This window comes from Salmo trutta, chromosome 7 (genome assembly GCF_901001165.1).
Source record: "Salmo trutta chromosome 7, fSalTru1.1, whole genome shotgun sequence".
NCBI classification, from domain to species: domain Eukaryota; kingdom Metazoa; phylum Chordata; class Actinopteri; order Salmoniformes; family Salmonidae; genus Salmo; species Salmo trutta.
This window is the reverse complement of record NC_042963.1, coordinates 45,140,956-45,285,134: the sequence shown is the minus strand read 5'-3', so window position 1 is coordinate 45,285,134 and position 144,179 is coordinate 45,140,956. Positions and strand designations below refer to the sequence as shown.

Sequence of the window (144,179 nt, the reverse complement as noted above, 5' to 3'; positions counted from 1 at the left end):
CAAACCATAGCCCTTAGAACCTCTATGTATTCACCAAGCTATGAAGATCCCCCTACAAAGCAAATGCCTTGAAGATTTAGCATGGCAGACTAGTAGTGTGTTGAAAAAGGGAAAAATTGCTGTGTAAATTTCAAGTGGTACTTGAGGGGCGACCCAATCAGACCACACATTCTGCTCTCTACAAGTGAGAGATAATTGAAATCTATAAACACCTCCAAAGCCTCTTTCTTATTTTTATTAATTCTCTGCTTTCAAATCTCTGCATCAAATGTGCCGAAAGCTACTTCAAAGAAGATTGAAATGGTTCAAATTCAGCATAAAGAGAAAGCCATTATTGAAAGGCTCTCTTGCATCATTTATTTGATTGTTTTGTATTTGAAAGCTAGTGGAAATATCACATAGTGTTCAAAGGAACAAATGTTTCAAGTCTTGTTATTTTTTACAAATATACATAGTACCAGTCAAAAGTTTGGACACACCTATACATTCAAGGGTTTTTCTTTATTTTTACTATTTTCTACATTGTAGAATAATAATGAAGACATCAAAACTATGAAATAACACATATGGAATCATGTAGTAACCAAAAAAGTGTTAAACAAATCAAAATATATTTTATATTTGAGATTCTTCAAAGTAGCCACCCTTTGCCTTGAAGACAGCTTTGCACACTCTTGACATTCTCAACCAGCTTCATGAGGCAGTCACCTGGAGACAGTCCATCATTACTTTAATTAAGACATGAAGGTTGGTCAATATGGAACATTTCAAGAAGATGTTTCTTCAAGTTCAATCACAAAAACCATCATGCGCTATGATGAATCTAGCTCTCATGAGGACCACCACAGGAAAGGAAGACCCAGAGTTACCTCTGCTGCAGAGGATACGTTCATTCGAGTTACCAGCCTCAGAAATTGCAGCCCAAATAAATGCTTCACAGAGTTCAAGTAACAGACACATCTCAACATCAACTGTTCAGAGGAGACTGTGTGAATCAGGCCTTCATGGTCGAATTGCTGCAAAGAAACCACTACTAAAGGACTTGCCTAGTTAAATAAAGGTTAAATAAAAATAAAGGACACCAATTAGAAGAGCCTTGCTTGGGCCAAGAACCACAAGCAATGGACATTAGACCGAAGGAAATTTGTCCTTTGGTCTGATGAGTCATAAACGAGAGATTTTTGGTTCCAACCGCTGTGTCTTTGTGAGACGCAGATTAGGTGAAAGGATTATCTCTGCATGTGTGGTTCCCACCGTGAAACAAGGAATAGGAGATGTGATGGTGTAGGGGTGCTTTGCTAGAGACACTGTTGGTGATTTATTTAGAATTCAAGGCACACTTAACCAGCATGACTACCAGAGCATTCTGCAGCGATATGCAATCCCACCTTGTTTGCGCTTAGTGGGACTATCATTTGTTTTTTAACAGGACAATGACCCAACACACCTCCAGGCTGTGTACTCCGAGCATGCGCTGACCAACTGGCGTGTCTTCACTGACATTTTCAACCTGTCCCTGACTGAGTCTGTAATACCAACATGTTTCAATCAGACCACCATAGTCCCTGTGCCCAAGAACACTAAGGTATCCTGCCTAAATGACTACCAAACCGTAGCACTCATGTCTGTAGCCATGAAATGCTTTGAAAGGCTGGTCATGGCTCACATCAACACCATTATTCCAGAAACCCTAGACCCACTCCAATTTGCATACCGCCCCAACAGATCCACAGATCATGCTATTTCTATTGCACTCCACACTGCCCTTTCCCACCTGGACAAAAGGAACACCTGTGTGAGAGTGCTATTCATTGACTACAGATCAGCGTTCAACACCATAGTGCCCTCAAAGCTCATCACTAAGCTAAGGACCCAGGGACTAAACACCTCCCTCTGCAACTGGATCCTGGACTTCCTGACCGGCTGCCCCCAGGTGGTATGGGTAGGTAACAACACATCTGCCACGCTGATCCTCAACACAGGGGCCCCTCAAGGGTGCGTGCTCAGTACCCTCCTGTACTCCTTGTTCACTCATGACTGCATGGCCAGGCACGAATCCAACACCATCATTAAATTTGCCGACGACAACAGTGCCTGATCCCCAACAACGATGAGACAGCCTATAGGGAGGAGGTCAGAGACCTGGCCGGGTGGTGCCAGGATAACAACCTATCCCTCAACGTAATCAAGACAAAGGAGATGATTGTGGACTACAGGAAAAGGAGGACCAAGCACGCCCCCATTCTCTTCGATGGGGCTGTAGGTTGAGAGCTTCAAGTTCCTTGGTGTCCACATCACCAACAAACTAGAATGGTCCAAACACACTTAGACAGTCGTGAAGAGGGCACGACAAATCCTATTCCCCCTTAGGAGTCTGAAAAGATTTGGCATGGGTCCTCAGATCCTCAAAAAGTTCCTCACACTGTTTTACGCTGCTGCTACTCTCTGTTTATCATTTATACATAGTCACTTTATCTATACCTACATGTACATATTACCTCAATTACCTTGACTAATCTGTGCCCCTGCACATTGACTCTGTACCAGTACAGCTGCTTTTAATTATTTGTTATTTCACAAAATGTCTTATCTATTTTGTACACTTATTTTTCTTAAAACTGCATTGTTTGTTAAGGGCTTGTAAGTAAGCATTTCACTGTGAGGTCTACAACTTGTATTCGGCGCATGTGACAAATAAAATGGAATTTGATTTGATTTGATTTAAGGGCTATTTAACCAAGAAGGAGAGTGCTGAGTGCTGCATCAGATGACCTGGCCTCCACAATCACCCAACCTCAACCCAATTGAGATGATTTAGGATGAAATGGACTGCAGAGTGAAGGAAAAGCAGCCAACAAATGCTCAGCATATGTGGGAAAGACTGTTGGAAAAGCATTCCAGGTGAAGCTGGTTGAGAACCTTTTTGTTGGTTACTACATGATTCCATATGTGTTATTTCATAGTTTTGATGTCTACAATGTAGAAAATATTAAAAAATAAAGTAAAAACGCTTGATTGAGTAGGTGTGTCCAAACTTTTGACTGGTACTGTATTTCAGCAAGTTATAACTGTCAGGATCGTCAAAAGGAGGAGACCAAAGCACAGCATGGTAAGTGTTCATCGTTGTATTTATTTTAAATCAGAACACTACAAACAAAAGAATAAACAATGATAACGACCGTAACGTCTTGCAGGCTTAACAAGCAGTACAAAAATAAGATCCCACAACCACAGGTGGGGAAAGGCTGCCTTAGTATGATTCCTAATCAGAGACAACGATAGACAGCTGCCTCTGATTAGGAACCATACTCGGCTCAACACAAAGAAATAGACACCATAGAATGCCCACCCCACACCCTGACCTAACCACATAAAGAAACAAACTGTCTCTCTCAGGTCAGGGCGTGACAATAACACAAAATCATATCTGAAAGATGGAATGTATACTGTAAGAAGTGTATTATGTCCTGTGATTGATGTTGCCATTCTCAGCAACTCAACTTGTAAAATCAAAGCCAGAGAAAGAGATGAGACAGTATTTGTTATGGTAAGATGGTTGTCCCCAGGGCTAACACACCATACTGTATCCCAGACAAATTCATTAACTTCCTGAAATCAAATACATGTTTGCCAAGAACAACTGATCAGTGGAACATCACAAAGTAGATCATTTGCAATGGATGGTCGCTGTGTTAAAATCTGGATTTGTAATGTGTATTATCTCTACTAAAGACCACTAGACAGAAGTGTTTTATGTGTGGGAAGGAGTTAGTTTTGCTATTAGCCCATTAAAGCTGACAAATCCTGTTATCGGAGATATGTTGTGCTATCTAGAAGCCATGGAGTCAGTGGTGTTTTCTGACATGCCTGTTTGCTACTTAAGGCATAATTTGTGCCGTGTTGGAATTCAAAGATTGCCTGTTGACATCGTTTCATGCATGTGCACAGTGTGTCACCAGCTCAACATGATCTCTCCAGTTCTGATGCTGTGAGCTCTGCTCATGGCTCACTGTCTTGATGGCGCTTGATGCCACTTGTGCCGAATGTAGGTTAATTAACCCCTGCCTGCATCCCTCCCCCTCAGGCTTCCTCACACACAAACATTCACAGACCAGCACAAAGGTTTGGTGGTAATAAGCAGATAACATTTACATTTACATTTTAGTCATGTAGCAGACGCTCTTATCCAGAGCGACTTACAGTAGTGAATGCATACATTTAATACATTTTTTTCCCGTACTGATAAAAGGCCCATAATGACATGGCACCAGGTTAGAACAAACGTCATGAACCGGTGGCTGCCATCATGTCTTCTGCCTCAGCGAACAACACAACAGGCCATGTCTCGTGTGGACCATGTGACCGGAATTGTATTGATCACTCAATTTGTGGCCCTGGCTATCCTGGGGCCGTCTGGTGTTATCCCTGGAGGGCTGGCCCAGGAGGGGCTGACCCAGGAGGGGCTGGCCCAGGGCTCTGTCTGCTCCCCTGACAGGGCCAGCTCTGGGGGTGAAGAATGGGGGAGGCGGGTGGTGTGACTAAGCAGAGTCTTGTTAGAATGGGGCGGTGCGAACGGGAGGGGCGCATCGCCAAGCCTTATCCAAAAACAGGCTGCTGCTCGCTTTTTTACATCCCATCAACTGTTCACATTTCAACGCTCTGACCCTTTTTTCATTTCTATACAATACATCGTTAACAAAACAGTTTACAAACCACGGGTGATACATTATCCACTCTGACTTCCCAGATTTACTCAGACTAATGGATTAACCACTGAGCTGTGTAGAGTCCACACATGGCTAATGCTCAATATCTCCTTTGTGTGGCATTTGAAAACAAATGCAAACTTACAGGTCGTATCTGTAATACTTGTGTGTATATTATAAATTAAGAGTTTATTTCCAAAAGTCTATATCCACCAATTTTTCACATTTGTTTTTTTATCAAAAAGGATTGCGTTTGTGTACCTTCATGTGTGTGTAAAATATTACTTTTCTCAGATTTTGTATTTATAGATTTTAGATGTGTATGAATTTTTACTTAATTTTTTGCGAAATGCTATATGTTGTTGTTTAGATGGAATGGAATGTTTGTATCCTGTAAATTTGAATGTGATATGTGGTTGTCATAAGATGAATGCACTAACTGTAAGTCACTCTGGATAAGAGCATCTGCTAAATTACTAAAATGTCAAATTTAACTGTTTAACATAGAGATCTCATATTACTGTATAGAATACCTTTTTTTGTACACATTGATGTCACAAATGTATCATTTGTACAGTTCTTTATTAAAAATGTAGTTATTTGTTACATTTGACTATGTAAAACTTTGCAGTACCACCTGTTTCTCTGAGAGTGAGGTGGATATATATTGCATTTTGCAAAAAAACATCATTATTTGTCACTGAAATGAAACCATTAAGTGATAGATTTCATTGAACAACCCCATGCCATTATTAGATAGTGAAAAAACACACCAATCTCTTTCATAATTTATTTAAACAATAAAAGCTAATTCATCAACATTTCTGAAAATGGATATATAGTATTTTGGAATGAAACCTTAAATATATACACATATCATTCTCTATTTGACATGCAGTTCTGATATTGGTTGGAACTCAAACGTAAGAGTTTAGCATACAAGTCAACTTGATTCTCAAGAACTTAATGCACGGACACAACGGTAGCGTTTGCTTGCTGAAAGTACTTAACACCTCTTAACAGAGTGCTGGTCGCGATTTGAAAACCGAGTGCAAACCGATTCTTCTTGTAAAAACAGGCAAAAATGTTTGACCACTGGCGGGTGGTGGAACAGCCGACCATAATTCAGTTTTTCCCTTTATTCATAAGTTAATATGTTGGAAAGTGCCTGGACATTTCTAATGTAACTAAATCTTGATTCAAAACATTCTTAAATTGAATTGAATTTGAATCGAATAGAACGACAGAGTAAGCAAACAAACCTAAACACAAAAATAGAGAAAAGGGGCGAAAAATGAATCAGTAAGTTGGTCTGTTATTGTGACAACAACAGTGAAAATGTTTCCATATAAAAGCGACTAAGTAGGTAAGCTTTGCACACTCCACATGTCACCAAGGCTGTCTTCCCGAGAGAAAGCTTTCCATTTATAGCGATCTAAAAGAAATGAATTTGAATTTAACTAGATCATCTTTTCCCCTTTCACACAGTCAGAGACCCCTGTGGTTGACAATAGGGCCTTTGAGAGGGGAAGGAGGCTAGTGCTGGCCAAAGGTTAAACAGGCCGTCCCCTCATGATAAATCACTGCTTAATGAGCCCGCCATTGTCCCACATTGTATTGTTCACTTTCAGACTGTCACCTTCTGGTTGTAAAGCTGACACAGCTAATGAACTGGCCGCTTTGAACTCTTCCACAATATTGACTGATTGCATGGAGCAGATGTCCCTGGCCAAGCGACTAGTAAATGTATATTTGACTAAGAAAGAGTGCGTGGCCCTGGAGGTGGCTAGTGTGTGTGGGTGGACTTGGTAAAAGACCAAGTCCATATTCTGGCAAGAACAGTTCAAATAAGCAAAGAGAAATGACAGTCCATCATTACTTTAAGACATGAAGGTCAGTCAATACGGAACATTTCAAGAACTTTGAAAGTTTCTTCAAGTGCTATGTTGAAACTGGCCCTCATGAGGACCGCCACAGGAATGGAAGACCCAGAGTTACCTCTGCTGCAGGGGATAAGTTCATTAGAGTTACCAGCCACAGAAACTGCAGCCCAAATACATCCTTCAGAGAGTTCAAGTAACAGACACATCTCAACATCAACTGTTCAGGGGACTGTGTGAATCAGGCCTTCATGGTCGAATTGCTGCAAAGAAACCACTACTAAAGGACACCAATAAGAAGAAAGGACTTGCTTGGGCCAAGAAACATGAGCAATGGACATTAGACCGGTGGAAATCTGTCCTTTGGTCTGGAGTCCAAATTGGAGATTTTTGGTTCCAACCGCCATGTGTCTTTGTGAGATGTGGTGTGGGTGAACGGATGATCTCCGCATGTGTATTTCCCACCGTAAAGCATGGAGGAGGAGGTGTTATGGTGTGGGGGTGCTTTGCTGGTGTTACTGTCTGTGATTTATTTAGAATTCAAGGCACACTTAACCAGCATGGCTACCACAGCATTCTGCAGCGATATGCCATCACATCTGGTTTGGCCTTAGTAGGACTATCATTTGTTGTTGAACAGGACAATGACCCAACACACCTCCAGGCTGTGTAAGGGCTATTTGACCAAGAAGGAGAGATGGAGTGCTGCATCAGATGACCTGGCCTCCCCAATCCCTCGATCTCAACCAAATTGAGATGGTTTGGGATGAGTCAGACCGCAGAGTGAAGGAAAAGCAGCCACAAGTGCTCAGCATATGTGGGAACTCCTTCAAGACTGTTGGACAAGCATTCCAGTTGAAGCTGGTTGACAGAATGCCAAGAGTGTGCAAATCTGTCATCAAGGCAAGGGGTGGCTACTTTGAAGAATCTCAAATAGAAAATATATTTTGATTTACTACTTTGGTTACTACTTGATTCCATATGTGTTATTTCATAGCTTTGATGTCTTCACTATTATTCTACAATGTAGAAAATAGTAAAAAAAATAAAATAAAGAAAAACTCTTCAATGAGTAGGTGTTCTAATTAAAATATTTTTCTGTTGGATTTGGCGGCTCATCGGCATAGTCTTAAAGACCCATTGCGGACTTATTTTTTATCTCAATATAAAATCATTTCTGGGTAACAATTAAGGACCTTGCTGTAATTTTTTAAATGGTCAAAAATAAGGAAAAAATTGCTTCTTATTTCTCAAGCAAGGACTGTCTGGGAGTGATCTGAGTGAGCTCCTAATTGGAGAAGCATAATAGGAGTGATATGTAACCTGAAAACGAGCACTGTGCCTGTGCACTGTGCCGTTAAATCTTGTGAGCAAGAACTATTTGATGATGTATGCATCCATCTGGGTGTCTTACTGAGGCAAGGGGCTTTGGGCTCAGATTGAAACCTTTTGGGTTCACTTCTATTGTCAGATGATGAAAAATCTGCTATTCTCTCATCAGCCTGTAATAGTAGATAGACACCTCACTCACGTTAATTGAGCAAAAAGGCCAAATGGAAAGTAGTTTCATTAAGATCACACTATTAAATTCTGATAAAAAATCCTATGAGAAATATTTTTAATTGTCATATATTTTCTTGAATCATCTGAATAATATAATATCAAATCTACATGTAAAAGGGGGCAACTTCGAGATCCCCTCTCTGAATGTGTTAAAAAATGATTTTCATGATGGAGAAAAGTCTTCCTCCAGTGTGCCCTTAGGTAGAGGTAAAGGCTTAATAGGTAGACATGACTAAACATGAGCCAGTGCACCAGCTTGTAGTGACCGAGAGGAAAGGTGGAGGAGAAAGGTATTGCTGAGTTCCACTGATTAGCATATAATTCCAGGCTTTGTATTAGACACAGGGAATTAGTCTTGTGCGAGCCCTAATGCTAGTGGTCAGCTGGCTGTCCATTCACTCACTGAACGTAGCTTGTTCTGTTGCAAAAGCAGTTTCGAAATTCACAAATGCAGTTTTCAGTTAACACAGTCACCAGCTAGCCTGGCAATATTAGAACGTTTGAAGGAATACCCTCCTGGATTATTCTATACTCAATAAGTCGCAAAACAATAAATGGAACATGCACATTCAATTTCATAATAATCAACTGAGATCAGAACATGTATATCTGCATGAAGATCGAAAATTCAGAAATACCCATAAGCTGAATGGAATGTGAACCAATGATCTAGTCAAAGGAAGAAAATTATTTAAATTATTTAATTTAGAGAAATGTCATAACCAAGCAATTCTGAAACAATAGCCAATGGTTACCTCCCTGTTAGATGTTCAGTTGGTAAAAAACTGCAAAAGGAGGCAGAGAAGTACAGTTTGTTGGTGGTCTCACTCAGGTTATCTTGAGATTAGGGACCACTTAAAGCTCAAAGTGAAGATTTGGTTGGATTAGTTGAAGATTCTGGTTCCTGGTTGAGAAAATGTGACCCTATTCAGTCCAGGTTCAACTTTGTGATGAAGCAGGTCCCAAAATATTACAAAATCAGAAGAACGTTTTTTTTACGTATCTGCAGTCTATTCACTCAGACAGTTTCAGGTACATATTCTGCTTACGTAGGTAGGTTGATTTATAGACATATTTTGTTTTCAATTATGGTAACTTGGATTGTAGTGTTTGTAAGGAGTTTTAGAAGTTGTTTTCAGAATGAATGGGGCACTATGTTAATACTTACCAAACAAAATGTGGGTACACTATTGTGAAATATAGTTTAAACCCCAAAAGTGGAAAAAATGGTGTTAGGTTCTATTTTTTGTGTGGAATATTATTTTAAAAGAAACCTAGGCTATGATTCCATCCGATCGTGCTTTGTCGGCTATGCACCTTTTAAAGGAAATGCTCATGCGTTCGCGGCTCAATCGGAAATTACCCTTGAATGTCAAGCGCGCTATTACACAGATTTACCTGGCCCTAGAGGTCTCCTCCTAGCTACATCTGTAAGTGGCATATCACCACCAGAAGTTGTCCAAACTTTACACACTTTAAACAACCACAAGTGTTCCTTTTTGCCTGAAAGACAAATTGCTCGCTGTGCTTGAAGTTGTGTTCGGTGCTGAACGATTATCTGTGTAATACTACTCCTTGAATCGTCATATTGACCCAGCCATTTTCATGGTGTGTCTGTTGTAAATTTGCTGTGACATGGTGTCTGCCATGGTCTGTGTGAGTGTGTGGTGCTCTCATGGCAGGCCATGAGAGGAGTGTGTGGGCTCCAATGCTGCCTGGGGCCCTGATAAATGGTTTGTGGTCAGCTGGAGGGGCTCAGGGCCACGCAGGAATGCCCCTGGGGGTCATCCGCTCAGCGGGAGGAAGGGATGAGGTGGACCAACGGCAATTATGGCCCTTTGTGTCAGACCGCTCGGTGATTGACATCAGTTTTTCCCTCTCCCCATGGCCCCCATTGAGGAATACTGGCCATCAACTGACCTGCACAGTGGAGGCAATGCATTTAACAAACTTGCTACTTGCTTTTAGCAGAAGCCTCTCTGATGGGGGTTCTAGAAAGTGATAATATATTGGCCTGAGAGACATTTTATTTGTGATTGCTACGTTATGAAAGTCTGCGGTCCTGTCTTCTTAACTTACATTTCCAGAAAATTGTTGAATATTTTCTTATTTTAAAGTGCCAGGTCAAAAGATGCAGTACTATTGTTCTCTACCACTTTGAGGCACCGTGACAGTCACAAGACCCAGCATCCTCACACAGTTAGCATCTTTATAACCCTTGTCTCCTTTGACGCAAAATTATCACTCATTATTTAAAAAACTTTTCCCAGTTTCGATACATTTTCATTGAGGCTGGACTTTTTATGCCTATCTCAATGCAGGATTTCTTCCCCCTTTATTTCCCCTCAAGTGACGGCTGAATAACTACTCAAGAAAATGAAAGCATAATGACCCGGCAATTGTGACAAAACCTAATTGGTCACGGAGGCCAGTGGCTAATGAGCTGAAAAAATTTGCCTATGGGTGTGTAATAACTGTATTTTCCTCTGCCTCTTTTCCTTTCGTCACAGCCCTGTGTGGCATTTTTAACAAACTGAAATGGCACCAGATGCAACAGGGCTCAGACACTTTGACTTGAATTGGGAAACCATATGTTCAGATAAGTCATGGTTTCCCCTTTCCCACAGGCAGGGGCCAGTGTGTCTGTGAGGTAAACCACTGGTGGCCAGGAAGCACCACTTTACAACTCGGCACCATTGGCAACGATAAAGAGATCGCTACGGCACAAATCTTAATGAAACTTTATTTTGTTTCATCAAGGGTTTAGATTTTCTTTGGGTTTAATCACCTTTTGAAACATTTACTCCTTGTTTTCCGGTAGTATTTTATGTTAAAACATATATCATTATATTTTATTAATCAATTTACAAATGTAGGATCTTAATTAAATCACCCTGTTGCAAGATAACTTTCCTGAAATGCAGGACATTTAAAACTTGTAGTGTATTTGAGGTTTAAATAGATTTCTGAAGTTTGTAATTTCCATTTTATTTTTCAGACTTGATTTTCCCTTGTGAAAAATGTATCAACCCCTACAAAAATGTACATTAATTATAATCCACATAATAATTAACATTTCCTGTTGCTGCAGGATTATTTTCCTTCTGTAGCAAACTGGCTCAAATGAAGATCCTACATCTGTATTTATTAAACAAGACTAACACCACGTACACTATGTCCCTTGTGAAAAACATCAATATTTTTATATTAGAGTTGAACATTTTCTGAAAGACTTTGTTTTAGCAAGCTTGGCTGCTCAGTTCACAATGTTGTTCGCTCCAGTCAAGTGAAGTTATTATCCCTTTTTTAATATACTGAACTTCTTGCCCTTGTGAACCTGTTGAGAAGTTCTGAAAGGGACCTGAAGAGTACCACTGGCTCCTGAAAATAGTGCTGATTATGAGGCAGAAAGGGGGAACTCCGGTTTTATTCAGTGCCTAAGATAACACCATACAGAATGATAGACTCGTCTGGATTGTTTGTCCCCCTCGCCCATTGTTCTTCTTTCCATTGAGTCAGACTCTCAGCTGCACTTGAGGGGGCCGTCACAGGTAGGAGAGCAACATAGATCATTTGCAGCCCATGGTTGATTGCCCCCTTATAGACACTCACTCCCAGGGCCCTGAAAGGCCTCAGACGCTGGTGAATAAACTCCTACTCGCTTCCATAAACTTTTTCTCCTCCTGAATTTTCCGGGGATGTGAACAGCTCCCAGCCAGGGCCGGGATGCCTCTGAAAGAGAGCCTGTTTGGAATCAAAGCCTGTCGGCTCCACCCTTCTCTGACACACACAAGAAGAGAGTGCCTGTGATCCAGCGCTCAGCCTGTCAAGACAAGAGCACACTGCTTTTCCCTCCTGTGGTCTCAGGTACACAAACTGCTAATATTAACGTTTCTTAAATACATATTTCAGTTTAGGACTAGCTCTGTGTTTGCATGTTGTACAATTTACAGTTCAAGTATAGTCTCATCATCATCTGATTTTTGGAAATATACATTTTTTTGTTAAATGGAGGTGGGCAGGTGCTTTTGGTTAGCGTTTTGTGTCATAATCACCGTAATATTATTCAGTATTTTATGACCACACAACAAAAAGTAATCGCCATGCATATATTACAGCTATTTATCATTCTGAAAGTCAAATTTCTAATTCATGTGGCTCAGGCTAGTCCTATTTAAAGGAACCAAAACACAGAATACACCCTAAATAGGACATTGAAATGTTGCTGTGTTGTTGTCACACTATGCATTAGCATTATCCTATTGTGGTTGTTTTATTGTTTTGATAGATGTAGCTGCCTGTAACTGACAATGTTCTTTCATCTTTGAGTGATCCAGGCCCCATAGTGTGTTAAAGAAATGTTGTCACTGGTTAAATGGTCTGATTTGACTGTAGATGCTACAGTTTAAATCGTTGTTGAAACAATAAAACAACCGTTGGTAGAGAGCGACATGACTACAGCAGGAGGCAGCAGCCCTATAAGCTTGAAAGCCGAGCAGGGTCTCAGATGACATCACAGGGGGAGGTAGCAGCATTGTTAGCTTCCCAACATGGGGCAGTGTATTAAATGCAGCATGAGCTTGATTCTCTTTCAGACTTGACTGAGCAGCTCAGACTCTAAGACCTATCTAAGACCTATGACACAGTCGCACATTCTTAGTGTGACCTGAGTCATGCAGTTGGCTCCCTTGGAGAGTTAAAAGTCACAAAGGAGAGTGTGTTGATAGCCACCAGGAAGATTTCAGCCCATCCAACAATGCTCTTTTTCCCTGGGCCATGGGGTGTGTAAAAGGAGGACCTGCAAGTGCTAGCAGTGGAGCGAGGAGCACGCACTTTGATTGACAGTGTCTGTCAGGGCCAATGAACTCCACTTAAACATTGTCTTTATGTGTTCTATATAGAGTTGTTCGACTGTGACCCTTCCATCTGTTAATGCTAATCTGTCCGTCATTTGGACCAGTTGACTCTGGATAGTCCTCCATCCAGTCTCTTGTCTCTCTTTCTTCTGCACGTATTGACTAGAGCAGGGTTTCCAAAACTCTGTCCTCGGGACCCCAAGGAGTGTACGTTTAGTTTGTTTGCCCTAACACTGCACAGCCGATTCAAATAATCAACTAATCATCACGCTTTGAATCAGCTGTATAGTGCTAGGGCAGAAAACAAAATGTGCACCCCTTGGGGCCGCGAGGACCGAGTTTGGGAAACGCTCGACTAGAGATGGAGAAAAATGAGCCTCACTTTTATTTTTCACATCATTGCACTTAATATACGCCATTTAGCAGATGCTTTTATCCAAAGTGACATAGAGTCATGCATGCATACATTTGTTACATATGGGTGGTACCGGGTACCAAACCCACTATCCTGGCGTTGCACAAGCCATGCTCTTCCAACTGAGCCACAGAGGAACCACTGGACATTTTATCAGGTTCTTTGGTGTGCAATGACACAAACTGCTATGATTGACTAGAATCTGAAACCAAGACCTGTAATGTTTTCTCCTATAGAGCTCCATTTTTATGGAATGGTTTGCCTACCCATGTGAGAGACGCAGACTCGGTCTCAACCTTTAAGTCTTTACTGAAGACTCATCTCTTCAGTAGGTCATATGATTGAGTGTAGTCTGGCCCAGGAGTGTGAAGGTGAACAGAAAGGCTCTGGAGCAATGAACCGCCCTTGCTGTCTCTGCCTGGCCGGTTCCCCTTTCTCCACTGGGATTCTCTGCCTCTAACCCTATTACAGGGGCTGAGTCACTGGCTTACTGGTGCTCTTCCATGCCGTACCTAGGAGGGGTGTGTCACTTGAGTGGGTTGACTCACTGACGTGGTCTTCCTGTCTGGGTTGCCCCCCCCCCCCCCCCCCCCCCTTGGATTGTGCCATGGCGGAGATCTTTGTGGGCTATACTCGGCCTTGTCTCAGGATGGTAAGTTGGTGGTTGAAGATATCCCTCTAGTGGTGGGGGGCTGTGCTTTGGCAAAGTGGGTGGGGTTATATCCTGCCTGTTTGGCCCTGTCCGGGGGAATAATCGGATGGGGCCACAGTGTCTCCTGACCCCTTCTGTCTCAGCCTCCAGTATTTATGCTGCAGTAGTTTATGTGTCGGGGGGCTAGGGTCAGTCTGTTATATCTGGAGTATTTCTCCTGTCTTATCCGGTGTCCTGTGTGAATTTAAGTATTTTCTCTCTCCCTCTATCTCCCTCCCTCCCTAGGACCATGCCTCAGGACTACCTGGCATGATGACTCCTTGCTGTCCCTAGTCCACCTGGCCGTGCTGCTGCTCCAGTTCTGCCTGCGGCTATGGAACCCTAACCTGTTCACCGGATGTGCTACCTGTCCCAGACCTGCAGTTTTCAACTCTCTAGAGACAGCAGGAGCGGTAGAGATACTCTCAATGATCAGCTATGAAAAGCCAACTGACATTTACTCTCTAATGTGATTATTATTATTTTTTGACCCTGCTGGTAATTTATGAACATTTGAACATCTTGGCCATGTTCTGTTATAATCTCCACCCAGCACAGCCAGAAGAGGACTGGCCACCCCTCATAGCCTGGTTCCTCTCTAGGTTTCTTCCTAGGTTTTCGCCTTTCTAGGGAGTTTTTCCTAGCCACCGTGCTTCTATACCTGCATTGCTTGCTGTTTGGGGTTTTAGGCTGGGTTTCTGTACAGCACTTTGTGACATCAGCTGATGTAAGAAGGGCTATATAAATACATTTGATTTGATTTGAATGACTCTTGAGACTCAACATGACATTTAATTCAATAGTACCATACAAATCAATCTGAAATGCAATGCTTCCCATTGTTAAGCAAAATCTAACACTTACAACTCACTGAAAATGGCCTCAAGACTTCCCCAGCTTGTGTTCTGCACAAGTGAAACAAAAAAACGTGACATTCAGCTGATTTCAGTCAAAACATCATATTTATGTGAACAATCAAAACACAGATAACTGAAAGTCGAGACAAAACTAGCAGTGACATGCTATGACTGACAAGTTGATGAGACACAAGAGACATAGCCGGTGGCCTTGTCATGAACTTGAACACCATGAGCTGATGCCAAGCTCTCAACAGGTCAGAGTGCGTCCATGGGCCGGTGGCCTTTAAAGCTACTTTTTTTAAACTTTATTATTTCTGGCTCATTTAGCAGCAACGTGGGCGATTAGGGCATTTCTCAAAGAAATATGAGAAAGAGACAATTTTCATATCCTTTGTTATTGGTCTTGACCCCATGTGCCTATCGACTTTAGGAGAACCGAGCAAGCGCACATCAAGGCAGGATGAGGGGGAAGAAACTACATTTATTCAGATTACACAAGACCTCTGGGACAGGGATTTGCTCTGGCAAGCTGTTAGCTCTTGTCTCGGAATCATCTGTTTCTGTATCAATCATAACAGTGACATACAAATGTTTGCATTAACTTGGAGAATAAAACTTCAGGGGTACTATTATTTAGTTCAGTTATATCTGAACTTGTATCAACATAAGGGAGAAAATACTGGAAGAGTTGACCAGATGAGAACGGTTGTAACTAAAAGTTTTTGTTTTGTGTACGTATTTGTGCTTTGTAGTCAGCAAGAGAAGAATCTCTCCAAGTTGAAACATCAAACATTGCCCTAGTGCACACCAGATGAATCTCTATAAGCTGAAACATCAAACATTGCCCTTTTGGTGGGCACTAGGGCAATGTTTGGTGTTCAGCTTGGAGAGATTCATCTGGTGGGCACTAGGGCAGTGTTTGGTGTTTCAGCTTGGTGAGATTCATCTGGTGGGTACTAGGGCAATGTTTGATGTTTCAGCTTGGAGAGATGCATCTGGTGCCCACCAGATGTCCGTGTGAAGTCCCCCAAAAACGGCCAACACATGGCCTTTAAGGTAAAGTTGTCCATTAATTAATCTCTCTGTTTTTCTCTCCAAATACCCTTTCCTTCGGCTCTTTTACGTCTAAGACGTGTTTTCAACACACTCAGGGGCTTATCTATGGGAGAGAGAAAAGCTCCATAGAAGAAGTGAAGTATCTTAATTAAAGCACCCTCCACTTCTCCCCACTCCTTTCTTCCAGGCCCAGAGAAGCAGGAGGAATGGTCCAATCCCACTTTAAGCTCCCCTTGTTTCCTGCCGCCAATAGAAAGTCCCATTAGATACAATGACGGAGAGAGGGTTCAAATTAAAACTAAGAGAGCTCCCTCTGCCTATGTCATCCCCTCTCATTATTTCCAATATGAGAAAGTGAGATGGAGTTGAATGTGGCTTCTTCAAATCCTCGACATGGCAACACTTGATGCTAATTAACAGAGACTTATTGTTGCAAACCAATGTATGTATAAGGGTTTAGTGGGCTTAGAGGAAAGCCCCAAAGTGAGGGTGAATAACTGTGGATAACTGACCCTTTCTGGCCCTCACCCTGTCCAGCCTATGGGATGGAGCGAGCCACAGTCTTTTGTCCTTCTGAATTAACCAACTACTACATAACTTCTTATAGAACTCACACAGTCAGTTTAGATAAATATTACGATGTACAGTAGATGGGATAAGACAGTTATGTACGATTCAGAAAATAGTAACTTAGAAACTTTATACACAAAACTCCATCTCCTAAAGCCTCTTAGACCTGTTTCTCTCTGATCAAAGTGGAATATAGAAGTAGAACTATACTTACTTTAAAAACAAATAACACACTTCCTAAATACTGTAGATATTTATTGAGTATAATTAATGTATGGTTACCATTTTAAGGAGGATAAATCCATTATTTATTCAAGTTAAAAACAAATAATGTGATTCATCCTTCCCAATCAAAGGCTCTAGTTCCCTGAATGCTTTTCCCATTCCACTGTGGAGAATGATCCAGAAGCCTTGGAGACTGCACTTTCTGATGACTTATACATGACTTAGCTTTTACTCTATTATTCCCAGGCAGTCTTCCTTTTCTGAGAGACTATGCCTCCGAATTCATCCTCATCTGTTATTTTCATGACCGCAACATTCCCTTGCAAACAAATCAGGCCCTTTTTTCTTTGGGTGGTAGAAAGACGAGATAATATGTCAGTATGTAAATTGTCGGTTCATATGAGCCTTGCTCACACAAGCCTTTATATGAGGCTTTCTCACACAGGCCTTTATATGAGGCTTGCTCACACAGGCTTTTATGAGGCTTGCTCACACAGGCCTTTATATGAGGCTTGCTCACACAGGCTTTTATATGAGGCTTGCTCACACAGGCCTTCATATGAGTCTTGCTCACACAGGCTTTTACATGAGGCTTGCTCACACAGGCTTTTATATGAGGCTTGCTCACACATGCCTTTTTTCTTTTTTTTTCTCCCTTTTTTTCCCAGAGTCCCCCCCCCCCCCCAAAAAAAAGGGACCACAAAGGAGATGAGGAGGGGGAGGTTGCCAATTCACTGAGCAAACGATAGAAATCACATTTTGGGGAGCATTACAGAATAATTACACATATGCTTAGATGGGAGGCATTCATGAGGGTTCACAATATTTTAGGGATTAAAGATGTTAGTGGTGCAGCCCTCTCCAAGGAACAGGGATCGTTGACACATTCAAATGCAAAAGCGTAGCGTTTGGAGAGTGAAATGCCGTCTGTCTCTGGTGCTTACTACAAACTTGGGAAGGGCTTTCTTGGGCCCAGACACTGGGCCCTTAATACCTAAAGCTATTCCTTCATATAAAGCAGGGGACAAAGGCTGGCAGCTTCATGGTGTAAAAGTAATTACCTTTGCACTGATCAGAATAATTCTTCCCACTGCAACAAGCACCTGACCACAAATACCACAGTGTATGTTTCAGTATTTTTATTTTATCTCACACTGTAGTCCTTAAATTAACCATCACAAATTTAATTTTACGGATTTCTTAAACATATATTTTCCATGTGCTCAACTGTGATTAGATACAAAATAGCGTTTTAGGATTTTCAACCTGCTTTGTTCTGCAGCTCAAATCAAACTCTCCTTCGTCATTTGACCTTCTTCATGCCTCCACAGTAGATCATAAACATAACCAGACTGTAAGAGGGGGACTGGATTTAATGTTTGCTTTCTTCTCCATGCCAGTGTGGCTCTTCCTGGCTGAAGTCGGGGCCATGAAATCCCTTTTTTGTTGATGTTTAGACATGGAAATGTAAAGTATTCATGGCAATTATAGGCATGAGAAATGGATGAAATTACAGTCTGTTCCTTGAAAGAGGCAAAGCGGGTGCGGAACAAAAGGCAATTGGCTGTGTCAGCAGTGTGGTGGTGGCTTTCTAACAGGTGAAGAGCCCCGTGTGTGGGATGACTGGGATAGGCACGTGAATGTGGCGGGACAGCAGACCCCCTGCTGGGCCGGTACAAAAGAGGGGGCACACACCAGAACCGCCAGGACATTGACTGAGATGAGCACCCACTCTTTCTCTGAGGGAAATCTTTGGGCCTCTTCGACTGTTACAGATATGGCACATTTCACCAAACGAAGACCTTCAAATGGGAGGTGAATAGCCTAGAGCACGCTTTCATTTCCCTCAGCCCTTTTCAAAAGAGCGGCAATATGGGATGAATGAGCGCTGCTTGAGAATATCCTCCAGTTCGCCTTTCTTTCTCTTTGTATATGTGGGTGTGTGTGACTTTAGTCCTCGTGAAATTATTAAACAAAGCTGATGTAGGAACCTGAATGAAGGCAGAGCATGCTGAGCGTGTGACTATAATCTGGTGAGTGATGTTGAGGTGGACGTGATAAAGTTTTCAAAGTGAAAATGAAATGAAAAAGCATGTATTTATCTATTCACATTGTGAAGGGAATTGTATTAGCCTTGACCCTATTTGAATATTACCACTATGAGTTTGAATACAGAATTGTCTGTTCTGTTTTGTAGCATTTGTCATCCTGCTTGGTGTCAATTATATAGGATTCCAAGAAACAATTCCATACTTCTTCAAGATAGTCATTTTGTTAAAATATATTTTTTGCGGGGTTAAAAATATTCTTTAAGTATCTCATGTGGCAGGTGTTTTTGTGCCTTTATATTGAATAGTTTTCCACATGAGAGACTTTACAGGTGACACAGCAGAGTGCAAACAAGCCTTTCATTCAGAATCAATGCACCTCTGGGGTGGGAAAGGAAGTGGAAAGCAACTGCTTCAAGTCACCTGATTAACCTTGTTAATGAGAACACACACACACACATACAATGGAAACAGTCAGATATTTCTACTGCTGCACCCTGTGTGGAGGGCTAAGATAACTGTGACTTGAGATGTGGCAGAGAATAAAAGTCCAGGGCACCACTGTGGGCCTCTATGGGTTCCATTCACAGCCATGCTACCATGAATACAGCAAAATCTGAAATTAAACTTTTAATCTCTGCATCACATACAGACCCCTAAAAATGGGGACTTCCTTTTTAACAACTTCCCCCACCAACATGTTGTGTTCTCTCTTCTCCTAATAGTCTTTAGATTTCTCTCTGACCCAGCGAGGGTTATAGACTACTGAAAGACTCCCGTTATAGAATTATAAGGCAAGGAAGGAAGAAAATGGAAGAAAAAAAGGTTGGTTTTTTGGGGGCCAAAAGTGGTTCAGTCTTAAAAGAGAGAAGGCAATGTTTCCTAGATATGGACAAGAAAAAGGGTGCAAATCAGGAAGCAAGAATTGTCCTAAAATGTTTCTTCTTATCTCCCTCCTCTTTCAGAAAGTTACTTCAGCCTGTTGAAGGTCAGATTACAGAGCATGGCTCCTGTTTAAATATGCATTGTTTTATTCAGAATTAAAAGTTGAGAAAAGGTCCCATAAAATGTCTGGGGGGCCATTGGCCAACCTGGACTCAGGGGTAGACGTAAAATAGTAAATGTAAATCTGTGACAATTAGTTTGATATGTTATATTTTGTATGGCACGTATTAATTTGTGGATGTCGATCATCTATTTCGAATGATACGGTTGAAGTCGGAAGTTTACATACACCTTAGCCAATGTCAGAACTCTCTACGAGAGGTGGGTGTAGGAGTCAGGCGCAGGAGAGAAGTAGATTTAAAAAAATGTTAAATGAGTCCATCAAAAAACATACAGGGCCAGGATATAAATACACAGTCCGTGAACACCACTAAAATAAACAATCTAGGAAAACCCTGAATGAAATACATGAACAAAAAAAGACGTAGACCAACATCGAAACAGGGAAACGAAAATAAACCCACATGAAACAAAGCGGGAAAGGAGAAAATAAATAACCACACTAATTAACCTAAACAAGGAACAGGTGCACAAACAAAACAGACAAGACCAAACGAAAAAGAAAAAAGGATTGGTGGCAGCTAGTAGACCGGCGACGACGACCGCCGAGCACCACCCGAACAGGGAGAGGAGCCACCTTCGGTGGAAATCGTGACAGCCAAATACATTTCAACTCAGTTTTTCACAATTCCTGACATTTAATTATAGTAAAGATTCCCTGTTTTAGGTCAGTTAGGATCACCACTTTATTTTAAGAATGTGAAATGTCAGAATAATAGTAGAGAGAATGATTTATTTCAGCTTTTATTTCTTTCATCACATTCCCAGTGGGTCAGAAGTTTACATACACTCATTTACATTTTAGTCATTTAGCAGATGCTCTTATCCAGAGCGACTTACAGTAGTGAATGCATACATTTCATACATTTTTTTTTTCTTCCGTACTGGTCCCCCATGGGAATCAAACCCACAACCCTGGCATTGCAAACACCATGCTCTACCAACTGAGCCACATGGGACCACACTCAATTAGTATTTGGTAACTTTGCCTTTAAATTGTTTAACTTGGGTCAAACGTTTTGGGTAGCTTTCCACAAGCTTCCCACAAAAAGTTGGGTGAATTTTGGCCCATTCCTCCTGACAGAGCTGGTGTAACTGAGTCAGGTTTGTAGGCCTCCTTGCTCACACACACATTTTCAGATCTGCCCACAAATGTTCTATAGGATTGAGGTCAGGGCTTTGTGATGGCTACTCCAATACCATGGCTTTGTTGTCCTTAAACCATTTTGCCACAACTTTGGAAGTCTGCTTGGGGTCATTGTCCATTTGGAAGACCCATTTGCGACCAAGCTTTAACTTCCTGACTGATGTCTTGAGATGTTGCTTCAATATATCCACATAATTTTGCTTCCTCATGATGCCATCTATTTTGTGAAGTGCACCAGTCCCTCCTGCAGCACTAGCACCCCCACAACATGATGCTGCCCCCCCCCCCCCTCGTGCTTCATGGATGGGATGGTGTTCTTCAGTTTGCAAGCATCCCCCTTTTTCCTCCAAACATAACGATGGTTATTATGGCCAAACAGTTCTATTTTTGTTTCATCAGACCAGAGTACATTTCTCCAAAAAGTACGATCTTTGTCACCATGTGCAGTTGCAAACCATAGTCTAGCTTTTTTTATGGCGGTTTTGGAGCAGCGGCTTCTTCCTTGCTGAGCGGCCTTTCAGGTTATGTCGATATAGGACTCGTTTTACTGTGGATAATTTGTTGTGGCTAACATTGGCTAGGTGTCTATTGCTAACGTCAGCTAGGTGGTTGACGTTAGGGTTAGTGCTTAAGGTTAGGGTTAAGGTTACGAGTTAGGTTAATTGGTTAGCTAACATGCTAAGTAGTTTCAAAGTAGCTAAAATGTAGTAAGTATTTGCAAAGTTGCTAATTAGCTGAAATGCTAAAGTTGTCCGTGATGAGATTCAAACACGCAACCTTTGAGTTGCTAGACGTTCACGTTTTACGCTCAACCATCCAACCACCCTACTTTCAGTTTTGCTTCGAGTAACCGTCTGTTTTATGTAACCATACCAGACATAACATATCATACTAATTTGAGTGTCCCGGGTTTAGTTTTACTATGTTACGTCTAGTCTATGAGACTAGACTGCATTGGCAGCCCCAGGCCCTTTGTAAAGGGGACTCCTCCTCATCTGAAGGATGAATGATTTCATGACTGAGTGAGAATGAAAAAAAACACCCCTCAAGAATGAATCTCAGCTCTCAAGTGACTATTTTTGTTATTTTCTCTCTGGGCAGTAACACCTACATTGTATTCAGAGAGACAGAGAGCCTCCGAAAGAAAACCCCTTCACTTCAAGGCAGCTGGGCATGCCACATACTCAGTCCAGCCTCTTCACTCTTGGATGGGTTTTGTACAAAGCTCAGATTCAGAGGCCTCTGCTTCACTCACTCTGGCAGAAAGTGACTATAAATTCACCTTGTGGGACTTTTACAGAGCTTGCTGGCTTCTTCAAATGTAGGCCTCAGTATATAGAGTCTCAGTAGCATATTATTGTATTACACTTATCCCCACTCGTTTTTTACTCCCACAAATACAACACATGAGAAAAAGACAAAATTATGTTTTACTGATAGCTGAGAGTTTTTAGTGTGGGCGTCTGAGGCTACTGCAGAGGGCTTGCCTTTTCAGGTTTCTTCAACCAGTGGGCACCCTCCTCTGTGACTGTCTGTCTGTCAGACAGCTGAATACAGAGGGCACTGAGATACCCTATTTAGAGAGCATCCCAGAGTTCAAAAGGTCCTGCTGAATGTTTGGGGTCTTTCTGTCAGCAATCTTGGCCATCATTGGACACGACAACCGCTGAAGGCTTAACAGGCTGGTCACTTCATGAAGTCCCTTTGGGGACAATTATTTTATTATTTTTATACCTCCATCAGGTGAAGTCCACCTGCCTCTCCTGCATGGCTACTATTTGTATTCTCTATAGCAGTTCTCCAACCTTTCATCACAACAGCAGGATCATTGTATGAAATCTATGTATTCTGCTTCTTTCAGTTACTCCTAATGTTACTTTTCATTATCTCTCAGATGGATGAGCAATAGCATGGAGGTTATTCATAACATTTGACCAGCATGGTAAATTCATCACTATGGTATGATGATATTTAAAGAATGTAAGAAACAGAGTCATACTTGGGCTGCCAACAAAGCATGGAATAGTCCTGTAAATGTTGGTATTTACTTTGTTTGTAAAGTATATTCTGTTTTGGAAAAGATTGTGGAAACAGGTGGAAAAAAATGTAGCTTGAAATATCTTCAAACATTTCCAGTAATTTAAATTCATGTTTACCCCTTGATTTAAAATAATGACTTCTAGAGTATCATAGAACGTTGGCCAAAAAGGAACAGCATATGCTGAAAATGATGTCTAATTTCATTCACAGAACCTGTCCTAGTATGGTGTCATGACAACAATGATATTCAATGGGGTAACCACATCAAAAGTTATTACACCTTTGATTCAGAAAACAAGGATACCAGCACAAGAGCAGCTTGGGATTGGAGATTTCTCCATATGTGGGTGGGGACGGGGGGCCAATATCACCCACCTCTTCAGGAAGTGTCCTGTGAAAGCCTAGAGTGGTGGGGAAGGGGCTCTCCGTGGCCCCGTGGAGTCCTCACAGCCAGCAGGCACTGCGGCTGGCAGCATTATGCCATTGAAGGAGGAGATCCAGGGCTGCCAGTCCCCTGCCGCTGTTCCCCCATGCCTTTCAACCCCGCTCCCTGCCACACAGAGAAGGATATTAGGATTAATCTTCCGACTGACATGCTGATATTAACACAATTTTTTTCTGCCTTTCCTCTCATTTGCTGTACATTTTGGGCTTGTTAAAAAGGAAAGGAGGGGCAGAGAACAAAATCTAAGTCTGAGCCATGGATTACTCCTAGAGAGGAGGGGCAGGTTCAAAGGGGGTTTTCTTGTGATGGGGACAGAAGGACAATCATTTTGGCAGAGAACAGTATGGTGTCAGGATCACTCTCTGTTGATGTGATCTGGGATATGTGGGTTCAAATTGCCACACAGGGAAAAAGAGAAGGGCTTTAGATAAACCCAGCCATTCGATAGGCCTGTCTGTCTGAAATGTTTGACTGAAATAATTATTTGATAAAGGTGTAGAATATTGAGGTAAAATATTTGCTCAGATCCACATAAATTATATCCAAATATCAGTCCAAATATTTTCTAAATGCACTAACTAATTTAGAATTGCATAGTAATGGAGTAAAGCAGGTTTAGGGAGCAGAACCAGAACTGGAAGTTTAAGTCCTGATCTGTGAGTCTTGACATAGATAGTTTAATGTCAGATAGACATATTGCTAGTTGTGGGGAGTGCAAAACCAAACAAAGTTAATTAAAACTTGTTTTGACCGTTATGTTGGCCATTGTTTTTTGTGTGTTTTTTTGTTGTTGTTTTTTTGCTTAATAACATGCATATCTTATCTATTTGCCATTCAACAATGTGGCTTTGAATGAGAATGAATGACATATATCACAAGATATTCTGTGAAGTTGTAGACTCACTTCCTGTTGCAATTCCCTTTCTATTTTTACACATGTGGATTAAGGACTGACCCTATTTCCTTATAACACGTATTAAGTTTGAATAATAACAAAAACACTTAACTCTATTAACCTAAAATAGCAGCAACTGTGTGAAAAATAACCAAATTTAACAAATAAAAAAAGTGAAGTAAAAAGTTTTTGTAAAGTAAACCATTGTTTAAAATGTTCAGCAAAAATAAGAAAAAAACTATAAGGTGTGAGAAACAAGCAATTGTTTGTGAAATGATATCATGTGAGAGTTCACACATCCTCAGACATATTACACTGTTGTTAAGCATTCTCTCCTTTGTCTTAACCTGACATGATTGCTCCTTTAGTGGGAAAAGTTACATGTCATTGTCTGGGATTTTACCTCTCCCTCACCTCCTTTTTGATTATCCCTGTGAGAAACCCTGTTCCTGTATAGTATACACTTTCAATTACACTTTACACTTAGGGGTCTAGGCCAGGGAACCATCAGAAAAAGACACACACAGACGTTGAAAAGGCAAAGGGCCTTTGCTGTTATGCAAATATATCAAACGGTAAACGGTTGAGTGAGAATTATATTTGAATTAAATGAGGCTTTGGCTTTCTATAACACTGAATTGCAAGGCAAAGTCTCAATACAGAATCCCCACGCCGCGGCCATGCATATTATGCACTTGACGAAATGTGAACTGACATAAATACCATGGCTCACTTTCAATCCGATTACTCGGCTAAACCACATCAATACCATCCAGCCAACAGGCGCTAGCGTCCCCCATTCAAGTGGCCAGAGAACAACCCCAGCTCCTCCTTGGTACACAAGCACTCTCGCTGCCACTGCAGAGCCCCCACGCTCAACCCATCAGCCAAACTCAATGGAGCCCTTTCGACAAGGTGCTTTCCTCAGCTCTCCAAGCTCAGGCCTAAAACAAAGCTAAAGATTGTGTCGATGTGCCCAAACTCCCACTGCAGCCCCGTCAGCCCATACAAGCACTCAGGTTTAAAAAAGACTATTCCCTCCAAGGACTCAGAGCTCTTTTTGTGTGCCATCGTATTGAGTAGGTTTTCCCAATGTGTCCCCATTATAACGATCAACAAGAATAATGCTCCAGGTTAGCATAACCGAGGGGTCATTTCTGGCAGCATTGATCGCTTGATAGCAACCAGACCATTATTTAAACTGGTGTTGACAACCACAAAGATTCCCCCTTTTGGGGATTTGTAGCAACGCTTGGGTTTTTCGTGGAGCACATTTTAACCAGAGGCGTTTACAAGATTTTTCTAAACAACCTGCCAGGTGCAGAGGCCTCCCTAAAGATCCAGCAATGCGGTGGAACGTTATGAGGCCCAATGAGATTAGAATGAGAATGAAATACATTTGCCACGTTGATGTTCCCTGAGCTCCCATGACCAATTTAGGACTAATGAGCATTCTATGAGTGCTTTCCAAAAGCCCAATGTTTTCAGCCATCCATTTTAATGAGAGAACAGAACCAGGTTTTGAATTGAAACGGTTATTTGAGCTAAGAGGAGGGTACAAAGACAATACAGAGGAAAATGTTTCCCATATACAGTTACTACCATGATGCACCACGAGCAAAAGCAAAGCCAGTAAAACTGATTGATAATTCTCATATATCATTAGTCAATAAGCAAATATGTTGTTGAATGATACTGTAGTTGAAAGACTTCTCTTTCATCTGGTCTCATTTGAGTGTTTAGTTCAGTGCTTTAAACATGATGTACCATACTACAACCAAACAGAGTAAAAGAACAGGTCCCACTTTATCTGGATAGTCCCATACAGATGGTCATACTATCAACAAACTATCTGTTGATAATCAACTGCTTGCTAAGGTTACGGTTAAGGTTAAGAATAAGGGTAAGGGTTGAGCTTAGGGTTAGGGTTAATTTCAGAGAGGATAAGGGTTACGGTTAGGGCTAGGGTTAGTGGATAGTTGTTGTTGACAGTTATCGAACAGATACTGAACAACTACAAACCATCTACTTGGGATTATCCAAACAACATGTTACCAAAGGAACAAAATAAATGGTTAGTTGGCACTTATAGACACATAGGTATCCACTGTTTAAGGGCTCCCGGGTGGCGCAGCAGTCTAAGGCACTGCATCTCAGAGGTGTCACTACAGACCCTGGTTCGATTCCAGGCTGCATCACAACTGGCCATGATTGGGAGTCCCATACAGCGGCATTGTAAATAATAATTTGTTCTTAACTGACTTGCCTCGTTAAATAAAGGTTAAATGCAAATATATTGTGCATGGTAAGATTACAATTCTATCCACAAAGGTGGGCATATCTGTTCCAAAACCTCTCAGTCCTCTGGAGTAGGTCAAAGGTTACAGTATCGTTTTTATCCTGGGCTATATCATATTCCTGACCAATGTTGCTAGAATATAGCATAGGTCTTATTTCCATTCCCCTGTGGAAGCATATAACATTTAATTGGTTGATAATTGTTGACAGCCTCCAACCAAAGTTGGGATTTTACCTTATATTTAAATATAATTAAGCCATCATGACAAGGTAAGATGCCCAATTTCCCATCATTGTAATCATGCAGCAGTCAAATAGACAAAGTGACGCTATGACAATATATTGATTCTGTGGTAAATATTTAGTAGTTAACCTGTAGTAGTTAACTAAGCAAAACATCATTATGAATCTATGACCAGACAAAGGATGGACTGACACTGGTGGGGGCTCAATAGAAACCCGTCATTAGCACAGATTGGCTGCCAAGTAAATTGGGGAACAGGTGCATTCAGAGCAACACACACTGAAACGCTTTGTCCGTGGACTTGTGCCTCTCTCCGTTTGAAAACGGGGGGTTATGTTTAATGCAAAGTTAATATCGATTTAATGCTTGTCAGAGCTCCTCTGTATCTTGGGCCATTCCTAATCCCTCCAATGTTCCGCAGTGGCCGGATCCTAGTCAGAAACAGCTGCTGAGCCAGACTTGAAGAGGGAGAGCACCACTCAAGAAGGCGGCATATAGAAGGTGTAAAGACCGTCCATCTCCAAGCAGCGTGTAAAATAAATAGACCATGTAAAAACAAAATTATAAATTGATGATTCCCTTTTAAATATATAACCAGTAACAACTTATTTTTTAACAGCATAACATTCAACGATGCTGTGGTAGGTCTATAGGCCAATTTCTCTGAATGTTGTTATAGTCTGCAATGAAATGATTATTATAGCTTTAAAGAAAAATAAATAGAATTGATCTTAATGCTAATGATGGGTCTATCTACAGTATCTGCTCACTAAATACAGTTAAATATATTGAATAGAATGGCAGAGTGGAAGTCAGGTAAAGAGTACAATACCTTAGGCAAAAAAACGAGGTTGCAAGAAGGCCATACATTTTGAATGAACATTTTCACAAATGTACGTCATTAACCTGAATATATAACAATGAATCTAGGAAACGGTTCAAATATTTTTCGGCAGTCTTACTGTATCTATCTACAGTATCATTATCATTTCAATTCACCCACCTCTTGTGTCTACGGACAAGGATGGGGTGGTGAGGGTGGGGATATAATATCGTAAAAATGTGTTTTAAATGTGTTTAATTCAGCGACCGACCAGCTGTTTCTCTAGTCTATATTTGGTAAAGAGAAAACAATCGTGTCAGGCTTGGAAAGCTAGTAGAAATTAGTTTCGGTCACTGGGGCTAAGCTATATTTCCTGCAAACCATCTGCTTGATTTGTACAATAGGGGGATTTTCGAAGGTTCCTGAAATAATAAAACGCTTTGAACTTAACAGTGATGTTTTTTTCTGTGAAGGTGGGTGCTGTGTTACTGTGTCTTAATATGGGCTCCCCAGGCGGGATATAAAATGCAAATCTAATGATCAATGCATTTTGTTAAAAATGTAATGATTTCACGGTTACGTAATTACTTGTCTGTTTACTCAGACATTAACTGTTTAAGCTAAGTGGCTTATATATATACACAAAACATGTCATTTGTAAAATGACCCTCTTCTCTAAGGAGTGTTTCTACGCATAATTTTTTTAATTCAAGAATGTTACAGTAATTAGTCTACTCAGCATATGACATTTTTTCTTTATTTCATAATTCAATATTTTACCTATAACAGGTAAGAGGCCTAAATACTGACACCATCTGAAAAGTGCTAGACAAGGCACGATGAATAGAGGCTATAGCATTAAAACTTGATATATAACCATCACACACCATGAAACTCACAACACAAACGTAGGCCTACAGTGTAGACTCTGTTCTGTCCTAATAAATACATTCTTCTATGGTCTGAAAAGATTGAGTAGGCTTCATTTGTATTTATGTGGAAGTTTTGCTAACGATGTCTTTACTGCCAGGGCTCTTTTGCATAAAATATCCACAGCCCAAATGAGATTCACCTATAAATAGCCTAAATAAACTCACTCGGCCATGCTTTGGGTAACATGCAAGACTGATGGATCAGATGGCTAATTGGAGCCTACTAATATGAGATCGTTTGTCAAATATATACAAAAATTATGACAATTCATTTTTGCGTTAGTAATGGAAATGGTTACCATGCATCTATGTTCATGGGAAGCGCCTGGCGCATAATTTCATGGAGATTTGCCTTCTGTGCCATCACTTAGGACACACGCGGGCTTACCTTCCCCGCACTTTCAAAGTAGAAGAGTTGACTCTCCAGAAAGAAATGTGAAGGTAACCACTTTAAAATGAATGGTTAGAAGAACAAAACAGAGAGAGCAGCGGTCAAACGCCATTAGTCACAGGTCTTAGCCAACAGGCCTCAGGATTCACCTCTCCTAGCCGATCACAGAAAAGAACTTCGAAATAGAATCTTCCTCAAAGAAACTCTTTTGTTCACTTTCCCCCCTGTTTTATAATCTATTTCATCAATGGGCGGTTATCATTTTCCTCCTGCGGTTTGCAACCTATCCTAAAAGTTTTTGCTTTGACATAGGCCTGCCTACTAGGCTACAATAAAATGAACCCATGTGTAGCGCTGCATGGGTCTGACCTAGCCCTCTAAACAATGCTTCTACGGTTTAAATGGCAGATACAGTGGAAAACAAACTTACTGATCTTGTAAAAAAATAAAAAAATAAAAAATCGGTAACACTATTTTAAGGGTCCATAATAAACCATTTATAAGGCATTTACAAACAGTTTGTTCACCATTTATTAATCCTTACTCCCACATTTGTAAATGTTAGTAAGCTAGTTATTCACATTGACATAGGCCTATGTATATATATATAAATCCTGTGTTGTGTGCTTCTTTTTTATCAGGTACTACTGGAATGTCTACAAATGGCATGGCCATATTTTGTTGAGCAATTTCACTGATCCCTCAAAACCTTTATAAAGTATTTATAAAGTATAAATAGCGTTAGCTTTAGATTAGGGACTCCAAAAAATACTTTACTAATGATTAATAAAGGATTTATAAATGTTGGAGTAATGATTAATAAATAGTTAACACACACTTTATAAATGCCTTTTAAATGGTTTGTTACGGAAACTTAAAATAAAGCGTTACCAAAAAAATCATGCCCTAAACTTTTATCTTTTAAAATGATGATAATAATAATAATAATACTAGTTTAATGACATCAATGTGAACTATAGCGGTCATACCACCAGGTTTATTTATGTTTTATTATTAGGCCTACATAACTAGGCCTATCATTCTTTTTTTTAATGAAATGTCTTAAAGTCACATGGTTCATTCTCAAACCTTAGGCTAAATAGCATTATAGTGACTGTAAAAATACATTAGGCATCTAATTGCAAGTAGGCCCATTGCGGATTTTTCTGCCCTGTTTTGGTCTTTCAAGAAATAGGACACACATTTCCAAGGCACACACTGACACACAACAGTTATTTTTGAATAAATGTAGTCATTAAATTCAAAACCGTTTTATCTATTGGTGTCTTACAGCACAAATGCACTTAAAGAATGAGACTCTAACCGCCCATTGAAATCAAACTGAATAATACGATTTTTTAGAAAGATTTGTGTCAGGGTAAGAAAGAAAAAACAGCTGAGGGTGACAGTTACTTCATGGATAAGTGGATAAGAGCGCAATGGCCAGAGCTGCACATTATTTTCAGCGGGACCAGCGACATGAAATGGTATCTCTCAGATTCACAGTTTTTAACACGCCAGATAAATATTCTGACATTAAAGCCTGTCTGATTTTCACAGAGAAAAACAGACTGGTACAGACGACATATTGTGCTCATAATATCCTACCCAATAGGCTATGCCACAAAAAAAATTTCAACTCCGTTTCAATGAGCTACGAGGGAAAATGGTCATACAAAACAATAAGCCTAATAATAATAATAATAATAATAATAACAACACTAGCCTAATTACAACAATATTTTGAATACAAGTGAATGCGGATAATATTTATAAATAATTACAATTATGGCATTTTACAATCAACTTTGGTGGTCATGTAAATTGTCTCACATTGCATCCTAATAGAAATTAGGCAATCACCATATTCTCACAGTTCCTCCCACAAGCCCGAAACTAACGACATTATGCTGTTATGTGCTCAAATGAATTTAATAGACACTTTTTATAAACCCTCTATTCACAGACAAACGTTGTTGGAGTCCTTTAAAAAATAGCCTTTAATTAGTCTCTGTGTTGCCACCGTTATCACAGTGAAAACTATACCAAGAAGTGGTCAGTGTGCAAAATTGATGACTACACTTTCTTTGTTAAAAGGACATTGTCTAGCGCTTGCTTATGAAGTCTAATCCAATCATAAATTGCTTCTTCGAACCAATCAGCAGGCACTGAATTTCCCCTGAAAGAAACTCACGTCGAGAACTTTGTTGAACTTCATTGTTTGACTGTCAGTTTCGAAAAGGCTTTGCTAACGGTCCACTATAAAAAGCTTCTTCTAAATGGAATGGTCAGAAGAGAACTGTGAGTCTTTCCACTTGGATCCTATAGGCGACGGAAACTCATTCAGTGAGAAAGGGCTCTTCACAATTACTTTTCCTTATCCACCCAAAAGGAGCAATGATGTTCCCTAGTGCACTTGCGGCTCCCGATATGTACCCCAGACTACTTCGACCGCCTGCGGCTCACTCTCTGCCCCAGTCCTTGCATTCAGCGTTCGCCGCCCACTCAAGCTTTTTGGTGGAGGACCTGTTGCGGATCAGCCGGCCAGTGAGCTACTTGCACCGGACGATCCCGTTACCCAGCGTGTCTCCAGCGGGATCAGGAGCCACCACGCTGACCTGCAGTCACCACACTGACCAAGCTGTCATCACCACTTCAGCACAGACAAGAACGGGTTCTCCTCAGAATTCACTCGCCATCAACAACGACCCTAACTATCTGAAGTTTGGAGTTACTGCCATCCTAGCACCAGAAACGAGAAACGGTGAGATTATTGGGAATGTATAGGCTAATATAAACTTCATTAGCATTTACAAACAGGACACCTGTTACGCAGGGATTTTAATTTGTGTAATGCATGGATCAAGATTATGAGGGTAGTGTCACAATATTTTAGGCCTATATGATTTGACAAAACGAAATGAGTCATTTAATTCAATGTTTTCTTTCATTTTGAATCACAGCATCGTGTACACCTTCAATGCATCATGCCATGCACGGGAAAACCTTCCCTCTGCCATATTTTGACGGATCGTTTCATCCCTTCCTCAGAGCATCCTATTTTCCAGGTAAATCCACTTAATAATCCGATGTCATGCTCCATGTATTCAGCTGATGTCGTTGTGCCTTAAAACAATCTGCCATTGACTAGTTGAATCTAGAGGCAATACAACCGTTAGTTCAGAGGTTGGAAGCCGAAGAACATCGTGGAATCAGTCTCGCCAATTTGATGCCCTATTTAGCAGAGGCAGGGACTGCTGACATTTTGCACCGGTTCCCCTAATCTACGAATTAGCCGCAATTGTCATGGTCTAAATTTGAGGCGGATCCCCTCTCACAAGGAAGCTGCTTGCGTCTCTTCATTGCTTCTCTTTCCCACCGAGCCAGTGCACTTAGTTACTGATAACTCACAAAGCTTTCAGCACCATGACTAATTGGTCAGCTCCCTCCGGCAGCCACACACATGCTGCTGATAGGCATTTACCAGTCATGGACTAATTCCCCATTAGGGGCTATTCATTATTTCAATATTCTCACAAGACCACATAGAGGGTTATGCATGTTTATGGATCGTGCTGACGTGAGAAATCTAAAGTTAGCTAACAATACAGTGGCTTGCGAAAGTATTCACCCCCTTGGCATTTTTCCTATTTTGTTTCCTTACAACCTGGAACCTGGTTTGTATCATTTGATTTACACAACATGCCTACCACTTTGAAGATGCAATTTTGTTTTATTGTGAAACAAACAAGAAATAAGACAACCCCTCCCCCCAAAGTCAATATTTTGTAGAGCCACCTTTTGCAGCAATTACAGCTGCAAGTCTCTTGGGGTATATGAGCTTGGCACATCTAGCCACTGGGATTTTTGCCCATTCTTCAAGGCAAAACTGCTCCAGCTCCTTCAAGTTGGATGGGTTCCGCTGGTGTACAGCAATTTTTAAGTCATACCACAGATTCTCAATTGGATTGAGGTCTGGGCTTTGACTAGGCCATTCCAAGACATTTAAATGTTTCCCCTTACTCCACCCGAGTGTTGCTTTAGCAGTATGCTTAGGGTCATTGTCCTGCTGGAAGGTGAACCTCCACCCCAGTCTCAAATCTCTGGAAGACTGAAACAGGTTTCCCTCAAGAATTTCCCTGTATTTAGCGCCATCCATCATTCTGTCAATTCTGACCAGTTTCCCAGTCCCTGCCGATGAAAAATATGGGGATGGTTTTCTCGGGGTGATGAGAGGTGTTGGGTTTGCACCAGACATAGCATTTTCCTTGATGGCCAAAAATCTAAAATGTAGTCTGATCTGACCAGAGTACCTTCTTCCATAAGTTTGGGGAGTCTCCCACATGCCTTTTGCCGAACACCAAACGTGTTTGCATATTTTTTTCTTCAAACAATGGCTTTTTCTGGCTACTCTTCTGTAAAGCCCAGCTCTGTGGAGTGTATGGATTAAAGTGGTCCTCGGGACAGATACTCCAATCTCCGCTGTGGAGCTTTGCAGCTCCTTCAAGGTTATCTTTGGTCTCTTTGTTGCCTCTCTGATTAATGCCCTCCTTGCCTGGTCTGTGAGTTTTGGTGGGTGGCCCTCTCTTGGCAGGTTTGTTGTGGTGCCATATTCTTTCCATTTTTTAATAATGGATTTAATGATGTTCCGTGTGATGTTCAAAGTTTCTGATATTTTTTTATAACGCAACCCTGATCTGTACTTCTCCACAACTTTGTTCCTGACCTGTTTGGAGAGCTCCTTGGTCTTCATGGTGCTGCTTGCTTGGTGGTACCCCTTGCTTAGTGGTGTTGCAGACTCTAGGGCCTTTCAGAACAGGTGTGTATATATACTGAGATCATGTGACAGATCATGTGACACTTAGATTGCACACAGGTGGACTTTATGTAACTAATTATGTGACTTCTGAAGGTAATTGGTTGCACCAGATCTTATTTAGGGGCTTCATAGCAAAGGTGGTGAATACATATGCACGCACCACTTTACCGTTTTTTATAATTTTTTTTAACAAGTAATTTTTGCAATTTCACTTCACCAATTTGGACTATTTTGTGTATGTCCATTAAATGAAATCTAAATAAAAATCTATTTAAATTACATGTTTTAATGCAACAAAATAGGAAAAACGCCAAGGGGGATGAATACTTTTTCAAGGCACTGTAGATAGCACAGTAGCCTGGAGTCGTGCAAGTAAAATCTAATGATAGGCTATGGGCCCGTCTAATGCTACAGTGCTCTCTGTTATACAGTATATTTCAAGATTAAGAATATAGGCTTATTATTTCACGAAGTTATAGTGAATTCACACATAAATTGTCTTTCGAATAGCCAACAATAAAGACGATGAAAATAATCTAAAATGGATAAGGTGCAGATCTGGATTTAGAGACAGATTCTTTTGAGAGCAACAAAACAACTTCAGCCTCATAGCTTTTCGTATTTAATGAAAAGGATGTGTGGCAAAAATAGGGCCCAGCCATCAGTATTCTCCAAATGATCTTGGCATGCAGACAGTTGTGATTAGTTTGAAAGTGTAGATCTCTTTTGTTGCAGTAATATATGGCTTTAGCGGCCTGTCCTAAGCCTTTTTTCAGTTAGTTCATTACTACACAATTACCGTTCACGCTTCATTAGCTACTCTATCTTTCATTGGGGCTTTCAAAAGGGATACTCTGCCTTTTTACCATACCAATGCTATAAGGGACCAAGCAATGTGCTAATTAGCTGCTTCGTGCCAATTCACTCAAACGGACTGCATTTCGGATCTTAAAGAGAGACTGGTTTAAACTACGAAATAATTATCTTATATGCACCTTTAACCCCTCCACCCACTCGCTGAAGAAAAGGCCAGGCTAGCCTACTTTCACATTCACTTAGCCTATGTGTGTATTTTCTTGACTGACATGATGCAATGCTAATGGTATGTTGTTTTGAAAAATATTTTAGCATCGTCTTCAGTGGTTCCTATCCCTGGTACCTTTTCATGGCCGCTGGCTGCAAGAGGAAAGCCCAGGAGGGGGATGCTCCGACGGGCAGTGTTCTCTGATGTCCAGCGCAAAGCCCTGGAGAAAATGTTTCAGAAACAGAAATACATCAGCAAACCAGACAGAAAGAAGCTGGCTGCAAAACTTGGGCTAAAAGACTCACAGGTAAAAATTAAAAAGTGAATAGTCATTTAGGCCCAGATCAATACAAAACATAATCTTAATATAGGCTAGGCCTATTTTGGGATTATTACTGGTATGTTATACTATTGTTATTAGAATCAACCATTAGGCCTATTAGATAGCCTAATAATATTTAATGTATTTTTCAAGGTGAAAATATGGTTCCAAAACCGAAGAATGAAATGGCGCAATTCCAAAGAGAGGGAGTTGTTGTCATCCGGAGGTTGCCGGGAACAAACCCTTCCAACTAAAATGAACCCCCACCCGGACCTCAGTGACGTCGGGAAGAAGTCCTGCGAGGAGGAGGTGGATGCGTTCAGGCGGGACAGCCCGCGCTCAGCCTTCTGCCACTCTCCATCAGAGCGCGAACTTTTGAACAGTGTGGAGTCGCACCTCTCTTCGCCTTCCAACTCCAGCAAGCACTCCGACTTCTCAGAATCAGAGGATGAAGAGATTACAGTGTCTTAGTTGTGCATCACACATACATTATGCTTATATAAAGTTGTTTAAACACATACTGTATATTGTCACATATATTGTATATAGACATTATTACCCAAATGAGACCCATGCATTCTTTAATTTGAACACATAGCCTATTTGTCTGTGATACAACCAATTCTCCTATATGTTAAATGTAGGGGGTCATATTGGTTGTGGCAGATATTTGGTACTTATCGAGCAAATTTGACTTATTTTTGCAGCTTTTACCCTTTGTACCATATTTTGTACAATATTTTGTAAGGGGCATTTTATACCAAGATGATTATACCTGACTACAATGCTATTACATTAGATGCAATGTCTTTAATCTATGTTCAATGTATAACTTAAAAATACATATATTATTTGTATGCTTTGTTTAAATGTTTGTATTTTGAGAGTATTTTTTTCAAATAAAACTAGAAAATGTAAAGAACAACTTCTGCTTTCTTGACAATGGTCCAACAAAACACAATAACACTTAATAAATAATTACTGAATGTCAATAGGATTCATTATATTTCTACTACAAAAAGAAGACAATGATAGATGAGGTGTGTCACTGCTGTTCTAATATGAAAGACAGGTCAGTATGAAAGAATGCATTGTCTTCCATTGTCTTAAAACTGACAATGAAAAAGTGCAGTCACTGTGGCCCTCCATTCTGGTTGTACACATTTCTACTGTACAGATGGCAGGTATAGGGGTATACGGGGGTATAGACCAGAGGACATACCAGTCACATAGGTAGCCTAAATAATGACAGAAAATTACATAGGTAGCCTAAATAATGACAGAAAATTACATAGGTAGCCTAAATAATGACAGAAAATTACATAGGTAGCCTAAATAATGACAGAAAATTACATATGTAGCCTAAATAATGACAGAAAATTACATAGGTAGCCTAAATAATGACAGAAAATTACATATGTAGCCTAAATAATGACAGAAAATTACATAGGTAGCCTAAATAATGACAGAAAATTACATATGTAGCCTAAATAATGACAGAAAATTACATAGGTAGCCTAAATAATGACAGAAAATTACATAGGTAGCCTAAATAATGACAGAAAATTACATAGGTAGCCTAAATAATGACAGAAAATTACATAGGTAGCCTAAATAATGACAGAAAATTACATAGGTAGCCTAAATAATGACAGAAAATTACATAGGTAGCCTAAATAATAACAGAAAATTGAGACAGAGTTGAGACAATGGAACTGGGCTTAACACACTGAACATTGCTAAACAATATTTAAAACCACATGAGGTCAAATAAAACTTTTTGCATTTAAAATAACTTACACTGATTTAGAGGATTTCTCTGAATACAAAAAAATGAAAAGTACAGTATCGTGACCAGATTTATTCTCACAGTCTTATGATATTTCACATCTATTATTGACAACATACAATCTATAGAGTAAACCAAACTGTACACAAATTACTACTCTCTATTTCTGTACAAGATTTCTAGAAAATGTTTTCAAAACGTGGTATTCATATAAAATATTTACATCTTTACATAAAAAATTTTACATAAGCAAAATGTACATATCAAATAATTATGAAACATTACTAACAACTAGATCCAATAGCACACCTTTTTCACAACATTCCAACATCCAAACTTTGTGGGAAAAAGAAAAGAAAAACAAAGATTTTCTATTTGTGCTTGCATCACCCTTTACAATCCAGTAAGATATGGTTGTGAAAATACAAACATCACAAAAATATTCACAGATCAATGTACTTACAATACAACTCTTGACAATACGTAAAAATGGAAGTGAATTTTTGTTTTGGCTTTAGTCTAAAATCCCAAATGAAATTTGCATAGCATTTGTTTCCAAGAACACTCAGAGGATGAACAGCAACAACACTGGCAGATAATGGGGACCTTGTGAGGGGGAGCAACAAAAGTGCTACCTTGTAGTAGCATAAGCCACTCTGAAAAAACTCAATTTTATGAGGGAATAAATCCTAGTCACTCCAATACAGCAACACTGAGGATCCCATTAACACTTGATGCAAATGGCCCTGGCGCTAATTCTCCAGAGTGAACGACTAGACACGCCAGCCTCTGTCTCAAAGCCATGCAGTCGCTCTGATCCTTTTCTAGACTGGGACCTTTCAGATGTGGGTCTACATGTCCAAAGTGCCTCTATAAGAGAAACGCTGGGTTGAAACATTTCATGCAGGGATTGCGCTCCGTTTTGAGCTGAACAAAAGACAAACAAGCACTGTTGGGATACTGTTTGAAACGCTCATGAGGTAATATAAAAAAAACATTTTCTGTCAATAAGTTCACATTTTCCCAAGCAGAGCACCAAAAATCCTAGAAGTATCACTGATTTAAAAAAAATCCCTAACAAAAGCCTAGACCTATTTTCTGCCCGCTAGGTGCACAGAAAGGATGTGTTTTCATCAAAGTCTGAACAAGCTAGCAGCCAGCACCTAAACTCTGCACAGACTATAGAAATCATGTTCATTAAAGGCATGCTACCGTTGTTATAAAAGTAGCAAGGCATCATTTGAAAGTTAAGCATAAAAAATATGTCCACCATGGTGTGTGCCTCTCCACTAAGAAAATGCACACAGGTCAAGCTCTATGCAGCTGAGTGAATGTATATCCAGTTATTGCTACTCAATTTGGACCACATAAGCTATAGTCTAGGTTAGGTCACAGTCAAGGCAACCGGTTTGACGTCTCATAAGCTCTGTCATTTATTTATATAGTTGACTGTCTTTGCCTGTGATTGTAAACAGACTCATAATAAACACTGGAAATAGTAGAGTACTGAGTTGAAATTATTCAGGTTATTGAACTTTGACTGGGATTTTCATCTTGGGTTACCAGCACCCAGTATGGCCCAAGGCTATTAAATTCCAGTCCTGGAGGGGCAAAACATTTATTTATTTTTTGTTTCTACCTGGTAGTTAATTGTATTCAAGTGGTTTCCAGATCTGAATTAGAAGGAAAGGATAAAAATAACAGAAGTATTTCATCCCTTCAGGACCGGAATTTAATAGCCCTGTAAGGCCTACACTCTTAGGAAAAAAAGGTGCCATCTAGAACCTAAAAGGGTTCTTCTGTTGTCCCCATAGGAGAACCCTTTGAAGAACCCTTTTTGGAAAGTAGTGAGTTCCCACTATTATGTAATATGTCTGCCTAAAGATATGAAATCACAGAGGTCCAAATTCTAACTTCAAATACATAACCTCATATCAGTCTCCCATTGATGTCAATGGATGATTAACACAAAGGTATCTCAAGTTAGGATGTGTCCCAGCCACAGTGAGTATTATCTGACCCAGTGAGACTCATAGTGTGGACTCCAGTGATAAGTCCAGCACGGTGTTGTCATGGTGATCCTGGTTGCTGTTGGAGTCGCTGTCGTAGCTCTGAGTGCTGGCGGAGCAGTGGGCCGCTTCCTTTAGCTTCATCAGCATGTTCATCTGTGGAGATTAGAGGTCAGAGGTCAGATAGGTTGTCACCTACATAAAGACACCGATGCTAACCATAAAAGCATCAATAGGATAGTAGATAGTCTTTAAAAGCACCGTAATGAAAGACTTTGATCTTGGATACAAACATCAAGTGAAACCTTTATCCATACAGACCACTGGTAACAGACTTTCTTGAATATTTCCAAATCTAACTGATATTTGGGATAAAGATTGTCAGAAAGGCTATCATGAGGTAGGGATTATAATTCACTTACCAGGGGGTCTCCGTTAGTGTCTCCCTGGGGAAGCTGCTTGCTGGGACAGCCGTCTTTGGAGATGGAGTATCCATCGAATCCCACGTCCACTGGCCGGAGCTTCAGCAGCTGGGTCCATTCGTGCTGCAGGGAGCTGGCTGCCCAGGGATAGCTCTCCATCACCCACTGTGCTGGGTCCTCCCATGGAGCTCTCCTCCCATACAGCTAGGAGACAGACAGGTCGACAGACAGAGACGACTCGGTTAGAATCATGCGATCAGTGATTTTCCTTAAAAACAGTATATATACACACAGTACCAGTCAAAAGTTAGGACACACCTACTCCTTCAAGGGTTTTTCTTTATTTGTACTATTTTCTACATTGTAGAATAATAGTAAAGACATCAAAACTACGAAATAACACATATGGAATCATGTAGTAACCAAAAAAGTGTTAAACAAAATTTTTTATTTTAGATTCTTCAAATAGACACCCTCCCCTTGATGATAGCTTTGCACGCTTTTAGCATTCTCTCAACCAGCTTCACCTGGAATGCTTTTCCAACAGCCTTGAAGGAGTTCCCACATATGCGGAGCACTTGTTGGCTGCTTTTCCTTCACACTACGGTCCAACTCATCCCAAACCATCTCAATTGGGTTGAGGTAGGTTGATTGTGGAGGCCAGGTCATCTGATGCAGCACTTCATCACTCTCATTCTTGGTCAAATAGCCCTTACATAGCCTGGAGGTGTGTTGGGTCATTGTCCTGTTGAACAACAAATTAAAGTCCCACTAAGCCCAAACCAGATGGGATGGCGTATTGCTGCATAATGCTATGGTAGCCATGCTGGTTAAGTGTGCCTTGAACTCTAAATAAATCACTGACAGTGTCACCAGCAAAGCACCCCCACACCATCACACCACCTCCTCCATGCTTCATGGTGGGAACCACACATGTGGAGATCATCCGTTCACCTATTCTGCTTCTCACAAAGACACGGCGGTTGGAACCAAAAATATCACATTTGCATTCATTAGACCAAAGGATAGATTTCCACAGGTCTAATGTCCATTCTTGTGTTTCTTGGCCCAAGCAAGTCTCTTCTTATTATTGGTGTCCTTTAGTAGTGGTTTCTTTGCAGAAATTCGACCATGAAGGGCTGATTCACGCAGTCTCTGAACAGTTGATGTTGAGATGTGTCTGTTACTTGAACTCTGTGAAGCATTTATTTGGGCTGCAATTTCTGAGGCTGGTAACTCGAATGAACTTATCCTCTGCAGCAGAGGTAACTCTGGGTCATTCTTTCCTGTTGCGGTCCTCATTGAGAGCCAGTTTCATCATAGCGCTTGATGGTTTTTGCTACTGCACTTGAAGAAACTTTCAAAGTTCTTGACATTTTCCAGATTGACTGACCTTCATGTCTTAAAGTAATGATGGACTGTACTTTCGCTTTGCTTATTTGAGCTGTTCTTGCCATAATATCTTCTGTATACCACCCCTACCTTGTCACAACATAACTGACTGGCTCAAACGCATTAAGAAGGAAAGAAATTCCACAAATTAACTTTTAACAAGGCACACCTGTTAATTGAAATGCATTCCAGGAAGCTGGTTGAGAGAATGCCAAGAGTGTGCAAAGCTGTCATCAAGGCAAAGGGTGGCTACTTTGAAGAATCTCAAATATAAAATATATTTTGATTTGTTTAACACTTTTTTGGTTTCTACATGATTCCATATGTGTTATTTCATAGATTTGATGTCTTTACTATTATTCTACAATGTAGAAAATAGTAAAAATAAAGAAAAACCTTTGAATGAGTAGGTAGGTCTAAACTTTGACTGGTACTGTATATATATATATATATATATATATATATATATATATATATATATATATATATATATATATATATATATATATATATATATATATATATGTGTGTGTGTGTGTGGGGGGCTTATTATATACATGCATGTATTGCATCTCTCTGTGTAGGTGTGTTAGTTACTAACCATCATTCAGAGGCCTTGTTCTACTGCAAATATGAATTGATGCCACATTTCCAGCGTTATGTCATTTTACAGTACCTGTAGCCCCTCTCGGATAGCCTCCAGCATGTAGGGAATGATGGAATAGTTCCACAGATCTGTGAACCACACTCTGGATCCCTCCACATCCATGGGGCAGGACAGGAAGAGGCGGGGCCCTGGGAGGAAGATAGAGAGACAAATGTCAACAAAACATCTCTTTCATTCAATAGAACCTTCAATCTTGTCCCATATATGTTTTCTATATTGACAAATTTCAGATAGACAATAGAAAAGCATGCATTCATTCAGGCACAGTTAAATATCTATTCATCCATCTCTTACGTCATAATGTAAAACAACTTGGCCAGATAATGTTGGAAAAAAAGAAAAGAAAATGTGATTTTTAGTGGATCTTACCGATGGTGACGTCCGAGGAGCTGTGGGACTCCAGGAAGCGGTTGAGGTGATGCCAGACAGTAGGGATCCACTCGATGATCCTCACCAGCTCTGCATTGCGCTGTCGGCTGCTGATCTCTGTCTCCATCAGCCTCCTCCTCAGGAACCGACCCAGGAAGCCCTTCACTGGTTCAGTATGGTTGGCACACAGCACCCACCTAGACAGGACACCCACACAGGAACCAGACAACAGTGTAGAGGATGATCAGTTACTGTTCAAATAGACCTCTTATCAGGTTAGGCAGAGAACAGAGATATCAATCCATCCATTTATAAATACTGCCCTCTTGTGGGGTCTACATGACAAGTCACACAAATACAATTTTACATTTCAGAATAGAGATGACATCATACCACATTAATTGTTTACTGAAAAAATACAGTAACACATAAGAAATGATAGGATATGATGTACTTGAAGTTATGATGAAGCTGGAGGTTGGGAGTGGTCGATGTAGCCTGATTCATTGTTCCAATGATATAAGGACTGTGAAAAAACAAGTAATTGAGGATTTAGGAGTGTCACACAAATACAAATGTTTTTATGTGTGTGTGTATGTGTGTGTGTGTGTGTATATGTATGTGTGTGTGTGTGTGTGTGTGTGTGTGTGTGTGTGTGTGTGTGTGTGTGTGTGTGTGTGTGTGTGTGTGTGTGTGTGTGTGTGTGTGTGTGTGTGTGTGTGTGTGTGTGTGTGTGTACTGACCAGTGGTGGTGCTTGCAGCTGAGCAGGCCATTGAAGACCTCTCCCAGGGAGCTGCTGCGGTGCAGGTTGTCCAGTATGACCACCAGGGGCATGTTCCCCCCATGACTCGTACTATTACACTGGTCAGCCAGGTTAGACAGGTACTGACACAGCTCCTGGACACCAGCAACAGACAGACTACAGAGTTGAACATTTCCACATTAACCACACAATGATTCCCCATACAGCCTCTAAAATACAACAGATACATTACTAATGACATATCAAACATGTTTTCCAATTACTGTATCCTCCAACAGTTCAAATGTAAGGAGGAATAAGCATTTCCATTTGGTAATGTCCTCTCTCATATAGCTATACTCATTAGGGTTAGATTCTGGCACCTCTGCTCTCATACAGAAAGTGTCCCATGGTAAAGGTTATTCCTACATATGAGTCATGATAGTGTTTGACAGACCTTGCTTGACTTGTGGTCTACGTTGAACGTGGCAATGGTCCCATCGGTGACCTCTCTCCCCTCCCTCAGCACCATGTGTTCGGCCAACCGGCTGGCCAGGAAGCTCTTCCCAGTGCCGCTGGGGCCAGACAGGATGATCCTGCCGTGGTCATGCAGCTGGGACACGTAGCGCTGCAGCAGGGGCTTGGGAATCAGTGTGTCGAATACCAGGCTGTCCAGGCTGTGCTCACACACACCTGCAGGCAGGTGGAAGCACAGGACACATATACGTTAAAAGGATACTAAACTTTTTTTTTAAATTCACTTAATTGTTTTGTTATTCGCTGATCCAGACAGCTTTTAATTACAGGGCTCAGATTTATTTAAATAGTGACTACTAGCAAAAACAACGGGAGTGATAGGGGGATAGTTCTCATTTTCTAAATTTGCACAGAGGTCCATTCTTGTCCATACCTTTGAGGGAGACAGAGATGGTGTCACTATCTCCAACAAGGTATCCACAGGGCAGGAGTTCAGGGGTATCAGCCCCACTGGTGCGATGGATGTCCCCGATGCTATAGCCCAGGACACTGTCTGAGTTTAGACCCAGCTGGCTGACTGGTTCCACATGGATGATGTACTCCTGCAGGACCAGGGACCAATCACAAATCAGAATCAAGACAAGGGACCAATCACACATCAGCTACAAGAGCAGGGACTAATCACATCCTCAGATACAGGACCAGGGACCAATCACATTATCAGATACAGGACCTGGGACCAATGACATTATCAGATACAAGACCAGGGACCAATTAAAAAATCACATACAGGAACAGGGACCAATTAAATAATCAGATACAGAAACAGGGACCAATCACACATCAAATACAGAGTTTTTAGTGCCTGTTGATTTACCTTGAAGAGACGTCTGACCACCCCATCAAGCACATCCCACTTAGTTTTCCCACTGACACCAATGCAACCAATCAGGAACTGACGAGGTCTACGGTCCTATAAAATAAGATACGATATTAAGGACAAATATGGGCACAGTCATACATTATTTGGTCGCCATTGTAATGTTTTGTGACTTGGAAATGTAAGAAGTTTGGTACCTCTTTCCACTTGGTGTCCTCATCCAGAGTTACGACCACCTTGACGTGTTGTCCTTCTTTCCGTGAGCTACCGTCCCCGTTGTCCTCCAACAGCATGTCTACAGAGACAGGGACATAGATGTTGACTACTGCAAACCGGACTACAAACAATCACACACACACATAAACACGCACAGAGACTAAAACATGCAGGCACGCGCGCACACACACACACACACACACACACACACACACACACTCTTACCGAGGCTGGTGGACTCTGTTAGGGCGAGGCCGTGCTTTGACTGGCCAGCTGAGGGTGAGGCCACTGAGGCCTGTGATGCTGCTCTGCTGCAGCAGCCCTGACTCTCCATCTTCAAGCAGTGATTCTCGGTCTTCAGCCTCTCTATCTCACCCTGAGGACAGGTCAGAACACACCAGGTCAGAACACAGCTCAAGAGCATCAAGTGCTTTGTGATGGCCAATGTTTGAGTGGTCATTTATAGGGTGTGGAGTTTTCCCCAGGTCACAAGATCAGGGAAAACTCCAGGCCCTCATCATTACATTTACATTTTAGTCATTTAGCAGATGCTCTTATCCAGAGCGACTTACAGTAGTGAATGCATACATTTCATATTATTATTTTTTTTTTTTCTGTGCTGGCCCCCCGTGGGAATCGAACCCACAACCCTGGTGTTGCAAACACCATGCTCTACCAACTGAGCTACAGGACCATATGACCAATGTCCTATGTCATTGGTCATATGGTCATCCTCACCTGCATGCGGTTCATGGACTCCCTGAGCTGGTCCAGCTGGTGGGCGGAGCTGAGGGCCTCCAGGCGTATGTCAGTCAGCTTCATCTCCTTGTCTCGGAGCTCACTGCGGAGCCCCATCACCTTCTCCGCCTCGCTGTCTGTGTACTCTGAGATCCTGCAGACAAGACATAGACAGTTTGGTCAGTTCAGGGTTATACAGAAGGCCAGTCCTCAAGAGCACATCCCCAGAAAATCCCATGAAGCACATTCTCTTGCAGACAATTATCAGACAATTATCCTTTTCATACAGTGATCAAAAGCTCAGTAACATGCTATAGAAGTACATGTTTTGTCACTGCCAAGAAATATTGTTGCTTATTCCAAGTTAATCCAGAGGCACTGAATCACTGTGTTGTAGATAGGGGTCCAGGCAATCAGGCAATAGTAAACAGGACAAGATCAAGGTCCTGTGAAGGATGTGTGATTGGCTCCTTCATTCTAGTTTCAATAGCACAACAGGCATGAGTGATGAAGTTGAGATGAATTGGTTAGATAATCACTTGGTGCATCAAGGCCATTTGTTAGGATTATCCATCATCAGAACTGATCATAAAGTGAATGGGGGTTTACAGATGTTATTCACACTCTATTACCGAGCCAGAGACCCAGTCCTCAACACCCCAGTGCTACCACCCCGGCCACGCCCACTAACAGGCAGGGGAGAGAGAATGGGGCTAGAGAAACACAGACAGATGGACAAGAGATGGACAGATTCAACACAAACATCCAACTAGGGACTAAAACAACGAGGCCATGCAGTCTCTAATGATCACACACACACACACACAGCTATGCTTGTGGTACTGGTATAAAGGGGTTACTGGTGTATATGGGGTACTGGTGTATATATATACACACACACTGTACATATAGACTTCTATAGTATATATAAACCTGTTAAGATAGCTGTATCAGACACTATAGAAGTCATTTGTAATCATTAATATGGTCATGTAATCCTCCTGACCCCTGAGTTGACTCCCGACCCCTGAGTTGAGGGAACAGGGAGCTTCTATTATGATCCATTATATCCTCCCAGTTATAAACAGGTGAGCATCTAATGGTCTATTGGTCTGGGCCCAGGTACTCACAAAGAGTTGGAGTGGGAGTTCTGGAGCATGGGTGTAGAGGTGGTGGAGCAGTTATATGCTGTTAGCTTGGGGGAGGAGGGCAGGGAACAGTCGGTCATCTCCTCAATGTCCGAGTGGGAGGACGCAGACTTGGGCGACTTCTTCTTCCCAAATGCCTGCTTGAAGGAGCTCCGCAGCTGCAGCCGGGGACAGGAACAGGGAGCAGGGAAGAAAAGAAAGAGAGAGACCTGAGTACATAGTGAAACACACAGACACATCAGGGAGTCGAAAAAAAACCTGTACACAAAGCATTTATACAATTCTACTCTTTCACCTTCTCCATCTGATCAAGCAATAACAATTTTGGGAAGGAGTGTGTGATCTTACCTCATAAACCTGCCACACCATAGGAGAGCACAAGAGGGAAAATACAAGACAAAACAGCATGCTGATCATAGACAACTTCAACTTTTAGCTCACACAAATAATCCAAGACTTTATACAGGTGTTAGGGACAGAGACTAGGCTGTTCACAAGGTAGCTCACTAAAGGGACTGAATGCAAACAAACAACTCACAGCTACACACAGGGAATGAACACCAGGTTATTAGAGAGGATAAGATATCACTTTGACAACTTCTCACTAATTAACATGACTACTCAATCACTAAAAGGCAGATTTACATATTTCAACTCAGGAGCCGTCTGCCCCCTTGTGGTAAAATAGTCAGGTACTCCACGGTTGTACTTCTAACCTATACACAGCTAGAGATTTCCTATCTTAATTTGATCACACTGTTGTTGCAGATCATTTTCATTTAAACAGGTTAAAAAGGTTCTAAAGTTTGTAATTTTCACTTGAAAATATCTGACTTCATCCATTTTAACAAAAAATATAACAACCCCTACAAAAATGTCCATTAATAAAAATCCACATAATAATTTACATATCCTGTTGCTGCAGGATTATTTTACTGCTGTGAGAAACTGGTCAAATTAAGATAGTACATCTGTACAAGTATCATCACTGTGGACAGTCTGCATACATAGTCATCTTTCACCTTCCCTCCAACACACGCAACAGCATTATTATATCAGGAAAAAAGAACACACAGACATTTTAATTTGACTTCATAGGTTACAGGCCATGTTGAACCAGAATATACACACATCTGCCTTTTCTAAAGGCAAAAAAATGTACATTGACCTAAGCTTGTATCTAACTATAACAGATTACAGACTAAACCTTTTTGTAGCAACATGCAGTTTGTTTGCGGTTTTTCATGTGCAATAAGAGAACGGCTCACAAAACTCCACTCACAGTCTAGTTTCTAGAGGAGCTCCCTAAGAGCAATAAGCATATTCACCTTTGCTCCTGCACAAGGAGGCTGAGACAATCAGGAGGATTGTAGGAAAGGGCAAAAACACATTACAGATCAGACAGACAGACAGACGGACAGACGGACAGACGGACGGACGGACGGACGGACGGACGGACGGACGGACGGACGGACGGACGGACGGACGGACGGACGGACGGACGGACGGACGGACGGACGGACGGACGGACGGACGGACGGACGGACGGACGGACGGACGGACGGACGGACGGACGGACGGACGGACGGACGGACGGACGGACGGACGGACGGACGGACGGACGGACAGGACAGACAGACAGACAGACAGACAGACAGACAGACAGACAGACAGACAGACAGACAGACAGACAGACAGACAGACAGACAGACAGACAGACAGACAGACAGACAGACAGACAGACAGACAGACAGACAGACAGACAGACAGACAGACAGACAGACAGACAGACAGACAGACAGGACAGGACAGGACAGGACAGGACAGGACAGGACAGGACAGGACAGGACAGGACAGGACAGGACAGGACAGGACAGGACAGACAGTGGAGGACCTACCCAGTTCTTCTTCTTCTTCTTGGAGTCCAGCTCCTGGTTGCTGCCCACACTGGAGTGGCTGGTGACGCTTGTGATGCTGGACACACTGTCAGATGAGTGCTGTCTGTGGATACGCAGGTCCGGCTGAGACTGGGAGCTCTCATTGGCTGAAGCTATGGAATACACAAGAAAGTGACTGGGTGAGACAGGGACCAGATGATGACATATAATTGGAATCTATTCAGATTCTGAGTCAGATGCCTTTCTTCTCACTAGCCAATAACCATCCATCCTTGTTGTGTTTCCATGGTGATGTGGGAGGTAAGTTCTCACCTGACCTATCGCCGTTGCAGGAGGGCTCTGGGAGATTGATGTCACTGTTGATGGCTGCCTGGGTTGCGGTATTCTGCTTCTTCAGGTGTTCTATGGTCTTCCTCAGCTCGTTTAGCTCAGAATCCTCCAACACAACAACATGATAAAACAACACAATTATCTCCACCATCCATCCAAGGAAGGACGGACATATTTCTAAGGAAACAGACCACAGCCCCAGTCCATACCTTCTGCTCAGCCATGGTGGTAAGTCCCTGGAGTCGGATGGTCATGTTCCCCAAGCTCTGCTCAAATGCTGCTACCAGGTGAGCCTGAACACATACACACAACAGTTCACATTTAGTGATCCATGTATGAGGAAAGTAAGCAAATTGACCTGCTGACAATGTCATTTGTAATCCCATCTCAAGGCTGTGAAAAGGGCAACAAACTGTCGCTTTCAGAAAAGGTCTTGCTCATAAGAACACACCCATGTACTTTTCACGACATGCATACACAGAGCCAAAACAAAACATACACAGGTGATAATGGCTTCTATGTCATGGTGTACCGAGTATTTTGAGTAAGAATGACAGGTCAGAACATGTTGGAAATGGATCAACGCTGATGTAAAGGGTGATGGGGCAGGCTCTCTGGCGGCTAGCTAGCTACAGTAGCTGTCTGGGCAGGGTTCCATGTTTTAGCAGCCTGGTAGAGATCAACATGAGGCCAACACAAGTCCTAACACACTAGCTAGCTCTCATCTGCCTTAGTGAAACCAGAGACCTGCTATCTTCTCACAGCCACAGATGAGCACATGGGGACAAAGGAAAAAGAGGAATACAGTTAGGATGTTTTCATCTCATATGCAGAGTAAAAATAATCACCGGTATCTGTTATATTTTGTAGAGACAGATATGGTAGAAACATGCTGCTCAAAGTCATGCTCGTTATCACACTACACGTTGACTCTCTCATCACAGTTGGAAATATGATGACGATGTACAAAGAGATTGCAGACTCGCTCAGTATGCCGTCTGTTTGGCTATAATAAACATCCAAAGAAACCAACTCAAATGCATGAAATCAATGGACGGCTTGTGTTTTAGAAGATAAATGCAAAAATTACACACCACAGGTGTTTGGATTTCAAAAGGTTGGTTTCAGATATGACACATTATCTTATGCATTGATGTTGTTAATATGCTTTACAAATAAAAAAATCTGAGCAATTGATTTGCGTTCCACTGAAAAACTAAAGCATTATCAACTTTTGAAATCAAACATGAAATCAAATATGAAGTTCCTGGTGTTTGATAACTAACAGCTTTCCAGCCAAAACAAAAGAACATCAAGATAAAGGCAACAGAGACGAGCGTGTCCTCTGATAAAGCATATCTAGGACAGACAGACACACTGAACTCCAACCTCTAGTTACAGCCCACAACGTAGCCATATTATTCCCTATACTGCTAGCCAGAGGTGCCAGTCAGATCCCACCTCAGTGAGGCCCTGCTGTGTGTTGCTGTCCCCCTGGTGGCGCCTCAGCATGGGCTGCAGCTGGCGTCTGGCCATCTCTCTGGCTGCCTCCTTCCCCAGGGACGGGTAGTGGTACCACGCCACCGGGCTGCTGGCCCTGGGACTTCTTGCTGACATGGTTAAAGCTCCTCAGCTCATGGTGATCCAGCCCAGCCAGGGACCAGTCTGCGTTTGATAAAGTATGAGTCCGATAGCAGACAGACGCTGAAGACCGATAGCTTCTGAACATCACACAGAGGTATGAGTAAACACGTCCTGATTCCTATCATAGCCCAGAGCCCGTCCTCCCCGGAACATAAGCTGAAGGTAGAAGAGAATGCAGGGAACAGATCTGGAGGGCTTCCAGAGGCGCTGGTGTTGGGGCACGTGGCTGGCTGACTGCTCCACTATCAAGCTGCACTTGATAGTGGAGACTTGTGGAGACTTGTCCTTAAGCCACTCCTGCGTTGTCTTGGCTGTGTGCTTAGGGTCGTTGTCTTGTTGGAAGGTGAACCTTCGCCCCAGTCTGAGGTCCTGAGCAGGTTTTCATCAAGGATCTCTGTACTTTGCTCCGTTCATCTTTCCCTTGATCCTGACTAGTCTCCCAGTCCCTGCCGCTGAAAAATATCCCCACAGCATGATACTGCCACCACCATGCTTCACCTTAGGGATGGTGCCAGGTTTCCTCCAGACGTGACGCTTAGCATTCAGGCTAAATAGTTCAATCTTGGTTTCATCAGACTAGAGAATCTTGTTTCTCATGGTGAGAGTCCTTTAGGTGCCTTTTGGCAAACTGCAGGTGGGCTGTCATGTGCCTTTTACTGAGGAGTGGCTTCCGTCTGGCCACTCTACCATAAAGGCCTGATTGGTGGAGTGCTGCAGAGATGGTTGTCCTTCTGGAAGGTTCTCCCATCTCTACAGAGGAACTCTGGAGCTCTGTCAGAGTGACCATCTGGTTCTTGGTCACCTCCCTGACCAAGGCCCTTCTTCCATGATTGCTCAGTTGCTCTAGGAAGAGTCTAGGTGCTTCCACAGACCATTCCACAGTGTCATGTTCAATACTTCCCCTCTCAGACCATTCCACAGTGTCATGTTCAATGCTTCCCCTCTCAGACCATTATACAGTGTCATGTTCAATGTGCTTTAGGCAGCCACGCAAAGGTAAACAACAACAAAAAACACCAGCCGCAATGCTGGAACACTGACTTCTAGATATTTTAAATGCTGGTAATATGCAACACTAACACAAATTAGTTCCACTGAGAACAACCAAGACATGACATACCGTTTCTACCAGCATGGCAAAACAATGAGAGCCACAGTGCATAGCATAGTAACCCTTTGCCATCATACTTACATTAGCACTCATTTGAGTGGTCAGAGCAGACACCTTCTCTTGGGAGGCGTCCAATTCTCTCCGCAGCTTACGAATCTGAGAACAGACAAACATGATCATGCTTATCTACAGGAAATACGATACATACCATATATGATACAGTAGTATGTATTCCATTGAATACAACAGAGTATTTTGAGTAAGAATGATAGGGATTTAGTTGCTCCTGAGGGGCAGCTGGGTCAGTCGGTAAATGTTCAGCTGCTAACAAAGCCTTTGTATTACTCAAATAACTTCAGGGCTCATAAATGGTTATACTGCTACAGGGCCCCCAAACCCTCCAAAATAAAAGTCAATCAGATAGCATATGATAGCAAAATGTGTAGAATTGCAGGAAATTAGCTTTAAAACAGCAACATTTTCTCTCAGCCTCATGGCAAAATGTATAGAATAGCAGGACATTTGCTTTAAAATAGCAACATTTTCTCTTAGCCTCATGAGAAAATGTGTAGAATAGCAAAACTGTACATTTTTCTCTCTGCACCATGGCAAAATGTGTTGAAATGCAGTAAGTAAAAAAATTGATATTGGGGGGTGGTGGGTCCCCATAGATCAGTGCCCCGGTGCCCCAAATGCAGTAGTTCGGCCCTCGTAATCAGGTCACAGTATGGTGTAATATGGTACAAATCACAAAAGGCTATGATACGAATCAATGGTGTCACATTGTGTGAAAGTAAAGTACACAAAGTTGTTCTTACCTCTGACTGAGCTTTCTCCTCAGGCTATGGAAATAGAAGAGGAGCAAAGAGAAGGAAACTAATAGGGTTTAGCATGTCAGAGTATGCATGGGATAAGATGACATGCCAAACAATCTGAACATATTCATTTTCCATCTAAGGCTACAGTGAATCCCTAGGAGCACAGTTAACTAGCAATGCAATTCAGCAGTCAATTCAGACATAACCTTAACCTTAAGCCTAACCCTACACTATCTAGAACCTAAAAGGGTTTTTCGGCTATCCCCATAGGATAACCCTTTGAAGAACCCTTTTTGGTTCCCGCTAGATCCCTTTTGAGTTCCATGTAGAACACTCTACATGGAACCCAAAATTGTTCTACCTGGAACCAAAAAGGGTTCTACCTGGAACCAAAAATGTTTCTAATATGGGGACAGCCAAAGAACCCATTTGGAACCCTTTTTTCTGAGAGTGTAACCTTAAATTTAGACCAAAAATGTAGCTCATTTGTACTTTGTGGCTGGGGAATCTGACTTTGTGGCTGGGGAATCTGACTTTGTGGCTATGGAAGCTAGTGGAAACCAGATTAACCCTAGTCCTAAACTAAAAAGCATGCTCAATGAAGAATTGCGATTAAAATAACTTTTTAGCCCAGGACTAGGCTTAATCTGTGTCTGGGAAACCAGCCCTTAGCATATCCATGTGTTTGGATAGTCAGTGGAGTGCATAGACAGACAGCGAAGTGGCACTCACCGTGGAATAGACAGAGGAAGTGCTGGACACCAGAGACACAGAGGAGGCGTGGACTGGAGAGAAACAAAAACACAACGTTCAACTCATTCATCTTCCCACATCATTCATGGCACACTGGAAACAGAAGTCAATTACACATTGGTCATTGAAATGACATGGAAACAACTTTGATTCAACCAGTGGTGGGTATATGATCCATGTAAGCAGTGATTCATCTCAACTTGAAGACTCTGGAAACAGGAACATGCATGAACAGGTCCCCTGACTGAACGTTTACAACAGAGGTGCTGTACTTGTGTGTGGTGCTGTTACTGTAACTAGTTTACTTTGTAGCCTACACTTTAATTGTGCTGATATGGTTGAAACCCACACAGCAGCACCAGTCTGGCTAACTCTACAGTTCACATGTCCAAACTCAACATCTCCCTTGTGTGACAAACTGTATGATGCGTTCACACTTCACCAGTAGTCATTAGCCTATACCTCATCATGCTTGGGGATTTGATCTTGCAACCTTTCAGTTATTAGTCCAATGCTCTAACCACTAGGCTACCTGCCACCCCATTTCCCTATAACGCATGTTATATGAGCATGGTAGAATTCAATGGCTACGGTTCATTCTTACATGTTCTATGTTTGAGCTGATTTTGAAAGCAAAAGTCGAATTGAAAACATTATTGGCATTGTTGAATTCGATTTCCATAATAGCAAGTTAGGACTGATGGTTTGGTTAGCTAACTAGCAAGTCTGTTTGGTTACCAAGGCAACTACTGTCGCTATCTAGTAAACCTAAACACATTTCTACCTGCAAATGAACACAGTCCTTCGTTAATTTCCACAGAACACATAGGCCCTTGTTGATTATCCCTTACTTATTCTCTAGTGAGTACTGTCAATGCCATAACAATAACACAGCCTCTCTCTCTTCATTCATCATCATTTAATGGAACCACAATATCCCTGCAGAACTAAAACGACAGCAGGGGGATGTGCCAAACTTAACTAAATGCTTAGCTGCTTATGAAGCCTTTGTACAAACAAGCCCCAGTTATCCAGAGCCCTGAAGGTGTTCTCCAGACTGATTCAAGTGTCACAGAGTTAATTTACGTGTGTGGATGGCAAATTTTTATTTGGCCTTAATTTAACTAGGCAAGTGGGTTAAGAACAAATTCTTATTTACAATGACAGCCTACACCAGTCAAACCCGGACAACAATGGGCCAATTGTGCATTGCCCTAAGGGACTCCCAATTACCGCCAAATGAGACTCCCAATCACAGCCTGGATTTGAACCAGGTTGTCTGTAGTAACACCTCAAGCACTAAGATGCAATGCCTTAGACCGCTGCGCCACTCGGGAGCCCTGGATGGTGGGGAATAAGACACCATTCTTCCACAAGAAATTCCATAATTTGGCATTTTGTTTTCATTGGTGGAAAACGCTGTCTCAAGCGCCACTACAGAATCTCCCATAATAGTTCAATAGGATTGATATCTGGTGACTGAGACGGCAATGGCATATCGTGAAATATCAGCAAGTTGAGCAGTCTTTGTCACTGGAGCTTCTGCCAAACGTGCCCCAACAGTCTCTCCTCTTTCAAAGTCACTGAGGTCTCTTATTCTAGACATGGTAGCCAAAATAATAGGCAACTGGGCTTGCCCAGCATTTGTTTACCTGACCCAAAGCATGATTGTATTTTGGTATTTTATTAGGCTCCCCATTAGCTGTTGCAAAAGCAGCAGCTACTCTTCCTGGGGTCCACACAGAACATGAAACATAATACAGAATGACATAATACAGAACATCATTAGACAAGAACAGCTCAAGGACAGAACTACATACATCTTTAAAAAGGCACACGTAGCCTACATATCAATGCATACACACAAACTATCTAGGTCAAATAGGGGAGAGGTGTTGTGCTGCGAGGTGTTGCTTTATCTGTTTTTTGAAAACAGGTTTGCTGATTATTTGAGCAATATGAGATGGAAGGAAGTTCCATGCAATTAGGGCTCTATATAATACTGTACGTTTTCTTGAATTTGTTCTGGATTTGGGGACTATGAAAAGACCCCTGGTGGCATGTCTGGTGGGATAAGTGTGTGTGTCAGAGCTGTGTGTAAGTTGACTATGCAAACAATTTGGGATTTTCAACACATGAATGTTTCTTATATATGTAGAGCTGGTAATGAATGATGTGATGTTAATTCCACACCTGTGTGGAAGCACCTGCTTTTAATATACTTTGTATCCCTCATTTAATCAAGTGTTTCCATTATTTTGGCAGTTTCTGTATTATTCTTTGAAATGACCATTGAACTACAGTACATATCCCAGATTACACCTGAACATGCTAGGATGTTGGATTCATTTTTCAAGTTGGGAATGGATGCTTGTCTTTTCTGAAACATATATTTAGGAGTCCTGAAATAAGGTAGAGTACATATACATGTACTGTGATTAGAGTAGATATTTTCCCAGGTTTACTCTATCACCTGTGATCTAAAGTAGAAAAGTAGGCACTGTGCCCTGTGCCCTGCTCCTGTCTGGAAAGAGAGCGGGCCTGAAGAGCTGGTGTTGAGTCAGATGTCAATTTGCAATGGGAGAGGAGATATTTATCAGCCTTTCTCTTCCTTCTTCTCCTCCTCCTAACCTTGGCCTACATGCCACAACACCACAGCTCAACATGACTATGAGACTCGCCCTTGGACACGAACAAATCAACAGCCAACACCAGCCAAGAAATTGGCATCATACAGGGATCAGTTAAAGAGAGAGCCTCGGGACAAGCAATAAACCACAAGAGCACCAAGCCATTCAGCCAAAGAAGTGTAGTCAATCATCAAACCTCAGTCTATGTACGTACATCGAACAAACTGCTTCTTTGTATGTCCCAATTCAACTGTAAACGTGTGGAAAGACTGAAATAATAAAGGTAATGAATGACTTCACTAGTGAATTAAATGGTTGGTTGAACAAGCGTGTGGATTCAATAAACATTAATTTTGTAAATTAAAAAAAGTATATCTTTCAATAGTGCCCTGTTAAAAAGTCTTTCAAAAAACCCTCTTCGTTAACAACAATCTGCAAGCATGGCTGGATTTTTTAAAGGAATTATAATCCATTCAGAAGTAAAATGGAAGTTCGCACATGCATGTGGAGTGGAAGTCATCTAACAAAGAAATAGATGTACCTGCATTTTGAGAGCTTGGGACGATAAGGTTCTTTCTGCAAAAAGATGACTTGGTTTGAATGGTGTCAGCGATTTTTATCTTGTATTCTTTTGAACTTAACAACATGAACTGGAGTATTTAGAGTACTATATAGTTAGAGAACATTGAACAGAACACGGCTATGCAGATAGAACCTTATAGTCCCAAGCTCATCATTTCTATGAGGCTCTGTGTGATAGCAGATAGACGGAGGGGTATGTCAATCTATCTTACCCTCCTCCAGGCCTTCTCTGAAGGACCCAGAACTGGTCATGGTGCGACTCTTCTCCTCTAGAGACATGGACGAGTTCCTTAGACGGGGGTCACTGTATGGGTCATACGAACCGTCCTGATTGGCCAGGCCGCTGCGGAGGTTTGCCAGGTTGATCTGTGCCGCCGTGGTAGGGCTGCCTGCTGGGACACAAGCGTCACATAACAAAGGTCAAAGAATATCTTAAAAACAGACATGGACAGAGGGCATTGATCAGATATGTTTGCCGTTTGTCTCTTACTCTTCACTCATAGTGGAAAGTAGGAGTGAAATCCAACATAATAGATATAATCTATACTACTTTCCTTACATCACCGCTATTATTGGAGAAGTCTCTTGAGAGACACGAAACATTAAGCCAGCATGCACACAAGATTTAGTTCATTGCGCAGCGATGACTATCACTGCTCCTACAGTGCTAATCAAAGTGATGAGTATGGAGGGTTGAGGCTACACCAACCAAGCTGGGAGAAGTTGAAGCGGGCTCCGGAGGGCGAGGTGAGGCTGGAGGTGGGGTAGAAGGGTGAGCTGGCGGCAGACTCCTGAAGACCTCCTGCAGAGTGGGAACGCAGCCAATCCCGGGGGTCGTCATGACTACGTAGCTGGGGCAGGTGGCCGTACCTGCAGAGAGATGACAGGAGATGCTAAAAATCCACCTCTCATCCACACTATGTGTGAATGCTGCAAGTCATGATCTGCACAGATAATGATAATAACCTAGGCTGTTGATGGACAGGGAGGCACATGGGTAACATCAAGGCTGTGTGATAATGTGCAGGGTGTACAATCACAACATGGTCTACAAAATCACAGAGAATGGGATCATGCATCATATATTGTATGATACAGGTGGAAGTTGTACGTCAATGTACATTCATGAAAACAATACTTAATACCACCCCCGCAAAAACATTATACAAAAATAAATACTTATATTTATTTTTTTATGTATGTATTTCTTTCCTGAGTAAACTGCTCAAGGAAATGGTGGCTTACAGAGATGTGTTTTGGGAGTTCAGCCCTTGTTTGAGTAAAACAACGGTTGTAATATACATCTAATCACAGAAGCTCAAAAACCTAAACATAGGGGCAATTCATGTTTGGTGGAGGTAGGTGTGTGGCCATTCTGAACTTGTAGACAAAACATATAGAGACAGGACACAGCTACAGATAACAGCTACCTATAGAAGCTTCACAGCTGTGGTGTGATCTTTCTTAGTTCTATACGCTTTGATGTACATCTCAAGATGAGGTTTCAGACTCCCGCCCTGTCCTTCCCAGTGTAGCCAGCAGATGGCATTATGCATGCTGTGAAAGAGATGGAGGCAGCGATAACATCCAACAGTCACTTCACTTCACAAACACAGGACACTACACACAGGCAGCTGTTTCACCATCAAGCAAGCCTAACTCCATATAGACACATTTACCTGTCCTGTTTCCGGGGTAAAGTGTTTCGGCTGGGACTACCCGAGGGAGAGGAGAGAGGGCTAAGGCTAGGGGGAAGGGAGGGGGTTAGTGATGTAGGGGGTTAGGGTAAACAACACAGAGAGGAGGAGCACAGATAGACGGGGAAACAGAGAGATCAACAGTCAAGATAGAATCCATGCTTTCATTACACCAACAACTAGGAGTCAGTCTCCTATCATCTCCTATATCATCAATATGGCCACTCAAACTCTACTGTTAGAGAGGGACTAAACCCTCATGCACACAACAGATCGAAGGTTGAGATACAAAGGGAATAAAAGAGAGGAGAGCATGTAGCCGACATTAAAACACATAGCCACACCTGGCAGCTCCTAAGCCAAACCCATTCCTACCTGTCTGAGAAGCCAGTTTTGATGCCGTTGTTCCTGATGCAGGCTGGCAGTGTGTCGTGACCAGGGCCGTGGTGTCCGTGGCCTCCGCTGCCCAGAGACAGGTCGATGGACTCGCTGCTGGTGGCAAGGCTGCTGAGGGAGGGGTAGCCGGGGCTCAGAGTGTCCCTGCTCAGGGTGCTGCTCCAGGCCAGGCTGTGGGAGGGGGTGGACAGGGCCGAGCTGGGACTGGAGGCCAGGGGGGAGAGGGAGTGGGCCTCCACACCCAGACGACCTCCACCCCCATACAGAGGGCTACTGCCCCCGCTACTGGCCGAAGGGGAATCCAGAGCAACGCCCTGCTGGCCAGAGTTGGAGATGACGGTGGAGTTCTTCATGTTCTCTGCGGTGGTGACTAGGGCATGCTGCTTGCCCTGCTTTCCTCCGAACAGTCTGGACGGCACGGGAAGGAAGCAGAGGAGAAGAGTGAGAGGAGAGTTAAATGGTACATGGGTTTAAGCAGGGAATTGTTGAAGTAATCTTTGATCAAAATACTCCTTATTGCAAAGATAAGCGAAACAAATGCATATTATAACGTTGCCACGACAACACAATCCCTACTTCATGGTATAATCACATCATCACAAGACAAATATATCCATCTCTCTGATTCGCTGGTCTGGTTTGGCCGTCCGTGTGAGCAGCTATCATACATCTTCTGCCATGCCTTTTTATCAACACGTCATTTACATTAAAGCAGGATGTAAAGTGTGTCCTACAGACGCCATATTAGCTTGGACAACATTAAATAATCAAGGGTTAAATGAGAAGGGAGACTCTCAGACCACTGAGGGGAAACAGATGCTCTATTTTCTCATTACCTCATCAGGCAATTAGTTAGATAAGTCCAAGCAGCAGCATAAGATAAAGCAATACCAGCCAGCCCAGCACTGGGTTTGAGCTAGAGAAAACACTGGGCCCTCAGTCTGGGCCCTGTCACCCTGCTTTTAATGACCACTGATAGACCATTATACCAAGAGAGGCCTAGTGATAAGCCAAGCCTTTTAAATCACTCACGATTATTGGGCAGACTTAAAAAAAACATCATGAAACCCTGATAAGCCAAGAGCACTCAGTTTTATTTAATGTTACTACAACGCTGATATGATTATTGTCCCAACCAAAATCAGTTTGCACTGTGCCTGAATGTCACATAACCCACTGGGCACAAACATCAGTTCAATGTCTAGTTTTGATTTACATTTGACTGAGTTGTCAACTATTGTGAATGTAACGTGAAATCAACAAAAAATGTAATGTCATTGGATTTATTTAAAAAGTTACGTTGATTTTTTTTTGCAAATTCAATGAGTTTTCCACGTTGATTCAACGCAATCACATAGCTTTTTGGGGTTGAAATGACGTGGAAACAACATTGATTCAACCAGTTTTGCCCAGTGGGAATCATAAGCAGGCCGGTGTGGTAGTGCTTTCAGGGCTGGTGGAAGGAGCTCTCAGACTCATCCAGTGTTAGTGTGAGACAGCGCTTGATGACTGGGGCTAGGGGTATGGAGGTGGTGGGCTGACCTGCGCATGGTAGGGGAGGAGACGTCTGGGTACTTTCCCCCTGGTTGCCTGGCTCCCTGGGCTGAGGGACTGGCTTCAGAGGACACCCCCTTCTCCCGGTCTGTCTGGTTGGATCCAGAGCCAGGAAGGGGGATGCCACCAGCGCTGAGTTTGGGGACTTGGCTGCGGCTTTTGGGGCCATGGAGCATGTTGGACTTGCTGCTGAGATTGGAGTCGATGCTGGTGCTGGACGAGCGGCTTGTGCTGCGTCCCCCACCAGAGGCTCTGCTGGGCCGGGGGAGGCTGCGGTACTGCAGGGTGGAGTGTGAGCTCACAGGTAGGTAGCCATCATCCACACTGGCCTGGCGACCAAGACCCCGACCCCCGTGGAGCTGCACTGACTTGGGGATCTTCCCCAGGGTGGCGGAGCCACTGGTGATGGTCACTCCGCTGGCTGTCACCATGGTCATACCTCCTCCTGCATGCTTCTTAAATCCAAAGGTGTTGGTGGTGGGGGTGCGGCTGGAGCTGGAGGAGGGGGGCTTCTTGGCCTCGTCTCCACTGCTGCGGCCCGTGTCTGATGGGGAGCGCTGCATGCTACACTTGGCCCGGGGAGAGAGATGATGTTGGCCCTTCTCAGACACCTTGGCGTCGTCCGTTTTACCTGTGGGTGGACACATGACAGTCTATCAACCATGGCCCACCAGATACAACGTCTCTGTGGTTGACTGCTGGCTGCCTCATCACACGCTACAGAAAAACATGTACATTGAACAAAAATATAAACGCAACATGCAACAATTCCAAAGATTTTACTGAGACAAATCAGTCAATTTAAATAAATTCATTAGGCCCTAATCTATAGATTTCACGACTGGGAATACAGATATGCATCTGTTGGCCACAGATACCTTAAAAACAATGTAGGGGCGTGGATCAGAAAACCAGTCAGTATCTGGTGTGACCAGCATTTGCCTCATGCAGCGCGACACATCTCCTTCGCATAAAATTGATCAGGCTGTTGATTGTGGCCTGTGGAATGTTGTCCTACTCCTTTTCAATAGATGGATATTGGCGGGAACTGGCACATGCTGTCATACATGGCGATCCAGAGCGTCCCAAACAAGCTCAATGGGTGACATATCTGGTGAGTATGCAAGCCATGGAAGAACTGGGACATTTTCTGTTTCCAGCAATTGTGTACAGATCCTTGCGACATGGGACAGTGAATTATCATGCTGAAACATGAGGTGATGGCGGCGGATTAATGGCATGACAATGGGCCTCAGGATCTCGTCTCAGTATCTCTGCATTCAAATTGCCATCTATAAAATGCAATTGTGTTCATTGCATCGTCGGACGGGGTCACAGTGTCTCCTGACCCCTCGTCTTAGCCTCCAGTATTTATGCTGCAATAGTTTATGTGTCGGGGGGCTAGGATCTGTCTTTCTCCTGTCTTATCCAGTGTACTGTGGGAATTTAAATATGCTCTCTAACTCTCTCTCTCTATTTTCTCTCTTCTCTCAGAGGACCTGAGCCCTAGGACCATGCCTCAGGACTACCTGGCCTGATGACTCCTTGCTGTCCCCAGTCCACCTGGTCGTGCTGCTGCTCCAGTTTCAACTGTTCTGTCTGCGGCTATGGAACCCTGACCTGTTCACCGGACGTGCTACCTTGTCCCAGACCTGCTGTTTTCGACTCTCTCTCTCTACCGCACCTGCTGTCTCTACTCTGAATGATTGGCTATGAAAAGCCAACTGATATTTACTCCTGAGGTGCTGACCTGTTGCACCCTCTACAACCACTGTGATTATTATTATTTGACCCTGCTGGTCATCTATGAACATTTGAACGTCTTGGCCATGTTCTGTTATAATCTCCACCCGGCACAGCCAGAAGAGGACTGGCCACCCCTCAGAGCCTGGTTCCTCTCTAGGTTTCTTCCTAGGTTCATGCCTATCTAGGGAATTTTCCTTGCCACCGTGCTTCTACATCTGCATTGCTTGCTGTTTGGGGTTTTAGGCTGGGTTTCTGGATAGCACTTTGTGACATAGGCTGATGTATAAAGGGCTTTATAAATACATTTGATTGATTGATTGTCCTTAGCTTATGCCTGCCAATACCATAACCCCACCGTCACCATGGGGCACTCTGTTCACAACGTTGACATCAGCAAACCGCTCACCCACACGATGTCATACACATTGTCTGCCATCTGCCCGGTACATGTGAAGAGCACACTTTGTTGCGTTTATCTTTTTGTTCAGTATAGTTCAGACTGATAGAGAACAATATAGAGACAGTGTGGCTGCTGGGCTCCGTCTGTCTCTACTCTGTTTGTAACGTACCTGAAACATGGGTCTTCAGCGTTGCACAACCTGGCGTGATGGGAGCCTTGGTCCTGGGCGAGGTTACGCCCACCTGGGCGCTCATTCCCCGCCTCCAGGAGCCTGTGTGGGCCATGGAGGGAGTATTGCGGCCTGAGGAGCTCCTGTCCGACTCGTCCGACATGTCTGAGGGGTGGCGGCAATACTTGGAGCCCAACTCCATTTTGACCCCGTTGTCCGAGCCACCGTCTGACCTCTTGACCTCGTCACTGCCGGACCACACAGAGTTCCGCTCGATGGCCAAGTGCTTCTCTGCGTCCGTCTGGAGCTGAGGGAAACCAAACGTCAAACATCTGTTACTTCTGTTTGTTCAAGTGCTGTAGATACTGTACATCAGAGGAGACTGGTGAGGGGAGGACGGATCATAATAATGAATGGAGTGAATGAAATGGTATCAAACACATGGAAACCAGATGTTAGATGTGTTTGAGACCATTCCATTCACTCTGTTCCAGCCATTACTATGAGCCTGTCCTCCCCATTAAAAGTGACACCAGCCACCACTGCTGTACATACTCTAACTCCACTCTACTTACAGTATATCAGTATAATAATAACACTGATACGTGAATCATCTCACTAGGAGAGCAAGCAGAAAGAAAAGCAATGGTCTACTAGTCTAGACCAGCATTTCCTAAGCTCAGTCCTGGAGACCCCAATGGGTGCATGTTTAGCCCTAACACTACACAGCTGATTCAAATCATCAACTAGTCATCAAGCTTTGATTATTGGAATCAGATGCGTAGTGTTAGGGCAAAACCCAAAACGTACACCCCTTGGGGTCCTGAGGACCGAGTTTGGGAAACGCTGATCTATTACCTCCCCCCATAAGCTCAGCCTTATACCATCATTCCAGTTAAACAACTCCACATGTCCCTATTACTGTGAATGATTTCATATTCTCATCAGCAAACAGCACTCATTACAAACACACTGTCAAGACCAGGATGTTTGTTTAGTCATCACATTATACAAATATCCTCTTTGTTCTATGAGCTGTTGCTCAACTGCCAAGGGAAAAGATTCCTATTCAGGAACTTGATATTGATGAGGATTTTTCTCTGATTTGGGTGCAGTCTGCTCTCATCTTAGAAGTAATGTGTGGATCTGAGGCATTAACTCTGTGGTTGAACATTAACGCTTTTTGATGTCACTGCTGCCCATCTGGCTTTTCATCTGAGGCATGTGGCTGAATCACTTCACAAACATTGGTTGAGTTCAATAAGGCATGCAACATATATATATATTTTTTAAACGCGTTGCAATACAAAGTGACAATTAACGCTTTCTATTGGACAGGTCGAGGTAGTCCCTCCATGTTTCAGTCCATTTGCTTCCGTTTGGTGCCTAATGAACAAAACCGTGGTCAGGAGAGTTAGCAGTGGATTATTGGACAGTCCCTGACAGGGCCTGGAGTGATTATCACAGGAAATCAGCAAAGACGACTTCATGCTTCATGTATCAACATTACTGCCTCAAAATGAAAAAATGGGATAAGTAAAGACTTGAGAAAGAGAAGGAGAGGCAGGCGAACAGGACCATTACATTGACCGTTCAAATAAACAACGTGTTGAAGCTGTGTTTTGTAGTGTGTTTTCCCAGCTCTCGCCAAACTTACGTCAGCCTTGGTTATAACAGGTCATTGTTCTAGCTACTGAAAATACTCATAAAAAATGATTGCCAGGGAAAGAATTTTAATGGCCTCTTTCTTTATCAGCCTGAATCATAAACACTGTTATCTCTATAGCCTCAATAATAAATCCAAGCCATATTCTACAGAGCAGCAGAAAAATGCAACACAAAGCAATTCTATAAAAGGCAATACAGTTACAGAGAAAATGGGAGGGGACTTTGTGACTGAATGTTGGCTTGAAGAGCTGGTTTTGGGGCCGTCTGCATTCTACTGTTTGATTTTAAGTCACTCGTTGGCACGGGAGGATGCAGTGAAAACCTTAATGGTAGAAAAACATGAAAACAAAACGGGTGCCAAAGCTGCAGTCGTTGCTTTCGTCTACCCAGTTCCTTTTTATGACTGGAAATAACCTTGCTGAACAGTCTTCTACATCACAGTCACAACCATGCCAACTGCTTTATTCCTGAAAAAACTCACTCTGTGCTGTTGTCAGGATGTTCCACTGAAAAGAGACTGTCTCTACAGGAACATTGTGTGGTTATCTTTGGAAAAACAGAAACTGCTTCTATCACACAATCTTGCACATAAGCAATGATGACAGACATAAGTTTGTGAGTGTTGAGGTGTATCTGATGAGGACATGGGTCAGGCCTACTACTACACTGTATATACAAAAGCATGTGGACACCCCTTCAAATTAGTGGATTTGGCTATTTCAGCCACACCCGTTGCTGACAGGTGTATAAAATCGAGCACACAGACATGCAATCTCCATAGACAAACATTGGCAGTAGAATGTCTTTACTGAAGAGCTCAGTGACTTTCAACGTGACAACCGTCATAGGATGCCACCTTTCCAACAAGTCATTTTGTCAAATTTCTGCCTTGCTAGAGCTGACCCAGTCAACTGTAAGTGCTGTTATTGTGAAGTGGAAACACCTCGGCGTAACAACGGCTCAGCTGCAAAGCGGTATGCCACACAAGCTCACAGATGGGGACCGCAGAGAGCTGAAGCGTATAGCGCGTAAAAATCGTCTGTCCTCGGTTGCAACACTCACTACCGAGTTCCAAATTGCCTCTGAAGCAACATCAGCACAATAACTGTTTGTTGGGAGCTTCATGAAATGGGTTTCCATGGCCGAGCAGCCGCACACAAACCTCAGATCACCATGCGAAATGCCAAGCGTCGGCTGGAGTGTAAAGCTCGCTGCCATTGGACTCTGGAGCAGTGGAAACGCATTCTATGGAGTGACGAATCACGCTTCACCATCTGGGAGTCCGACAGACAAATCTGGGTTTGGTGGATGCCAGGAGAACGCTACCTCCCCCAATGCATAGTGACAACTGTAAAGTTTGATGGAGGAGGAATATTGGTCTGGGGCTGTTTTTCATGGTTCGGGCCCTTAGTTCCAGTGAAAGGAAATCTTAATGCTACAGCATACAATGACATTCTAGACGATTCTGTGCTTCCAACTTTGTCACAACAGTTTGGGAAAGGCCCTTTCCAGTTTCAGTATGACAATGCCCCCATGCGCAAAGCGAGGTCCATACAGAAATGGTTTGTCGAGATCGTTGTAGAAGAACTTGACTGGCTTGCACAGAGCCCTGACCTCAACCCCAATGAACATCTTTGGGATGAATTGGAATGCCAACTGTGAGCCTGGCCTAATAGCCCAACATGAGTGCCCGACCTTAATAATGCTTTTGTGGCTGAATGGAAGCAAGTCTCCGCAGCAATGTTCCAACATCTAGTGGAAAGCCTTCTTAGATGAGTGTTATAGCAGTAAAGAGGGGGACCAACTCCATATTAATGCCCATGATTTTGGAATGAGATGTTTGACGAGAAAGTGTCCACATACTTTTGGTCATGTGTGTAGTTAAGCCCATAAATTGGGCTCCCGAGCGGCGCAGCGGTCTAAGGCACTGCATCTCAGTGTTAGAGGCGTCACTACAGACCCTGGTTCGATCCTGGGCTGTATCACAACCGGCCGTGATCGGGAGTCCCATAGGGCGGTGCACAATTGGCCCAGGGTCGCCGGGTTAGGGGAGGGTTTGGCCGGGGTAGGCCATCATAGTAAAATAATAAATTGTTCGTCAAATAAAGCTTAAAAAAAGTTCACCCCAAGACTCCCTCCCTGGTCAGCTCTAAAGCAGGGTTCAGTGCAGTCACGGCCCTGTGGGCACACTGTCATTTCAACGTGGGTAATATTTGGTTGAGAAGGTGATCAATGGGATTACAACCTATATTCACCCACTCAAAAAGACTGCAAAAGTTAGTTGAATTTCCTAAGTGTTATCACAATGTTTTCAACCATCTAAAACAGCGTTATTCAAAGTCGGGGTCGCGAGGGAGCTGCAGTGGTGTTGCCAAATGTAAAAAAACAAACATTTGAAAGATACAATTTTATTGAGTAAATGTATTTATTCATTTATTTTCAATAAGAGATAAAAATGAACAACTTTGAATACCACTGATCTAAATGCACAACCAAATTGCAATGGAAAAACAATGTCTGATTTTTGGTTTAGTTATCACCCAAATGTCTCACTGCGCTTTAAACCAATTAAAAGCACAGCAAAGTTCAAATGGGAATACAGATATATATTTTCTTAATTTATACAACAGATTAATGTGATATCACTGTTCTTCATCTAATAGCAGAACCAAATGACCTGGCCCCAGTCTCCCGACAGCGATGGAATTTAGGCTTACGAGTGTTTTAACGATGCATCCTTCCTGCAACCGTCAAAGATTCAACACACATTTCCCAAAACACCAAGCAGAGAGTTTGCTGTGTGCGTCGTTGAGGCATGTGTGGATACTGGTAGGTTCGAAAGAAAAGCAGCGCGGCTCTCGGATCAGCTTTCTCCATTCAAATCTTATCTTAACATTAGAATTATTCCACAATACTGATGACAGATCAGCTACTAGAGAGATATTATCACCTATTGCTGCAAATATTGATTCAACCAGTTTGTGCCCAATTGAGTGGGTTGGAGTTAATTTTGCCTCATATCTGAGTAATGACTGAGTAATGACTCACTGTTCAAAGGCTTGACGGAGCAGGTTGAGGGTTCACAAGGAACGTCTGAAATGTATTCTACCCTCTTGTGGCTTTGGTCTACATTGTTCAAAAGCGCCTAAAAAGGATTGCATCATACAGTCTCAAGAATCTAGATTTAGACACTTTTACAATATGGCAAACAGAACGTCTTCTCCTGAAACCAGTAGTCTAAAAGGTGAACATGTGCACCTACGAATAGGAGTGTCTGGATAAGATGAAGTGGGAGGTGATGTGTGCTAGGCTGCAACTTCAATCAACACTTGGAGGCAACCACATCAGCATATAATACAGATCAGAAACAGATGAACGTTTCACTCTGCTTATTTCTTCCACAACCTCTATAACTGAAGTGTGAAAGTTAAGAGGCAGTCTAGTGTATGCAGTTATGTTCAGGTTAATGTACCCATTCAAATGATTGGGGCCAAAAGAATCAAAGCATACAAGTCCCTCGTATATTACAAAGGAGAGCTTAAACGCTCCTACCTCAGCCTAAATGGTTAGTGCTGAGCGATTAGTGCTTTTTTAAACATGAAATGCATTATGAAATTAAAATTATTCAAGCTTTTTAATCGAAATTCCAAAGCGAAAAATAGTAAACATTCAATTGCCAAAACATTGAAAATATTCTATTGTCTCTGTCCACATACAAAAATGTTAAATTACTATGAAATAAAATACTTCAGTTATTAAAAATACATACTGTATATAAAAGATTTGAACCTTTTTTTCAATAGCAAGTTTCTGTGCTGAACTAGGTTGAATATTTGCTTAATGAAAACTACAACTCCCTTCAGCCCAGCGTCCCAAATAGTTCTTCAAATCAAATCAAATTGTATTGGTCACATACACATGGTTAGCAGATGTTAATGCGAGTGTAGCGAAATGCTTGTGTTTCTAGTTCTGACCATGCAGTAATATCTAACAAGTATTCTAACAATTTCACAACAACTACCTTATACACACAAGTGTAAAGGAATGAATAAGAATATGTACATACAAATACATGGATGAGCGATGGCCAAACGGCATAGGCAAGATGCAGTAGATGGTATAGAGTACAGTATATACATATGAGATGAGTAATGTAGGGTATGTAAACATTATATAAAGTGGCATTGTTTAAAGTGACTAGTGATACATTTATTATATCAATTTTTTTATTATTAAAGTGGCTAGAGAGTTGAGTCAGTATGTTGGCAGCAGCCACTCAATGTCAGTGATGGCTGTTTAACAGTCTGATGGCCTTGAGATAGAAGCTGTTTTTCAGTCTCTCGGTCCCTGCTTTGATGCACCTGTACTGACCTCGCCTTCTGGATGATAGCGGGGTGAACAGGCAGTGGCTCGGGTGGTTGTTGTCCTTGATGATCTTTTTGGCCTTCCTGTGACATTGGGTGGTGTAGGTGTCCTGGAGGGAAGGTAGTTTGCCCCCGGTGATGCGTTGGGCAGACCTCACTACCCTCTGGAGAGCCTTGCGATTGTGGGCGGACCAGTTGCCTTCCAGGCGGTGATACAGCCCGACAGGATGCTCTCGATTGTGCATCAGAAAAGTTTGTGAGTGTTTTTGGTGACAAGACAAATTTCTTCCGCCTCCTGAGGTTGAAGAGGCGCTGTTGCGCCTTCTTCACCACGCTGTCTGTGTGGGTGGACCATTTCAGTTTGTCTGTGATGTGTACGCCGAGGAACATAAAACTTTCTACCTTCTCCACTACTGTCCCGTCGATGTGGATAGGGGGGTGCTCCCTCTGCTGTTTCCTGAAGTCCAAGTCCAGTGCGAGGTTATTTTCCTGATAACACACTCCGAGGGCCCTCACCTCCTCCCTGTAGGCTGTCTCGTCGTTGTTGGTAATTAAGCCTACCACTGTAGTGTCGTCTGCAAACTGGATGATTGAGTTGTAGGCGTGCATGGCCACGCAGTCATGGGTGAACAGGGAGTACAGGAGAGGGCTGAGAACGCACCCTTGTGGGGCCCCAGTGTTGAGGATCAGCGGGATGGAGAAGTTGTTTCCTACCCTCACCACCTGGGGGCGGCCCGTCAGGAAGTCCAGGACCCAGTTGCACAGGGTGGGGTCGAGACCCATGATCTCAAGCTTACTGACGAGTTTGGAGGGTACTATGGTGTTAAATGCTGAGCTGTAGTCGATGAACAGCATTCTTACATAGGTATTCCTCTTGTCCAGATGGGTTAGGGCAGTGTGCAGTGTGATTGCGATTGCATCGTCTGTGGACCTATTGGGGCGGTAAGCAAATTGGAGTGGGTCTAGGGTATCAGGTAGGGTGGAGGTGATATGATCCTTGACTAGTCTCTCAAAGCACTTCATGATGACGGAAGTGAGTGCTACGGGGCGATAGTCATTTAGCTCAATTACCTTAGGTTTCTTGGGAACAGGAACAATGGTGGTTCTCTTGAAGCATGTGGGAACAGCAGACTGGGATTGATTGAATATGTCCGTAAACACACCAGCCAGCTGGTCTGCGCATGCTCTGAGGTCGCGGCTAGGGATGCCGTCTGGGCCAGCAGCCTTGCGAGGGCTAACACGTTTAAATGTTTTACTCACGTTGGCTGCGGTGTAGGAGAGTCCACAGTCTTTGGTAGCGGGCTGTGTCGGTGGCACTGTATTGTCCTCAAAGGGAGCAAAGAAGTTGTTTTGACATCGGGTCCGCGACGGGGCTGGTTTTCTTTTTGTATTCTATGATTGACTGTAGACCCTGCCACATATCTCTCGTGTCTAAGCCGTTGAATTGCGACTCTACTTGACTTTATTTCTCTTGTGAAAAACTGGATTTCTCTCCAGAGAAACAGCGCGTTGGGCTCACAAAAAAAACTACACGGAATTTAAATATTTTAACCTGTCTGGGCTAGGGGGCAGTATTTTCATGGCTGGATAAAAAATGTACCCAATTTAAACAGGTTACTACTCTGGCCCAGAAACCAGAATATGCATTTTATTAGTAGATTTGGATAGAAAACACTCTAAAATGGTGTCTGTGAGTATAACAGAACTCATATGGCAGGCAAAAACCTGAGAAAAAGTAAACCAGGAAGTGGAGGATCTGAGAATTGTAGTTCTTCTTTCTAGTCCCTTTCGAAACTACAGTATCCGTGGGGTTACGTTGCACTTCCTAAGGCTTCCATTGGCTGTCTAAAGCCTTCAGAAAATGGTTTGAGCATTCTCCTGTCACTGGGCAGATAATAGGAGCTCAGTTTCTGAGTGGACTGCCTGGCAACAAAAGGATTGGATATGCGCGGTCATGCGAGCGCTCCGTTCCTTCTTTTTCTCCTTGAATGAATATGCTATTGTCCGGTTTGAATATTATCAACATTTTACGTAAAAAATACCATAAAGATTGATTTTAAACAGTGTTTGACATGCTTCTAAGTACGGTAATGGAACATTTTGACTTTCCGTCTCTGGTACCGCGCTCCCGCGTTATGCCTTTGGATAGTGCTCTGAACGCACGAACAAAACGGAGGTATTTGGACATAAATATGGATTATTTAGAACAAAAACAAAATTTCTTGTGGAAGTAGCAGTCCTGGGAGTGCATTCTGACGAAGATCAGCAAAGGTAAGAGAATATTTCTAATACTAATTCTGAGTTTAGGTTGCCCCGAACTTGGCGGGTGTCTGTATAGCTCGCCGTGATGGCTGAACTATGTACTCACAATGTTGAAAAATGTGCTTTCTCCGTAAAGCTATTTTAAAATCTGACACAGCGGTTGCATCCAGGAGTAGTCTATCTATAATTCTTTAAATATTTGTTATATATTTTGTCAACGTTTATGATGAGTATTTTTGTAAATTGATGTGCACATTCACTGGACGTTTTGGTGGGAATACATTTTCTGAACATCACGCGTCATTGTAAAATGCTGTTTTTGGATATAAATATGAACTTTATCAAACAAAATATAAATGTTTTGTGTAACATAATGTCCTAGGAGTGTCATCTGATGAAGATCGTCAAAGGTTAGTGCTTCATTTAGCTGTGTTTTGGGTTTTATTGACACATGTCCTTGCTTGGAAAATGGCTGTGTGATTATTTTTGTCTATGTACTCTCCTAACATAATCTAATGTTTTGCTTTCACTGTAAAGCCTTTTTGAAATCGGAGAATGTGGTTACATCAAGGAGAAGTGTATCTTTAAAATGGTGTAAAATAGTTGTATGTTTGAGAAAGCTGAATTATGACATTTTGTTGTTTTTGAATTTGCCGCCCTGATATTTCACTGGCTGTGTCCCGCATGTGGGCGTCCCACGTAGCCCATAGAAGTTAACAATTAGTTGTTTAATAACCCAAAAACATTTTGGTTAATCCCTCAGCTCTACTAATTGAAAATCAGCAGGGTAATGTCTGGCTGTGGACATCACGTGATCTATATTCAGAGTTTATTGAAGGGAAATTAAAGTTTAATAAGCGTTTCTTGGCTTTATTATAAAAATAGAAACAACATAATGTCTGTTCACTGTTCTAGTCATTCTAATTCTATGGTTGCCACGCCCCTGAATGGTGCAGAACCTACCTGTCCCTCTATGTCCTTGCAGGAGACGGATGGAGTGTTGACGTAGGAGCTGACTGAGGAACTGGTGTTGATGTCATCTGTGTCGATAGTGTCACTGATCCCACTGCTCACCGAGCTGCTGTCGTCCCAACTGGAAGAGAGGAACACAGAAGAGAGAAAGAGTTTGAGTAGATATGGTAAAAGTTATTAGAGAGAAAGAGGTAAGACAAGAGAGACATAACTAGAGTGAGAAAGGGAAAGATATGTAGAGCAGGGTTCTCCAACTGGCCGCCCACGTTTGGCCCGAGGGTTATTTTATTTTGCCCCCTCAAGTTTTGGGGGACATAAAAGACTAAAAACACCAGCAAATCAGCTCCAAGTAATTTTAATGTTGGAAGTCTGTTCCAAAGTATTCAGAAACATTATAGAGAGACGTATGTGATCGTATCCAAATGTAAAAAAGGTTTGAAATGATTGTGTTTTAGTCAAAGGTTAACTGTTTGGGCTTCTTGCGGTCAATTTACAGTCTACAAATAATTTGTAATTATTTCTTGACCATCCGCTTAAGAACAAAATCGGTAAGCGGCTGAATCTAGTTGATGATCCCTGCTGTAGAGAAACAGAGTGACATTAACAAAAGAAGACAGGGTGGAGAGAAACAGAGAGACATTAACAAAAGAAGACAAGGTGGAGAGAAACAGAGAGACATTAACAAAATAAGACAGGGTGGAGAGAAACAGAGAGACATTAACAAAATAAGACAGGGTGGAGAGAAACAGAGGGACATTAACAAAATAAGACAGGGTGGAGAGAAACAGAGAGACATTAACAAAATAAGACAGGGTGGAGAGAAACAGAGGGACATTAACAAAATAAGACAGGGTGGAGAGAATGAGTGAGACATGAACAAAATAAGACAGGGTGGAGAGAAACAGAGGGACATTAACAAAATAAGACAGGGTGGAGAGAAACACAGACATTAACAAAAGCAGACAGGGTGGAGAGAAACACAGACATTAACAAAAGAAGACAAGGTGGAGAGAAACAGAGAGACATTAACAAAAGAAGACATGGTGGAGAGAAACAGAGAGACATTAACAAAAGAAGACAAGGTGGAGAGAAACAGAGAGACATTAACAAAAGAAGACATGGTGGAGAGAAACAGAGGGACATTAACAAAAGAAGACAAGGTGGAGAGAAACAGAGAGACATTAACAAAAGAAGACAGGGTGGAGAGAAACAGAGAGACATTAACAAAAGACAGGTTGGAGAGAAACAGAGAGACATTAACAAAAGAAGACAGGGTGGAGAGAAACAGAGAGACATTAACAAAAGAAGACAAGGTGGAGAGAAACAGAGAGACATTAACAAAAGAAGACAGGGTGGAGAGAAACAGAGAGACATTAACAAAGAAGACAAGGTGGAGAGAAACAGAGGGACATTAACAAAAGAAGACAGGGTGGAGAGAAACAGAGAGACATTAACAAAAGAAGACAGGGTGGAGAGAAACAGAGGGACATTAACAAAAGAAGACAGGGTGGAGAGAAACAGAGAGACATTAACAAAAGAAGACAGGGTGGAGAGAAACAGAGACATTAACAAAAGAAGACAGGGTGGAGAGAAACAGAGGAACATTAACAAAAGAAGACAAGGTGGAGAGAAACAGAGACATTAACAAAAGAAGACAAGGTGGAGAGAAACAGAGGAACATTAACAAAAGAAGACAAGGTGGAGAGAAACAGAGGGACATTAACAAAAGAAGACAAGGTGGAGAGAAACAGAGAGACATTAACAAAAGAAGACATGGTGGAGAGAAACAGAGAGACATTAACAAAAGAAGACATGGTGGAGAGAAACAGAGAGACATTAACAAAAGAAGACATGGTGGAGAGAAACAGAGAGACATTAACAAAAGAAGACAGGGTGGAGAGAAACAGAGAGACATTAACAAAAGAAGACAAGGTGGAGAGAAACAGAGAGACATTAACAAAAGAAGACAAGGTGGAGAGAAACAGAGAGACATTAACAAAAGAAGACAAGGTGGAGAGAAACAGAGAGACATTAACAAAAGAAGACAAGGTGGAGAGAAACAGAGGGACATTAACAAAAGAAGACAGGGTGGAGAGAAACAGAGAGACATTAACAAAAGAAGACATGATGGAGAGAAACAGAGAGACATTAACGAAAGAAGACATGGTGGAGAGAAACAGAGGGACATTAACAAAAGAAGACAGGGTGGAGAGAAACAGAGGGACATTAACAAAAGAAGACATGATGGAGAGAAACAGAGAGACATTAACGAAAGAAGACATGGTGGAGAGAAACAGAGAGACATTAACAAAAGAAGACATGATGGAGAGAAACAGAGAGACATTAACAAAAGAAGACAGGGTGGAGAGAAACAGAGAGACATTAACAAAAGAAGACAGGGTGGAGAGAAACAGAGAGACATTAACAAAAGAAGACAAGGTGGAGAGAAAACCACTCCTATTATTCTCCCTCTTTTCCAAGGTCTGTTGGCCAGAGACAGCATTCCCATATTACTGTGATGTTAGGAACGTCTCCCTTTGAACTCCAAACTTCTTTTAATTAGCGTTCAGCAGCGTGTCTCCCAGGACCAGGGGGGCTGCTGGGTAACAGAGTTTTCCACCACACCAGGTCCTGCCAGTCACCAACACTGATGGGCCCTAACCAAGATACCATTCTAAGGAGGTTTGCGTGGAGGCCAGAAGATAAGGAATAGTTGGGATGTCTGGGTCTCATGCAAGCTGCCTTATATATGATTTGAGATCGCTCTACACTAGGATCTCCCTGTTCCCACTGAAGTTACCTTTCATTAGAGTGGGGTTCTGTGGAAAATGCTGCTATTCTCAGGGCCAAAGGTTCTGTGTGTGAACTGTGAACGGACCGAAATCTGTGTGTGTGCAGGCAGATAGGAGTGTGTGTGTGTGTGTGGTTCATCACCCACTGTCTGGGTAACAGAATCACTCATTTAACAGTACTCTCAGATGTGTGGAAGTGTGCAGGGAGTTGGATGGGAGGTTGCTCTCAAAAGATTAGAAGTTCACACGGAGCAAGACACGCTCCTCTGTCTGTCCGTCCGTCCGTCCGTCCGTCCGTCCTCCGCCTCCCCATGCCAGTGTGATGCTGACTGAGCTAACCGAAACATCCCAGCCAGCCGCAGCCAGACAGTGCTGAGAGTTCCCTGTGACAGCATCAACAGCTCCTCTCAACACGTACGCCAGAAGCAACATACTTACTTCACAGGTCTACTCAGTCCAAAGTCTCAGCTAAGTCCAACCATTTCAGTATAGGTCTATGTTTACATGGAGAAATATGAACCGGTAGCAGGGGGAAATCATAGTCAATAGATGACAGGAATGATTCAACAGTAGTCCCAACACTCAAACGGGACTGTTTTATCTCCATCTCTTCATTCAAAGACTCAATCATGGACCCTCTTACAGACAGTTGTGGCTGCTTTGGGTGATGTATTGTTGTCTCTACCTTCTTGCCCTTTGTGCTGTTGACTGTGCCCAATACTGTTTGCACCATGTTTTGTGCTGCTACCATGTTGTGCTATCGTCATGTTCTGTTACTACCATGCTGTGTTGTCATGTGTTGCTGTCTTGCTATGTTGTTGTCTTAGGTCTCTCTTTATATAGTGTTGTGGTGTCTCTCTTGTCGTGATGTGTGTTTTGACCTATATTTTTATTTTGTCATCCCAGCCCCGTCCCCGCAGGAGGTCTTTTGCCTTTTGGTAGGCCGTCATTGTAAATAACAATTTGTTCTTAAGGTTAAATAAAAAATTAAAATCACCCCCCACATGACCCAAGAAGGTTCCAGTCTGGCGGGGAGGTGGGCAGAGGTCTGGCTCTAATCTAACATTTGCCAGGCACAGTGTGTCCTGCTGGACAGCTGCCTGCCTAGTGCCCTGCAGTGTCCCAGTGCCCAATCCAGCCCTTGTTTCCCTGCCCTGGTCTTCACACCCACACACCAGAACTCCATCCACACAGCTACTCCAAAACAATTCATATTTTCACTGATCTGAGACATGCAAGACAAGACCAGGGGCTGGAGTGGGTGGCAACGGTGGAACAGGTCCAGCACAGAGACACAGTCATTCAGTATTCAAAATGTCTCCCTTCCTTCCTTCTGTTTAATTGTGGAAGGCAGTTCTACTGTACCCTTAATGGACTAGTGAGAAGTGAAGTGGTCAAAACAATACATTTTTCAGAATGTCTTCTAGCCATGCAGAACAGGATTAATCATGCCTGTGGGCTGAGTTTGCTATGCTATCAACCCTGATGATCTGTTAAATGGAGGAGGGAGTCACCTGGGTACATTCTGGGCTCTGCGTCAGAGGTTGATTGTGGGTAGAGTGAGCTCGCAGTCCATTTACGTTGACTGACAGCTCCTTCGGGGCCTGGGGAGGTATATGTTAGGTTAGACCTCCCCTCCCCTGCTCCTGATGCTGCTGTCACTGTTCACAACATCCTTCTCTATTTTCTCTCTCCCTTCAACCGTCTTGCTAACATCCCAGGCACTTTACTCTCTCTTTCTACACCCATCTCTTCCCTTCTCTCCTCTCATTTCACCCTGACTAGGAGATGCCATACTAAAAATGATGTTAAAGACTAAGCTTGGAAGTTAGGGGTCAAAATAGTTGACATTCTTGTGTTTGTTTAGATAGTTGAGACTGGAGTCTCTATAGAATGAGTTGGGGGTGGTGTGGTGCCACATATACCCCTCTGTCTCTGTGTGGTGTACGCAGAATTAGAGACCCAGGGCCCCAGAGGAGTGAGGGGATCAGTGGACACTCTGGGGCAGGAAATTGGGTGACTTTGGTCTGAGAGGCCAGTGGAGAGAAATGAGCGGAGCTCTGTCGAGGCCCCACAGGCCCCACAGGCCCCACACCACACTGTCCTGCATGTCCACTCTGGTCAGGGAGGCAGTCCATTAGTTCTACTAGACTTCTCACTCCCTCAGCAATATTCAAAGCTGTTGCCAAGCAATGAACACCTAACTCTGAGTTGGTCAAGTCATTAGACAGAAGAAACTATGCCACACAAGAGTTCTCTATTTTCTTGGAATAAAAAACAACAACAACTACACATTGGATCGTTTAACTAACCAAATATTGTTTTTAACAAACATTTGATAACGCAATGCTACTCTGGACAGAGTGTATTTTAGCATGGCTGGTTGCTGACATAAAAAAGCCAGTCTGCCAGTAGACCAGAGCAGACTGAGATTAGAGAGAAACCAGCCCACAGGCAAAGACCAAGCTCTCTGCAAACACTGTCTGTACAGCACTCAACACAGAAGAGCTTACATTAATAAACATATCAGTTAAATGAAACACCCCTGTTTAAGGACAATTTCCATGCATGAATAGGAACATTAAGAGATGCACTACATTCAAGAAGGAATTACATTTTGTTTATTTTATGACATTTTGCTTTAGTTTATTTAGTAAATATTTTCTTAACTCTATTTGTTGAATTGCATTGTTGGTTAAAGGCTTGTAAGTAAGCATTTCACGGTAAGCTCTACACCTGTTGTATTTGGCGCATGTGACAAATAACATTTGATGTGTTGCCATTTTAGGAACTCCTTTAAAGGTTTTGTCACACATTCACTAAATGTTAAAACAAACCATAAAAACAAACTGAACCTTTAAAAATGTATAAGAAATGTACCGGTTTTTAAATTCAAACCAAAACTCCAACAAACACACAATTTATAGATACACAACATCACAAGTAAAGATTCTCTATTCTCTCTCCCACAAACAAGAAAAGGAACATGAGCAAAAGGCAACTCTGGTCTGTCTGTCTGTCCATACCTGATAGAGCCCGCAGCAGCCCAAGGTGGTATCCCCTCGCTGCAGTAGGAGCTGCTGGGAGCTCGCTGAGGGAAGCCGCTGAAGTTGGAGTGACTGACAGAGAGCTTCATGTGTACACTTCCACTGTATGCTCAGTTCTCTCCGCTAGAGCACACTGACTGACTGACTGATCTCTCCCCCTGCAGCCAGCTACACACACACACACACACACACTAAGGGGAGCGGCCTCACACAAACACACCCACCCTCAGAACAGCCACATAGGGGAGTAACCTGGGAAGCACTTCAAACACCACTTCAGCTTCTGAGTCACGATCCAAACAGCCAAGTCAGAGCTGATAAAACAGAACAGAACCTGTGAGGTCCTTCAAACACAGGAAGGTAAGCCTCAGATCTCAGAACAGATCTCAGAACAGCTTTACCTCTGAGACATTAAAACAATTTTCAGCTTTTAACATGATCTAGGAACAGCTAACCAAAGAAGTGCTTTAAACCCACATTTTCCCAAACCAACTGCTCAGAGTCAGCCTTATTTTGCCAGGTGGATAATGTGTATTCTTGGGGGTATTTGTAAAGACAACAAGCCTAGGAGGACACATGTTGGTGGGTTTTCCTGAGCCAATCTTATTTGTACATTCCACTGAGGCTCCTTTTCTTTCCCCTGCTTTGCCTTAAAAGGATTGTTCAGGGTCACGTCCCCGGGTCAGGGGTCAAGCTTTAAAGGGCTGACTCACTAACTCAGAAGGAAACATCAACATTACGCAATAAAGCCAATCTAGCCCCCTGAACATGCCAATATCTCTCCACTTTCCAGTGACATTCAATTGACAAAAATATCTTTATGACAGAAAGGCAGCCCCTTAGCTGTTAAAAACAAACAGGCATAAAATATAAAAATTTGTTGATATATTTAGAAAAGTGGGATAGCTATACATTTATCTTCAGATTCAGCATAAAGAGTTTGACGGCACATTCCAGGCTAGCAGGCTAGCAGCCCAAACCTCTGAAGCCAATCGAGTGTAATGACATGGCTGCCTCAAAGCCATAGGAGTGTCAGGAATTCAGCTGAACAACCAATTTCTCAATGGATTTGACAGTCTCTCTCTCTCTCTGACGCGCCTGTCCCTCAAATCAGTGGAGTAATCAAACAGGAGAGAAATGACACCATTTTCCACTATATTCTGTCGTTTTAGCTGTCCTGGAAAAGAGCATTCCACTTGTTTTGTTCTGAATGAAAAGAAATTCAAGAAGAAATTCCTTTCTGACAAGCTGACCTACAGAATTAGTTAAGTCAAATTGTTTCCATTTTCTCAGCATGTGCAATTTGCCCAGTTTGTTTGCAAACTATTGGCTGCTGGCTTCTAACAGCAAAACATTTGACCCAGAGTTATAATGTGCTACGTGCTCTTCTGTTCTGGTCTGGGCTGGGTGTGATTTCACATCTCTGATGTGAACCCAAGCCAAGTTCACTCTCATTGTTCCAGTGTTACTCTGCTGAGGATGTGGGAGCTGGAGACGGACTCTGGATTAGCAGGTCACAGCACAGAGTCCGCACACGCGCGCGAATGTACTCAAGCGTGCGCGCACGCACGCACGCACGCACGCACGCACGCACACACACACACACACACAACACGATATGCCACAATAACAATCACTAATAGATTCACATTAGCATTGAGTGTTCTTTTGTGGAACATTCTATTGATTCTGCAGAGAGAAAGAAACAGAGGGAAATGAACAGAACACTTCATTCACTCACTTTAACATTAACTTCACCTCCATAATACACCCCAGCAGCCAGTCAATGCTGAGGGCTAAGGAGGTGACAGTAGGATTTACTCCCTTGTTTCCTTGCTTCCTTTTGTCGCCGGCTCATTTCCATGCCAATCGGCTCCAGGGTGTTATTCCTCTCAAGCATAATTAAGACTGTCTGCTGTCTGAAGCACTCAATTGCCACAATTTAGGGTGTGAAACACCTCTACTCAAACGCAATGTAGTTTCACAATAGTGTGTTGTGGAGATTGAAGCGGCCTCTCTTCCTATCCGCATGAGGTTAAGTGGTCAAGAGATGAGATGTAACAAAAAAGCTTGCATTCCATAAGGTAGTTAAAATGCATTTCATTTGTTTTTGCTTATAGGATTGGATGTCCAACTGATTCTCAATAACAATCACATTTTTTAAAACACATTTTAATTTAATTTCACCTTTATTTAACCAGGTAGGCCAGTTGAGAACAAGTTCTCATTTACAACTGCGACCTGGCCAAGATAAAGCAAAGCAGTGCGACACAAACAACAACAACACAGAGTTACACATGGAATAAACAAATGTACAGTCAATAATACAATAGAAAAAATATATATACAGTGTGTGCAAATGAGGTAAGATTAGGGAGGTAAGGCAATAAATAGGCCGTAGTGGCGAAGTAATTACAATTTAGCAATTAACACTGGAGTGACAGGTGTGCAGAAGATGAATGTGCAAGTCGAGATACTGGGGTGCAAAGGAGAAGAAGAAAAAACATTGGGGATGAGGTAGTTGGATGGGCTATTTACAGATGGGCTATGTACAGGTGAAATGATCTGTGAGCTGCTTCAGTGATTTTTGCAATTTGTTCCAGTCATTGGCAGCAGAGAACTGGAAGGAAAGGCAGACAAAGAAGGAATTGGCTTTGGGGGTGACCAGTGAAATATACCTGCTGGAGCGCGTGCTACGGGTGTGTGCTGCTATGGTGACCAGTGAGCTGAGATAAGTCGGGGCTTTACCTAGCAAAGACTTATAAATGACCTGGAGCCAGTGGGTTTGGCAACGAATATGAAGCGAGGGCCAGCCAACGAGAGCGTACAGGTCGCAGTGGTGGGTAGTATATGGGGCTTTGGTGGCAAAACGGATGGCACTGTGATAGACTGCATCCAATTTGCTGAGTAGAGTGTTGAAGGCTATTTTGTAAATGACATCGCCGAAGTCAATGATCGGTAGGTAGTCAGTTTTACAAGGGTATGTTTGGCAGCATGAGTGAAAGATGCTTTGTTGCGAAATAGGAAGCAGATTCTAGATTTAATTTTGGATTGGAGATGCTTAATGTGAGTCTGGAAGTAGAGTTTACAGTCTAACCAGACACCTAGGTATTTGTAGTTGTCCACATAAGTCAGAAGCGTCCAGAGTAGTGATGCTGGATGGGCGGGCAGGTGCGGGCAGCGATTGGTTGAAGAGCATGCATTTAGTTTTACTAGCATTTAAGAGCAGTTGAAGGCCACGGAAGGAGAGTTGTATGGCATTGAAGCTCGTTTGGAGGTTAGTTAACACAGTGTCCAAAGAAAGGCCAGAAGTCTACAGAATGGTGTCGTCCGCATAGAGGTGGATCAGAGAATCACCAACAGCAAGAGCGACATCATTGATGTTTACAGAGAAACGAGTCGGCCCGAGAATTTAACCCTGTGGCACCCCCATAGAGACTGCCAGAGGTCCGGACAACAGGCCCTCTGATTTGACACACTGAACTCTGTCTGAAAAGTAGTTGGTGAACCAGGCGAGGCAGTCATTTGAGAAACCAAGGCTGTTGAGTCTGCCAATAAGAATGTGGTGATTGACAGAGTCGAAAGCCTTGGCTAGGTCGATGAATACAGCTGCACAGTATTGTCTCTTATCGATGGTGGTTATGATATCGTTTAGGACCTTGAGCGTAGCTGAGGTGCACCCATGACCAGCTCGGAAACGAGATTGCATAGCGGAGAAGGTATATCAGCATCCATCCATTCAGCCATCAGTGAAAAAGCATTGTGATCATTGACGTTGAAGCATCATTTGTGTTGATCTTGCTCTGGGAAGTAGTGGCTTTCCTTAACCAGATGATCAGATGAGGTTCCCCATCTCTCTTCCTATCTGTCAGACATTGTGTTTGCAGATGGGTCCCCCACTGCTGTATTAGCTGAGCCCCCTCATAGCCAGGACCCAGCAGACCAGACACAGGTCCCAGGATGGGCATGCAACACACCACTAATTCCCTTTCACAACACTCTGGACTCCTCTATCTCTCTGATTTAACTCCTACACAATGTAACAATAATGGTGTTTATTTTCACACAGCATACAGTGTTTGGCTATATGTCAGCCAATATCATACAGTGTCCTCCGTATCCTCAGCAATCCTGTACTAAATCATAGGCTGCCTTTAACTGTGTCAACAATGAGTTTATTTTCAGGAGCTACTGACGTGAACTCCATATGAGTTCTTCAACCTTTTGTAGCAGCCCTTCATGTTGCAGATGCACTGTATAGTATCTTCCCTAGAGCACTGAGGAATGTGACTTTCTTTGCTTCTTCCCAGGGCCAAATCACATGGGCCTAAGTAATGTTTATTCCCTACAATAAGTATTCTTTCTGTATGTTCTCATACAGTTCCAAGCCTGCTAGAGTTAGCAGCAGGCGGACAAGCAATATCCACCATTGTCATACGGATGAAGCCTGAGCTGGAATGTGAACTGAAGCTGCTTAGCTTTAGAAACCCCTGAGTGGATCTAGCTTGCTTCATGGATACCTCTCTGGGCTTTACTGTATTCACACACACAGCTGGAGTTACAGGCTGGGATTGGGTTACAGAGATCATAATGAATGACTTACTGTTTATCACATTACACGAGACAGGAAGTCTTCAATACCAAACAGACGGAATGACATCACCATCACACCAACCCTAGGCACTTTCCCTCCACTTCACATTCAAAACACACACTCCAATACATATGAACAAACAGACAAAAACACTTACTTCACAGCTTAAATTCTCCACTTCGTTCTCATATTGTTTTCAGTATCCAGTCTGTCCCTTTGTGTTGCATGCAGTCTATCCTTCCCACTGCGTGTCAAAGACAGAGTGCAGAGCCCAGACTGCCCACCAAGGAGCTGCACTCAACAGGTAAGCAGGCCAGCAGACAGACAGACAGCACAGGGCTATCACTGATCACTATCAGGCCTTAGCCCAGCAGACAGACAGACAGGACTCTCTCAGCATTGTGCTCCCTCCACAGATTGGAGTGGATGCCCTCCATGCCCGTTCTCTCTCCGGCTGAAGTGTGTGTGTGTGTGTGTGTGTGTGTGTGTGTGTGTGTGTGTGTGTGTGTGTGTGTGTGTGTGTGTGTGCGTGTGCGTGTGCATGTGTGTGCATACTGTAGAGAGCCCTGAGGCTACAGTAATGAGACAGTGATGATCCTCCCCTCTCTCTCTTTCCTCTCCACGAGATTGAAGCCCCCTCCAGCTCACTCTGCTTCTCACACATACAGTACTGGTACCCCACTCCTCTGTGTGTGTGTCTGCTTTGCTCTTACTGATCATCATCTGAATACTAATGCATTTTTGGCCAGGTGCCCAATCCTCTCCCATAACCCTCTCACAGTGTGCTGTAGGTATAGCTTTGAGGGGGTGGATTCTCACTTGAAATGAGTGGGCAGACCAGCTAAATACAGTGCAAGTGCTAAAATAGCCCAACAGGCTGGGTGTAAAGAGTTTTTGAGGAATACCTGTACTCTGGAACTACTAATCTGTTAGGTATGAAGTATACCATTTTTCCCAGGTATAGACATCAAATCAAACACCAGATACATCTCTGTCTGAAACATAAACACAGCCCTCCTTTCAAAATACCTCTTTCCAAAACCCCCTTTAGAAAGCATGCTTAGATTACAGAGTGAAGCATCAATCAAAGTCAGATCAGACACAATGTAGGTGCTTTTGAACCGTTGTCAGTATCTCAGATACAAGATGACTTAGCAACTGCAACGGCTGGGGAACAAAAACGTAATCATATAGGGTGCTTGGTTACAGTGTTCTCTGTCTACATCAGACTGCCTCAAGGCAGGAGACTGCTATTCAGAGCCCTGTCCACCAAACACACACTGGCCAGTGTTTCCCCTATATTCATTTGGGAGCGGCGGATCCTAAATCGTAGCCGCCACTCAAAAATATGTAAAAATAGTTTTTTACATATTTCTTTAACTTAAACAACTGAAACCTAATATAAAGTATGTAGAAAATATAATGTAGCTGAATATATTTTTAATAAGATCATCTTTGAGAACTAACAACCACCAGAATAAAAACTAGATAGTCAGAATTTAAAATTCCAAAAATGTCATGGCTTTTTTTAGATTTTGTTATAATTTTTTTGTCACTCAGATGTCATAAGAACACGGCATACGCTATGGCAAAATGTGGAGAATTGCAGCAAATTTGCTTTAAAGTAACTGTCCAGTGCTTCCAGATTGCTATGAAATATGACCTATAGTTACTTACAATATGAGTGAAATAATTAAAACATTTTGGATGCAAAACTAAGTATGTTAAAAAGCAGCTTAGCTGTGTTGAAATGGTGTTGGCGTACCCCAACAACAGAATGGTGTGGGCGTATAACGGTCATTAAAAATATGAATACAAGTAGACCGTTGATTGGCCAGCTCATCCATCTCTAGACCGTTGATTGGCCAGCTCATGCATCTCTAGACCATTGATTGGCCAGCTCATCCATCTCTAGACCACTGAATGGCCAGCTCAACCTCCTTTTTTTAAGTGTTTTTTCCCCCCGCCTATTTATGCTTTTGCCACAAATACGAGTATAGGACGAGTCAACAACATTATTTAGATATGAGCTAACAGAATATTAACTTTTAAAAGTGCAATTTATACTGGACAGTTACTTTAAAACTGCATATTTTCGCTCAGTCCCATGGCAAAATGTGTAGAATTGCAGGAAATAGCTTTAAACCCGCATTTTCTTTTCTCTGCCCGAGGCAAATGTCTAGAATTGCAGGAAATTAGCTTTAAAACAGCAACATTTTGACCTTGCCATTGGCCACACCCACTCCCCCCACACTAACTTTGCCACTGCTGCTAAAAAAATCCTAGGGGAAACAATGCTGGCTCCGAGGATCGCGATACACAGACACATATTTACACAGCTTACACCTTCCTGTCAGCCACAGCACTTACAGAGCAAAACCTCTGGAAACTAATTTTACAGCTCCTTTTAACCATTGGTAAAAAGGTACAAAAGCAGGTTTCTATTAAGATGTAATGCTCTCTTTTTTGTTTTGTCTCAAACTTTACCTGAAGTTTCAGGTTTTAATGTCAAGGGCACAAGTACAGTGCCTTTCTTACAAGCTCTAAACCCAGCAATGCAGTAATCAATATCAATGTAATACTAAAAATAACATAAGGTAGAATAAAAACAAAATAAATAAAATAAGACATGAAATAAGAACAGCCATGCTGCTGCTCCAGTTTCAACTGTTCTGCCTGCGGCTATGGAACCCTGACCAGTTCACCGGACGTGCTACCTGTCCCAGACCTGCTGTTTTCAACTCTCTAGAGACAGCAGGAGCAGTAGAGATACTCTCAATGATCGGCTATGAAAAGCCAACTGACATTTACTCCTGAGGTGCTGACCTGTTGCATCCTCGACAACCCCTGTGATTATTATTATTTGACCCTGCTGGTCATCTATGAACATTTGAACATCTTGGCCATGTTCTGTTATAATCTCCAACCGGCACAGCCAGAAGAGGACTGGCCACCCCTCAGAGCCTGGTTCCTCTCTAGGTTTCTTCCTAGGTTCTGGCCTTTGTAGGAAGTTTTTCCTAGCCAGCGAGCTTCTACACCTGCAGTGCTTGCTGTTTGGGGTTTTAGGCTGGGTTTCTGTACAGCACATTGTGACATCAGCTGATGTAAGAAGGGCTTTATAAATACATTTGATATACAGGGTCAGTTCTAGGGCTGTCCTCAACTAAAACAATCTTGGTCAACCGAGAGTCGTCTGTTTTTTCAACCAACCAATTGGTTGAAAAATGTTTATGTATATTTTTACGTATATAGACACATTCTATATGGTTTAATCAAATCAACTATATGCACTGAGCTTATTTTTATGTGCACTGTTTGATGAAGTAATTAAGACACACAGATGACTAGAGGGAGTCCGACCGCAATTGATTTGATTGTGCCGGGCTGGGCTCAGACTTGCTGCACTGTGTTAAAAAATAATGACAGCGAGTGACTGTGTGACTAGCACCCATTGTCTCTCTGTCCTTCCTGCTGCAGCGACCACCACAGAACATCAACAGTGTTTATCACGCTGTCTGTGTTGCTGAACCTGCAAAATAATTAGTCTATAACCATTTCTGACTGAAAAGATTTGTTACCAAAATCCATCATTTGTTTAGGAAAAACATTCCCTATTTCCTCAACCCTTGCGCTCATGTATGCATCGCATGTACGTGGCCAATAGGGCCTGACCTATATCATATCCTAATCAGATTAATAAATTGGTTATAACAAACTCTTAACACCAGAACAGATGTGACAGCAAAATGGATGCACATGACGTGACAAATAAGCTCGAAATGGGTGAATGTTTGGTTTCTCAGCAGGTAAAGGGGAAGTCATATGTGTGGAATAAATTTGAATAGTTGTGGAAAATACTGTCAATCAAGAAAAATAAGGTAAGGAGCAAGCGCTTTGTGCATATTATGTGTGCCAAACAGGTGCTGTTAGATTACAATATCATTTTTTTGACCATTTGGAACAAAGTAAACAAGCTAAAGGCTAGAGCTGCCACTTTCAAGGAGCGGGACACTAATCCGGACGTTTATAATAAATCCAGCGATGCCCTCAGACGAACCATCAAACAGGCAAAGTGTCCATACAGGACTAAGATTGAATCCAACTACACCGGCTCTGACGCCCGTCGGATGTGGCAAGGCTTGCAAACTATTACTGGACTACGAAGGGAAACCCAGTCGTGAGCTACACCGTGATGCGAGCCTACCAAACGAGCTAAATGCCTTTATGCTCACTTCGAGGCAAGCAACACTGAAGCATGCATGAGAGCACCAGCTGTTGCCGACGACTGTGTGATCACGCTCTCCGTAGCTGATGTGAGCAAGACCTTTAAACAGCTCAACATTCACAAGGCCGTGGGGCCAGACGGATTACCAGGACGTGTACTCAGAGCATGCGCTGACCAACTGGCAAGTGTTCACTGACATTTTCAACCTCTCCCTGACCGAGTCTGTAATACCTACATGTTTCAAGCAGAACACCATAATCAATGTGCCCAAGAAAGTGAAGGTAACCTGCCTAAATGACTACTGCCCTGTAGCACTCATGTCGGTAGCCATGAAGTGCTTTGAAAGGCTGGTCATGGCTCACATCAAAACCCTCATCCCGGAAACCCTTGACCCACTCCAATTTGCATACCGCATCAACAGATCCACAGATGACACAATCTCAATAGCACTCCACACTTCCCTTTTCTACCTGTACAAAAGGAGCACCTATGTGAGCATGCTGTTCATTGACTACAGCTCAGTATTCAACACCATAGTGCCCACAAAGCTCATCACTAAGCTAAGGACCCTGGGACTAAACACCTCCCTCTGCAACTGGATTCTGGACTTCCTGACATGCCTCCCCCAGGTGGTAAGGGTAGACAACATCCCATTGATCCTCAACACGGGGGGCACCTCAGGGGTGCGTGCTTAGTCCCCTCCTGTACTCCCTGTTCACCCGCGACTGCGTGGCCAAAAACGACTCCAACACCATCATTAAGTTTGCTGATGACACAACAGCCTAATTACCGACAAGGATGAGACAGCCTATAGGAAGGAGGTCAGAGACCTGGCAGTGTGGTACCAGGACAACAACCTCTCCCTCAACGTGAGCAAGACAAAGGAGATGATCGCAGACTACAGGAAAAGGAGGGCCGAACATGCCACCATTCACATCGACGAGGCTGTAGTGGAGTGAGTCGAGTGTTTCAAGTTCCTTGGTGTCCACATCACCAACAAACTATCAGGGTACAAACACACCAAGGCAGTGGTGAAGAGGGCACAACAACACCTTTTCCCCCTCAGGAGACTGTAAAGATTTGGCATGGGTCCACAGATCCTCAAAAAGTTCTACAACTGCACCATCGAGAGCATCCTGACTAGTTGCATCACCACCTGGTATGGAAACTGCTCGGCATCCGACCATAAGAAGCTACAGAGGTTAGTGCGTACGCCCCAGTATATCACTGGGGCTTAGCTTCCTGCTATCCTGGACCTATATATTAGGCGATGTCAGAGGAAGGCCTAAAAAATTGTCAAAGACTCTAGTCACCCAAGTAATAGACTGTTCTCTCTGTTACCGCACAGCAAGCGGTGCCGGAGTGCAAAGTATAGGTCCAAAAGTCTCCTTAACAGCTTCTACCCCCAAGCCATAAGACTGCTGAATAATTTAAATGTATATTTTTTATTTTTCATAGCGGGTAGATCAGCTATAATATTGCAGATAGATTGTAGCTTCCATCAATGTAATTGCCTGCATTACCTCCAATCGCCCATATATTTTTTCGCAAATATATATATATATATATATATATATATATATACATATAAATACATTCAAACATACAAATACATCTTAAAAATAAATATGTTTCATTTTTTACCCTCCAACCCTACCACCCCTCCCCCAATTGGCGCAAACTAACGAACAACAACACTTAGGCCTGTATTTCCAGCTTATACATACTGTATACATTTTATGGATACAGTCTATTTTACAGCAGTTCTATTTTGTTTGTTTTTACTCCTGTCCTTCCTCTCCCATCTATTTCTGATGTCCACCCGGTTTGATTTCTATTTGCCATATCTTTCAAACTGTGCTCTTTCAAAAAAGTTATTTACCTATATACATTTTACGGGCACAGAATGTTTTACATTAGTTATCTTGTTGAAATTAGTCCCAACCTTCAGCTCCATCCAACCCCTCCCATCTATCTCTCAACACCATACATATTGGATTTCTACTTGCCATATATTTTTCAACTGTGCTGTGATGTTTCACAAATGTTCTGAACCTTTCTATTCTCATTGTTTCTACAGATTGTATATTGAAAATATATTTTTTTGCCAGAAGTATTTTTATATTATTGATCAGTTGACTATGACTTTTCAGATCGCCCAGTAGTGGTATCTGCAGGGTTAGCTCCAGGCAAATATTGCAATTCTTCAGCCATTCCTGAACCTGTGACCAAAAACAAGCTACATATGGACAGTACCAAAACAAATGATCTAATGATTCTGTCTCTTTGCAGCAAAATCTGCAGAGCTGGGATGGTTGTATCCCCATATATATAACATTCTATTGGTTGCAAGGATTTTGTATAATAATTTAAATAGAAAAATTCAAAGTTTTGAATACGGCGTAGTTTTTCATATCAGTTCCATAAACCATATGCCATGGAATCGGTAAGTCAAAAATCTCTTCCCAACTACTTCGCAATCTATATGGCAAGGCCGTCATTTTTTTGGTCCTTAAATTAAACTGGTATAATTTTTTATTTATTACAGTTCTCTTTCACCAATGATGGTCTTTAATGCAGGGCCGAAAGACAAGTTCTTACTTTTCCCCCTTACACTTTCCTCTTCCATTTTTGCAGTAATGCTGCAATTAGTTGGTTGTAATTTCGGGTAGAGCAAACATTTCCATATGTTTTTGTTAGCTGCATGTATGACATAACTCCACCAGTCGTATTTGAACATTTAATCAAATGGCCAAATTACTATTTACATTGACCCCCCCCCCCCCCCCCCCCCCCGCTGCTACTCGCTGTTTGTCTATGCATAGTCATTTCACCCCCACCTACGTTTACAAATGACCTCTACTAACCTGTACCTCCACACATTGACTCGGTACCGGTACCCCCTGTATGTAGCCTCGGTATTGCTATTTTATTCTGTTGCTTTTTATTTTATTTTTTACTTCAGTTTATTTAGTAAAAATGTTCTTAACTCTATTTCTTGAACTGCATTGTTAAGGGCTTGTAAGTAAGCATTTCACGGTAAGGTCTACACCTGTTGTATTTGGTGCATGTGACAAATAAAATTTGATAACAGATTTCACAACACATTAAGTGTGTTCCCTCAGGCCACTACCACATATCTGCAACACAAAATCCATGTGTACATGTGTGTAGAGTGTCTATGTTATCATGTGTGTAGAGTGTCTATGTTATCATGTGTGTAGAGTGTCTATGTTATCATGTGTGTAGTGTGTCTCTGTTAACATGTGTGTAGAGTGTCTATGTTATCATGTGTGTAAAGTGTCTCTGTTAACATGTGTGTAGAGTGTCTATGTTATCATGTGTGTAGTGTGTCTCTGTTAACATGTGTGTAGAGTGTCTATGTTATCATGTGTGTAGAGTGTCTATGTTATCATGTGTGTAGAGTGTCTATGTTATCATGTGTGTAGAGTGTCTATGTTATCATGTGTGTAGAGTGTCTATGTTATCATGTGTGTAGAGTGTCTATGTTATCATGTGTGTAGTGTGTCTCTGTTAACATGTGTGTAGAGTGTCTATGTTATCATGTGTGTAGTGTGTCTATGTTATCATGTGTGTAGAGTGTCTATGTTATCATGTGTGTAGAGTGTCTATGTTAACATGTGTGTAGAGTGTCTCTGTTATCATGCGTGTAGTGTGTCTATGTTATCATGTGTGTAGAGTGTCTATGTGTACATGTGTGTAGAGTGTCTATGTGTACATGTGTGTAGAGTGTCTATGTTATCATGTGTGTAGAGTGTCTCTGTTAACATGTGTGTAGAGTGTCTATGTGTACATGTGTGTAGAGTGTCTATGTGTACATGTGTGTAGAGTGTCTATGTTAACATGTGTGTAGAGTGTCTATGTTATCATGTGTGTAGTGTGTCTCTGTTAACATGTGTGTAGTGTGTCTATGTTATCATGTGTGTAGTGTGTCTATGTTATCATGTGTGTAGAGTGTCTATGTTAACATGTGTGTAGAGTGTCTATGTGTACATGTGTGTAGAGTGTCTATGTTATCATGTGTGTAGAGTGTCTATGTTATCATGTGTGTAGAGTGTCTATGTTAACATGTGTGTAGAGTGTCTATGTTATCGTGTGTAGAGTGTCTATGTTATCATGTGTGTAGAGTGTCTATGTTATCATGTGTGTAGTGTGTCTATGTTATCATGTGTGTAGAGTGTCTCTGTTATCATGTGTGTAGTGTGTCTATGTTATCATGTGTGTAGAGTGTCTATGTGTACATGTGTGTAGAGTGTCTATGTGTACATGTGTGTAGAGTGTCTATGTTATCATGTGTGTAGAGTGTCTCTGTTAACATGTGTGTAGAGTGTCTATGTTATCATGTGTGTAGTGTGTCTCTGTTAACATGTGTGTAGAGTGTCTCTGTTAACATGTGTGTAGAGTGTCTATGTTATCGTGTGTAGAGTGTCTATGTTATCATGTGTGTAGAGTGTCTCTGTTAACATGTGTGTAGAGTGTCTATGTTATCATGTGTGTAGTGTGTCTATGTTAACATGTGTGTAGAGTGTCTATGTTATCATGTGTGTAGAGTGTCTCTGTTAACATGTGTGTAGAGTGTCTATGTTAAAATGTTTGAAAAGTGTCTATGTGTACATTTGTGTAGAGTGTATATGTTATCATGTGTGTAGAGTGTCTATGTTATCGTGTGTAGAGTGTCTATGTGTACATGTGTGTAGAGTGTCTATGTTATCATGTGTGTAGAGTGTCTATGTTAACATGTGTGTAGAGTGTCTATGTGTACATGTGTGTAGAGTGTCTCTGTTAACATGTGTGTAGAGTGTCTATGTTATCATGTGTGTAGTGTGTCTATGTTATCATGTGTGTAGAGTGTCTATGTTATCATGTGTGTAGAGTGTCTATGTTAACATGTGTGTAGAGTGTCTATGTGTACATGTGTGTAGAGTGTCTATGTTATCATGTGTGTAGAGTGTCTATGTTATCATGTGTGTAGAGTGTCTATGTTATCATGTGTGTAGAGTGTCTATGTTAAAATGTTTGAAAAGTGTCTATGTGTACATTTGTGTAGAGTGTATATGTTATCATGTGTGTAGAGTGTCTATGTTATCGTGTGTAGTGTCTATGTGTACATGTGTGTAGAGTGTCTATGTTATCATGTGTGTAGAGTGTCTATGTTAACATGTGTGTAGAGTGTCTATGTTAACATGTGTGTAGAGTGTCTATGTGTACATGTGTGTAGAGTGTCTATGTGTACATGTGTGTGTGTGTCCATAGCCTGTGGCACTGAGGAAAACAATCACTCTGTTTTCCCTCAGACTCAGTCAGCCTCCCAACAATGGCAGCTTTGTTGCTTCCAGACTGATCCTATTGGATGTCTGTACAGAAGCCTCACCTGACCCAGACACTGCAGGTGGAGTGAGGTTTTCTTTTTAATTGTTTTATTTAACCTTTATTTAACTAGGCAAGAGGTTAGGGGACAGGGGAAGGGGTGGTGACATACCTGTCGGTGGCGTCCCCTTGGCCCTTGGAACTGTTACGATGGAGTGTCTCTCGGACCACAGCCATGCCATCCGGCAGGCGGTTGAGGCGGCGTGTGTACACGCCCACCCCACCGTCCGTCATGTAGCTGCAGACACAACACAACAGACCTGTCAGTCACAGTCTCAGTACCTGTCTCAATCTCTGTGTCTGCCCTCTTCTCTCTTCTCTGTTCTCAGCCTCTGTCACTTTCTGTCTCTGTCCCTGTCTCTGTCTCTGTCCCTGTCTCTGTCCCAGTCCCTGTCTCAGTCCCTGTCTCAGTTCCTGTCTCAGTCCCTGTCTGTTTCTGTCTCTGTCCCTGTCCCAGTCCCTGTCCCAGTCCCTGTCTCAGTTCCTGTCTCAGTCCCTGTCTGTTTCTGTCCCTGTCTCTGTCTCTGTCTTTGTCCCTGTCCCTGTCCCTGTCTCTGTCTCTGTCCCAGTCCCTGTCTCAATCCCTGTCTCAATCCCTGTCTGTTTCTGTCCCTGTCTGTTTCTGTCCCTGTCTCAGTCCCTGTCTCAGTTCCTGTCTCAGTCCCTGTCTCTGTCCCTGTCTCTGTCCCTGTTTCTTTCTCTGTCCCTGTCTAAGTCCCTGTCTCAGTCCCTGTCTCTGACCCTGTCCCTGTCTCTGCTGTGCGTCACCATGGCAGGCTGTACTAATCCACCTCACTGACAACCTCAAACACATTACAATCCTGTTACCTACTTTTATAATGTCTCTGACTTCCTGACCCCTATATAGAAAAACCATGAGGTATGTCATCATGAAAATGCACTGTGACAGTCAGAGACATTTATTTGGTTCATATCATAAACAACAAGTGGTCAGGGTTTGTTAGTGTCTTAACCTAAACATCTGCTAACACTAATGTTGTTATTCCACATAGTATGCGTGTGATGTCAGAGTAAATAAGACAGTTCAAAAAGAAAAAAGAATCAAAATATATCCTGTCAACCTAATAAAAGAATATGGCACAGGCGTTCAGAATGGTCACACCATCTCTGCAGTTGGAGAGGTTGGGATTTGACTTTTTTTTTTAAGCTGGCTTGTAGACTGAAGATATTACAACATATAAAACAAAAACGTGCCAAAATCATCTCAGCATTATATGCGGAGGGCGTACGAGACACTCACGCCTCCGCAGCTAAATAAACATTCTCATTTGCTCTCAGTCAACACCAAGTAACTCGCCATACTTACCCATTTTCAGTTAACCATTTAGGGGGCTATTGTCATACCTTTAGCCCAGAGCAACGCCACAGGCTTACCAGTTTAGGGTGAGATAAATTCATTGAGGCAGTCCCATTGAAAGCATAGCTTTACCATCATCCCTGTGACTTTACATAATCCCCAGCACGGTTTCATGCTAATCCAGGTGACACAGGGAGTGTCAGCTTGTCTTAAAGTGTGACAGGAAATCAAGGGTAACTGTCTCACTGTTTAAAATGCCACTCATAAAACATGTAAAACTGCTTCCCAAGCCTGTAATACTACTTTCCTAAGATATTTATGGTATTGTTACAGCAAAGCATTTTCTATCTTTAACTGTTAAGAGAGCTAACCTGGGGTTTTCTAAACCAAAAGTGTAAAAGATGATGTTACCATTGTTGTAGTGTTGTGTGTACCAGAGTATAACCATGTATATTAATGGCTTTGGTGTGTATAGATGATGACAGCTCACACATCATTGTTGAAAAGATGAATTTCAGGCTTTAAGGAAAGCAAAAGGTTAATGTGACCACTGATTAACCTGTCCTGGTTTTATTCATTACTTGGTTTGGCACACTAACTTCGTCAAAAGGTGCAGACCCTAAACTGAAGGCACTAAAAGCCCCAAGACAAACATAACGGCGCCGGAGGAGATGGCTGCCGTTTTACAGTCCCCTAACCAATTGTAACGAAGATGCTGTGAGTCGAGAAGCATGTGCAGGTGAAATGTTTAATAAAACAACAAACATGGAACAAGACAACATAACAGTAGCGTCGTAGCATAAACACAGGATCAATACTGACTGGGGAATGAACCTAAGGGAGTGCCAGATATAGAGGAGGTAATAAGTGAGGTAATGGAGTCCAGGTGTGCCTCATGATGACGTGCAGGTGCACGTAATGATTGATGCCAGATGTGAGTAATGATGGATCCCAGGTGTGCGTAATGATGGATCCCAGGTGCGCGTAATGATGGATCCCAGGTGTGCGTAATGATGGATCCCAGGTGTGCGTAATGATGGATCCCAGGACTGGCGGTTAGTATACCGGTGACGTTGAACGCCGGAGGGGAGGAGAGGGAGTAGATGTGACACCAATTGTGCTATTGTGTGTGTTTTTTTCGTTTTATTTGTAACTTATTTTTTACATAATGTTTCTGACAATTTGTTACTTTTATTTCTTACTTAACACTTATTTTTCTTAAAACTGCTTGTTGGTTAAGGGCTTGTCAGTAAGCATTTCACTATAATGTCTACACCTGTTGTATTCAGCGCATGTGACAAATAAAATTTGATTTGAATTCACAAACAGTGACACACAAAAGAGCCATACAGTGCATTTGGAAAGTATTCAGACCCCTTGACTTTTTCCAAATTTTGTTACATTACAGCCTTATTCTAAAATTGATAACATTTTACTCATCAATCTACACACAATACCCCATAACGACAAAGCGAAAACAGGTTTTTAGAAATGTTTGCAAATGTATTCAAAATAAAATAAATACCTTATTTACATATGTATTCAGACTCTTTGATATGAGACTTGAAATTGAGCTCAGGTGCATCCTGTTTCCATTGATCATCCTTGAGATGTTTCTACAACTTGATTGGAGTCCACCTTTGGTAAATTAAATTGATTGAACTTCATTTGGAAAGGCACACACCTGTCTATAAAAGGTCCCACAGTTGACAGTGCATGTCAGAGCATAAACCAAGCCAGGTTGAAGGAATTGTCTGTAGAGCTCCGAGACAGGACTGTGTTAAGGCAAAGATCTGGGGAAGGGTACCAAAACATTTCTGCAGCATTGAAGGTCCCAAAGAACACAGTGGCCTCCATCATTCTTAAATGGAAGACGTTTGGAACCTCCCAGACTCTTCCTAGAGCTGGCCGCCAGTCCAAACTGAGCAACCCTATGGTCACTCTGAAAGAGTTCCAGAGTTCCTCTGTGGAGATGGGAGAACCTTCCAGAAGGACAACCATCTCTGCAGCACTCCACCAATCAGGTCTTTATGGTAGAGTGGCCAGACGGAAGCCACTCCTCAGTAAAAGGCACATGACAGCTCGTTGGAGTTTGCCAAAAGGCACCTAAAGGACTCTCAGACCATGATAAAACAAGATTCTCTGGTCTGATGAAACCAAGATTGAACTCTTCGGCCTGAATGCCATGCGTCACATCTGGAGGAAACCTTGCGCCATCCCTACGGTGAAGCATGGTGGTGACAGCATCATGCTGTGGGGATGTTTTCAGAGACAGGGATTGGGAGTCAGGATTGAGGGAAAGATGAACGGAGCAAAGTACAGAGAGATCCTTGATGAAAACCTGCTCCAAACCAGCTCAGGACCTCTGACTTGGGCGAAGGTTCACCTTCCAACAGGAAATGCTCTATGGTTTATATTAAAGGGTACATCATTTAATATAATAGGCTTTTACATTTCAACATTTGTGCACAATTTCTCCTTAAAATATCAAAGGAATGCAAAAGGCACTAATTTCGTGGAACGACCCAGTAATACTTGATCGTGAGTGATGAGTGGAAGACACTCACCAACCTTAATCAAAGCACCTTTCATCTCAGAGATCAGGAAGTACCAATTACATGCAAAGCCTGGCAGCACTAACATTAACAAACAGCCGGAATTTCCTCTGATAAGCACAAGCCCTAAATAGCAGCTACATTTCCTAGTAGGGATAACTCTTTTGAGTGTTTTGAGGCCGACTGATTGGATCTATAGGCAGCTATTGAAGCTGAGTTGGACAGACCAGTTGCTGACTAACCAGCCAGACAGGTAAGAAGCCCTAACATTTGTCAGAGGAATGAGTCTAGCCTATTCCTTTCCTGTGAACCAACTACAGCACCCAATTGGGAAACAAAAGATGAGTTATGATTAATTGCCTTTCGCAATGAGAATCACCACAAGAGATGACTCATTGACTGGCTCAGAGTTATTAAGCAATCATTTTCTTTTAAATCTAATGTAAGCAAACCAAGTACACAACAATACATTTCCAAACAGGTCTATGGTACTATACCCCAGTAGCAACCACAACCCACCTGACTATAGCACAAGGCCATAGAAGTGGTCTAATGTTGGTCACTCTCGCTCTTCATAGGGCATCAAATCAATAAATTGAAGGTCCAGTTTAAATCTCTGCCAATGTTTGGGTTCAGAGCTATGTGCCTGCAAAGGGCCATCCATTAACTCTGGTTACTGAACAACAGCAGAGCCAGTTAGTCTGCAGGTCCTCAGCTGACTATTTATTTGTACTAACATCACAAGCCCCCATAAGTTTACTGAACTCTCGATCACGTGAGGTGTTTGGTTCAAAACAGTGTGAAACCCACTTGAGTTGACAGGTGAACTTACTATTATGTCTGTGTTCATGCACACCCTTTGATTAGTGTAGTTAACCTAAACTTCAACAAAGTGCTATCATATCACCAAGACAAGGACAAGGACCATGTTTCCACTGTCATTCTCAATTGCTTCCGGTTCCTAGAGGAAAATAGGATAATACGGATAATTGTAGTGAGCAACACACAAGTTCTCCAGCATCCAGTCCCTGTTTCAACCTGTGCCGTAGTGCCACAGTTCCCTCAAAGCTCATCCCTAAGCTAAGGACCCTGGGACAAAACACCTCTCTCTGCAACTGGATCCTGGACTTTCTGATGAGCCGCCCCCAGGTGGTAAGGGTAGGCAACAACACATCTGCCACGCTGATCCTCAACATGGGGGCCCCTCAGGGGTGCGTGCATAGTCCCCTCCTGTACTCTTTGTTCACCCATGACTGCATGGCCAAGCACGACTTCAACACCATCATTAAGTTTGCCGATGACACAACAGGCCTAATCACCGACAATGACAAGACAGCCTATAGGGAGGAGGTCAGAGACCTGGCAGTATGGTGCCAGGACAAGAACCTCTCCCTCAACGTGATCAAGACAAAGGAGATGATTGTGGACTACAGGAAAAGGAGAGCCGAGCACGCCCCCATTCTCATCGACGGGGCTGTAGTGGAGCAGGTTGAGAGCTTCAAGTTCCTTGAGGTCCAAATCACCAACAAACTAACATGGTATAAACACACCAAGACAGTCGTGAAGAGGGCACGACAACACCTATCCCTCCTCAGGAGACTGAAAAGATTTAGCATGGGTCCCCAGATCCTCAAAACGTTCTACAGCTGCACCATCGAGAGCAACCTGAATGGTTGCATCCCTGCCTAGAATGGCAACTGCTCGGCCTCCGACCGGAAGGCGCTACAGAGGGCAGTGCGTACGGCCCAGTACATCACTGGGGCCAAGCTTCCTGTCATCCAGGACCTCTATATCGGTGTTAGAGGAAGGCCCTAAAAATTGCCAAAGACTCCAGCCACACTAGTCATAAACTGTTCTCTCTGCTACCGCACGGCAATAGGTACCGGAGTGCCAAGTCTAGGTCCAAAAAGCTTCTTAACAACTTCTCCGTCCAAGCCATAAGACTGCTGAACAATTAATGAAATGGCTACATGGACTATTATTTTTTTACACTGCTGCTACTCGCTGTTTATTATCTATGCATAATCATTTTACCCCTACCTACATGTACATATTACCTCAATTACCTTGTGTCACGTGTGCTCCCTCTCCGGCCTCTAGGTCACCAGGCTGCTCGTTAGGGCGCAAACCTGTCACCAGTGTTAGGCGCATAATGACACTCACCTGGACTCCATCAACTCCTTGATTACCTGACCTTTGGTTTCTTCCCGAGTCGTCATTGTTTCTGTTTCATGTCGGTGCGCTGTTTGTGTTTCGTTCATTTATTTATTAAATATATTCACTCCCTGAACTGGCTTCCTGACTCTCAGCGCACTCGTTACACCTTGACTAACCTGTACCCCACACATTGACTCTGTACCGGTACCCCCTGTATATAGCCTCGTTATTGCTACTCTTTTATTTTTTACTTTTTTTATTTAGTCAATATTTTCATAACTCTTATTTTTCTTAAAACTGCATTGTTGGGCTTGTAAGTAAGCATTTCACTGTAAGGTCTACGCCTGTTGTATTTGGCGCGTGTGACAAATAAAATTTGATTTCAGTTGATATGATGGCAAAATAAACATCTTATTTGCTCCAATTCTAGTGAGATGAAACACACAGCATATGTGATCACATCATCAACAGACGTATCCTGACCTGCAGTTGGCTCTGTGTCACATGATTCACCTCTGTGGAGAAATGTTGGAATAAGACCTCTGGTTGACTGTGTGTGAGTGTTCACGGGTGTGTTACCACCGAATCTCTGAGGCCCAGTAAAGGAGAAGACTACAATCAGCCTTGGAACAGACTTCTCTCTTTAGGAGTGCATGTTGTATATGAATAGAAGAGACTTTTGTAAATGATGAGAGCTTTCACTGTCTCGTGTCATCTCAATGCTGAGGAGAATATTTCCCATGACCTGCTTTCTCTCTAGGGCACAAAGGCCAGATTATTTTTAAATCAAACTCTCTTCAACTTCAGCCTGATCTGAACAAGCATGCCCATCGACACACAGTCCAATCAGAATCCCACGAGAAAGAAACTGTGGAGAATCCATGTCTATCCAACCTCATACTGGGAATCATTGGTAAACAAACAAGTAGGCTCTCTGTGAAACTCCATAAGCACACTGACAGCGTCATTGCATTTTGGTACACCAGAAGAACATTCATTTCCAATGGAACGCTGCATTTGCCCTGCAGCATTGGGGTGCAGAGGCAGTTGCAGTGCGTTCTGTGTGGTGCATATGTTGGATTTATCGAACGTATGCGTCAAACTGTATGTGTAGACTGCTTGACAGAAATGGTAGCAGAAGGAATGTTAAACTTTTGTTGCACACATATCCAGATGATGCTGCTGTCGGTGTGATCAAGGCGTAAGGATTTATGACTGGAAAATAGTACTGTGTTGCCTTAATCCCATGTATCTTTGCTTCAATGTCAAGGTTGTACCCACAGCCAAGACAATGAAGCCTGACAGTACAGCCTAGGCTAGTGGTTCATGTACACATTGTATTTATACTGCCTGAAACAGTTAGTACTTTTCATAAGTTAGCAATGTACAGAAAAAGCAGGATAGCAAATAAATATTGCCTGCTTTGTTAGTAGGCATATATGATCATATCATAAGGGTGTCTGTTTGGATGTGTCAAGAGAGATATATGGTCAGAATAATGATGCATGTGAAAGCACATATAAAAATAGATTTCTGTCTATAAGAACCCTGCTAACTTCCAATAAGACAGCATGTTATCAAGCTATGTTCCAAATGAGAGATGATGTCTGATATCTCAAGCGATCTCCCATCTGTTGCTGTCACAGACTCAGGAGTTTTTTCTAAGCTACTACTGACAAATGAGAGACAGCAGAGAGCACTGCCAGACACTGAAACACTGCCATCTATTGGCAAGAAAACTGAAAAGTGAGACATTCAATAATTGCGCCACATCCCTGTGGTGTAGTAGTCCCTTCAAAGCAGGGTTAGGCCTACTGCTTTCTCCTGGTTCCCTTTGGAAGTTGAATAGACAAAAGTACAAAAGAGTTCACTTATATGTCTATCATATCATAAGTAGTCTCCCTTGACTAACAAATCAGTGAAGATGTTTTTTAATTTTGTGCGCTCTGGGTTAGATGCAGCTCCTGTCTTAACGGTAATATAGGCCATGCTGTGTGCACTCACCCACTGGTGACTTTGTCCATGTGGATGTTCTTCCCTAGCACGTCCCCATCGCTCATGTACCCTGTGGTCTCTATGGTAACGCCCTCCAGCTCTTCCATCTTGTCTGACAGGTCACACATAGTGTTACTCTCCTGTCCTGGTGTCTGCCTGCTGCGGAGGTAGCGCCCGTCCTCTGGGCTCACCATGCCACTGGAGCTGCCCCGCATCACCACTGCGTATCCATTCCCCACCGAGGGGGCGTCGCCTGCCTGCAGACGTGGGCTGGAGGGGCACAGTCGCCAGGGCAGCGCTGGGTTGGGGCGGGGGGACAGGTTGAGCATGCCTCTCCCGCTGATCTCGGTGGTGACACTGCTGTTGAAGGTGGTCTCTAGGGTGCTGGGGGGAGTGAGAGAGGGAGAGAGACGGTGAGAGAGAGGGGGGCGAGGAAGGGTGGGGTGGGTCAGGAGTCACCACTCCTTCTCACTGAGACAACAAACAACAGATCAGAATACTGAACTACACTCCCTCTCACTGAGACAACAAACTACAGATCAGAACACTGAACTACACTCCTTCTCACTGAGACAACAAACTACAGATCAGAACACTGAACTACACTCCCTCTCACTGAGACAACAAACTACAGATCAGAACACTGAACTACACTCCCTCTCACTGAGACAACAAACTACAGATCAGAACACTGAACTACACTCCCTCTCACTGAGACAACAAACTACAGATCAGAACACTGAACTACATAGCAACACATTCAATGTGCTAAACAATATATGTAAGGGATGGAGAGTACTTACCATGCAAGAGAAAGAGTCTAAGAGATGAGCCAGTCCAGCGTGAAAAGCTGACTGCATTTACATGCACTTTAGAGGGCAACTTATCTACAATTAAAAATGTTGTTCTGACTGAACAATCCTACTAGTTGAATTGCATGATTCACTCCCACATGACGCTAAAGAGAGTAGAAATCCATTGGGCATTGTAGAATAGCCCACCAGGAGTGCTCTTCATGTTTTTTCTCCCCTTTTATCGACTTCGGAGACAAAAGCAACTTTTAACCTCGTGCTGGCTGACCACAGGGGTCCACTCAACCCCTCCAAGCTGATTTCATGGCTGGGCTCAGGACGAAGCAACTGGGCAACACATCTGATTCATCAGGCCAGAGATAAAAGAGGGATGTCTCCACATCAACATCTGATCTACCAGTCCAGCTGTCAATCAGGCTAAAGCCTTTAGACACCAAGCCAGACTCTGTCATGTAGACAAGCTGGAATCCAAATGGTTCACATGCCAGAAAATAATGGTCCTCATTTTGAATGCTTCTTTCCCACATCGATCAAAATGACTGTCATGTTTAAATTTCACCCTGGTATTCTTTTGCCCTTGTTACTAGATCACTGATGCATTACTGAGATAGTCAGGAACAGCCATAACGTTGAATCCTCTGCGGAGGGCACTTTGCAAAGTAAGTATGTAATCATGTTTGGGAATTGCTGAGCCAAACCACTGAAAGTAACCTCTCCTTCCATTAGAGCAATACAAATGAATACACACACACACACACACACACACACACACAGCAGACACAGAGAGATAGTGCAGAAGCAAGGTCAAGGACATACCCGTGGCTAATCTGTGTTCCCCTCAGGCTGGACATGGTCTCCTCCAGGTTCTGCCTGAGATCAGCAATGTCCTTCACCGTCCGCAACCGCCTGGCCTCAGGGTCTTCACCTAGGAGTAGGGGACGGGTGTCTGTTAGAGACAGTCCACCTGAAACAGCTGCCACGTCAAACACACATGGCACAGGCTTGTGAGTAAGTACATCCTCAGAAATGTGCATATTTCCTGCAAAGATATCCATTAACACTTGAAACAGACCATTCACAACAAAAGGGCCCTTAACGTTAGATAACGTACTATAGCCAATCAAAGCCCAAACCAGAAAAAACATTTGTACAAAAAACTCCATAGGAATTCTGGATGCTTTTCAGGAAAGGAAACACTGAAAAAGTCCTTCACATCAATCAGAACAGGGTTTTCCATCCTGGTGATGTACAGGACAGTGTCGGGTAGGAGAAAAGCTCAGCCCACTAATTCACCCAAAGCCTTTTTCCAAATTAAAATGAGCCGTAGGTGAGTGAAGGGTTTTGCAGGGCAAATTCGAATGTATTTGCCCCCTCCCCCATCAAGGCACTCCCGGTCAAGGCACTCCCAGTCAAGGCATTCCAGGGGGGCTTGGAGGGAGCCCAAACGAGCCCATTCACAGGGCTAAACCAACCCTTTATAACGCCACTAAATCCTTACAGGCAGCTCTGCTTTAACAGCAGCCCTTTGATGGAGGGTTTGTATAACTTTTGCGAATGTAACGAAGAGAGCTGACAGAATGTTTAGCAAGCAGAAAAAAGGGAACATGCTCTGAATGCTTTGAGAGCATTAACAAACATATTGTTCTGCTAGTGAATGAAGCCGCGTCTAGAAGTTAAAAGGTAAGCAGCGTTGAAGACCACAGGCAGAGGGCAATGGGGGGCAACCCCCCCCCCCCCACACACACACACACACACACACTTACTGTCATGTTTCTCATATATGTCTAGCATAGTGAGGAGGATCTCCTCGTTGAGTTGAGAGATCCCAGACACAAGTCTGCTGCAGGTGCACCTGGTACAGCCGGCTCCACCTCTTACTGGACACCTCCACATAGTTCTCCTCCCAGCTCTGACCTCTGACCTCCTGGCAGTCTGTCTCAGGGTCACAGCACTCTGTATGCCCACTTCCTGGTCTCTCCAGGTGTTTGGCTCACTGGCATGCCGTCTAGTTTAGTCTGGGATTGGTCTGTTGGGGATGTGACAGGGTGGCTGGTTGTGCTGGCTGGAGCCTCCCAGGGTAATGCTGCCCAGAGACAGCCTGGTTCTGCTCCTGTCTCGTCTGGGTGAGGAGTCATTGTTGCTGCCACTCTTACCAACACCCTCACCACTTCTGTGAGGAAGCACGTCTTCTCTCTCCATGTAGTCCTTACTAGTTGCTCCAACTCCTTGACACTTTGATAAGTCCTGTCCAGGATAAGTCCTGTCCGGGACAAGTCCTGTCCGGGATAAGTCCTGTCCGGGACAAGTCCTGTCCGGGACAAGTCCTGTCCGAGATAAGTCCTGTCCGGGTTAAGTCCTGTCCGGGATAAGTCCTGTCCGGGATAAGTCCTGTCCTACCTCAGCGCTGCCACACCTACCCCAGCGCTGACACACCTACCCCAGCGCTGACACACCTACCCCAGCGCTGACACACCTACCCCAGCGCTGACACACCTAACCCAGCGCTGACTGCTCCTCCTGTGGCGACTGCTTTATATTTCCTCAGGGTGATGGAAGAAGGGAGAAAGGCCTCTCCAGTCATCCACCACACACACACATACACACAGTGTGTTTGGTGAGGAGCCTTGGCATCTCCATGACATCCACAGCCTTTAACATGCAGATGAGCTATTTCTGTTCGATTCAGTCAGGACCTGGCCTTTCTCTCCCTCCTGGCTGCCATGGTAGATACAGACATAGACCCCTGGCTGGGGCTGCCTCAGGACAACATTCCATCACCTCAACAGTCAACTCCAGGGTCAAATCAAGCCTCTCTCTCCACTCTCTCAACGAATCATGCAATTCATACAAAGCTCACTCAAGAATCCAGTGTTTAACTTTTCTTAATTTTCCAGTGTGGCAGCAGAGCAGTGCTCCAAATGAACGGGACCAACCCAAGTACTTCATGGCTGAGAAACTCAGAGTTTCCAAGTGAGTTTTTCCATTCACTCTGTATGCAGCATTAACGGTGCTTTGTGTGGCCCTGCCAAATCATTGTGAACTTTGAGGCAATATCTCTCATCCATCACGAAGAGGCTAAAAATAATCCACAGGAAACTGGGCCTTTTATTCTCCATGGTGGCATTTTGATGCACTCCTCACTATTGAGTATTGACATGTTTAGCTGGGAAGAGAGACCCTCATTTGTGCCTGGGAACAACAAGAGGCTGAATTTTTTTCTCTCCCTGGGACAAGATCCTTTGTTGCTAATGAGATATTTGCCAGTTTGTGAAACATATTACAGTTCACAATAGTCTCATCTTCTTAACTACCGTCATTTAATGTAACAGTGGAAAAAATACCAAAGAAAAACTGATGTGGAAATTGAAGTCACAAAGCACAGTATGAAAATGCCCTGTTTCAATCAATTGAATAACCACTCAGCAATCACATTATGTCCAGTATGCTTGGAAGGATATAGGATTTAACCAGTGAGACAGACATTGTGAGGTACAGCTACACACATACTTTGCATGGAAATCATAGTGACTCGGTGTTACCTGTGAGGTCCTCCTGGGAGTTGTCTGCTGACTTGCTGTAGGCTGCAGTCTCTCTGTGACCCTCCAGTGACCCCGCTGCCTCCATCATCATGTCTGCTCCAGTCACATCAGGCTGAGACCTACAGGACAGGGCAGGAACAACAAGACAATGAGGAGCGATACAACAGAGTCAGTCTGCCTCTCTGTGCCTTTCGCTGCGCTCCGTCAGGAGTAGAGTTCCCACTAAGTATATGTAGTTCAGTCCTCTCCAATTAGTCATTGACTATAATTTAGGCTTACACAGATCCCGACAGTCAGTTAAAAGGTTTGAGACGTGGTATGTATAAAATGTTTGACATTCTGGTATATTCCTACTATTAAACTATGAAAGCTCAAACTCTGTCCATCAAAGCAGGCATAGTACCTGTACATGAATGGTGCAACAGTGGCAGTGTTGGGGTGGTTGTATTGCTGCTGAGGATGAGGTAGCTGGACACTGATGGTGTTGCTGGCTGTGGTGGCCACTGGGGGCGCTCCGTTGGTGTGGTGGTGTTGATGGTGAGACCTCCCTTCAGAGGAGGCCAGGCTGGAGCAGGAGCTGGAGCTTCTGCTGTCCAGCTGGCACTTGTGCACCGAGTGACCACCACTCCCACCGGCCCTCAAACTGTTGGGCCTGTCTCCATCTCGACCAGAAGAGGGCACCCCTGAGGTCTTCCCTGCCTTGAACCCTGGCTTTTGTATTCCGCTGTGTGCTGCTGGGGCTGAGCCCTCCTTTTTGCCACTACCAGCCTTGCCTCCTTTTGGGATGAGGCTGGTACTTTTAGTGTTCCTCTTGGGCTCTGCTGAGTCTGAACCTACTCCCCCCTGCCTGGTGTCATCCTTGGGCTCCTCCTGCTCTGTGACGAATCCCCGCTTGGAGCCTCCCTCCCGGGCCTTGTCCCTCTCCTTGGGCCTGGCCTTGTCCTTCTCCTTCTCCCCAGTCTTCAGAGAGCTCTTCCGGGGGGTGAGGGCCCTGCCGAAGGTGCGCTGGGCAATGCCCTTCAGGGCAAGCTTGGGGCTGGTCGCCATGACACAGGGGGGCCAGGAGTTCCCCTCTGCCTCCTCTAGGAGGTCACTGCTGGTGGGGCGTGACTCCGTCTCCTGCCCTGTCAGCCTGTCAGTCAGGACTCCAGCTGCCTTGGAGCCTCCTTTGCTGTTGAAAAGCTTGAGTTTCTCCAGCATGGACTTCTGGGTAATGACTTTAGGGAGGACCTCTAGGGGTGTGGCCGCAGGCTGCCTGGTGGGAAGGTCCTGCTTGACAGACAGCATGGAGGAGGTGGTGCTGTGCTTGGTGTTCAGGGACTTACTCCTCCAGGGCTTGCTGCTGTTGCCTGCATTGGGCTGGGGGTTGGAGGAGGAAGAGCAGCCATTGATGGGCCCTGGAGACAGACCGTGCTCAGTCATGATGGGAGAGGCCGTAGTGCTTCTCTCTGTGGGGAAACCCAAACAGAGGCAGGGAGAGAGTTTTTTTATTTCACCTTTATTTAACCAGGTAGGCTAGTTGAAAACAAGTTGTCATTTACAACTGCGACCTGGCCAAGATAAAACAAAGCAGTGCGACACAAACAACACAGAGTTACACATGGAATAAACAAGCGTGCAGTCAATAACACAATAGAAAAAAAGAAAGTCTATATACAGTGAGTGCAAATGGCGTGAGGTAGGCAATAAATAGGCCATAGTAGCAAAATAATTACAATTTAGCAGATTAACACTGGAGTGATAAATGAGCAGATGATGATGTGCAAGTAGAGTTACTGGTGTGCAAAAGAGCAGAAAAGTAAATAAAAACAATATGGGGATGAGGTAGGTAGATTGGGTGGGCTATTTACAGATGGACTACTTATAGCTGCAGCGATCGGTTAGCTGCTCAGATAGCTGGTGTTTAAAGTTAGTGAGGGAAATATAAGTCTCCAGCTTCAGTGATTTTTGCAATTTGTTCCAGTCATTGGCAGCAGAGAACTGGAAGGAAAGGCGGCCAAAGGAGGTGTTGGCTTTGGGGATGACCAGTAAGATATACCTGCTGGAGCACGTGCTACAGGTGGGTGTTGTTATCGTGACCAATGAGCTGAGATAAGGCGGAGCTTTACCTAGCATAGACTTATAGATGACCTGGAGCCAGTGGGTCTGGCGACGAATATGTAGCGAGGGCCAGCCGACTAGAGCATACAGGTCGCAGTGGTGGGCGGTATAAGGGGCTTTGGTAACAAAACGGATGGCACTGTGATATACTGCATCCAGTCTATCCAGTAGAGTATTGGAAGCTATTTTGTAGATGACATCGCTGAAGTCGAGGATCGGTAGGATAGTCAGTTTTACTAGGGTAAGTTTGGCGACGTGAGTGAAGGAGGCTTTGTTGGGAAATAGAAAGCCGATTCTAGATTTGATTTTGGATTGGAGATGTTTAATATGAGTCTGGAGGAGAGTTTACAGTCTAGCCAAACATCTAGGTATTTGTAGTTGTCCACATATTCTAGGTCAGAACTGTCCAGGGTAGTGATGCTAATCAGGCGGGCGGGTGCGGGCAGTGAACGGTTGAAAAGCATGCATTTGGTTTTACTAACGTTTAAGAGCAGTTGGAGGCCCCGGAAGGAGTGTTGTATGGCATTGAAGCTCGTTTGGAGGTTAGTTAACACAGTGTCCAAAGAAGGGCCAGATGTATACAGAATGATGTCATCTGCGTAGAGGCTTTCCTGACTGATTGCGTGTATTGGTTCCTGACTTCCCTGAACAGTTGCATATCGCGGGGACTATTCGATGCTATTGCAGTCTGCCACAGGATGTTTTTGTGCTGGTCAAGGGCAGTCAGGTCTGGAGTGAACCAAGGGCTATATCTGTTTCTAGTTCTACATTTTTTGAAAGGGGCATGCTTATTTTAGATGGTGAGGAAATTACTTTTCAAGAACGACCAGGCATCCTCGACTGACAGGATGAGGTCAATATCCTTCCAGGATACCCGGGCCAGGTCGATTAGAAAGGCCTGCTTGCAGAAGTGTTTTAGGGAACATTTGACAGTGATGAGGGGAGGTCGTTTGACCGCCGACCCTTAGCGGATACAGGCAATGAGGCAGTGATCGCTGAGATCCTGATTGAAAACAGCAGAGGTGTATTTGGAGGGAAAGTTGGTCAGGATAATATCTATGAGGGTGCCCATGTTTACGGATTTAGGGTTGTACCTGGTGGGTTCCTTGGTGATTTGTGTGAGATTGAGGGCATCTAGCTTAGCTTGTAGGACTGCCGGGGTGTTAAGCATATCCCAGTTTAGATGAGGGAGGACAGAGTGTCTGCTGTAGATAGAGATCTCTCATTGAATAGCTGTAGTTGGGATATGGGATGAACTCTGCTAAGTCAGTTACTCAGTCACACTGGCCTTCATGGCTACTCTGGGCTTCACACAATACTAATCTAACACAATACAAGTTTATAACACTGTGAATTATATGCCGAGTAAACAAATACTGTATCTACAATTTGGTAAAAAGCAGTAATGAAATAATTCCAAAACAGCAACACAAAATGATAGAAATATTAATTGCAAACAGTTCTGGGAAAAGAATACATATTTCTCAGTATAATTCAGAGTACCCCAGCAATTATTAACAACAATGATATTCAATGATCAATTAACAGCAAAATCAATTGGTAATCGATATGTTTTAAGTTAACAAAGCGTAAAAATATCTGGGAGTTTGGGTGTATGAGAAGTTGAGCTTCACCACCCATGTAGATAACCTTGTTAGGAAACTCAAGCTACCTATTGGGTTTTATTACCTGCACAAAGCTGTTTTTTTTCCTTTTGCCGCCAGAAAAGAGTTGATTCGTTCTACTTTTCTCTCTGTGTTGGACTATGGTGATACTATTTATGTGCCTCAAGCTCTACACTGAAAGCTCTTGACTCTGTGCATCATGCAGCCCTTCGTACTCTCACCAATCAGAGACATCTAACTCACCATTGTGACCTCTACAGTGCTGTCGGGACACTGGTATATTCTTATTTAGAAGACCATTTTAGGAAAACTGCCATTTTATCTATCCTCTCTTCTAGCTCAAAATGAAAACACATACAAGCTCAGATCTGAATCTTGTTTTATGCTAAGAGGCCTGATCTTGAATTCCCTCCAAGCCAACCTAAAACTCCAGGACCTGATGTCCCTGTCGAGTTCAAAGGACAAATAGATGAACAGGTTGTTGAGACATGTAGTTGTTTCTAGTTGTCACTAGTTTACGTTGCCTTGTGTAAGGAAGCATGTTGTGTACATATGAATGTATTCTTAATTGACTGGACTGGTTAAAATAGTTAAGTGATAATGCCAGAAAAGACAGTGTTTGGAGGATATGTTGGCACGGTGTTGTTAGGCCGAGTGGAGATCAAGATTATAAATTGCCTGGCTGGGCTGATGAGACAGTGGATTGCACAGTCAGATGGAACAGATTAAATAGGCATTTTAACGTCATAGATTAGACACCGGCTGGAATGCGGTTTTAACCAATCAGCATTAGATCCACCTGTTGGATAAAGGTTAAATAATAACCTACCTCTAAGTCCAGTAGTCTGCATGGGCAACAAAAAGCAGGGAAACCTGTTTCAGACGATACACCTTTCTAACTAGGCTCACTTACAGTGTGATCCCAGCCTCCAACCTGTCATTTTACCATGCTTAAGGGAGGTGTATAAAGTAAAGTGACATAGCTAGGAGACATTTACATTTCAAATCCAAACTTCAGCGGCAGGTTGTGCAAAGTTTAGAGAGCCTGCTATGTAGAGTGCCTGGGAGGGAGAGTCAATCATGAAAACCTGTCTGTTCTTGCCAACTCAACACTGACCAGTGACCACATACAACTGTCACACACACACCTCAGCTCACAAATAACGCTCTAACAATGTTTGGTTTTGTAACACATCCATAGGGTAATCACACACCTACAATTCTCTTGGCTTATCTTTTGTGGACCTCAGAGGCAGCATTGACTTGATTTGTTATCAGGCTCACCTGTTAAGCTCTTTAATCATTTACAACATATCTACTGTATGTATTAGTCACCTTGGCTAGAAGGTAGGGGGTTTTAAGTGCAACATTTATCAGCAGTGTTACGTACCAGGTACTACTATATGGTAACAGTCTCCAACAAATCCTCATGCAAAACAATGCACGCAACACCTCCAAACATTTATGTAAGCTGTCTCATTCAGTATACTGGCATATCACTGTCATACCAGTGGCATATTCCTGGCATATCGCTGTCATATCGCTGGCATATCACTGGTATATCGCTGGCATATGGCTGGCATTCCCAGTAGGTATCTTGGCCTCTCTTTGTCCACCACTAGGCTCTGGTTTACAGAACATTTCTCCGGACACTTTGTCAAAAGCACTTAACACCCAGTTAGTTCAACCATATAGTCCGTATCTTCAGACAGCTCAACATTCCTCCTTGTGCTGTGTAATGGTTTGCTTACAGCAGCACAGGCAGCTGCTCCAGGGTCTAACAGTCAAGTGCAGTGATAAACTGTTAACACCAATCATTTACTAGACAGGCTCACAGTGTTTATGTAGAAACACTTTAACAGTCATGAGAATGTAATTTCACCTGTCACTCACGTCTACATACAAGTGTTCTGTTCTACCTGGTGTAACTAGAAAAACGCTAACACTTTATTTGACACATTGCACCATAACATGTTATAATATGTCATAATATTTCCTAAAAGCTGTCATGACACATACATTTAGAAGTGTTGTGACATATATTGCACTATTTGATGTCTGGTTATGACCCCTACATAAGAGTGTCAAAGCCTAGAAATCCTACCACACAAAGCAAACCATTCCATTGTTACTGTAAATAGTATGTTATATTGCATTTCCTAAAATTGTCTTTACATTGTAATTGTACAAAAATTGATGTCAAACATGTGCTTAGCCCAATTCTGTCGCTGATGACTGGGATGAATGCAGGAGCAGGACAAAACACCCTCTTTGGGACTAATGACTGATATATGGTCTTGTACATGATAGGCCTATCTGGCTTATATTACTACCCTTACAACAACAACAAAAATGTTCTGTGTATAGATTCTATACATTTCCATATTTTGGAATCAAATTTTGTTTGTTCACAACATTATTGTAGTCCTCCATGGTTTTGCTTTAATATAGCTACATGTATACTTAGCGTTACCACTAGGGGGAGATGTTTGACCTGTTAGTTGCAGGTGTGACACCCTGATCTGGTTCCCCTGTCCTTGTGATTGTCTCCACCAGGTGTCGCTTATTTTCCCAGGTGTATATATCCCTGTGTTTCCTGTCTCTCTGTGCCAGGTTGTCTTGTTTGCCAAGTCAACCAGCATTTTTCCTTGCTACTATTTTTCCCAGGCTCTGTTTGTTTCTAGTCCTCCTGGTTTCGACCGTTGACTGTCCTGACTCCGAACCCGCCTGCCTGACCTCTGCCTGTTCTGACTAAAAGCCTGCCTATCCCCTTGTACTGTTTTGGACTCGGATCTGGTTTCTGACCTCGAGACCGCCTATCGTCTGGTACTGTTTGGACTCTGACCTGGTTTATGAACTCTCGCCTGTCCCCGACCTGCCTTTACCTACTCCCTTTGTTATAATAAATATCAGAGCTCTATCATCTGCCTCCTGTGTCTGCATTTGGGTCTCGCTTGTGCCCTTATAGCAGGTGTGCACCTCATTTGTTGGAAGAATATAAGCAGGAAGAGACACCCAGTAGAAGAATGTATATAGTCTGTGTCTCCTTATTCATCCTGTTTTCAAGTTTAACATTTATGAGCATGGTTATGTTTTTGCAATCTAGAGATAACCAGTTCATCTAATTTTGATGTATAATTTAACTGTTTCGTCCAAGTGATAACTAGTGAGATTCCCCCCTTCATGAGTGTACATTTACAGTTTACACCAGAGGAGGCAGAATGGAGTTCTCGGGTTGGGGTGTAGGGTTTGAGCAGAGCCGGGCAGTTCCTCTTGCTGCTCTACAGGCAAGTGCCATGGTCTTGTAGGGTTGCCAAACTAAGCTAGCTAACTTTGTATGTAAATCAATGAGACAAGATGGTGTCTCGGATTAAATGTATTTTTTTCATTAGAAAACCCTTTTGCAATTATTTTAGCACAGCTGAAAACTTGTTCTAATTAAAGAAGCAATAAAACTGGCCTTTAGTCTAGTTGAGTATCTGGAGCATCAGCATTTGTGGGTTCGATTACAGGCTCAAAATGGCCAGAAACAAATAACTTTCTTCTGAAACTCGTCAGTCTATTCTTGTTCTGAGAAATGAAGGCTATTCCATGCAAGAAATTGCCAAGAAACTGAAGATCTCGTACAACGCTGTGTACTACACCCATCACAGAACAGCGCAAATTGGCTCGAACCAGAATAGAAAGAGGAGTGGGAGGCCCCGGTGCACAACTGAGCAAGAAGACAAGTGCATTAGAGTGTCTAGGTTGAGAAAAAGATGCCTCACAAGTCCTTTTTGTTTGCAACTCTGCCTAGAAGGCCTGCATCCCGGAGTTACCTTTTCAGTGTTTTGCGGGTACTATTTAACCTCTTACATCTGCTCCAATATCCAATGATGGGCGTGGCGCGAAATACAAATTCCTCTAAAATCCGAAAACTTCCATTTTTCAAACATATGACTATTTTACAGCTATTTAAAGACAAGACTCTCGTTAATCTAACCACACTGTCCGATTTCAAAAAGGCTTTACAGCGAAAGCAAAACATTAGATTATGTCAGCAGAGTACCCAGCCAGAAATAATCAGACACCCATTTTTCAAGCTAGCATATAATTTCACAAAAACCCAGAAGACAGCTAAATGCAGCACTAACCTTTGATGATCTTCATCAGATGACACACCTAGGACATTATGTTATACAATACATGCATGTTTTGTTCAATCAAGTTCATATTTATATCAAAAAACAGCTTTTTACATTAGCATGTGACGTTCAGAACTAGCATACCCCCCGCAAACTTCCGGGGAATTTACTAACAATTTACTAAATTACTCACGATAAACGTTCACAAAAAGCATAACAATTATTTTAAGAATTATAGATACAGAACTCCTCTATGCACTCGATATGTCCGATTTTAAAATAGCTTTTCGGATGAAGCACATTTTGCAATATTCTAAGTACATAGCCCAGCCATCACGGGCTAGCTATTTAGACACCCGGCAAGTTTAGCCTTCACCAAAATCAGATTTACTATAAGAAAAATGTTCTTACCTTTCCTGTTCTTCGTCAGAATGCACTCCCAGGACTTCTACTTCAATAACAAATGTTGGTTTGGTCCCAAATAATCCATCGTTATGTTCCATCAGCGACGTTTTGTTCGTGCGTTCTAGACACTATCAGAATGGTAAATCAGGGTAGCCGCATGGCGCATTTCGTGACAAAAAATGTCTAAATATTCCATTACCGTACTTCGAAGCATGTCAACCGCTGTTTAAAATCAATTTTTATGCAATTTATCTCGTAACAAAGCGATAATATTCCGACCGGGAATCTGCGTTTCGGTAAAAAGAGGGAAAAACAGAAAGGCGGGGGCGGCCAGTGCACACGCCTAAGCCTTTTGTCTGCTGATAGACCACTTAGCAAAAGCGCTCGTGTGTTTCAGCCAGGGCTTTGAATTACGTCATTCAGGTTTTTCCCGGGCTCTGAGAGCCCATTGGAGCCGTAGGAAGTGTCACGTAACAGCAGAGATCCTTTGTAATGAATAGAGATGACAAAGAAGGGCAAGAAATGGTCAGACAGGGTACTTCCTGTACAGAATCTTCTCACGTTTTGGCCTGCCAAATGAGTTCTGTTATACTCACAGACACCATTCAAACAGTTTTAGAAACTTTGGAGTGTTTCCTATCCAAAGCTAATAATTATATGCATATTCTAGTTTCTGGGCAGGACTAATAATCAGATTAAATCGGGTACGTTTTTTATCCAGCCGTGAAAATACTGCCCCCTAGCCATAAGAGGTTAATGAAGCTGCCAGTTGAGGACTTGTGAGGCATCTTTTTCTCAAACTAGACACTCATAAAAAAACTATTTCCAACTGCAATAGTCATTTACAACATGAACAATGTCTACACTGTATTTCTGATCAGTTTGATGTTATTTTAAATGGACAAAAAAGTTTTCAAAAACATGGACATTTCTAAGTGACCCCTAACTTTTGAATGGTAGTGTACATGTAGGTAGGGGTAAAGTGACTATGCATAGATAATGAACAGCGAGCAGCAACAGTGTAAAAACAAAAAGGGGGGGGGGGTCAATGTAAATAGTCCAGGTAGCCATTTGAATAATTGTTCAGCAGTCTTATGGCTTGGGGGTAGAAGCTGTTAAGGAGCCTTTTGGACCTAGTCATAGCGCTCCGGTACCGCTTGCCATGCGGTAGCAGAGAGAACAGTCTATGACTTCGGTGGCTGGAGTCATATTTTTTGGGGCCTTCCTCTGTACCGCCTAGTATAGAGGTCCTGGATGGCAGGAAGCTTGGCCCCAGTGATGTACTGGGTCGGATGCCGAGCAGTTGCCATACCAGACAGTGATGTAACTGGTCAGGATGCTCTTGATGGTGCAGCTGTAGAACTTTGAGGATCTGGGGACCTATGCCAAATCTTTTCAGTCTCCTGAGGGGGAATAGGCATTGTCGTGCCCTCTTCACGACTGTCTTGGTGTGTTTGGACCATGATAGTTCGTTGGTGATGTGGACACCAAGGAACTTGAAGCTCTCGACCCACTCCACTATTTGGCAGTATTAGAGAGTCAATCAATTAATCAAATGTATTTATAAAGCCCTTTTTACATCAGCAGATGTCACAAAGTGCTATACAGAAACCCAGCCAAAAATCCCAAAGAACAAACAATGCAGGTGCAGGAGCACAGTGGCTAGGAAAAACTCCCGAGAAAGGCAGGAACTGAAGAAGAAACCTAGAGAGGAACTCTGAGGGGTGGCCAGTCCTCTTTTGGCTGTGCCAGCTGGAGATTATAAGAGAATGTGTGAATGTGTTATTGCCATAATATATTTGGTATGAAGTTTTAGTTTTCAGGTTTCTTTAGCAGTTTATTTCAGGTTTCTTTCACACTTTATGTTACAGTCAAGAAGCGTTATGACCATCGTAATCATATAAGCCAGATAACACAATATGTGTCAATAAGGTTTAAATATATGTCAATAAGGTTTAAATATATGTGTCATGACAGTGTTATGAACATATTATGACAGGTTAATGCCAGCTGTTATGACAGGTTAATGCCAGCAAGTTATGCCAGCTGTTATGACATATGACATGGTTATTACCGTGTCATAACTTGTTATGACGCCAGGTGTCAAAGTGTTACCGATTTTTTTCTTCCAACTGTGTATAACTGTGTATTTACCACCTCTCGCATCATTTAGTATGACAGAATTGAAATCAACAATATTTTGTATACAAAATATGGTGAATTCATTGTAGTAATCATGTCTCTATTCCTTGGTAAATACATCTACATTGTGCATGTTTAAGTGAGTTGGACAGTCTGCTCTGGTTCTTTTGTCACTGGTAAAAAGTGAACGTTCCTCAACAAGAATAGAACACCAGCTGGGCTGATCATCCAGTCCTGGTCTAGCAGAGAGGGACCACAATACCTTTACTTCACAGTAACTTTACTTCAGTCTCCTACTGAATACAATCTAATCTTTGTAGAGCATGAGGACAGACAGACACGTAAACCTGCTACAACCACGCTCTAGCTTTTACTTTTAACTAGCACAATCTCTATATCCCCCCAGTCTGAATTAGGCAACAACAAACATCTATGCGTTGCCTTCCCCCCCTTACCCACCCCACCATGGGATAGTCGCTCAGAGACACTCACCCTCCCTTGATTGACAGGTCAGGAATGACAGTGGTCATAGTATAGTTCCAGTCATGCTTGATTTGTCAATAAGAAGTGAACACCAAACATTTAAGATTCTCACTCTAATGAGACTCCCTGTACCGCTCTCTCCCTCACTGTCTCTTTCTCCCTCTAGCCTTTCCTCTCTGTCTCTCATTCCCTCTCTCTCTCTCGCTCCCCATTCTTCTCTCTCTGTTGTTCCCTCTATCCCTCCCTCTCTGTTCCACATGTACACTAATTAGGGCTCAGTCAATGCACAGTGAATTCCTCATCACACAGCAGCAGCAGCCTACCACTGGCTGACTGTAGACTGTACTGTAGGCTGTAGAATGCAGACTGTGTTATCCAGGTAAACTACCCAGCCAGAAAGTTAACCCCTACCGTCACACTGCTCAGATCTGCTCAGCTCTGTACTGCCCTGTTCTGCTCGGCTCTGTTCTGTTCTGCTCTGTTCTTCTCGGCTCTGTACTGTTCTGCTCGGCTCTGTACTGGTCAACTCTGTTCTTCTCGGCTCTGTACTGTTCTGCTCGGCTCTGTTCTGTTCTGCTCTGTTCTTCTCGGCTCTGTACTGTTCTGCTCGGCTCTGTTCTGTTCTGCTCTGTTCTTCTCGGCTCTGTACTGTTCTGCTCGGCTCTGTACTGGTCAACTCTGTTCTTCTCGGCTCTGTACTGTTCTGCTCGGCTCTGTTCTGTTCTGCTCTGTTCTTCTCGGCTCTGTACTGTTCTGCTCGGCTCTGTTCTGTTCTGCTCTGTTCTTCTCGGCTCTGTACTGTTCTGCTCGGCTCTGTTCTGTTCTGCTCTGTTCTTCTCGGCTCTGTACTGTTCTGCTCGGCTCTGTTCTGGTCGACTCTGTTCTTCTCAGCTCTGTTCTGCTCTACTCTCACTAACATACATCACAGTACTGGGGAAGTACCGCCTGACTGGCTTCATACCACTGAGGACCCAATCTAGAACTAAGACTTACAGTGAAGACACATTTATAAGATCTTAAATCAAACAAGGCCATGTTTTCAGACAGATTTAGTTATACCACTTCGATTGTAAAGCCATGGTGTAATGTGATGTCCACCACACTATAGTCAAACACACAGGCAGGAATACACAGTAAATATAGGCTCTAGAAAGCAGAGGAAGTAACACATTTGTTATGCCAAATGTAGAACTGTGCAATACTCACAAAACAGATGTCATCAAAATGAGAGTTATTTAGCAAGCCAGATGAAATGATAGGTGCTGGAGTGTGGAAATAGTTGTTTACTTCACAAACAGAAACGTCCATGGATTAAAGGTTGTCTGTAAAGCATACGCTTACACATAAACCTGAAACCTAAAGCTAAGACCCAATGTAAAATGACATCATTCAGATTTTGTGTTACATTTTACTTCATGTAAATAAAACACACTAGCCTCTACTACAACAACAAGTTAAGCTTAGCAGCACCCATGTTGTTAAATCATTACCTGCTCCTCTAACAGCATAGAAAATGATAAGATTGCATACATGGTTTCTTAGGTTATCTGTTTATGTGTCTGTGTGTACGTTCTAGGATAACAGTCTAGACAAGATTGCTCTGAATCCAGGAGATTTGTTTTCATCTTTTTATTTGTTGTTGCACTGGACGACCATATTGATTTATAAAATGGGTGTACCCCAAGTGGTTTGCCTCTAAAAGCACAGGATTACTTCCTCATGTACGGTAACTCACCTCTGTCACTGCTGGAGGGCTTGGGCATGTCATGGTGGTTGAAGCTCTGGCTGCGGCGGTTGCTGTTGGAAGCCCCACGATGCTTCCCCTCGCTGCCTGGGGCTGAGACTCGCGTAGTGGGGCCTGGCAGTCTGTGGGCCACATGGAAATAGTGACTAGTTAAATAAACACTGAACAGCAGAAATGCTCTTCTTAACCAGCATAATTCTAAACATAATTCATCTGCTAAAGGGGATGAAATAATATTCCTCAAATAACATTATTAAGGAGTGTATCATTAACATATTTGTGAGTACTTGAATGGAAGGGCGGTCCTGTGTGGCTCAGTGTGTAGAGGATGTCACTTGTAACGCCAGAGTTGTGGGTTCAATTCCCACGGGGGACGAGTATGAAACATTCATGCACTGTCAGTCACGTCTGCTAAATTACTAAAATGTAAATCTATGGAAAAACACCTCAGGGGAGATACATGTGGTTGCACAGTTACACCAGTAGGTGGTGCATTACCTTATGCTGAGTTTTTTTTATAATCCATGAAAAGGTACTGGACATACTCACACTCACACATGGCGAAACAGACAGGTTGAGAAGCACTTCCATAATACTAAACCATGCACACAGCAAACACACCAGGATGCAAGTGTTTATACATAAATAAAAAGGTCTAACACACTACAAGACTATCAGAAATTAGGTGGGAGAATGGGGAATCTTTTCAAACACTAGACTTGATGCATCTCCAACAGTGTGAGTGGACTGCAGCATGCAGTGTCTATGGGAGAGAGAGAGAGAGAGAGAGAGAGAAAGAGAGGAGAGGGAGTGAGAGCGAGAGAAAGAGGGGAAGAGAGAAAATGAGAGAGAAGGGAACAAGAGAGAGATAGATGAAAGCTGACCTAGAAGACTTTCTCTGAGCCACAGAGAGCTTTAGCCCTTTACTCTGAGTGGTTGAAGCCTTGGATGATAGACTGCATGGAGGAGAAAGAGAGAGATGGGTAGACACAATGTAAAAGCAGCCAGAGATCTGAATGCAGCTTATATGAGATCAAGAGGATCATAGAAACTTGAACAAGTTATGTAAAAGCAAGGAGATTCAAAGAATCTCTGCCTGCTACCCAATGGCATGGACACCAACGTAGATGAGACTTCACACAATTAGTATGGATGATATAAACAACACTATCACTTGAACGTGAGGAATTCATGTCACATTTTATGAGTACTGCGGTTACTCATAAATAATCTCACAGAGCTTCTCCAAACCATGGAGATCTTGCCATGTGTTGAAACGGGATGTTGGGTTGTTACAAGGTACTTCACCTGGACAGCATATCTGATGCTGCTTTGTGTTCTGGTGCAGTGGAGCTGTGGGTATGATGGGTGTGGGTGTGAGAGGGGGCTGGTGATCTATGGGGAGTATGTCCAGGCTGGGTACTGTGCTTTGGCTGATGAGAGGCCTTCTGTTTCAACACCTTCTGCTGCTGCTGCTTGTAGCGGGACAAGCTGAAGAACAGACCCAGAATGGTCTTCAGGTTCCCATTACGGATCTCTGCAATAGGAGGAGAGACAGAGAGGTTGGTATCTTTTGGTATCTTTTCCTCTCCACAGTCCGTTGTAACGTGGAGTTATTCATTAAATGCTCTACATTAGCAGCAGATATGAGGGAGAGTGTCTGGTAGATAGTGGCAGTTTGACGTACCCTCTGCACAGAGCCCCTGGATGTTCACCCCTCTGGCTGCCAGGAATCCAAGGCAGGTATCAATGTTCTCAATCTGGGGGAGAGGAGAGAGGAGTCAGGGCATGGAACTTCATCCGTACAGATAGGGCAGTCATACATACATTAGCAAAGGCCATTTGGGGCTCCACTTGCATCCTGGTGCTAGAGGCGTCACTACAGACCCTGGTTTGATTTCAGGCTGTATCACAACCGGCCGTGATTGGGAGTCCCAAAGGGCGGCGCACAATTGGCCCAGCGTTGTCCGGGATAGGCAGGGGTAGCCCGTCAATGTAAATAAGAATTTGTTCTTTACTGACTTGCCTAGTTAAATATATATATACAGTTGAAGTCGAAGTTTACATACACTTAGGTTGGAGTCATTAAAACTAATTTTTCAACCACTCCACATAAATTTCTTGTTAACAAACTATAGTTTTGGCAAGTCGGTTAGGACATCTACTTTGTGCATGACAAGTAATTTTTCCAACAATTGTTTACAGACAGATTATTTCACTGTATCCCAATTCCAGTGGGTCAGAAGTTTGCATGCACTAAGTTGACTGTGCCTTTAAACAGCTTGGAAAATTCCAGAAAATGATGTCATGGCTTTAGAAGCTTCTGATAGGCTAATTGACATCATTTGAGTCAATTGGAGGTTTACCTGTGGATGTATTTCAAGGCCTACCTTCAAACTCAGTGCCTCTTTGCTTGGCATCATGAGAAAATGAAAAGAAATCAGCCAAGACCTCAGAAAAAAAATTGTAGACCTCCACAAGTCTGGTTCATCCTCGGGAGCAATTTCCAAATGCCTGAAGGTACCACGTTCATCTGTACAAACAATAGTCCGCAAGTATAAACACCATGGGACCACGCAGCCGTTATACCGCTCAGGAAGGAGACTCGTTCTGTCTCCTAGAGATGAATGTACTTTGGTGCGAAAAGTGCAAATCAATCCCAGAACAACAGCAAAGGACCTTGTGAAGAGGCTGGAGGAAACAGGTACAAAAGTATCTATATCCACAGTAAAACGAGTCCTATCGACATAACCTGAAATGCCGCTCAGCAAGGAAGAAGCCACTGCTCCGCCATAAAAACACCAGACTATGGTTTGCAACTGCACATGGGGACAAAGATTGTACTTTTTGGAGAAATGTCCTCTGGTCTGATGAAACAAAAATATAACTTTTTGGCCATAATGACCATCGTTATGTTTGGAGGAAAAAGGGGGAGGCTTGCAAGCCGAAGAACACCCTCCCAACTGTGAAGCACGGGGGTGGCATCATGTTCTGGGGGTGCTTTGCTGCAGGAGGGACCGGTGCACTTCAAAAAATAGATGGCATCATGAGATGGGAAATTATGTGGATATATTGAAGCAACATCTCAAGACATCAGTCAGGAAGTTAAAGCTTGGTCGTAAATGGGTGTTCCAAATGGACAATGACCCCAAGCATACTTCCAAAGTTGTGGGAAAATGGTTTAAGGACAACAAAGTTAAGGTGTTGGAGTGGCCATCACAAAGCCCTGACCTCAATCCCATAGAAAATTTGTGGGCAGAACTGAAAAAGCATGTGCGAGCAAGGAGGCCTACAAACCTGACTCAGTTACACCAGCTCTGTCAGGAGGAATGGGCCAAAATTCACCCAGCTTATTGTGGGAAGCTTGTGGAAGGCTACCCGAAATGTTTGACCCAAGTTTGTTACGAGCGTTTGAAGAACTGGGCCAAGGTGCAGTGTGGTAGGCGTACATTTGACTTTTATTCAAAATGACACCGGAAAAAACAACACAATACAAACGTAAAGCTATATGCAGTGCAGAAAGCAACTACACACAAACAAGATCCCACAATCACAGGTGGGAAAAAGGGCTGCCTAAGTATGATCCCCAATCAGAGACAACGATAAACAGCTGTCTCTGATTGGGAACCATACTAGGCCAACAAAGAAATAGAAACCTAGATATGCCCACCCAAGTCACACCCTGACCTAACAAAATAGAGAATAAAAAAGGTTCTAAGGTCAAGGCGTGACAAAGTTAAACAATTTAAAGGCAATGCTACCAAATACTAATTGAGTGTTTGTAACTTCTGACCCACTGGGAATGTAATGAAAGAAATAAAAACTGAAATAAATCATTCTCTCTACTATTATTCTGACATTTCACATTCTTAAAATAAAGTGGTGATCCTAACTGACCTAAGACAGGGAATTTTTAACAGGATTACATGTCAGGAATTGTGAAAAACTGAGTTTAAATGTATTTGGCTAAGGTGTATGTAAACTTCCGACTTGAACGGTATATGGTACTTTGAGATTTCAGCTGATATACGAAGGGCTATATAAAATAAATAAAAAATAAAATACATTTGATTTGATTTGATTTGGTGTCACCATACAATGATAATACAACATTAGGCTTAATGTATGCAAGGCCAGGAAGGAGCTGGAATGATGTACATTACTGTCGGTTTTAGATTTTAGTGATGTTATATATATGCAGGCCTCAACCACTACCCTGAGAGCACTTGATTCAGTGTGTCATGCAGCCCTCAGGTTCATTACAAATCAGAAACGTCTAACACATCATTGTGATCTCTACAGCGCTGTTGCCTGGTCGTCATTGACCTTGCGTAGGCTTAAACACTGGTATACACTGATTTATTAGGCCACATTGGGTAAAATGCCATTTTATCTCTGTTCTTTTTTAGTCAGGTCAGTAAATAAATATCAATTACGGTCCCATTCTGATTTGCTTCTAACAGTACCAAAAATTAGAACAGGTCATGGTAGAAATAGTTTTAGTTACTCAGCTCCGTGGTCCTGGAATTCTCTCCTGAACATTTTAAAATGTGATGATCTAGTTTCGTTGGTGGAGTTTAAACACTTGATCGATGTATATATCATAGAAGAGTGTAATTGTTTTTAGGCCAGCTGTTTTTAGTCAAGACGTTTGTGTTTTTAATGCAATATGTTTTTGTTGTACTGTATGTGTGTTTATAGTTGTGTTTAATGATGTGTTAGTGTATGTAAGTTGTTTTGTCTGAAACGTTGTTTCCTCTGCTGCTATTGGACCAGGTCTCTCTTGGAAAAGAGATGTTGTCTCAATGAGAAAAAACCTGTATGAATAAAGGTAAAATTAAAAATTAAAAAATAATAAAATGCCAGAGATGTAAGAAAACCTCTGTCTAATCATTAACCATATGGCCCTTCTTGGATTATAACCAACCACTAATGATGAAAGCTGAAATAATACTGTACAATGCACCAACTGAAACCATCCGTCAGATGGTTCAATCATAAAGTACAACTAGAATAGCATATAGGCCACAATTCAATCATTAACCTCTCTTCATTCAGACCTTACCACAGATCATTACATGCAATTCATGAACACTCATTAGTAACAGCAGGAAAGTTTCCCAACAATTAAAGCAACGTGTTTCAGATTAAATCAAAACTACTTCCCACCCATTACACTAAAATCCAGGAAGTTCACTTTGAGGTAGCGAGGCTTACTGAAAGACATCAATTCATAGAGCTACTCATCATTTTAATAACAACAACATATTTTCCCCATTTCTGGTCCACCACAAGAGAAAAACAATTATATAAATACAGGGTCTGTTGTTAAACGTGGGTGGTTGGGACCTGGTGCAGGGTGGAACAGGCAGGGTGTCAGCTAGAGTGAGAGGAGAGCTAGATATTATTACACTGAGGGAGATAGTCCAAGTGAAAGAGGGTCAGATAAAGAGAATGCAACTGTAAGAAAGAGATATATATCTAATAATATGAAACTATATTGAACAAAAATAGAAACACAACATGCAAAGTGTTGGTCCCATGTTTCATGAGCTGAAATAAAACATAGCAGAAATCTTCAGTAAGCACAAAAATATTATTTCTCTCAAATGTTGTGCAAAAATGTGTTCACATCCCTGTTAGTGAGCATTTCTCCTTTGCCAATATAATCCATCCACCTGACAGCTGTGGCATATCAAGAAGCTGATAAAACAGCATGCTCATTATACAGGTGCCCCTTGTGACGGGGACAATAAAAAGCCCGATTTGTCACACAACACAATGCCAAAGCTGTCTCAAGTTTTGAGGGAGTGTGCAATTAGCATGCTGACTCCAGGAATGTCCACCAGAGCTGCTGCCAGAGAATTGAATGTTAATTTCTCTACCATAATTTGGCAGGACGTCCAACCGGCCTCACAACCGCAGACCATGTGCAACCACACCAGCCCAGGACCTCCACATCCGGCTTCTTCACCTGCGGGATTGTTTGAGACTAGCCACCCGGACAGCTAACAAAACCTTGGGTTTGCCAACCAAAGAATTTCTGCACAAACTGTTAGAAACCGTCTCAGGGAACCTCACCTACATGCTAGTCATCGTCACCAGGGTCTTGACCTGACTGCAGTTCGGAGTCGTAACCAACTTCAGTGGGCAAATGCTCACCTTCAATGGCCACTGGCACACTGGAGAAGCGTGCTCTTCACTGATGAATCCTGGTTTCAACTGTACCGGGCAGATGGTAGACAACGTGCATGGTGTTGTGTGGGTGAGCGGTTTGCTGATGTCAACGTTGTGAACATAGTGCTCCATGGTGGCAGTGGGGTTATGGTATGGGCAGGAATAAGCTACGGACAACGAACACAATTGCATTTTATTGATGGCAATTTGAATGCACAGAGATATCGTGACGAGATCCTGAGGCCCATTGTTGTGCCATTCATCCACCGCCATCACCTCATGTTTCAGCATGATAATGCACGTAACCATGTTGCAAGGATCTGTACACAATTCCTGGATACTGAAAATATCCCAGTTCTTCCATGGCCTAAATACTCACCAGGCATGTCAACCATTGAGCAAGTTTGGCCTGCTCTGGATCGACATGTACAACAGCATGTTCCAGTTCCCGCCAATATCCAGCAACTTTGCACAGCCATTGAAGAGGAGTGGGACAACATTCCACAGGCCACAATCAACAGCCTCTATGAAGGAGATGTGTCGCGCTGGTTTTCTGATCCACGCCCCTACCTTTTTTTTTTTACGTATCTGTGTTCCCAGTGATGTGAAATCCATAGATTAATGATTTTATTTAAATTTACTAATTTCCTTATAGGAACTGTAAATCTGTCAAATTATTGAAATTGTTGAATGTTTAGTTTATATTTTTGTTCAGTGTTGTCATAGGGTGTAGACCAAAACGCAGCGGGAAAATGTATACTCATCTTCTTTTTATTTAGTGAAGAAGGAAAACACAAACAACGTATACAAAAAAACAAACGAACTAGACAGTCTCGTCAGGCACACAGCAAAACAAGAAACAATCTCCCACAAAATTCCATGACAAACACATTCCTATTTATAGGACGTTCAATCAGAGGCAACGATAGACAGCTGCCTCCAACTGAAGGCCCCAACACCAATTAGCTAAACATAGAAATACAAACGACTAGACTGAACATAGAAATAAACTAACATAGAACAATAACCAAAACCCTGGACTAATAAATCAAATACCCCTCTACATACACAACCACCCCAAACCATATAAACCAAATACCCCCTCTACATGAACACATACACAAACACACCCTGAACCACATAAAACAAATACCCCCTGCCACATCCTGACCAAACTATAAGAACAAATAACCCCTTTACTGGTCAGGACGTGACAAGTGTATTTATCTTGGATTACCATACAACCAAGATAGAGGCTAGTACGTCCAGCGAGATTTCAACAATAACGAGGTCGAGTGGATGTTTAACCCATGGATCCATCATGGATAGGTATGTGGGCACAGGCAAGATTGGTTCAATCCCAAATAGGCGAGAGAGGTTGTTATTTGGGTGGCAGATGGCCCTCAATGGGATACCAGTCTATTTAATGCCTCTTCACTGTAGTAGGGCATCACTAAAAAAGGCATGGCCATTCTCTCACAGGAAACAGTGGAGAAAGAAGCAGATGCCACCAGGGGTTTTTCTGAGCATCAGGATTTCAGATTTGGGAAGGATCATCCGGTTGTGTTTGCTCAGTAATCACACGTGATAACTCATGATCCATACTACACTGCTCAAAAAAATTAAGGGAACACTTAAACAACACAATGTAACTCCAAGTCAATCACACTTCTGTGAAATCAAACTGTCCACTTAGGAAGCAACACTGATTGACAATACATTTCACATGCTGTTGTGCAAATGGAATAGACAACAGGTGGAAATTATAGGCAATTAGCAAGACACCCCCAATAAAGGAGTGGTTCTGCAGGTGGGGACCACAGACCACTTCTCAGTTCCTATGCTTTCTGGCTGATGTTTTGGTCACTTTTGAATGCTGGCGGTGCTTTCACTCTAGTGGTAGCATGAGACGGAGTCTACAACCCACACAAGTGGCTCAGGTAGTGCAGCTCATCCAGGATGGCACATCAATGTGAGCTGTGGCAAGAAGGTTTGCTGTGTCTGTCAGCGTAGTGTCCAGAGCATGGAGGCGCTACCAGGAGACAGGCAGTACATCAGGAGACGTGGAGGAGGCCGTAGGAGGGCAACAACCCAGCAGCAGGACCGCTACGTCCGCCTTTGTGCAAGGAGGAGCAGGAGGAGCACTGCCAGAGCCCTGAAAAATGACCTCCAGCAGGCCACAAATGTGCATGTGTCTGCTCAAACGGTCAGAAACAGACTCCATGAGGGTGGTATGAGGGCCCGACGTCCACAGGTGGGGGTTGTGCTTACAGCCCAACACCGTGCAGGACGTTTGGCATTTGCCAGAGAACACCAAGATTGGAAAATTTGCCACTGGCGCCCTGTGCTCTTCACAGATGAAAGCAGGTTCACACTGAGCACATGTGACAGACGTGACAGAGTCTGGAGACACCGTGGAGAACGTTCTGCTGCCTGCAACATCCTCCAGCATGACCGGTTTGGCCGCACAGCCCTCCATGTGCTCGCCAGAGGTAGCCTGACTGCCATTAGGTACCGAGGTGAGATCCTCAGACCCCTTGTGAGACCATATGCTGGTGCGGTTGGCCCTGGGTTCCTCCTAATGCAAGACAATGCTTGACCTCATGTGGCTGGAGTGTGTCAGCAGTTCCTGCAAGAGGAAGGCATTGATGCTATGGACTGGCCCGCCCGTTTCCCAGACCTGAATCTAATTGAGTACATCTGGTACATCATGTCTTGCTCCATCCACCAACGCCACGTTGCACCACAGACTGTCCAGGAGTTGGCGGATGCTTTAGTCCAGGTCTGGGTGGAGATCCCTCAGGAGACCATCCGCCACCTCATCAGGAGCATGCCCAGGCGTTGTAGGGAGGTCATACAGGCACGTGACGGCCACACACTACTGAGCCTCATTTTGACTTGTTTTAAGGACATTACATCAAAGTTGGATCAGCCTGTAGTGTGGTTTTCCACTTAAATTTTGAGTGTGACTCCAAATCCAGACCTCCATGGGTTGATAAATTGGATTTCCATTGATTATTTTTGTGTGATTTTGTTGTCAGCACATTCAACTATGTAAAGAAAAAAGTATTTAATAAGAGTATTTCATTCATTCAGATCTAGGATGTGTTATTTTAGGGTTCCTTTATTTTTTTGAGCAGTGTATAATGTCGTTGGTAGTGCAAGCCTCCCTGGTATCTCTGTTTTAGGGTGTGGAGGATTGATCCCCTTATGTGAGTGAGTAAACACAGCACCAACACCCACCATCTGAGTCCGGCTCTTAGGGTAGCCATTGATGTCTTCTATCTTCTCATTCGCTAGAAAAGAAAGATGAAACAAAAGAGAGAGAAAGAAATGAAAGAGGATATTTTCATGATGAAGTAACACATCCTTTTTGGAACTTTCCCTGCACAATGACAAGTCATGTTGACGACACCCATACAGTATCTATCCAAAATCAGTAACAACTTGCCCTAACCATGGGAAGCAGCCGTGGTTTTGCACCTGATACAGTCTTAGTCAAATATCACCACTACAATCCTCATGTGGCTTTCACTAACCACACTCCTTCTATTCACACACTCCTTCTATTCACTCCACTTAAGCACAATGAACAGTGTAGACAAAATAATGACAGGCTTCGCTGCTCAATCTCTCACCCACCCTGCTTTACTTTCCATGCAGGTCAGACTGATTTTGAAGTCCCCTCCTAACCTAACAATCCCTCCTAACCTCTCCACAATAACGACCATAGAGGCCAGTGAGTTGAAGGCCAGAGAAGAGAGACGCACTGTGACTAATCATATTATACTAATATTAGGCAGTATAATATGATAACCATGCAAAAAACACAAGTTTGGGCCTGCCATTGGAAAACCAACACAAAATGCATAATGATTACATGAAATCTTAAATGAGAAATAATTCCAATGTATTTGCTGATAAAAAGTTACCAATAGAGTATAAATGCTAGGTAAGTCCTTACCCACAACCTGTATGATCTCAGCCAGTAGCACTCCATCTGTAACATCCTGCTGCAAGTCCTTGATCAGTCGCTGACGGCCCGACTTCACCAGATAATGGTTGGCCCAGTCCGTGTAAATCTGCCCAACAACAAAACACAGACATACAATTGACAAACATAGAAAGAAATACAATCAATGTATAATAATCACAGACCCTACATTACTTGTTAATAAAGGCAAAGCAATAGCCTGTAGATAACGCCTTCCAAATATAATGCACAGTCAGAACACACTCGCTTTCCAAGGAGTGATACTCACATTCCTCCAGAAACCAGGCCACTGAGCACAATGTAAGTTCTGCTCTGAGAGTGAGCAATCATGTCTTTCAAAGAGTAGGAAGTATGACATCACCTATTAAGACAGAAACTCACTGGCTGAGAGCACTGGAGTGAGATGTCTGTAATCTGAGGGGTTTTGTTCATAATTTGATGTTTACTGCTGCATCTCCTACATTTTAGCATCTCAGTCACTTTAAATCTGTCTGTTCTGACAGAAAACAGTGAACTGTTAGGCCCAATCTGTTTATGAGATTATTATGTTTACAATACAGATTAAATCGGGTAGAAAATACTTTTGAATGACATAACTGGACAACCACTGTGATTATTATCATTTGACCCTGATGGTCATCTATGAACATTTGAACATCTTGGCCATGTTCTGTTATAATCTCCACCCGGCACAGCCAGAAGAGGACTGGCCACCCCTCATAGCCTGGTTCCTCTCTAGGTTTCTTCCTGGGTTCTGGCCTTTCTAGGGAGTTTTTCCTAGCCACTGTGCTTCTACACCTGCATTGCTTGCTGTTTGGGGTTTTAGGCTGGGTTTCTGTACAGCACTTTGTGACATCAGCTGAAGAAGGGCTTTATAAATACATTTGATTTGATTTGAACTGAATAGGTGACCATAGCCGTGGGAAGTAGGGGTGCTGCAGCACCCCCTGAAAAATCTGAATAATACTTCCTGCGTCTATGCAGGTGACTCAGGTTAGGTGGAATGCTCAATGTGGACAACTGAATTTAACCTGACAGGGAAATATGGTTTGAATAAATGTACACCGTTCAGGGTCTTTTAAAGATATTACAAAACAAATGTATTTATTGAGAGCACAGCACAGGTTGCTATTTTCTTCCCTGCACAGTGTTTCATTGATCAGCAGTAAGCTTCTGCTCGGGGATTTGCATAGAAAACATGCTGAGTGTTGAGAGTTTGACACTAACACCTCATTCTGTCTTCTACAGATAAAGCTCTCTGCTGACTTTCACAAATAAACAAAAAAACAACACACAGTATTCACCGCAACACTATGGGGTCAATGGAAAGTCACATCAACCAAGTAGTTGCTAATGCTGAACATAGATTTTTTTTTAACTACCAAATTGCACTTGTTTTTTTGCTTTCTGAACCTGTCAAACCTAATGTGAAGAACTTACTTAACAGCGGTCCATTTAGAGCCTTTTATCTAGACACATATATTTTCTGCCACTGAAAACAAGAGGCTAAAGGCTTGAGTTACCTCTATCCAACCAGACAGAGTGTATAAAGAATAAGATCACCTTTCCCACATCTCAGAACTCAACATACAGATGCTGTGTGAGCAAAGAAACACCTGCCACAAAGTGCAGCAGACGGTGGGAATATTGGAATATTCTTGATATAAGATTGAATGAGCAGCACTTTGACTTGCTTATCAAAATGCCGGTTACTGTGCTAAAGATATAGCCTAGAAATGGACAGTGTTTGAAGACAGACCTGGACAGACTGTATACTGAGTATACAAAATATTAAGAACAGGACACAGACTGACCAGGTGAATCCAGGTGAAAGCTATGATCCCTTATTGATATCACTTGTTAAATCCACTTCAATCAGTGTAGATGAAGGGGAGGAGACAGGTTAAAGAAGGATATTTAAAGCCTTGAGACAATTGAGACATTGATTATGTATGTGTCATTCAGAGGGTGAATGGGCAAGACAAATATTTAAGTGCCTTTGAATGGGGTCTGGATTCTACAAGGTGCCAGGTTCAACTGTTTGTGTCAAAAACTGCAACATTGCTGTATTTTTCACACTCAACAGTTTCCTGTGTGTATCAAGAATGGTCTACCACCCAAAAGACATCCAGCCAACTTGACACAACTGTGGGAAGCATTGGAGTCAACATGGGCCAGCATCCATGTAGAATGCTTTTCGACACCTTGTAGAATCCATGTCTCAACGAATTGAGGCTGTTCTGAGGGCAAAAAGGGGGTGGGGTGCAAGTCAATATTAGAAAGGTGTTCTTAATGTTTGGTATACTCAGTGTATACTACAGCTGGCAGGTGTAACAGCATGTCTAACCCAATGGTCCTCCAGCTCCCTCATCTATGTTCTGTCCTGCCCAGATGGGCAAAACCAACACTAGGGAGCAGTGTTTCTCTCTCTCTCTGTGTGTGTGTGTGTGTGTGTGTGTGTGTGTGTGTGTGTGTGTGTGTGTGTGTGTGTGTGTGTGTGTGTGTGTGTGTGTGTGTGTGTGTGTGTGTGTGTGTAGCCAGCCCTCCTCATTTGTGTCAGTGGACCAGAGGTAATCTAACTCATCATGTTACTGCCTCCCCCTCCTCTTCCTTCCTCAAGGCCACTGTATTACATTATTCATGTTCTATACACGCACATGCACGCAAGCACACACACACGCACGGACGCACGCACGTACACACACATGCACGCAAGCACACACACACGCACGGACGCACGCACGCACACACACACACACACACACACACACACACACACACACACACACACACACACACACACACACACACACACACACACACACACACACACACACACCCAGAGAAACACTGCCCCCTAATTAGGCTACATTTGATCCTGCATTTTTGTTGCATTGCAGAGAGCAATAGAGCATTAACCACTCCACCCAACCACTGCAGGCCTAATGCAATACACAGCGACGCCATTTTTCCAAACCTAGCCAACTATTACCGACGAGCAGCATTGTAGAAACTAAATACATTACAAAGGAATGTCTTGATTAGTGTTATGTTAGCTAGCCACATAGCTGCTTTTGTATCATGACAAGGTGTAGTACTGAAACTATCGAGGTTACCTAGCCAGCTACACGTTCAAACAAAGTCAACAACGCAGCCACTGCTAGCTAGCCTACTCCACCAGCCAGCAGTACTGTATCATTTTCGTCATTTTAGTCAATAAGATTTTTGCAACGTAAGCTTAACTTTCTGAACATTCGTGACGTGTAGTCCACTTGTCATTCCAATCTCCTTTGCATTAGCGTAGCCTCTTCTGTAGCTTGTCAACTATGTGTCTGTCTATCCCTGTTCTCTCCCCTCTGCACAGGCTATACAAACGCTTCACACCGCGTGGCCGCTGCCACTCTAACCTGGTGGTCCCAGCGCGCACGACCCACGTGGAGTTCCAGGTCTCCGGCAGCCTCTGGAACTGCCGGTCTGCGGCCAACAAGGCTGAGTTCATCTCAGCCTATGCTACCCTCCAGTCCCTAGACTTCCTGGCGCTGACGGAAACATGGATTACCACAGATAACACTGCTACTCCTACTGCTGTCTCCTCGTCTGCCCACGTGTTCTCGCATACCCCTAGAGCATCGAGCCAGCGGGGTGGTGGCACTGGAATCCTCATCTCTCCCAAGTGGACATTCTCTCTTTCTCCCCTGACCCATCTGTCTATCTCCTCATTTGAATTCCATGCTGTCACAGTTACCAGCCCTTTCAAGCTTAACATCCTTATCATTTATCGCCCTCCAGGTTCCATTGGAGAGTTCATCAATGAGCTTGACGCCTTGATAAGTTCCTTTCCTGAGGATGGCTCACCTCTCACAGGTCTGGGTGACTTTAACCTCCCCACGTCTACCTTTGACTCATTCCTCTCTGCCTCCTTCTTTCCACTCCTCTCCTCTTTTGACCTCACCCTCTCACCTTCCCCCCCTACTCACAAGGCAGGCAATACGCTTGACCTCATCTTTACTAGATGCTGTTCTTCCACTAATCTCATTGCAACTCCCCTCCAAGTCTCCGACCACTACCTTGTATCCTTTTCCCTCTCGCTCTCATCCAACACTTCTTACTCTGCCCCTACTCGGATGGTATTGCGCCGTCCCAACCTTCGCTCTCTCTCTCCCGCTACTCTCTCCTCTTCCATCCTATCATCTCTTCCCTCTGCTCAAACCTTCTCCAACCTATCTCCTGATTCTGCCTCCTCAACCCTCCTCTCCTCCCTTTCTGCATCCTTTAACTCTCTATGTCCCCTATCCTCCAGGCCGGCTCGGTCCTCCCCTCCTGCTCCGTGGCTCGACGACTCATTGCGAGCTCACAGAACAGGGCTCCGGGCAGCCGAGCGGAAATGGAGGAAAACTCGCCTCCCTGCAGACCTGGCATCCTTTCACTCCCTCCTCTCTACATTTTCCTCTTCTGTCTCTGCTGCTAAAGCCACTTTCTACCACTCTAAATTCCAAGCATCTGCCTCTAACCCTAGGAAGCTCTTTGCCACCTTCTCCTCCCTCCTGAATCCTCCTCCCCCTCCCCCCCTCCTCCCCCTCTGCGGATGACTTCGTCAACCATTTTGAAAAGAAGGTCGACGACATCCGATCCTCGTTTGCTAAGTCAAACGACACCGCTGGTCCTGCTCACACTGCCCTACCCTGTGCTTTGACCTCTTTCTCCCCTCTCTCTCCAGATGAAATCTCGCGTCTTGTGACGGCCGGCCGCCCAACAACCTGCCCGCTTGACCCTATCCCCTCCTCTCTTCTCCAGACCATTTCCGGAGACCTTCTCCCTTACCTCACCTCGCTCATCAACTCATCCTTGACCGCTGGCTACGTCCCTTCCGTCTTCAAGAGAGCGAGAGTTGCACCCCTTCTGAAAAAACCTACACTCGATCCCTCCGATGTCAACAACTACAGACCAGTATCCCTTCTTTCTTTTCTCTCCAAAACTCTTGAACGTGCCGTCCTTGGCCAGCTCTCCTGCTATCTCTCTCAGAATGACCTTCTTGATCCTAATCAGTCAGGTTTCAAGACTGGGCATTCAACTGAGACTGCTCTTCTCTGTGTCACGGAGGCTCTCCGCACTGCTAAAGCTAACTCTCTCTCCTCTGCTCTCATCCTTCTAGACCTATCTGCTGCCTTTGATACTGTGAACCATCAGATCCTCCTCTCCACCCTCTCCGAGATGGGCATCTCCGGCGCGGCCCACGCTTGGATTGCTTGCTCTCTCACTCACGTGCTCTCACCACTGGTGTCCCCCAGGGCTCTGTTCTAGGCCCTCTCCTATTCTCGCTTTACACCAAGTCACTTGGCTCTGTCATATCCTCACATGGTCTCCCCTATCATTGCTATGCAGACGACACACAATTAATCTTCTCCTTTCCCCCTTCTGATAACCAGGTGGCGAATCGCATCTCTGCATGTCTGGCAGACATATCAGTGTGGATGACGGATCACCACCTTAAGCTGAACCTCGGCAAGACGGAGCTGCTCTTCCTCCCGGGGAAGGACTGCCCGTTCCATGATCTCGCCATCACGGTTGACAACTCCCTTGTGTCCTCCTCCCAGAGTGCTAAGAACCTTGGCGTGACCCTGGACAACACCCTGTCGTTCTCCACTAACATCAAGGCGGTGACCCGATCCTGTAGGTTCATGCTCTACAACATTCGCAGAGTACGACCCTGCCTCACACAGGAAGCGGCGCAGGTCCTAATCCAGGCACTTGTCATCTCCCGTCTGGATTACTGCAACTCGCTGTTGGCTGGGCTCCCTGCCTGTGCCATTAAACCCCTACAACTCATCCAGAACGCCGCAGCCCGTCTGGTGTTCAACCTTCCCAAGTTCTCTCACGTCACCCCGCTCCTTCGCTCTCTCCACTGGCTTCCAGTTGAAGCTCGCATCCGCTACAAGACCATGGTGCTTGCCTACGGAGCTGTGAGGGGAACGGCACCTCCGTACCTTCAGGCTCTGATCAGGCCCTACACCCAAACAAGGGCACTGCGTTCATCCACCTCTGGCCTGCTCGCCTCCCTACCTCTGAGGAAGCACAGTTCCCGCTCAGCCCAGTCAAAACTGTTCGCTGCTCTGGCACCCCAATGGTGGAACAAGCTCCCTCACGACGCCAGGACAGCGGAGTCAATCACCACCTTCCGGAGACACCTGAAACCCCACCTCTTTAAGGAATACCTGGGATAGGATAAAGTAATCCTTCTAACCCCCCCCCCCCCCCTTAATAGATTTAGATGCACTATTGTAAAGTGGTTGTTCCACTGGATATCAAAAGGTGAATGCACCAATTTGTAAGTCGCTCTGGATAAGAGCGTCTGCTAAATGACTTAAATGTAAAATGCAATCATCACAGAAATAAACACGTAGCCTAACCAGCCTGGTGGTATGGAACCCTGTATGTGGTGGGGTTTGGCTGGAAGTCAGTGCAGGCCAGCTGGACGTGTGTTTACTGTAGTAGAAGGCTGTGGTGATGCCTTAAAGGGATCTTCTCTTCCTGGTAGGATCAAACAAGATGTCGGACACCCCACACACAATAGGTCTGCTAATTTCACTAGACTCATGCCATCAGCAGCAGGTGTGCTAGAGTTGCACATAACTAAGACATCTTCACTATACTGAATGTCAGGTACTGTATCACTTCTGATGATAAATCCCTTTTTAAATGCCAATTAGACTGTGTAGAATCAAATTGGTGGAGAGGGTGCAGGTAATCAGCAGCAAGGATCACTGCAATCTTCTTGACTAATGTCACGTCCTGGCCAGTATATAAGGTTAATTGTTTTGTAGTTTGGTCAGGGCGTGACAGAGGGTATTTGTTTTATGTGGTTCGGGGTGGTGTGTTTGTGTAAAGGGTGTTTGAGTTAGTATGTCCGGGTTTTGGTTTATGTCTAGGTAGTTCTATGTGGAATCTAGTGTGTGTGTTTCTATGTTTGGTTGATTGGGGCTCTCAGTTGAAGGCAGGTGTTGTCTATCTGCCTTTGATTGAGAGTCTCATATATGAGGGTGTGTTTGTGTTTGCGATTTGTGGGTGATTGTTCTGTGTAAGCACTATGCTTTGACAGACTGTTAGTTGTTCGTATTTTGTTATTTTTGTATGTTCATTTTTGTAGTGAATAAAAATCAAGATGAGCATTCACGAACCTGCTGCGTATTGGTCCACATTTTCAGACGACGATTTCGTTATATCGTCAGAAGACGAAGACAACCGTGACAGAATCACCCACCTCTCAAGGACCAAGCAGCAGAGGAAGGAGCAGAAGGCGTTCGAGTTGGACTGGCGGGAGAAGTGGACTTGGGAAGAAGTTCTGGACGGGGCCGGACCTTGGCATCAGGCTGGGGAGTATCGCCGCCCGCAGTGGGAAATAGAAGCAGCCAAGGCAGAGAGGCGTTGGTACGAGGCCAGAGTGGACGCGCTGAAGGAGATGCACGAGAGGCACCCCCAAGAAAATTTTTTGGGGGGGCACACGGGTAGTTTGGCTAGGCGAAGGAAGAGCCGGAAGCCAGCTACCCGTGGTTATATGGAGGAGCGTATGAGGTGGGGAGCGCCATGTTTCGCTGAGAAGCGCAATATCTCACCCATACGCACGCACAGTCCGGTGCAAGTTATTCCAGCCCCTCGCAGGTGCCGTGCTAGAGCGGGCATCCAGCCTGGTAGGAGGATGCCTGCGCAGCGCATCTGGTCGCCGGTACGCCTCCGAGGACCAGGCTACCCAACTCCCGCTCTACGCACGGCTACCATCAAGCCCCTGCACAGCCCAGTCTGCCCTGTACGAGCACTCCGGTCGTGCAGGGCTACTAGTTCCATCGAGCCAAGGCGGGTTGTGCAGGAGGTAAGATCTAGACCGGCTGTGCGCCTCCATAGCCCTGGGTTTCCAGCTCCTGTCTCTCGTGCGGACCCGGAAGTGCGTCCACCCAGTCCGACTCGTCCTGTTCCCGCTCCCCGCACTAAACGGCAAGTGCGTAAACCCAGCCTCGCCAGTCAAGTCGTCGGAGCTGCCCGCCAGTCAACAGTCGTCGGAGCTGCCCGCCAGTCAACAGTCGTCGGAGCTGCCCGTCAGTCAACAGTCGTCGGAGCTGCCCGTCAGTCAACAGTCGTCGGAGCTGCCCGTCAGTCAACAGTCGTCGGAGCTGCCCGTCAGTCAACAGTCGTCGGAGCTGCCCGTCAGTCAACAGTCGTCGGAGCTGCCCGTCAGTCAACAGTCGCTGGAGTGGTCAGACTGCGCTGAACTGCCGGAGTGGTCAGACTGCGCTGAACTGCCGGAGTGGCCAGACTGCGCTGAACTGCCGGAGTGGCCAGACTGCGCTGAACTGCCGGAGTGGCCAGACTGCGCTGAACTGCCGGAGTGGCCAGACTGCGCTGAACTGCCGGAGTGGCCAGACTGCGCTGAACTGCCGGAGTGGCCAGACTGCGCTGAACTGCCGGAGTGGCCAGACTGCCCTGAACTGCCGGAGTGGCCAGTCTGCCCTGAACTGCCGGAGTGGCCAGTCTGCCCTGAACTGCCGGAGTGGCCAGTCTGCCCTGAACTGCCGGAGTGGCCAGTCTGCCCTGAACTGCCGGAGTGGCCAGTCTGCCCTGAACTGCCGGAGTGGCCAGTCTGCCCTGAACTGCCGGAGTGGCCAGTCTGCCCTGAACTGCCGGAGTGGCCAGTCTGCCCTGAACTGCCGGAGTGGCCAGTCTGCCCTGACCTGCCGGAGTGGCCAGACTGCCCTGACCTGCCGGAGTGGCCAGACTGCCCTGACCTGCCGGAGTGGCCAGACTGCCCTGACCTGCCGGAGTGGCCAGACTGCCCTGACCTGCCGGAGTGGCCAGACTGCCCTGACCTGCCCGAGTGGCCAGACTGCCCTGACCTGCCCGAGTGGCCAGACTGCCCTGACCGTCCCGAGTTGCCAGACTGCCCTGACCGTCCCGAGCTGCCAGACTGCCCAGACAGCCTGGAACGGCCTGAGCCGGAGCCGCCTCCAATATAGGTGGGTTGGGGAGGGGGGGTGTAGCACAGTGCCATCGTTGACGGCAGCCACCCTCCCTTCCCTCCCTTTAGAAAGGGGGAATTTTTCTTTTGGGTATTGTTTGGGGGTATTTATATTTTTTTTGTGTTAAGGTGCTTCTGGGGTAGCACCTTTAAGGGGGGGGTACTGTCACGTCCTGGCCAGTATATAAGGTTAATTGTTTTGTAGTTTGGTCAGGGCGTGACAGAGGGTATTTGTTTTATGTGGTTCGGGGTGGTGTGTTTGTGTAAAGGGTGTTTGAGTTAGTATGTCCGGGTTTTGGTTTATGTCTAGGTAGTTCTATGTGGAATCTAGTGTGTGTGTTTCTATGTTTGGTTGATTGGGGCTCTCAGTTGAAGGCAGGTGTTGTCTATCTGCCTTTGATTGAGAGTCTCATATATGAGGGTGTGTTTGTGTTTGTGATTTGTGGGTGATTGTTCTGTGTAAGCACTATGCTTTGACAGACTGTTAGTTGTTCGTATTTTGTTATTTTTGTATGTTCATTTTTGTAGTGAATAAAAATCAAGATGAGCATTCACGAACCTGCTGCGTATTGGTCCACATTTTCAGACGACGATTTCGTTATATCGTCAGAAGACGAAGACAACCGTGACAACTAATGTGGAGACTTTCAAGGAATCACTCATCTATCATTTGTCTGGTTCACTGTGCATACAGTATTAACCATGTGCATTTTGTGCTTCCAGTCAGAACATATCTGGGATCTCAAAACAGATCTGTCAGTTGCTTGTCCAAAGTTTCACAATATGTAAAACGTTTGTAAACAGTATCATTAACTTCACCTCATTGCAAAAGCAATAGTTCTACGCTACAAAACACCACAATGGCTTACTCTTCCTTCCCGTTAGGATACGCCAAAGGAAATATGAAATAAAACAATATTATTGTGTTCCAGTTTCCTCTCCGGTGGGCCTATCATGCCAAATAGTGTCCCCCTGCCAAAAAGTGTTGTTGTTTGTCAATTAGTGTTGTTTGTCTATTAGTGTTGTTGTTTGTCTATTGCTATGTTTGTATAACGTACTTTCAGATCACTGAAACAAAACTTGTTTAAACAGCGAAATTGTCGCGGAAATCAGCCTTGTTTGCATAACGATGATGAAAATAATTTAGGCTGTAAGGATCTCCAAAATTCTAATCATTAGGTCGTCACACCACTGATATAGCAACGGACGCTAATAGTTCATTGAATCCCATTGTGACGCAGAGGGGTACACTTTTTGGCCGGGGGGGACATTATTTGGCATGACAGGCCCTATGTCCCCCAGCTATATGAACTCTGCAGCTGGGCTGTGCTGCAGTGTGGGGCACATGGAGCAACAGCACCAGTGATGTACTGTAGTAGTAAAACAAAATAGGTGGCTAAACTCTGATCGCAGGTCGTGGTGAAAAAGTAACGCTCCCTATACTTTCTCCCTATACTTTCTCCCTATACTTTCTCCCTATACTTTCTCCCTATACTTTCTCCCTATACTTACTCCCTATACTTTCTCCCTATACTTACTCCCTATACTTACTCCCTATATTTACTCCCTATACTTACTCCCTATACTTTCTCCCTATACTTTCTCCCTATACTTTCACCCTATATTTTCTCCATAAACTTTCTCCCTATACTTTCTCCCTATATTTACACCCTATACTTACTCCCTATACTTTCTCTCTATACTTTCTCCCTATACTTTCTCCCTATACTTTCTCCCTATACTTACTCCCTATACTTTCTCCCTATACTTTCTCCCTATACTTTCTCCCTATACTTACTCCCTATACTTACTCCCTATATTTACTCCCTATACTTACTCCCTATACTTACTCCCTATACTTTCTCCCTATACTTACTCCCTATACTTTCTCCCTATACTTTCTCCCTATACTTACTCCCTATACTTACTCCCTATATTTACTCCCTATACTTACTCCCTATACTTACTCCCTATACTTTCACCCTATATTTTCTCCATAAACTTTCTCCCTATACTTTCTCCCTATATTTACACCCTATACTTTCTCCCTATACTTTCTCTCTATATTTACACCCTATACTTTATCCCAATACTTTCTCCCTTTATTTACATCCTATACTTTATCCCTATACGTTCTTCCTATACTTACTCCCTATACTTTCAATTCATTTTTTTGCACAAAATAAAAAAAGTGGCTAAGCTGTGTTTACTTGTATTTACCCCCCACTACACTACAAAAATTAAAGCAGGAAGCACCAGTGACTAGATCAATGAAAAAGTGGTCAGATGAAGCAGATGCTAAGCTACAGGACTGTTTTGCTAGCACATACTGGAATATGTTCCGGGATTACTCCAATGGCATTGAGGAGGACACCACATCTGTCATTGGCTTCATCAATAACTGCATCGATGACGTCGTCCCCACAGTGACCGCACGTACAGTACATACCCCAACCAGTAACCATGGATTACAGGCAGCATCCGCACTGAGCTAAAGGCTAGAGCTGCCGCTTTCAAGGAGCAGGACTCGAACCCGGAAGCTTACAAGAAATCCCGCTATTCCCTCTGACGAACCATCAAACAGTTAAAGCGCCAATACAGGACTAAGATTCAGTCGTACTACACTGGCTCTGATGCTCGTTGGATGTGGCTGGGCCTACAAACCATGACAGACTACAAAGAGAAGCACAGCCGCGAGCTGCCCAGTGACACGAGCCTACCAGACAAGCTAAACTACTTCTATGCTCGCTTTGAGGCAAAAAACACTGAAACATGCATGAGAGCACTAGCTGTACTGGAAGACTGTGTGATCACGCTCTCCGCAGCCGATGTGAGTAAGACCTTTAGACAGATCAACATTCACAAGGCCGCAGGGCCAGACGGATTACCAGGATGTGTACTGCGAGCATGCGCTGACCAACTAGCAAGTGTCTTCACTGACATTTTCAACCTCTCCCTGTCCGAGTCTGTAATACCAACAAGTTTTAAGCAGACCTCCCTCTGCAACTGGATCCTGGACTTCCTGACGGGCCGCCCCCAGGTGGTAAGGTAGGTAACAACACATCCGCCACGATGATCCTCAACACAGGGGCCCTTCAGTGGTGCGTGCTCAGCCCCCTCCTGCACTCCCTGTTCACTCATGACTGCACGACCAGGCACGACTCCAACACCACCATTAAATTTGCCGATGACACAACAGTGGTAGGCCTGATCACCGACAACAACAAGACAGCCTTTAGGGAGGAGGTCAGAGAGCTGGCCGTGTGGTGCCAGGACAACAACCTCTCCCTCAACATGATCAAGACAAAGGAGATGATTGTGGACTACAGGAAAAAGAGGACCGAGCACGCCCCCATTCTCATCGATGGGGCTGCAGTGGAGCAGATTGAGAGGTTCAAGTTCCTTGGTGTTCACATCACTAACAAACTAACATGGTCCAAGCACACCATGACAGTCGTGGAGCGGGCACGACAAAACCTATTCCCCCTCAGGAGACTGAAAATATTTGGCATGGGTCCCAAGATCCTCAACATGTTCTACAGCTGCACCATCGAGAGCATCCTGACTGGTTGCATCACTGCCTGGTATAGCAACTGCTCGGCCTCTGACCGCAAGGCACTACAGAGGGTAGTGCGAACGGCCCAGTACATCACTGGGGCCAAGCTTCCTGCCATCCAAATCCTCTATACCAGGCGGTGTCAGAGGAAGGCCCTAGAAATTGTCAAAGACTCCAGCCACCCTAGTCATAGACTGTTCGCTCTGCTACCACACAGCAAGCAGTACCGGGGCGCCAAGTCTAGGTCCAAGAGGCTTCTAAACAGCTTCTACCCTCAAGCCATAAGACTCCTGGACATCTAGTCAAATGGCTACCCAGACTATTCACTTTGCCCCCCATCCCCTCTCCACACCACTGCCACTCTCTGTTGTCATCTATGCATAGTCACTTTAATTAACCTACATGTACATACTACCACAACTAACCGGTGCCCCCGCACATTGACTCTGTACCGGCACCCTCCTGTATATATTGTTATTTTTTTACTGCTCCTCTTTAATTACTTGTTAGTTTTATCTCTTATTCTTATCCATATTTTTTTTAAACTATAGTGTTGGTTAGGGTCTCGTAAGTAAGCATTTCACTGTAAGGTGAAAGACTGTAAGCATACCTGTTGTATTCGGCACATGTGACTAATACAATTTGATTTGATTTGATTTTACACTACAGCACAGCACTACACTATAGTACAACACAGCACAGCACTACACTATAGCACAGCACTACACTACAGCACAGCACTACAGCACACTACACTACAGCACAGCACAGCACAGCATAGCACAATACAGCACACCACACCACACTACACTACACTACAGCACAGCACTACAGTATAGTACAACACAGCACAGCACTACACTACAGCACAGCACTACAGCACACTACACTACAGCACAGCACAGCATAGCACAATACAGCACACCACACCACACTACACTACACTACACTACAGCACAGCACTACAGTATAGTACAGTACAGCACAACACTGCACTACAGCACTACACCACACTACAGCACTACACAGCACTACAGCACTACACTACAGCACTACCGTATACTACAGCACTACACTACAGCACTACACTACAGCACAGTACAGCACAGCACAGTCACTCCAAATAGAGCGCTAGAGAAAAACCCCTGACCGCTGTTCACTCTAACTGTGTAATGACAGGCTATACAGCCATGTCTTTCACTCTAACTGTGTAATGATAGGCTATACAGCCATGTCTTTCACTCTAACTGTGTAATGATAGGCTATACAGCCATGTCTTTCACTCTAACTGTGTAATGATAGGCTATACAGCCATGTCTTTCACTCTAACTGTGTAATGATAGGCTATACAGCCATGTCTTTCACTCTAACTGTGTAATGATAGGCTATACAGCCATGTCTTTCACTCTAACTGTGTAATGATAGGCTATACAGCCATGTCTTTCACTCTAACTGTGTAATGATAGGCTATCCAGCCATGTCTTTCACTCTAACTGTGTAATGACAGGCTATACAGCCATGTCTTTCATCCTCTCCACCACACGAAGCACAACATCATGTACTGCTGCTGTCTGCTTGTCTGTCTGTCTGTCTGCCTGCCTGTCTGTCTGACTGCCTGTCTGCTTGTCTGTATGTCTGTCTGCCTGCCTGCCTGGGACAGTGGGCTATGGGATAGGTTTTATATAGGCTACACATAGGTTTTATAAAGGCTACACATGGCCAGGCCAGCAATACAGACACAAGACCTTAAACAGGCACATTTATTTTTTTAACTACTGGCCAATAATCATTATCCCCCCTTTTGCCCTCAGAACAGCCTCAGTCACTTTCAATTGAACTATCCACTTTGTACAGTTCTGCAAATATATGAATATAAAGGCATACACAAACAAACGCACACACACACACATGCATGTGTTTCATAGTCCATCCTGCTGCACATTGTAGACGTCAGCTAGACATCAACCAGACCAGGTGTGAAGTGCTCTTAATGCCCATCTGTCTGCCGCTCACATAGGCCAACGTCAAAGGGAATTAACCAACTCTCTCTCTTTCTCTCTGCATCTCTCCATCTCCCTCCATCTCTCTCTCTCTCTCTGCATCTCCCCATCTCTCTCTCTCTCTCTACTCCTTCCCAGGACCAGACCACCATAAAGACCCACAACAACTGCCATATGGTTAAAGCCTGCTGTAGTATTCTATTTTCACTGCAGGCTTCAGTCAGTTACTTTCACACAGGGACATTTCAAAGACAATGACGTGAATTAGATATCTATTCAAAGGAATGCCTTGTAGCAGATTTCAAAGAAACACTTTGCATTTAACTCCACATAGTAGTGACAGTATGAAAACAGCCGATAAAGGAAGGGTTGTCGTTCCCTATCTGCATCGCTGAATGACCATCTGATTACAGTATTAACCCTTCCCCTTTCTACTACCGTAGCCTCAAACAACATTTGACTAATGCTTTATCCTGTGACATATGTTTACAGCACCGACCACACACACACCATTCATCACTATGTGCCTTAGTCCCATTAGCCTACATCTCTCCAGTACACCGCAGCTGCTGCCGACTGAGAAATACACACAACGCCAGTAACACTGCTCATATGCCGATTGTGTTCACTGTCCAACTACAGAACAGGTGCCGAAATCCCAGCTTTTATCCTAGTTTACTCATTTACTCCAAGTTTCGTCCTTTAGTCCTAGTTTACTCATTTACTCCAGGTTTCGTCCTTTAGTCCTAGTTTACTCATTTACAATAAGTTTCATCCTTTAGTCCTAGTTTACTCATTTACTCCAGGTTTCGTCCTTTAGTCCTAGTTTACTCATTTACAATAAGTTTCATCCTTTAGTCCTAGTTTACTCATTTACTCCAGGTTTCGTCCTTTAGTCCTAGTTTACTCATTTACTCCAGGTTTCGTCCTTTAGTCCTAGTTTACTCATTTACTACAAGTTTCGTCCTTTAGTCCTAGTTTAAGTACGTAACCAGATAAGGTTGAGAAGAACTGTGCTCTGACCTGAGGGTCCTCTCGGTCATCACTCCCTGTGGTTGAGAGCCTTTTGGTGGGGGTGGTCATTTCCTCCTCCTCGTCCTCTCCCCGGCGCTCTCCCTGCCGGTGAGGGGCTTTCAGGGGGCTGTGTCTGAGGTGGTTGGCCCTGTGAGTGATGGAGGTCCTGGACCTGGCATTGTTTTGTAGCTGAGGAATGGGCAGGGCGCTGTGCACCGGTTTTGGCAGTCCCGACTTCATCTTAGAGGCGACCAGAATGGCCGGCATCTTCCGCTCTTGCTTTCAGAGCACATCTCAGAAACCACTCAACACTCACATACTCACACACAAACATGCAAGCACTCAGTCTCTCTCTCTCTCTTTGCTATTTTCTAAGAAGGTTGGCCAAAACGCAAGCTTACGCTCACACAGAGGCTCCACAGCTGGAGTAGGTCAGCCTGTATACACACATGTACAGCAGAAGGCCCTCTGTGGCACACACACTCACACACACACACACACACTCACACACACACACACTCACACACAGTCCAAAAGTAAACCTTTCGATGAGAACAACTCCCTCTGACAGGCTGCCAAGTCACATCCTTCTCTGGATTTTAACGAGGTTCTGGAACCATCCACAGCGATGAGCACGTTCTTCTGGGTTCCTCCCCCCACCTGTTCTGTTCCAGAGGTACAGTACAGCGTACCAGTAACTGTAGTGTTCCCTGGTCCTGGTTTAATCAGGCGCTGTTCCCATTGGAAGTCTGCTTCATCAGTCCCTCAATGCGTGAAAAAGGAAAGCCCAGTCTCAGAGTCTGTCCAGTAGCAGAGAGAAGAATAAACTAGTCTCAGAGTCTGTCCAGTAGCAGAGAGAAGAATAAACTAGTCTCAGAGTCTGTCCAGTAGCAGAGAGAAGAATAAACTAGTCTCAGGGTCTGTCCAGTAGCAGAGAGAAGAATAAACTAGTCTTAGAGTCTGTCCAGTAGCAGAGAGAAGAATAAACTAGTCTCAGAGTCTGTCCAGTAGCAGAGAGAAGAATAAACTAGTCTCAGAGTCTGTCCAGTAGCAGAGAGAAGAATAAACTAGTCTCAGAGTCTGTCCAGTAGCAGAGAGAAGAATAAACTAGTCTCAGAGTCTGTCCAGTAGCAGAGAGAAGAATAAACTAGTCTCAGAGTCTGTCCAGTAGCAGAGAGAAGAATAAACTAGTCTCAGAGTCTGTCCAGTAGCAGAGAGAAGAATAAACTAGTCTCAGAGTCTGTCCAGTAGCAGAGATAAGAATAAACTAGTCTCAGAGTCTGTCCAGTAGCAGAGAGAAGAAAAAACCAGGAGGAAGGCGAAGATGGAAAGAACTGTGAATGCGATGCATAGTTCAGAAAGATTAGAGCTCTGTTTGGCCAGGCAGGGAGCAGATGTGTATTAGAGACTCTAATGACTAAAGATCGTTGGGTGGCTGCCTGGTGGGACGTACAGCATTATCCTCCTCCTCACTCAGCTTGTCAAGTAGTCAATGCAGACAGCCTGGCCAGCCAACGCAGTCATCACATGATGGCACGGCACCATAAACACAACTTTATCCCAGTCTCTCTCTCTCTCTCTCTCTCTCTCTCTCTCTCTCTCTCTCTCTCTCTCATGAGAGCACACTGATAATGTGAAGTGGGAGAGGAGCCCTATCTAACACTATTAGAGTGATAATGTGAAGTGGGAGAGGAGCCCTATCTAACACTATTAGAGTTATAATGTGAAGTGGGAGAGGAGCCCTATCTAACACTATTAGAGTGGGTTGTTCTAGCTGGCCCAGTGCCCAGACTGTTGTATAAAGGAGAGGAGGAGTGCTGGGTTGGTTCTGCTGATCTCTGCAGCAGGGGAGGGGCTCCAGTACTGGTCCCCCCGTCCCTGGGCTTTATATTATGTTTCCCACAGCTTTGAACTCAACTGTTAACACCCCAGTGCCAGAACAGTAAACCAATAACTTTCATATTGATGTGCATAAGGATGAATATGACATTGTCAAGTGATTTTCTATGTTCTTTTGTAAGTCTGTACAGCTGATTCTCAGTGTCATGTAAACTTTAGTCAGCAGACTGAGCCTGGGAGATGTGTTATTATTCAGAGCCAGCCCTGACAGAAGCTTTGTGAGGTTTCAAATAGTGCTGCAGCCAGCAGTTCCTCCAGCCGGTGGATTGAACCCTATAATCCCTGTGGGTGCAAGTCCAACAGAACTCTCTCTACTGCCGTGTGTCAACAC

The 144,179-nt window shown here is 43.5% G+C and overlaps 2 protein-coding genes across 3 annotated transcripts; one reads left to right on the top strand and one right to left on the bottom strand.

Moving 5' to 3' along the window:
- Positions 1-30,830: 30,830 nt before the first annotated feature.
- dbx1b (developing brain homeobox 1b) lies at positions 30,831-36,419 on the top strand. 2 transcript variants are annotated; one of them, XM_029759101.1, is made up of 5 exons: positions 30,831-31,914; positions 32,114-32,218; positions 33,937-33,969; positions 35,098-35,300; positions 35,469-36,419. In XM_029759101.1, exons 1-5 carry the CDS (start codon positions 31,548-31,550, stop codon positions 35,784-35,786), a joined length of 1,026 nt encoding a protein of 341 aa, XP_029614961.1. In that variant the 5' UTR covers positions 30,831-31,547; the 3' UTR covers positions 35,787-36,419. The 2 variants fall into 2 exon arrangements, with proteins under 2 accessions (XP_029614961.1, XP_029614963.1); XM_029759103.1 differs by lacking the exon at positions 33,937-33,969 and having other exon boundaries at positions 30,834-31,914.
- A 744-nt stretch (positions 36,420-37,163) lies between these two features.
- nav2b (neuron navigator 2b) lies at positions 37,164-142,083 on the bottom strand. The gene is made up of 36 exons (XM_029759100.1): positions 141,959-142,083; positions 126,346-126,463; positions 125,625-125,677; positions 117,892-117,964; positions 117,513-117,741; positions 116,196-116,326; positions 103,985-105,029; positions 103,582-103,700; positions 100,859-100,967; positions 99,240-99,614; positions 91,318-91,443; positions 71,151-71,280; positions 61,894-62,200; positions 59,567-60,209; positions 58,004-58,432; positions 56,641-56,801; positions 56,144-56,323; positions 52,699-52,751; positions 51,967-51,990; positions 51,230-51,304; positions 48,603-48,686; positions 48,376-48,499; positions 48,064-48,215; positions 46,148-46,323; positions 45,018-45,171; positions 44,505-44,655; positions 44,261-44,358; positions 44,061-44,156; positions 43,617-43,785; positions 43,164-43,399; positions 42,707-42,861; positions 42,418-42,489; positions 41,964-42,160; positions 41,604-41,722; positions 39,536-39,739; positions 37,164-39,269 (listed from the first exon to the last, which is right to left on the bottom strand). Exons 1-36 carry the CDS (start codon positions 142,016-142,018, stop codon positions 39,135-39,137), a joined length of 6,762 nt encoding a protein of 2,253 aa, XP_029614960.1. The 5' UTR covers positions 142,019-142,083; the 3' UTR covers positions 37,164-39,134.
- Between the last annotated feature and the right edge of the window lie 2,096 nt (positions 142,084-144,179).

Bases quoted from the DNA above. Each gene is read 5' to 3' on its own strand.
- dbx1b (XM_029759101.1), top strand. From the start codon at position 31,548: ATGATGTTCCCTAGTGCACTTGCGGCTCCCGATATGTACCCCAGACTA. The intron at 32,219-33,936 runs GTAAATCCACTT...CCCCTTGCTTAG, and splicing joins CAGAGCATCCTATTTTCCAG to TGGTGTTGCAGACTCTAGGG. The intron at 33,970-35,097 runs GTGTGTATATAT...AAAATATTTTAG, and splicing joins TCTAGGGCCTTTCAGAACAG to CATCGTCTTCAGTGGTTCCT.
- nav2b (XM_029759100.1), bottom strand. From the start codon at position 142,018: ATGACCACCCCCACCAAAAGGCTCTCAACCACAGGGAGTGATGACCGA. The intron at 117,965-125,624 runs GTGGGTGTTGGT...CCTCTCCCCCAG, and splicing joins CTAAGAGCCGGACTCAGATG to ATTGAGAACATTGATACCTG. The intron at 91,444-99,239 runs GTGAGTGCACAC...TTGTGTCTGCAG, and splicing joins ATGGACAAAGTCACCAGTGG to CTACATGACGGACGGTGGGG.